Source organism: Xyrauchen texanus, chromosome 12 (assembly GCF_025860055.1).
Source record: "Xyrauchen texanus isolate HMW12.3.18 chromosome 12, RBS_HiC_50CHRs, whole genome shotgun sequence".
Classification (NCBI taxonomy): domain Eukaryota; kingdom Metazoa; phylum Chordata; class Actinopteri; order Cypriniformes; family Catostomidae; genus Xyrauchen; species Xyrauchen texanus.
In genome coordinates, this window is record NC_068287.1 from 9,584,011 (window position 1) to 9,703,580 (window position 119,570).

At 40.2% G+C, this 119,570-nt stretch overlaps 7 protein-coding genes across 8 annotated transcripts; 5 read left to right on the plus strand and 2 right to left on the minus strand.

Moving 5' to 3' along the window:
* Positions 1-440: 440 nt before the first annotated feature.
* On the minus strand, positions 441-40,094 carry LOC127653404 (epsin-3-like). Of its 2 annotated transcripts, none has more exons than XM_052140084.1 (11): positions 39,815-40,094; positions 31,289-32,041; positions 27,545-27,663; positions 18,715-18,813; positions 18,468-18,557; positions 11,231-11,317; positions 8,493-8,631; positions 7,355-7,528; positions 6,497-6,592; positions 6,119-6,349; positions 441-2,683 (listed from the first exon to the last, which is right to left on the minus strand). In XM_052140084.1, exons 2-11 carry the CDS (start codon positions 31,884-31,886, stop codon positions 2,397-2,399), a joined length of 1,920 nt encoding a protein of 639 aa, XP_051996044.1. In that variant the 5' UTR covers positions 31,887-32,041; positions 39,815-40,094; the 3' UTR covers positions 441-2,396. The 2 variants fall into 2 exon arrangements, with proteins under 2 accessions (XP_051996044.1, XP_051996043.1); XM_052140083.1 differs by having other exon boundaries at positions 8,493-8,661.
* Positions 40,095-60,904: 20,810 nt separating this feature from the next.
* LOC127653409 (dexamethasone-induced Ras-related protein 1-like) lies at positions 60,905-62,148 on the plus strand. Its single transcript, XM_052140092.1, has 3 exons — positions 60,905-61,020; positions 61,135-61,529; positions 61,625-62,148. Exons 1-3 carry the CDS (start codon positions 60,905-60,907, stop codon positions 62,146-62,148), a joined length of 1,035 nt encoding a protein of 344 aa, XP_051996052.1.
* Positions 62,149-67,605: 5,457 nt separating this feature from the next.
* rsad1 (radical S-adenosyl methionine domain containing 1) lies at positions 67,606-75,737 on the minus strand. The gene is made up of 9 exons (XM_052140085.1): positions 75,536-75,737; positions 75,298-75,431; positions 71,978-72,182; positions 71,475-71,840; positions 71,123-71,186; positions 70,881-71,028; positions 70,720-70,774; positions 69,569-69,672; positions 67,606-69,482 (listed from the first exon to the last, which is right to left on the minus strand). Exons 1-9 carry the CDS (start codon positions 75,671-75,673, stop codon positions 69,335-69,337), a joined length of 1,362 nt encoding a protein of 453 aa, XP_051996045.1. The 5' UTR covers positions 75,674-75,737; the 3' UTR covers positions 67,606-69,334.
* Positions 75,738-80,094: 4,357 nt separating this feature from the next.
* LOC127653408 (GTPase IMAP family member 7) lies at positions 80,095-83,748 on the plus strand. The gene is made up of 2 exons (XM_052140091.1): positions 80,095-80,140; positions 82,724-83,748. The coding sequence occupies exons 1-2, from the start codon at positions 80,125-80,127 to the stop codon at positions 83,746-83,748; spliced, it is 1,041 nt and encodes a 346-aa protein (XP_051996051.1). The 5' UTR covers positions 80,095-80,124.
* A 1,211-nt stretch (positions 83,749-84,959) lies between these two features.
* Positions 84,960-91,204, plus strand: si:dkey-120c6.5 (GTPase IMAP family member 7). The gene is made up of 3 exons (XM_052140089.1): positions 84,960-85,047; positions 89,669-89,773; positions 89,858-91,204. The coding sequence occupies exons 2-3, from the start codon at positions 89,716-89,718 to the stop codon at positions 90,838-90,840; spliced, it is 1,041 nt and encodes a 346-aa protein (XP_051996049.1). The 5' UTR covers positions 84,960-85,047; positions 89,669-89,715; the 3' UTR covers positions 90,841-91,204.
* A 3,477-nt stretch (positions 91,205-94,681) lies between these two features.
* LOC127653417 (probable E3 ubiquitin-protein ligase TRIML1) lies at positions 94,682-96,917 on the plus strand. The gene is made up of 3 exons (XM_052140098.1): positions 94,682-95,385; positions 95,537-95,620; positions 96,859-96,917. The coding sequence occupies exons 1-3, from the start codon at positions 94,999-95,001 to the stop codon at positions 96,898-96,900; spliced, it is 513 nt and encodes a 170-aa protein (XP_051996058.1). The 5' UTR covers positions 94,682-94,998; the 3' UTR covers positions 96,901-96,917.
* Positions 96,918-100,138: 3,221 nt separating this feature from the next.
* Positions 100,139-106,886, plus strand: LOC127653413 (claudin-4-like). Its single transcript, XM_052140096.1, has 2 exons — positions 100,139-103,138; positions 105,827-106,886. Exon 2 carries the CDS (start codon positions 105,991-105,993, stop codon positions 106,639-106,641), a length of 651 nt encoding a protein of 216 aa, XP_051996056.1. The 5' UTR covers positions 100,139-103,138; positions 105,827-105,990; the 3' UTR covers positions 106,642-106,886.
* Positions 106,887-119,570: the final 12,684 nt, after the last annotated feature.

The following is a 119,570-nucleotide window of genomic DNA, read 5'->3' on the forward strand; positions in this document are numbered from 1 at the left end:
GGCTGCCCACTGTTGCGAGGGCCAGCCCCAGATTTCTGCTGAGCTTCGAACAAATCGAGGAAGGCCTCAGGATCATCTGTTGCCCCATCTTCTGTAACATGGGGGGGCAGCGTAGCGCGGGTGTCCGGGGGTCGCGGTTGTGGGCGACGCCTCCTCCTGGCTGAGGAGGCTCCGGATGGTGAGCCGGTCCTCTGCTTGAGCCCGCATGATTTCGAAAAACCGGCGATCTTGGTCCTGCCGGAGCTCAAGCAGAGATTGCTGGTGGCATTGATGCAGCGTCGCGAGGGACTGGAGGACTTCTGCCAGCTGGGAGGACTCTATGGGGTGACCAATTTCCATGCTTCCTTTAAAGTCCTGGGTTTTGGCACCAGTGTAAAGCTTCTCACAGGAAGGAGGACAGGAAACAGGTCTTCAGCACAAGGTAAGCTTTTTAATTCCCTTTGTTTAGTAGTTCTCACGCACACACAATACAATACAATACAATGTCAAACACTAAGTTTGCTTGTCGTCTCTCTCTGACTGGAGGCTCTGTGTCTCCTTTTATGCCGCTCTCCTCGTGCTCACTGGAATTTAGGCATAATTTAGCTCAGATGTAAGCGCCCTTACCGCTTTCCTCTCCCGGACGGGCGCTTGACCACGCCCCTGCTGCCACAGCTACCAATAAAGAATAAATTGGTGTGTACAGTATAGTAGGAAAGAATATAGCTGGAGTACAATATGTGCATAATAAACATAAGGCAAAAGCAGTCATGTTATTTTCATAATCATCCTTGTATTTGCTGAGCAAAATCATGTACAACTCATCACGTGTAGCGGTCTCGCATTCTTACATTCTGTTAGTATGTGGCATTGATTAATTCTGAATGCCACAGTAAGTACATTCTCTTGCTGGAGGTCTATTCATTCAACAGTCAATGCCCAATATTATAAAATCATTATACTTTAGAATTGTCTTCATAAAGTATTTGTCCCAAACTCTTAGTCCCTTTTATCTGAGACACTGGTGTAAGAATCCGTATCCAGAATGGCATCCCTTCACTGGATGGATTTCAATCATCTCTCAATCATTGAATTAACTTTGTAGATATCAGTCATCTCAAGTAAATTAAAGGAGAGCATTGCAAGAAGTCATCAGATACTCCAGACTAAGAAAGGTACACTAAAACACAGCTAGAAATTGGTGCAAGAAATCAACAAAAGGATCATTCCAAAAATGCATGAGAGGCTTTGGACTTGTGCTTGGTTATGTATTGGGTTTTATGGTATAACTAACAAGTGTGTTATTCTTTCCAAATAATTCTCACAATCTGTGATAATAAGTATGTACAATAAGTATGATGTTATTCATTCTGTGGGAGTTACATTAAATATTTATTTCTCAACCTTAAATTGTGCCATTTATTGGTAGTTTCTTATAAAGCTTGCATACGTCTATATTGTCATGTAATGCATAGTGGACGTTCACACATACAGCAATTACAATGGAAGGGGTGTTCACACATCAAGCAGTTTTATCGTTGAAGGTCACAGAGAGGCTGTATTGTTGGTCATAGTGGGTGTTTCTGCTGCTGATGCCCTAACGTAATTGGTGGGTCACACAACTGGCCATAGCTTTTTGAAATTTCAAATGGGATGGGATGTATACACAGTTTTCCTGAGCAACCATTAGGTGGTGCCATGATGGTTTTGATTACCCCTGGAATGTTTTCTAGTACCTTTCTCCATAAGAATCAATGGCAAAACTACAGAAACAAGTGATCCAGCAGAACAACAAGCATTTTAATTGTTAGAGTAAAAATTATTTCAGGATCATCTCAATGGCTAGCATAACGACTCGAAGTACAACATAACTAACCTTGGTCCATCTCTTCATGTCATCTAGCCACTCCGGTGAGACACTGTCAAAAGATGGTCATCACTACTAAAGTAAGCTAAAGAATCAGCCATATGGAGCCACACATTTTTTTGATTTGCCAAATTGAACAGGCTAAACATCATATTATCTGATAAAAAGATGATGCAAGTGAAAACACTTGAGACTGGAAAATGAAAACCGGCTTCGGTTATGAATCCTGGAACACTTCCGCATTCAGGAAAACGGTGGATAGCCACTAAATAATAAGAAGTCTTGCCACTAAAAATGTACTAATGGAAGACAAGGGGAGAGTTAGGAAAACCAGTTTGAAAACAGTTATTATGAAAAATAAAATTGTCACTGCAAATCACTGTATGTGTGAATGGCCCTTAAGAATGCCTACAAAGAGCAAAACCGGGAACATTTTGAAAATAGCCAAGCCATTTAAAAAGTTCCTGTTGAGTCAAGTTGGTGGTTAAAATTTCTATCTCAATGCCAGTAAACAGTGCCAGGACTTGTTGGGATCTGGTCAGGTGGTCTTTCATAGGAATGGATTCTGATTGTGTTGGTCTGGATCTCCAAGTGTATATGTGGTTGACAGGGGTAGCAGCGGTTGGGGCAGGTTCCCATGGATCTCCAGCTGAGCATGCACAGACTGAGTGAAGGTACTAGGCAGGGAGGAGGGCTGGTTGTTGGCAGGCATTGACTGAGAGCCACTGAATGGGAGGGATGTAGGTACAGGGGATGTGGAACTGGGACGCATCTGATTAAGGGTGAGACGCTGTTGTTCATGTTGGAATGGATTAGTCGCTGAGGGAGCATTCACTCCTAGACATGGGACAGAGTACAAAAAAAAATATTTAATATAACAGTATTATGCAGGGTTATGTGTCATTCAGAATTTAATTGAGAACCCCAATTTAATTCCTGAATTTGTCATTCAAATTTGAAATTAAGGAAGTAGAATTAAAATGGAATTAAATTCAAAGAAATTCATATGGCTGCTGTAAGTGACTCCCTCCCTTGCTTTAGGGGACAGTTATCCCATCATCGTATGCTACCCGGCCTCCATGTTTATATCCGCGTCTCCCACTGAACGCGTTTAGATGCGCTCTACAATATGGAATTGCTTTTCGGTGGACCCCGCCTCTCTGTCAGGCACGCAGCACTCGTTGAGACTGATTGTGTGTTTTTTCAGCGCATGACAGTCAAAATGCTTTTCTCTTGGCTTGCTATAATGCTGAGGCTAAGTGGCATCATGTTTTGAATTACATTGACAACTGGTTGCTTTTAGTGCAGTCAGCGGCACAAGCATGCGACCACAGGGACCTGTTTGGGTCTCAAAATCAATTAGCTGAAAAGTGTGTTGGTGCCCAGTTGGTAAGTTTCTTTCTTGGGAAAGAAACTCAACTTGATGACCATGTTGGACCAAGGGGGCCTATTTGCCTCCCTGGTGACCACACACTGTTGCGTCTGGTGCTCCATGACTGAAGCTCCACTCGGCTAGTTCACAAATGGCCAGGGGCATAGCATCACATTTTGGTCCCCGGGCACAAGAATATTTTAGGGCCCCCTGACCAATTTGGGTTTGTGGTGGGGATAATATCCAGTATATACATTTCTGATGGATATTTCACAGTGCTAATTCACAATTTTTTATTTTCAAATGCAAATATTATTTGAATCAAGCTAAATTTTATTTAAAAAAAAAAAGCCTACTAACAAAATACATTATACATACATTTTCTTGTTGCAAAGTCACCATAACATTTCTGAAACGGGAAGAATGACAGGTTGTTCTGTCTATCCTGAGACATTTCTGCTCTCATGTAGTTTTGACTGATATTTACTGATATTTACACATGGTCCAAAATTAACTTAAAACTAGGGCTGGCCTGGGTATTGTTACAGGTTTCCAGATTCTATTATATTTTGGTTACAAAGCTCATGTTGTTAATTATGAAGGGACATTCTAGGTATAATTTTTTTAAATATTACTTTTACAAATTATATATTTTTTTAGTTTTTCATTATATTGGTTGCATTTTAGATTTTAAAATGCATTATATTCCATCAATAAATGTCTTGAAACTGCATATATTATTTAGCATATATAATTGTTACATGTTTACAAGCATAAATTGTTCTATTTACTATGATTGATACTCAAAACACGGTAAAGCGGTTCTGTCTCTTTAAATAGACAATGGCATCTGAGCACAATGCCGGATGATTTTGTTCCTTACATATTATTTTGGTGGTTTAATATGAGGAAAATTTCACATGTAACTCATGGAATTCTGGGGAAAAAAATAACAGTTAGGCATCATAGAGAAACATCTGATGGTAATTTTTTATAAAACAAATATTTAAAATAAGTAACCACGTTGACATGTATGGCTCACTTTTCTTCTGTAAAAAAATCATAAATTGTCTGCTACCTCCTGCTCTTTCTCCGTTCCTATTCCTTTTCCTTTTGAATGTCCGATTTTGGATTCATTTCTGTAGTTACATTAACGGACTAAGCAGATGACATCATGACTTGTACTCAGTTAGAGCCATGCGCCGCTGGTGGACCAGCAGGGGGGTGGGGGTCGCTAACATGGGAGGAGACAAGGAAGATTATAGAGGAACTTCCCATTTTTACAGGTGGAAAACAGTGTCTTCCGACGTTTCCTTCCAACCAATAGCATGTTATTACTATATATATATATATATATATATATATATATATATATATATATATATACGGAATGTCAAGCGTGATTTTAAAGGGCTTCAGAGATTGTCACTTCTGGGGAGATGTTCCAATAGCGTCAACTACTGACACGGTGTTTCAATCACTCCTTTCAGGGAACCAGGATCACAGTATTAACCAGACTTTTTAAAGAATGCATGTCATTTTTCAGTATCAAATACAGAAATACCTTTTATTATACTGTATATAATGTACATGTCCAGAAACATTCAATTATATCAATAATGAATGTATCAAATTCCACCTATATATATATATATATATTGGTGGAATTATGGAGCCCCTTAGAGGACAGGGAGGGAATTTATCTTCTGAAATAGTTTTGCATTATCTCACAAAAATAATGTAAGCTATATATTAGCTTACAAAAATGTACTTTGGTTTTACCACTGTAAACAGTTAAACCAATTTATTTGCATTAAAACAATAACCTCAGAATTTACCATGGTTTTACTGCAGTAACCTTATTTTATTTTAACCATGATATTTGTTGTAAACCCACAGTAATAATTCAGGAAAACCAAAACAATGGTAATATAATCATTACGGCAAAAATAAATGTTACATTTTAAGGCTTTTAAAACGCTCGTTGCTACAAAAAAAAAAAAAGAAAAAAAACACATGCCCTTACAAAAATAAATCATGATTTCAATATAGTAAAACTGGAGAAACCATGAATGAAATAACCGTGTTTTTTAGTAAGACCCATGGTTTTAAAATAATGGTACATGTACAATAAATTAACTGTCATGTTAATATAGTAAAACTATTGTAACCATGTTTTGTTTTTTTGTATTTTATAGTTTTGGTTTTCCTGTAATATTACTATGGTTTTACTAATATAATATAGGGATGGGAAATACCAATTATTTTCTTTTCGATCCGATACCAATAATTTCCAAATAATAATGTCCCTAGTTAAAAAATAAATACGTTATTTAGAATCAATATTTATGTGTGAAGATCGATATTTTTGATACAACATCAGTATTGGAAGTATCCATACTTTATGATCGATCCGCCCATCCCTAATATCATGGTTAAAATATGGTTACTGCAGTAAAACCATAGTAAATCTTCATCAGAGGTGGATGAAGATATTGCCAGGACACCCACAACTATTCAAAGGGAATGTTAAACTTACTGCAAGGGAACACAACATTTTTTGTGAGACAATAGAAAACTATTGAGTTACTCAAAACTATTTCAGAAAATAAATTCCATCCTTGTCCACTAAGTTCCACTATCTGGGATAACTCGGCATGATTATTTAAAATGAAAGATAATTGCAAAACCCTTTATTGGGAGACTGTGTTGAATTTCTTTGATTTTCAATTCAGTAAATTGATCTTCCTGTCATACCAGTTCAACATCCAATTGGGCCTGGTCAATTCATTCAAGTCATGATTTGAAAGGGAGTCAATTCTGAATTCTGCCCAACCCTTTGACATACATGACAACAATGAGTTAAGCAATGGTCAATCATACAAGTTGGGCATTCTAACCTGATAAAAATGGGTTGAAGTTCTTAGCAGGAGGGTTGGAAGGTATCAGAGAATCCAGGTTGACAAGTGAAGCTGCAGTGGGGCCCAGGAATGCCTCTGGAGTGCTGCAGGTTCGAGGAGTTGGTTTTGGTAGATTTTCGCCAAAGGAAGACATATCGAAATGCGCTGGACTACCATGACTGTTCACATTTGCCTGACCTCCATCCATAGCCTCATCAAAAAGATCGCCATCTCAATGAAAACAGACAAACACGTTGAATTGAATGCTTCAACTTTCTGTGACAAAAAAATAAATAAAAACTGCGATCAAATTAACAAATGATTAAAAGCAAAAATGAATTGAAATTCGGTTTAGAAGAACTAAGCCATTGTTATTACCTGAGGGACTTCCTGCCCGAGGGGAAGGAGTTTTGAGAGGGCCAATAGATCCTTGTCTGTCCACTAATGGGGGAGAGAAGGGATCCACTCCAGTTCCTAGAGACATTAAATCAAAACTGTTCAGTGGCTTTTAGTCCATGTCTATAAGCTTTTAAAGTGAACTATATGATGATGTACTCTTAAAAATGGACTGAATTAACTTTTAGCAGATATACACATATCAAATTCACAGTCCCTTCAGCTAAAATGGACCAAAATGACTCATCTTGCACTCAGGGGTGAATTCAAATTCATAAAATGCTCTCTAAAATGAGAATGCCTCCTCCCTCTAGAAATAGCAAGTAGCAAATCGTGATTCATGACTATGGCATGAATTAAAGTCTCAAAAGAAAATGTTGATCCATCCCATCCCAACTTCCGGTTTAAATAGGAAATACGTCAACACAGGAAAGAAAACGGCAAGTCATTTAATGGGGTCTTTAAGGCCAATGTTTAACAATATTCACAAATTTTATCGGAGAAGAGGGGTTGAAAAATAAGACGTTTTGGACATCAGCTGAAAAGGAAAGTTGATTCATTGGTTAAGCTTGATGAAAGATAACAAAGACAAACAAATGTTTTCCTTTGGAATAACATGCAGCAATGAATTGTTCCCAATAAGACCAGGAATGGGTATAAAAAATTTAATAAGGTCAATTATGATTTCATTTAGACTTCTGCCACAAATAAAAAATGCTTTGATTTGTATAGGACACATAGTTCATCTTTAGTTTGTGTCTTTTTATTTCATTTCCTGGTATCACCATTGATCAAATCTGCAGTTTACTTTAAAAGTAACTTGCATGAATGTGACTGTACCGGTACGAGCAGGGGATGTCCAGGTCTTATTCCTGGAAACAGGACTTGGGGCATTCTGAGGGGCTTCCCATGGGTCAGAAGCCAGCTGTCGCTGTGACCAAGGCTGGGATCGAACACTTGATGCAGGTGGTGCCATCCATGAGCTACCAGACCTCTGACTTGAAGAGCTGGCCTCTGCTTGAACACATTCCAGCAGGTTTGTCAAGTTGGTATTAGTAAGGCAGGATAAGTAGGTCAAAGATAAATAATGTAAAGTTTGCATGTGTTCAAATTTACGTTCATTATGCTTAAAGGTGCACTCGATAGCTTTTGTCTTTGTGTCATGTTGGACTTACACTGACACCTAGTGGTTTGGATGCAGCATCATTTAAAATCAATAGTTTCAGTTTCAGATGTCATTGTAGAAATATAGTATTCACAGTCAGCCATGATTACTTTAATCAATGAGTGAAAGTGTCAAACAACAGGACGGTTACTGAGATTAAGCAAGTAGTATTCAGCTGGTCATGTGATTCTAACATGGCAGCCCCCATGTGTGGACCCTCTCCATGTAGAATAAAACAGCTTTTATAAGATTACTGATATGACTGGAGTCTTCATTTTAATGTTAATTATATTGCTTGTCCTGCACCTGTTCACTTGATCTTTAAGTTTTATTTGTTTGTGATTTTATTATAGGGAAAGTACATGAGAAACTCTTATTTGTATATTGGGAATTTATATTGTAAATTAGAGGACTTTATACTGATGAAAAATTATAATTTGCATTTTGCAATGTGTTGTTATATCAAATCCAGATTATACCGAATCGTGAACCTCTTATCTCACTAATCGGTTCGATATACTATAACCAAATCGTCCCACCCCGACTGGACACTTGTTACATGGAAACTGTCCTTATCAGTGGAAAATATACCATGAGAGTTTAACCTTGGATAACTAATTTTTTTGTTTTTGTGTCAGTGAGAATAAAGTTAAACATATTTCTCAAACCTTTTTATGAAAAATAAATAAATTCTTTGCACCATTATTGTTAAAGAGTGCAAATTGTTCAGATACAAGGGCATCAATTATTTCAACTTGAAAACATGGGGGTTTTAACTTGTGCAGAAGAACAATATAGGCGCTGGGCTCTTACCAAGACAATCCCAGGGGTCAGATCTCAGAGGACCTGCCTGGGCTTTGGCACTATGACCTCCGGATGAATCCCAAGGATGGGTACTAGAGGGTGCATCAGGAACTGGGGCAAAGACTTCTACAAGATCCAGCATGGCAGACTGCCATAGGAGAGAAGTAGCAGAATAGCACTTTCAGACAAGAGATATTTTTAGGTCAATGCGGTATTAATCCATAAGTAAGTATTCACAACAAGCCTGCAATGGGGTGATTTAACTGCAGTACAGTACCTTGCACATTTAAGAGGGTTTGAACTCAAGTTTGCTACACATTTTAATTTACAGTGACAAATCTAAAGAACAATCAGTAATGCTTCCTAAAGGTACAATAGTACTGACTCTGCTCCAGAACCTAGCAAGCTGTTTTTCTGTCTACTCCTTAGATAGCCAGTTGCCTTTTAGGGCATCATACACATTTATTTGGGAAGCTCTACATAGGCAGCATGTTTTAATATCATACAAATAGTGCTCTTCAGGCAAAGCACAATTTATTTAATCTGAATTTATCGTTAGCATGTTGCTAAACTAACAATCCAATACTCTAATATGCATAACAATTCTTAGCACACAAATATTTGGTAAAATAGTCCATTTTTATATTCTTCAGTATTTACTGACTTATATGTATTGAGCATGATGCAATGCATTCTGAGATGACCTTTTCTCTGAAGAATACATGTAATGCTGCCTTATAATTGGCCAAAACAAGTGCCTTAAAAGGTAACTTAATTATAAACCCTACCTTTCGGAAAAGCATTCAAGCCGGAAGGATACCCATGATGCCTCAAAACACTACCTACATAGGTAGGTTGCTAGGTTTTGCAACACTATGGGTCTGTTCCAAAACCTAGTGAGCAGGAAGGCTGTTCCAAAATGTAGGTATCATAATTATGCTGCCTCATAAGATACAGTTGAAGTCAGAACTTTCCCACTTTGTTAGAATTTGGTAGCATTGCCTTTAAATTGTTTAACTTGGGTTTAACATTTTGGGTCACCTTCCACAAGCTTCTCATAACAAGTTGCTGGAATTTTGGTCCATTCCTCCAGACAGAACTGGTGTAACTGAGTCAGGTTTGTAGGCTCGCACACACTTTTTCTTTGGATTGAGGTCAGGGCTTTGTGATGGCCACTCCAAAACCTTGACTTTTGGGGTTGAGTGGATACAATGACACCCGGAACGGAGAGGTTTGGCGACCTTGGTGTGCGCACATGTTAAGTTTGTACATTTGTACAGAGATGATTTCACCTCTAAAGAACTAAATTGTGCCAAACAATTACCAAAAAAATGACTAAAACAGCAATTGCGAGTGGGCCACCTGGCCACCCCTTAGCTCGTTATGTCGATATAGGACTCGCTTTACTGTGGATATAGATACTTGTCTTCCTGTTTCCTCCAGCATCTTCACAAGGTCCTTTGCTGTTGTTCTGGGATTGATTTGCACTTTTCACACCAAACTACGTTCATCTCTAGGAGACAGAATGCATCTCCTTCCTGAGCTGCATGGTGGCTACGTGGTCCCATGGTGCTGATACTCGCATAATATTGTTTGTACAGATGAGTGTGGTACCTTCAGGCATTTGAAAATTGCTCCCAAGGATGAACCAGACTTGTGGAGGTCCACAATTTTTTTCTGAGGTCTTGGCTGATTTCTTATCATTTTCTCATAATGTCAAGCAAAGAGGCACTGAGATTGAAGGTAGGCCTTAAATTACATCCACAGGTACACCTCAAATTCAGTACACCTCCTATCATAAGCTTATTGGCTAATTGTCTAAAGGCTTGACATCATTTTCTGGAATTTTCCAAGCTGCTTAAAGGCACAGTTAGCTTAGTGTATGTAAACTTCTGACCCACTAGAATTGTGATATGGTCAATTAAAAGTGAAACAATCTGTCTGTAAACAATTGTTGGAAAAATTACTCTTGTCAAGCACAAAGTAGATGTCCTAAATGACTTGCCAAAACTATAGTTTGCTAATATTAAATCGGTGGAGTGGTTAAAACATTTGTATAATTGACTTCAATCAAAGTGTATGTGAACTTCTGACTTCAACTGTACCTCGTTTTGGACTAATTTTAAGGTAGCATCGTATGTATCCTTCCCCAGGTAGGTGATACCAGAATTTTGGATGTAGGATGTTCCCAAAATACAGCCAAGCAGACAAAGCAAGAGAAATTTGTACTATAAATATACTTCTAATACATTCAATACTGAAAAGTATAGATTAAAAGAAAAAAGAAAAAAAATATACGTATATATATATATATATATAGTAGAAAACTGACTATTTTATCCGAAATGTGTGTGTAATATGTGTATTTATGCTCATTAGAGTATAGCATTGTTCTCGCATCACATCTATTGAATCAGTTGCTGCACGTGATGAGCACTATTTGAATGATGCGTGGAGCTGCCACCTATGTAGAGTGTTCCAAATCGCTCCAGGGATTCTGCGGGTTTGAAGGAATGAAATGTAAGACTTTATAATACTTTTTAAGGCCAAATAAAATAAATGTTTAAGACCACTTTCGCAATAATAATATCTGTCTTCTTGTTTACTGTAGCAATCGATTATTTGTCATCCTAAAATTCTAGATTTATAATCAGTTTAACTATTCCTAATAAATACATGCACCAAGTCAAGCAGATTCATTAATGAGAGCTTTTGAATAGCCAAGAGTTAAAAGAGTTGTCACATACTCCTCCTCCTTTGGCCTCAATCTCTCGTTTGCTCTCCTCAAGAGCTTTCTGGAGCAGCGACTCATCTCCCTGGCGACTTCGTTCCTCCTAGTAACCAACAGACAATGGCATGTTAGATTTCAAATACATGCTTATGAACCTAACCACTAGAAAAATAAATCTCAAACATAGAATCGCAAGTATGCACTAATGTATGTCTAACTAACCATATCCCATGGAAGTCGGATCCCGCCACATAATTAAATAAATAAAAAAGGAAATTCTGACTTTATTTGCAACAAAATCAGAATTGTGAAATATAGAGTCAGAATGACCTTATTACTGGTATGTTTTTATTCAATAGCACCATTCTCTCCTGTTATACCAATTAAAGGGGGTCATATAACAATTTTTATTATTAAATCTTTCTCCCTGAGGTCCACTTATAATGTTAGTAAAGCTTTCTCTCTCTCTCTTTGCTAAACAGTCTTACATTTTCTTTCCAACCTATCTCTAAGCCCAGGAATTAACACTGATAGCACACGAACGTCACCCAGACGTCTATTTGATGTGTGTGTTTACATCTGGAAGACTTATTTTTTTACATTGCTTGCTCATCTTCTTTACATCTATAAGATGTATGTCAATGTGTATATCAGCAGATGTCTTTGAGATGTTTATGATTTAGAATGTTTGTAAATCTGATCATTGTAAGATGTTTAGCAGATGTTAATTTGATTTTGATGCTTTCCAGATGAAAAAACTAAAACAGACATCTCTGAGATGTACGTGTGCTATCTGGGTAAATGTAAAAAATGTTTTCTGCTGTGCCTTTAAGACTCTAATGACTCTAATGAGAAACAGCTTTTTGCAGCAGGCTGCGGGTTTAATGACATGTCCAAGAGTTTTAAACTGCTGTTTTCTTTAATAACCGCCTCTTTGCAACGCCTGCATTATATTGGCAGGTTCTCAAAATAATCTGCACTAAAATGTGCCACTCTGTTAAATTATTTTACAAGTGCTAATACTGGACTGGAATGATCAGGGATCATAAAAATACATTTCAGCTGCTAGTTTCTAACATTGGGATTCCTCAAAAGAGTAGAGGCAGTGACCAGGCAGACAAGGAAGATGTCAAAGAAAAACAGCTTTAAGCAGTTTTACTGTAAAAGATACAGTGATCATTTTTACACAGTTTTTTGTATTAGTCTTTTGACAAACATGTTGTTAATATTGCACAGTCATAATGTGCACAGTCAAAAATGTGTAAAAAGAATATTTCAGCTCTGTAGCTCTATACAATGCAAGTGAATAGTGACCAGACATTTGAAGGTCAAAAAAGCACATAAAGAATCCAGAAGACTCCAGTGTTTCTCTTCAGAAGTGATGATAGGTATGGGTGAGAAACAGATCAATATTTAAGTCCTTTTTCACAATCAATCCCTACTTTCACTTTCAATTCTTCTTTTGTTTTTGGCGATTTGCATTCTATGTGCATATCACCACCTAGTGGGCAGGGAGGACAATTTATAGTAAAACAGACTTAAATATTGTTGTTTTTCACCCACACCTATCATATCACTTCTGAAGACGTGGATTAAACCACTGGAATCTTATGGATTACTCATGTTGTGTTTATGTTTATGGAGTGGTGGTGGTGTAGTGGTCTAAGCACATAACTGGTAATCTGGTAATCAGAAGGACACTGGTTCGAGCCCCACAGCCACCACCATTGTGTCCTTGAGTAAGGCACTTATCTCCAGGTTGCTCCGGGGGGATTGTCCCTGTAATAAGTGCTCTGTAAGTCGCTTTGGATAAAAGTGTCTGCCAAATGCATAAATGTAAATGTAAATGTAAATGTGCTTTTTGGAACTTCAAAGTTCTGGTCACCATTCACTTGCATTGTATGGACTTACAGAGCTGAAATATTCTTCTAAAAACCTTAATTTGTGTTCAGCTGAAGAAAATCAGTCCTACACATGACATTTTCATTCTTGGATGAACTATCCCTTTAAAGGCACTGTCACACATACCTTTGCACGGCGAAGAAGGCGTGTGCCGATGTTGAGCGTGTGTGAAATCAACAAAAAAAATAACTGTCAAGAATTGTGTTTTTAATGCTGCACTTTACACTCTGGAAGAGTGAAGTTAAAAAGAAACATGCCGGTAAAATGACATCCTTGTCCAATGTGAATACTCAGTGTAGTTGTGTACGACGCACCGCCCACACAGAGATCAATATCAAAACAAGCATCTTCCTATTGGTCAACGTGGCAAAAGTTCATGCAAAGTTCACCAAACTTGAACTCAAGGTGAATTCAGCATGAGGAAATTGAGATGACTGTATTTCGCCCATGGAGTTTTTGTCGTGCAAAGTTATGTGACCGTGCCTTGACAAGAAAAATCACAGCTAAAGAACTTTTGAAAAGTTTAGTGTGTAATGCAAAAGAAATCTTATAATAAAACGTTAAATGTATTTTTAAATTTTTTTCGTTGAAAAGTGCATTGGATTTTAGGAATGGGGTAAAAACAAACTTTACATAGACATTAAAATATAACAAATTCACTGTGTAGTTTTTTTTTTTCTATAAAGCGTTGTGCATTTTTCTTCATTTTCTGTTCAACCCTGTTAGGTTATGATATTTCCCAATTCAAATAATGGTTTATCTTTCTATCATCATATTTGAGGACACCAAGAAAGGTTTTCTGACAACATTCATTTCAAACAAAAGTTTCTCTTACAGGTTTTTATAAGTATTTCAATGTTTATACTTCAATTGGTTATACCAAGCTCAATATTTAAACTTTGTAACAGGGAAAAATCTTTATTTTTTACCGAATGTTTTCCTAACACAAAGTACAAAAATATTGACTATGAATATTGTGATGTGGTGCAATTATATGTTCTAGTTGAGGCTATTATTTATGAGGTGCCCCTAGGGACATTATTCAGAATTACCATGCACATACACATATGAAACTAAATTCATTCACATACTATACTGAAATGCTCACACACACACAAGTGAAAAGCTCTCACACACCCAACTGAAGCAGCTCACACACACAACTGAAGCGCTCTCACACACACACACACAACTGAAACGCTCTCACACACACAACTGAAATGCTCTCACACACACAAGTGAAGCAGCTCTCACACACACAACTGAAATTATTACGCTCACACACACAAGTGAAAAGCTCTCACACACGCAACTGAAGCAGCTCTCACACACACAACTGAAGCGCTCTCACACACACACACAACTGAAACGCTCTCACACACACAACTGAAGCGCTCTCACACACACAAGTGAAGCAGCTCTCACACACACAACTGAAATGCGCTCACACACACAACTGAAACCGCTCTCACACACACAAGTGAAATCGCTCACACACACAACTGAAACGCTCTCACACACACAAGTGAAAAGCTCTCACACGCAACTGAAACGCTCTCACACACACAACTGAAACGCTCTCACACACACACACAACTGAAACGCTCTCACACACACAACTGAAACGCTCTCACACACACAAGTGAAGCAGCTCTCACACACACAACTGAAATCGCTCACACACACAACTGAAACCGCTCTCACACACACAAGTGAAATCGCTCACACACACAACTGAAATGTGCTCACACACACAACTGAAGCAGCTCTCACACACACAACTGAAATCGCTCTCACACACACAACTGAAATCGCTCACACACACAACTGAAATGCGCTCACACACACAACTGAAATCGGCTCACACACACAACTGAAGCAGCTCTCACACACACAATTGAAGCAGCTCTCACACACACAACTGAAATCGCGCTCACACACACAACTGAAGCAGCTCTCACACACACAACTGAAATGCGGCTCACACACACAAGTGAAACGCGCTCTCACACACACAAGTGAAATGCGCTCACACACGCAACTGAAGCGGCTCTCACACACACAAGTGAAATCGCTCACACACGCAACTGAAGCAGCTCTCACTGCGCTACAAGTGAAATGCTCTCATACATACAACTAAAATGATTACACTCTCACACACACAGCTGAAAAGCATTTCAGTATGTTGTATGAAAGCATTTCAGTATGTTGTATGCAAGCATTTCAGTTGTGTGTGTGAGAGCATTTCAGTTGTGTGTGTGAGAGCATTTCAGTTGTGTGTGTGATGAGCATTTCAGTTGTGTGTGATAGTGGAAGCACATTTCAGTTGAAGCGGAAGGTGGTTAAAGTACCCACTCCACTCCAGTTGGTGGCAGTAGTGTATGGCGTTTAATTTTGGACAAAACAGCGCAAGCGCAAAAACACAGCGGCGCAAGTGAACTTCAACAGTGTGAGCACCATGACACAGCTTCGCACGTAAAATTTAAACATGCAGAACTTGCAAATCACAAACTCGAGCACAAAAATATGATTGTGCACACAAATTAACAAGTCCCACACACGCGAGTTTTTTCTGCAGCGCGCAGAACTGTACACCGCGCGAGTTCTTTTCTGCACACGCACGAGTTCCATACAATGGGAAGCCAAACAAAGCAAAAGTGGGGCCGAGACAGCGGGGGTTTACAGAGCTGCGCACCGCGCTGACATGTCATCTCGCGCGGTTCAATGGTCCGAGCAGCGCGGCCAGTTAGATCAGCGCAGCGCGGGCGTGTTTCCTAGCGACACCCAATGGGCAGCGGCGCGAACAATCCTCAACAGCGCTGCGCTGACCAATTTAAACAGCGCAGCGCAAACCATACATGCAAATTAATGTACAATAAAGAAACCCCTCCTTCCTTACCAAAAATTGGTTCTCTGCTGAAATTTAGCAGTTTTTCCCTACAGAAGACAAAGAAGAAGAAAGACAACATGAAAATGCATACATTTCTTATGTTTATTATCTTTAATAGTGTTAGTAAAGAGTAGTGTTGTGATATATATATCTAATGTTTTAGAATGACCTTAGCAGAAGGTTGGCGTGCTCCTCAAGGCGACTCACGATATTGAAAGTCATTGAAGTTTCTGCTTTGTACAGCTCTTTCCGTAGCCTCTATACATATGTGCAGTTCTTCAAAGTAGGGTATCGACGCACAACACTACTCTTTACTAACACTATTAAACATAAGAAATGTATGCATTTTCATGTTGTCTTTCTTCTTCTTTGTCTTCTGTAGGGAAAAACTGCTAAATTTCAGCAGAGAACCAATTTTTGGTAAGGAAGGAGGGGTTTCTTTATTGTACATTAATTTGCATGTAAGGTTTGCGCTGCGCTGTTTAAATTGGTCAGCGCAGCGCTGTTGAGGATTGTTCGCGCCGCGCTGCCCATTGGGTGTCGCTAGGAAACACGTCCGCGCTGCGCTGACGAACTGGCAGCGCGGCTCGGACCATTGAACCGCGCAGATGACATGTCAGCGGTCGCGAGCTCTGTAAACCCCGCTGTCTCGTCCCACTTTTGCTTTGTTTGGCTTCCCATTGTATGGAACTCGTGCGTGTGCAGAAAAGAACTTCGTGCGTGTGTACAGTTCTCGTGCGTGCAGAAAAACTCGCGCGTGTGTGGGACTTGTTAATTTGTGTGCACAATCATATTTTTGTGCTCGAGTTTGTGATTTGCAAGTTCTGCAGGTTTAAATTTTACGTCGCGAGCTGTGTCATGGTGCTCACACTGTTGAAATTCACTTAGCGGCTGTGTTTTTGCGCTTGCGCTGTTTTGTCCAAAATTAAACGCCATACACTACTGCCACCAACTGGAGTGGAGTGGGTACTTTAACCACCTTCCGTTTCAACTGAAATGTGCTTCCGTTTCCACTGAAATGCTCTCACACACACAACTGAAATGCTCTCACACACACAACTGAAATGCTCTCACACACACAACTGAAATGCTTGCATACAACATACTGAAATGCTTTCATACAACATACTGAAATGCTTTCATACAACATACTGAAATGCTTTTCAGCTGTGTGTGTGAGAGTGTAATCATTTTAGTTGTATGTATGAGAGCATTTCACTTGTGTGTGTGAGAGCGCGTTTCAGTTGCGTGTGTGAGCGCATTTCAGTTGTGTGTGTGAGAGCGCATTTCAGTTGTGTGTGTGAGCGCGTTTCAGTTGTGTGTGTGAGCGCATTTCAGTTGTGTGTGTGAGCGCATTTCAGTTGTGTGTGTGAGAGCGTTTCAGTTGTGTGTGTGAGCGCATTTCAGTTGTGTGTGTGAGCGCATTTCAGTTGTGTGTGTGTGAGCGCGTTTCAGTTGTGTGTGTGAGCGCATTTCAGTTGTGTGTGTGAGCGCGTTTCACTTGTGTGTGTGAGAGCGCATTTCAGTTGTGTGTGTGTGAGAGCATTTCAGTTGTGTGTGTGAGAGCGTTTCAGTTGTGTGTGTGTGTGAGAGCGTTTCAGTTGTGTGTGTGAGGGCATTTCAGTTGTGTGTGTGAGAGCGTTTCAGTTGTGTGTGTGTGTGAGAGCATTTCAGTTGTGTGTGTGAGAGCGTTTCAGTTGCGTGTGTGAGAGCTTTTCACTTGTGTGTGTGAGAGCGTAATAATTTCAGTTGTGTGTGTGAGAGCGTTTCAGTTGCGTGTGTGAGAGCTTTTCACTTGTGTGTGTGAGCGTAATAATTTCAGTTGTGTGTGTGAGCGCGTTTCAGTTGGGTGTGTGAGAGCTTTTCACTTGTGTGTGTGTGAGCATTTCAGTATAGTATGTGAATGAATTTAGTTTCATATGTGTATGTGCATGGTAATTCTGAATAATGTCCCTAGGGGCACCTCATAATTATTAGCCATGTTTTTACTTTCCTCTAATCCTGTAACATTCAACCCTGATATCCAATTTTGAAAGTAACAGGGATGGGAGAAAAAATACAAAACTTGTATATGAAGTATATAAATTGATTTAAAAAATATAGATTTTTAATTATATTGTGTGATTTATTACGAAGTTAATTTGGAATTATCAAATTTATTACAAACACACTGTGACGGGGCTGAAATAGCAAAAATAACTTATAAGGTTATAAATTAAATAAGATTAGTAAAAATAAATATTACTGGTACTTTGCAGTACTGTAACCACATATTCATATATTTTTTTGGAAAACCCATACTTGTTGGCCATGGTAGTACCCTAATATGCATGGTAGTTATGGGAATATATGATTTTGTGAATAGTTCAGCACTAACACTTTTAAATGAAATATGTATTTATTAAATCCTGAAATTATCAGAATAAATTGGCACCATGCAAACCATAATCCAGGGTCCTACCTGTTGATGTTCCTCTTTACTGAGACTAAGGGCCAGCTGGAGCTGTGCATCTTCATCCATGTCCAGGGCAGCGACAGGAGGGAGTACTGGCTAAAGAGATCCAGAGTTATAATCAGACATTAGTACAAACAGAGTTGCTCAAAAAGCATACAGGCAAGTCGCTAAAACTATTAGACAACAGGCAAATGAATGAAGACACTGTAAGTAGTCGGGCAAGGTGTAGCAGTGACTCCTGGTGGTGCAGTACCTTCTGCGCCTCATCTTTACTGAGACTCATTGCAATCTGGAGCTGTGTCTGTTCATCGATATCCAGAGCAGCAGCAGCAGCAGGAGGAGGAGGAGGAGGCTAGAGGGGAAGAGGAATGGGGTTAACCAATAAATCTGAAACCCCTGGAGTTGCCAACTGTCCTGTATTTTAGCCAAAATTAAGACGGCCCAATGCAGCATCATGCAAAACAAGAAGTAGCAATGCCATTTGGTACCTGTGCTAGGTGCAATAACATAAAGTAATTAGTTGCTGTAATATAATTACTTTTCAAGTCAAAAGTAGTGTAACATTACATTTTAATCAGATTACAGTTCCTGACCATCAATTAAGTTATTACTTTTAAGGATATTACTTAGATTTCTTACTTAGGAGTGAATGACTTGAGGTGTGGAGTGAATGACTTGAGGTGCGGAGCGAATGACTTGAGGTGCGGAGCGTATGACTTGAGGTGCGGAGTGTATGACATGCAAATGATATTAAACTTCATTGATTCTTGAGTGATGACTTCATAACATTTGGTCATGTAATGCACGTTAATGACCTGATGCCATATTGGATATGTGCGCTGTTTACACAAGTTTACAATAAATTTCATTTGATTTGAGAGTAAATATGACTTACAATTCGTTCTGTTTATCACACAATATTATCAAATGCTTTCAGAAGACTTGGAATATTATACACAATTCACATGGATTACTTTTATGGCACTTTTTTTTGTGTTTTTTAAGCTTTAAAGTGAGTCACTATCAACTGCTATTGTACTGATATCAGCAATTTCAGCATTCTTTAAAATATCTCCTTTTTTGTGTTCTGCAGTAACCAAAAAAGCTCATAATAGCAATACAGCAAAATCATAGCAAACATGAAAATAACTACTCTGACAATATTCCTAAATAAACCTTGCTAAATTAAGGATGCCTAAACTTAAATGATAACAAAAGCTTTAAGATTTATTAAGCATTAAAATATGACACTCAAAGCTTATGGTACATTTCTGAAGAGCGCTGAAGTACTGTACAATGCATTCTACCAAACACACACACACACACACACACACACACACACACACACACACACACACACACACACCCCATATATCCCCTCGTCATCAGTATAATGAGAGAGCCACTCAGACTTAAGAGCACTGGATCAATGCATCACTCCAGTAACACACTAACAGTCATTGTAGCTTCACTCAGACCTGCATTATCAGTGAAATCACAGTGATGGAGTGATGGAGAGGATCCTGCTAATGCAGCCCCAAACACTGTCAGATAATGACTGTGCATTTCTGGACACACCTATATGTAGCTTGTTAGCTTTGTAACACTTGCTACAAACCCCTAATTGAAGGGAATGAACTCTTACATATGGTATACTAAAACATAGGGTCTCAAACGACCAGCCTGCAGGTCAAATTCTTTCATACAGTTGTTTATAGTTTGTTCTTAAAGGATTAGTTCACCCAAAAATGATCTCATTATTCACTAAAGCCATCCCAGATGTGTATGACTGTCTTTATTCAGCAGAACACAAATGAAGATTTTGAGAAGATAGAGCTCTGTCAGATCCTTATAATGCAAGTACATGTGTGACAGCACTTTGAATAAAATAATGTGTTTACCAGCCCATCTGGCACCAATAATCATGCCACAGTCCAAATCACTGAGATCACATTTTTCCACACAATTGGCTGATTAGATAATCGTATGGATGATTGTTGGTGCCAGGTGGGCTGGTTTGAGTATTTCTGTAACTGCTGATCTCCTGGGATTTTCACACACAACAGTCTCTAGAATTTACTCCGAATGGTGCCAAAAACAAAAAAAAACATAATTTTTTTCTAAAAAACACTTTTAAGCCAGTTCTAAGGATGGAAATGCCCTGCTGATGAGAGAGCTCAACAGAGAATAGCTAGACTGGTTTGAACTGACAAAGCCTACGTTAACTCAGATAACCCCTCTGTACATTTGTAGTGAGAAGAACAGAATACTATTCTGAGATGCGGGTTGGCGCTCTTTTGGTGGCACGAGGGGGACTTACACAATATTAGCTAGGTGGTTTTATTGGGGGCATTTCTCTGCAAATATTGTTCCCCTTCTGTCGCTCTCTTACGTTGTGTCAGAGAACGACACTAGGGGTCTCTCTTGAGCGCCGATATTCACCTCTGTACTATGAAAAAAGGCCAATGAGAGTTGGCAGCCAGTATTTGCATGTCCCGCCCCCGGACATACGGGTATTTAAGCGGCGCAAATTCGGGAGTTCATTCAGAAAATTTCTTCGGAGCCGATGGTTCGTGTTTGCAGTTTGCTGCGTGACTACACACCGAGTTCCTGCTATCCTCTGCTGCATGCTGTTGGATTCTGCGGCGCACAACAGCGGCTTTCTCCTGGTTGCACGGCTGTGCACTTCCTGCCCCTGAGCGCATCGACAGTTGCAGATAGAAAGATCTCTCACGAGTCTTTCATTCATAAAAGAGTGATTTTATTTAAAAGAGTAATTTCCTCTAAAAGAGCAAAAACACAGCGGCGTGAACGTCCTTTTCAGGACGGCGTCTTTTAAAGATGCCTTTCCGCCCCTGTGTTGTTTCTGGATGCGGTAGAGTACTCTCCGCTTCCGGCGGCCACAGGCGTTGTCTCGTGTGTCTGGGCAGCGATCACACCGAGGCTGCGTTTGTGGATGGTTCATGTTCTCATTGCGAGAACATGACCATGACAACGTTAGCGGTCACGGCTTGCTTACAACCGTAAGCAAGCCACTCCAGCCGCCCCAGCGTCGCTCCTTCTTCCCACGGGATTGAGGGCGATGCGGCTGGCGATGGAGGTGATTTGGGGATGGCAGCGGGTGCAGCTCGCCGGATGCGCCCCTCGGACCACCAGCGCCCCAGCACGCTCGTTGACTCCGTCCCCGCTCGAGGTGGCGGCGACTTCGCCTCACAGCCAGTCTGCCTACCCTCAGGCGATGGAAGCAGATGAGTTCGCCGCGACATCGAGGGCGTGGGCTCTGACGCTGAGGGCTCCTCTGGGCTGCCGCCGGGCTTGCACGCCCAGCAGGAGGCCGGCAGCGCAGATGTCCGATATGCTTTCCGGGCAGCCAATAAGCGTGGGCCTGGATTGGAACCCTCCATCCTCCCCGCAGCCATCACGGCTAGGCGATTGGTTTTTGAGCGTGGAGCCGCTCACAGCCTCGCCCCCAGTACCTTTCTTCCCGGAGGTGCATGATGAGCTGGCGTCTTCGTGGAGAGCACCCCTCTCCACTCGTCGTGCCACCTGCTCATCCGCCCTCGCCACCCTCGACGGCGGAGCGCGCCACGGGTACACGGAGATCCCCAGGTGGATAGAGCTGTTGCGATCCATCTATGCCCGGAAGCACTACCACCTGGCGGGGCCGCCCTGTACTCCCTTCCCGGTCCTGTAGAGCAACATCCTCGCTCACCGTGAAGGCCTACAGCGCTACCGGACGCGCCGCTTCGCCCTGCATGCCATGGCTCTCCTGCAGGTCCACCAAGCCAAGGCACTCCGCAACATGCACGGGGTGGCCCTGATCCCGACACGCTGCAGGAACTGCGCTCAGCGACCGACCTCGCCCTGAGAGCGACGAAGGTCACAGCGCGGGCACTCGGGCAGGCGATGGCCACTCTGGTGGTCCAGGAGCGTCAGCAATGGCTGGACTTGGTTGAGATGCGTGAAGCCGACAAGACTCGCTTCCTCAACGCCCCTGTCTCCCAGTTCGGCCTCTTCGGCGACACCGTGGAGGACTTTGCCCAGCAGTTCTCCCTGGTGAAGAAGCAGACGGAGGCCATTTCTCACATCATGCCGCGCCGCAAGCCTGCCGCCACGGCCCAGGCCCCATCTGCTTCGCCGAGGGCGTCCTCCTGCGGCCAGAAGACCTTCTGCTCCGCCCCAACCTGGGCCCAGCTCTCAGCCCCAGCGTCGAGCAAACCGCAGGAAGCGTACGCCCCCTGCCTCACGGACCCGTCGAGGACCCGGAAGGCTCCCAAGCGTCCCTGAGACAGCGGACCCAGAGGGCGAGAAGTTAGCTCCGGAGATGGTGAGACCGCTCCGTCCCCGGTGGAGGGCCAGGAGGAGAATCTTGTGTTTTTTTCATTTGCCAAAATTCTCAATAAAAAGCTATTTCCTTTACCTCTGGGTCACATGGCCCGCAAATGCCGTTCTCACGGCACTTTTGTTTCAGGCCTCAACAGTCCGGCGCCCAGGATGCGGTGCTCCGCCCTCAGCCCCACGACTGTTCCCGGCCGGCCGGTTCAGACGAGTCCAGAGGACGCCGACATCAGACCTCCTCCTCTGTCACGAACCCGCCCCCTGCGGGTCGCGCGGAACAAGGTAAGTGCTTTGAGCTTATTCTCAGCACCAGAGCCTCGGGGCGCCACAGAGCCTCCCGGCGCTGCGTTACCTGTTCCGCACCGCTCGCGAAGCCCGCCGAGTACGTCCAAAATACTTGTCCCCTTGGTGCCCCTAGCACAGAGCGCCAGAGGCATGGCTTTCTCTGCCCAGCTCGTCACGCTGGCTGCACCGGACCATTCGACTTCGGTTACGCAATTCAGTTTGCCAGGTCTCCGCCCCCTTCCTGGGCGTTCGTTCCTCCGCAGTGCACGGCGAACATGCCCTCTCCCTGCGCGAGGAAATCGCCTCCCTTCTAATCAAGGACGCGATAGAGCCTGTCCCTCCAACCGAAGCGAAGAAGGGTTTCTACAGCCCTTACTCGTTGTACCCAAGAAAGCGGTGGCATACGACCGATCTTGGACCTCGCGAGTTTTCAATCGGACCCTGTCCAAACTCCCGTTCAAAATGCTCACCCAGAAACAAATCCTATCTGGCGTTCGGCATCTAGATTGGTTCAGCGGTAGACCTGAAGGGCGCGTACTTTCACGTCTCAATTAGCCCTCGACACCGACCCTTTCTACGGTTCGCATTCGATGGCCAGGCGTATCAGTACAAGGTCCTCCCCTTCGGCCTGTCTCTGTCCCTCGGCGTCTTCCACGAAGGTCGCAGAAGCGGCTCTTGCCCTTCACGAGGGCGGGCATACGCATACTCAATTACCTCGACGATTGGCTCATTCTGGCCCCTCGCAGGAATTACTATGCGCACACAGAGACCAGGTGCTCGAGCACCTCCGCCGCTGGGGCTTCAGGTCAACTGGGAGAAGAGCAAGCTCACCCCAGTCCAGAGCATCTCTTTTCTCGGTTTGGAGTTAGACTCAGTCTCAATGACAGCACGTCTCTCCAACGAGCGTGCTCAGTCAGTGCTGGAATGCCTCGCTTCCTTCAAGCCAGGCACCGTGGTCCCGTTGAAGCGTTTCCAACAGCTCCTGGGGCATATGGCATCCTCCGCGGCGGTCGCGCCACTAGGGTTGATGCATATGAGACCACTTCAGCATTGGCTCCAGACTCGAGTCCGAGGCGAGCATGGCGCCACGGCACGCACGGCGTGGAAATTACCACTGCCTGCCTCAAACCTTCAAACCCTGGACAGACCTCTGCTTTCTTCGGGCAGGGGTACCCTTGCAGCAGGTGTCCCGTCGGCGTTATGGTTACAACCGACGCCTCCAAATTGGGTTGGGCGCCGTGTGCAACGGGCGCGCAGCCGCAGGCCGGTGGAACCAAGGCCGCTGCGCTGGCACATCAACTGCCTAGAGCTGCTGGCCGTTCGTCTTGCCCTGAAGAAATTTCTTCCGATGATTCGTGGCAAACATGTCCTGGTCAGGACAGACAGCACCACGGTGGTGGCTTACATAAACCGCCAAGGCGAGTACGCTCCCCACATGTCACAGCTCGCCCGTCGTCTCCTCCTTTGGAGTCAGCAGCTGCACCACTCACATCCCGGCAACCTCAATGTGATAGCGGACGCTGTCAAGACAAACCTTGCTTGGCGGAGAGTGGAGGCTCCACCCCCAATCGGTCCAGCTGATTTGGGACAGGTTCGGCAAGGCCCAGGTAGACCTGTTTGCCTCCCAGGAAACCTCCCACTGTCCGCTCTGGTATGCCCTCACAGAGGCTCCCCTGGGGACAGATGCTCTGGCACACAGCTGGCCCGTGGGGCTGCGCAAGTACGCTTTTCCCCAGTGAGCCTTCTTGCACAGGTGCTATGCAAGGTCAGGGAGGACAAGGAGCAAGTCACTCTGGTGGCCCCCTACTGGCCCAACCGGACGTGGTTTTCGGATCTCACGCTCCTTATGACAGCCCCTCCCTGGCGAATTCCCTGAGGAAGGACCTTCTTTCTCAGGGGCGGGGCACGCTCTGGCACCCGCGCCCAGACCTCTGGAAACTCCACGTCTGGTCCCTGGGCGGGACGTGGAGGGTCTAGCCGGCCTACCTTTAGCCGTCATAGACACTATTAACCAAGCCAGAGCCCCTTCGACCAGGCATCTTTACGCCCTGAAGTGGCGTCTGTTCATGAACTGGTGTTCTTCCCGAGCGAAGACCCGCAGAAGTGCGCAGTTAGGTCAGTGCTCGTGTTTCTTCAGGAGAGGCTGGAGAGGAGGCTGTCCCCCTCCACCCTCAAGGTGTATGATGCTGCTATCGCGGCCCACCATGACACGGTAGACGGCAAGTCTCTTGGCAAGCACGACTTAATCGTCAGGTTCCTAAAAGGTGCCCGGAGGATGATTCCCTCCCGGCCTAACCTATTTCCCTCCTGGGATCTCTCGGTCGTCCTGATGGGACTCCGGAGACCCCCCTTCGAGCCGCTTGACTCAGTTGGACTCAGGGCTCTCTCTCTCTCAAGACTGCCTTGCTGATCGCGCTCGCCTCCATCAAGAGGGTCGGGGACCTGCATGCGTTCTCTGTTAGCGACGCCTGCCTGGAGTTCGGTCCGGCAGACACTTTCGTGATCCTAAGACCGCGACCGGGCTACGTGCCCAAGGTTCCTACCACACCCTTCAGGGATCAGGTGGTGAACCTGCAAGCGCTGCCCCGGGAGGAGGCAGACCCAGCCCTCTCACTGCTGTGTCCGGTACGTGCCTTATGGATTTACCTGGACCGCACACAGAGCACCAGGCGCTCTGAGCAGCTCTTCGTCTGCTTTGGGGACAGCAGAAAGGGAACGCTGTCTCCAAGCAGAGACTTCGCCCACTGGGTTGTCGATGCCATTTCCTGGCTTATCACACCCAGGCCGTGCCCCCCTTTGCGGGTCCGAGCCCACTCCACCAGGAGTGTTAGCGTCCTCATGGGCACTGGCTAGGGGCACTGCCCTAGCAGACATTTGTAGAGCTGCGGGCTGGGCAACACCTAACACTTTTGCGAGATTCTACAATCTCCGAGTTGAGTCAGTTTAGATCCCGTGTTCTCTCAGGTACCGAGCCCGTGAGAACTTCGGTGGCACGCCGACGATCTGACCGGGTGGATCGCTTGCACCCAGCCCTTCCCCTAACCAGGGAAACAGTGCGCCTTCTTCCCAGGAGATCCCAGGCTCGGGACACTGGTTGGCTCCTCCCCTAGCCCTTGCAGGTCGCAGTTCTCGTGGAGGGACTCGCCGACCCAAACCACTGCGTGGTACCGCTAGCTACCCTGTACTGGTATAGGGGCCCCACAGGTAAGGCCTCCTGCTCGGACTCCCCTGTGTGTAAAACCACGGTTCTGTCCCCTCACGTGAGTTGACGCCGTGTTTCCCTTAGGCAGTCACAGCTACCTCAGGTGCCGTGCTGTATGCTCCCCCCTCTCTGAGGCTGGTGCTACCACCGCACTACTGTTCCGCATAAGGCCTAGTTATAGGCCATGCGATGTATGTGCCACTCAAATTTGCCTCCCCTCCGGGTAGGTGTGGCCTCCGCAGGGTCTTCCCCGCCCTACCAAGGGCTAAGACCCCCTTCCTTCAATGCGTGTAAGGGCCCCGGCCGTAGTTGCTCTATCGCGAGAAACATAGAGAAAAGAGGCCCAGCCAGGCTGGCCCGTTCCCATGTTGGCGGCGTCACCTTGTTCCCCCTCCGGGGTAACGATAAGGAATCCTGATGGCTTAAATGGGGCATTGGGGAAGGGTACGTGCGGCCTGATACAGTTGGTCGTTCTGCACGTAGGAATACCTGCTCGCTCCTGTATCAGCGGATCACGTACACGGCTCAGCGCATGGCGCTTTTAAGTGGACCCCTAGTGTCGTTCTCTGACACAACGTAAGAGAGCGACAGAAGGGAACGTCTAGGTTACGTATGTAACCTCAGTTCCCCGACGGAGGGAACGAGACGTTGTGTCCCCCTTGCCACGTCGCTGAGCCGAGCCCCTGTTGTGGCCGGACCATTTCCGGCTCCTCAGAAAAATCCTGAATGAACTCCCGTATTTGCGCCGCTTAAATACCCGTATGTCCGGGGGCGGGACATGCAAATACTGGCTGCCAACTCTCATTGGCCTTTTTTCATAGTACAGAGGTGAATATCGGCACTCAAGAGAGACCCCTAGTGTCGTTCTCTGACACAACGTCTCGTTCCCTCCATCGGGGAACTGAGGTTACATACGTAACCTAGACGATATACTGTATGTGATTCATTGTGTTTTATTCATGTAATCAATTAGATACAAATTTGTAATCGATTAACAGCCCTAGTAATAATATTAATCATTTCGATTTGATTTCACGTTAGATTTCCACTTGATGTCCGATGTAAAATCCTGAAATAAAATAAGAGTCCTGAAACAAAACTAGTTGAAAACTGATTGATTGATTGTTGATGCTGATCCAGTTAAGAGCAAGAGTGCCTGCTTTAATGTGTGTGTGTGTGTGTGTGTGTGTGTGTGTGTGTGTGTGTGTGTGTGTGTGTGTGTGTGTGTGTGTATGTGTAGGCTCTGTGTGAACCTCACCTTCTCACTCTCCTCTCGGCTCATGGCCAAGGCCAGCTGCAGCTGAAGCTCCTCCTCTCCACTTGTCTGTGGCCGGGCGCACTCCAGATCAGGAGCCAGATGAGGGGAGGAAGAGGAGGCTGGGAGGAAGAGAAGAGAAAATGCTTGATTTAACCTCTTGGTTTGGAAGAGAAAGGACTGGCACTGCCATCGAATGCTAAACAAGTATCAAAATCGCTGTTGTTCCATGCCCGGGCTGTGATTGCTTTCTTTTCAGCAAGTACCCCTTGACTCTGCTTTTGAAACAATGGGGTGTCTGTGTGGAGCAGTAGAGGAGGGGAGGGGTGGTGATGGGGTGTACATTATAATTTTTGGTGTCTGTATTACGTGCAGGGCTCCTTGGGAGTGAGGACTGGATGAAAACGTGTGCTTTACACATTCAGTCTTATATTTGTTTTGTTTAATTTTTTTTCATTCTCATCTGAATATTTTTGGTACTGCCACCTTTGCCTCCTCGGACAAAACATCCCTGGTCTAGAGAAGGGGAAAGGACCAGAAAATGGTACCGTGCAGTTTTCCAGTTACGATTACTTACACTACAGTGCTACTGAAAGCCTATGTCTGGCCTGGAATGCATTAGTGGGGACGTTTGGCCAAATCCACATTACCATTGGCACCTCTGTGGCACAAATCACAACATTAATTCAGGCTAATCATGATATTTTGGCCCTGTTAACAGTGCCCACTAACACCTTCATAAAGTTTGCACAACCTACGGAAATGCATAACAATAAAATTCTGTACTTTCCCAAAATCCCTGGCATCATGTCAAAAATGTGGGTCTAATGTTGGTTAAAGTGAAACCAAACTGCAAAATCAAAGGCAGGATTTGCCTTTTGCCATAGAAATGAAATTTCTATGTTCTAAGATATGTTTTATTGTCCATTTTACATTTTCTTTGAATATGTCTTCTGTCAGAAGAGTCAGGTTTTAGGCTAGTAAAGATTGGGTTTCAAATAGTGCTGTCAGTCAATAACATTTTCTTTATCGCTATTAATTACATAATTTTTGTTGTTAATCACGATTAATCGTGAATTATATATATATAAAAAAATAATTGACATCATATACACTTTTTTGCTGACATTTATGCTGTATCAGAGATCATTTAATTCACAGAGACCAGAGCTATTTCGGAGGCGGGGAGCAGAAGCTCATTTGCTTTTAAAGAGACACACACATGAAAATAGCATGTTTTTGATTCCACCCAAAAAGAGGCATTTATAACATGGTATAATAAATGATCTGCGTTGTATTTTGAGCTGAAACTTCACAGACAAATTCTGGGGACACCTGAGACTTATATTACATCTTGTAAAAAGGGGCATAATAGGTCTCCTTTAAAATATATAGGCCTAAATAAATTCAGCTATCTTACACTTTTATGGATAGCCTAAAGTATGTAAAATACAAATCTGTGATCCTTTTTGATTAGGATTATTTCCCAAAATGTTCATGCTTATATAGTACATCTATTTTTTAAACATAAATATATAAATATACACAACTAATCAACCTAAGCAAAGTTCCCTCTCTGTCACTCACTCGACATTGTGTCGATGTAGTGACACTAGGGGTCACTCTTGAGAGCCCGGAAACACCTCTGATCTTTGATAAAAGGCCAATGGGAATTGGCGAGTGGTATTTGCATGCCCCACCGGCCGCTAGGAAGAAGACCTCAAAGCGGCCCTGAGACGGGTGACCCAGGGACGCGATAAGTCACTGCCCCGGAGCTGGTAAGCAGACCAGTCTTTTGTTCCCTTTTCCTTTTATTTTGGTGCATGCTCCAGTAGCTGCAGTACCCAAATTTTCAACAAAAGAGCAGTTTCCTCAGTCCCTGGGTAACATAGTTGGAGGACGATATATTGCAAAAGAGCTTTAAACTGGAGTAACGAACAGAACATAGGAATAATGTAGATGCATATCAGATCCAAGGTTACACATGTATCACATGAGTAGTGACAGCATACATTCAAGCCGATCTTGATAAGCGTAAACTTATGAAACAGAGTGCAACTGTCAGGTCCCAGAAACAAAAAATGATTACCATTCATTTTCTCCATAGAGAAATTGATTTTTAACAAGAATATATAAACCTTTCCATATAGGCCTACACTAAACTTGTTAAGTGCGGAGGTTGTTAAGAGATGAAATATGCTTCTTTAGAAGCCACCAGTCAGTGTGATTTCATTTAATAAAAATCTAAATTAGCAATCAACATTGTAATCTCTTTTAAACATAACATAAGGAAATGTTACCAAACTAGAGGGCCATCTGGGGGCTGCAAAACAAATGTAGGAAACCCTCTACTTAATGAGTCTGCAATGTTAACTGGAATATAATAGAGAAAGTTCCACCAAAGCTTATCAGAGGAGCTCTCACTCCCCTATAAAATCAAACTCAGCTGTTCCATGGGTATAACTTTGAACATTTTCCCTTGGCTTTGGTCTTAATCCATTGAAATAGAATGCACCTCCTCACAAAGAAATGTGTTTTCAAAATAACCTTTGAAAAAAAAAAATAATAATTATAAAGATCACAAAATTTCTTCACTTTCATTATTTTTGCTTTAATTACATTTCATAGTAATGTCTTTTCCTGACAGGCTGTATTTCCTTAATAATAAAATGTCTAATTTATGTGCTGTTTTTGATATAATTGCTAAGACAGAGCGTATTTGTTACAAACCATGTCTGACTCTAAAGTGTAGGTTATAATGGGAAAATGCTATTCAGAGAACATGTTGGCAGTGAAAATGGACATAACCGTCTTATTCAATCCGTAATGCTTTTAACATTTTAATATTTTGATTAGTATCTACAAACAAATGTACATGATAACTATGGTTAAATATATATCATATATTTGACAACTTCACAGCTCAATGGTTTTGTCATTTCCCGATATTGGCAATCATCGTCTGTCAATAACTGTTGCGATCGGCATCAGAAATTGTCAGAAATCATTGATATCCTATTACATCGCCCTATCGCCCAGCTCTACATGCAGTGCCACATGGGATGAGTCAGTCCCTTAAATAAGAATGTAACTACACAGACACAGTATCTTTTACTTTTCACACGTTTACAAAAATGAGAAAAATGCAGCATGCTTTGTCTCTCGGTTTAGTAATACACATGTTCCTTTTAGATTACTCATTGCCTGGGTTAGCAAATTTCAACAGCTGATTGATTATAAAACCAATTCCCAATCCAAAAAGAAAGTGCTTACCCTGCTGAAAAGTCCAGCATATGTTGTGTTTTGGATGCTGGTCCCAAGACATCTTGACTAGTTTAACAGGTAAGACTTTCTTGGTCAACCAGCTTCACCAGAAAGATCATGGTGGTTGTCCAGCTTCATTTAAATAGCACTACATCTAACCAGCCTAAAAAAACCTTGCCCAGTATGCAGATTCCTGACAGTCTAAAGGGCCGTTCATAAGAACATGTATTTGCGTCAGTTTTTTAAGCCTTTGGACATGCTTTCGCACAGAACTGCAGTGTTTTAAGACTCTTTGTCATTTTACAAAGAACTCAACTTTTAGAAATGCATCTAGAGACACCTGCATTCTGTTCATTCATTGCGCTGAATATAGTTTTTTAAATATAGGAATGTGTTCAATCTGAACGACCCCCAACCTGGTCTTTTCAACATGGTAAACAGTGAGCAACGTCATTCACAAATAGTAAGAACAGTCACACTCACAGTTAAACGAAGACGGTGAGCCCCTAGATCTGCCATAATCTTCACCATACAGTGCTGCCATGCTGGGCTGACTGGTGCGGCGTCCTGAATAAGGAGGGGGTAAAGATCCAAAGCCCACTGCACTGCTGGTTCCCATCATGCGCTCACGGGTCTTGTGTGCCTGGGATCTCTCTTGCTTGAGCCGCTCATCATTCCTCAGCAGAGACACCAACTGCTTGGACTTTTCCCGCACGTTCATGCCCTGGTCCTGACCATCCTTGTCAATGTATTGAAAGTCCCGCAGAGTCTGGATGGCGTAAATGTTCTCCTTGCACTGCTGTGCCACTCGCTCTGATCCCGTCTTGATCAAATAGTCCAGTAGAGTGAGAGCCTTGTACACATGCCGCCAGTTCTTGCCGTGATCATTCAGTCTCTTCCAGATTATTCCCATGACCTCGGTTAAAGCCACCACATTGAAGGTTAGGTCTGCTATTTCCATCATGAGCGAGGTAGGAGGACCCCATGGGTCATTGGAGGTCGCCTCCCTGACCTTAACCTCTGCATCTGTGTAGTTGTTTACAATGTTCTTTACCTGGCGCCGTAATGATGAGGTCGTCATTGTGACTTAAGGTGTGGGATGATGAAGATGGGGTGCCCTTCAGTTTATGATAAAAGGCGTTTGGTGATTTTAGAGAGTAGGGCTCTATTCTATGCAATGTTTGTAACAAAGACGCAATGGTCAGCAATCTTCAATCAATCTACAGCTTTGTTAACCTGGAGCAAAGAAAGGTAAAAACAATTGTCAGTAGGTTGGACACCTATGACTGAATTTAGGTTTCATGTGATCTTCAATTTATCTAAAGACCTTTTCATCTATAGGCTTCTGCTTAAATGCTTGAAATTAGTTTTGTAGACAAATATGAACTGTACCAACTTAAAAATATCTTAGTTAATGTTAAAATTAAGAGACTTTAAAATGGATGATTTGGACCAGATAGACAGTGAAGGAAAATCAGCCAATAAGTGTCCGGCATTGGAGCTCCTTCAATGTTAAAACAAAAGCCCAGGGATTCTTTGGAAAAATACCTGCTATTCCAAAGAATTCGCCTGCTTTCCATTTATGTAAACCTACTGTCTGACAGCTGACATGTTAGTCTTTTTGATATAGAAATCAAAGGAAATGCTTTGGCTTCACTCTGCAACATAAAACATACCTGCAGTCATCATTTCTTAAAAGAAATAAGCACCCGATGAGAATCCATCTTTCTTTCTTTCTATCTATCGATGTATCTAATGTCTGTCTGTTGGGGTATCAGAAGATCTATCTATACTGCTTAGCAGCTACTAAGAAAGAGATGAGTCTGTGATAAGGAAAAAAAATAAAATACATTTGAGAAAGAAAGAAGCACACGTAGGTGGTTATATGCCACCGAAGGTAACAAAAAGGGAATTTGGAGGTAACAAAAGGGAAGGGGTTTAGTTGTCAATCTATACTACTACGGCTCACATTTAGTTGCCTTTATTTCAGTAAAATGTAAACATTTTATTGTATATTGATGGAAATAAAATAATATATTACTACCGTACTATAAACCATATTAACATAAAACTACTTTAAACCTTATAATTTCGCAAAAATAAAAAATTGATTAAATGTAATTATAGTATAGTACAATTATGATATACAGTGAGGAAAATAAGTATTTGAACACCCTGCTATTTTGCAAGTTCTCCCACTTGGAAATCATGGAGGGGTCTGAAATTGTCATCGTAGGTGCATGTCCACTGTGAGAGACATAATCTATAAAAAAAAATCCAGAAATCACAATGTATGATTTTTTAACTATTTATTTGTATGATTCAGCTGCAAATAAGTATTTGAACACCTGTCTATCAGCTAGAATTCTGAACCTCAAAGACCTGTTAGTCTGCCTTTAAAATGTCCACCTCCACTCCATTTATTATCCTAAATTAGATGCACCTGTTTGAGGTCGTTAGCTGCATAAAGACACCTGTCCACCCCATACAATCAGTAAGAATCCAACTACTAACATGGCCAAGACCAAAGAGCTGTCCAAAGACACTAGAGACAAAATTGTACACCTCCACAAGGCTGGAAAGGGCTACAGGGAAATTGCCAAGCAGCTTGGTGAAAAAAGGTCCACTGTTGGAGCAATCATTAGAAAATGGAAGAAGCTAAACATGACTGTCAATCTCCCTTGGACTGGGGCTCCATGCAAGATCTCACCTCGTGGGGTCTCAGTGATCCTAAGAAAGGTGAGAAATCAGCCCAGAACTACACGGGAGGAGCTGGTCAATGACCTGAAAAGAGCTGGGACCACCGTTTCCAAGGTTACTGTTGGTAATACACTAAGACGTCATGGTTTGAAATCATGCATGGCACGGAAGGTTCCCCTGCTTAAACCAGCACATGTCAAGGCCCGTCTTAAGTTTGCCAATGACCATTTGGATGATCCAGAGGAGTCATGGGAGAAAGTCATGTGGTCAGATGAGACCAAAATAGAACTTTTTGGTCATAATTCCACTAACCGTGTTTGGAGGAAGAAGAATGATGAGTACCATCCCAAGAACACCATCCCTACTGTGAAGCATGGGGGTGGTAGCATCATGCTTTGGGGGTGTTTTTCTGCACATGGGACAGGGCTGACTGCACTGTATTAAGGAGAGGATGACCGGGGCCATGTATTGCGAGATTTTGGGGAACAACCTCCTTCCCTCAGTTACAGCATTGAAGATGGGTCGAGGCTGGGTCTTCCAACATGACAATGACCCGAAGCACACAGCCAGGATAACCAAGGAGTGGCTCTGTAAGAAGCATATCAAGGTTCTGGCGTGGCCTAGCCAGTCTCCAGACCTAAACCCAATAGAGAATCTTTGGAGGGAGCTCAAACTATGTGTTTCTCAGCGACAGCCCAGAAACCTGACTGATCTAGAGAAGATCTGTGTGGAGGAGTGGGCCAAAATCCCTCCTGCAGTGTGTGCAAACCTGGTGAAAAACTACAGGAAACGTTTGACCTCTGTAATTGCAAACAAAGGCTACTGTACCAAATATTAACATGGATTTTCTCAGGTGTTCAAATACTTATTTGCAGCTGTATCATACAAATAAATAGTTAAAAAATCATACATTGTGATTTCTGGATTTTTTTTTTTTAGATTATGTCTCTCACAGTGGACATGCACCTACGATGACAATTTCAGACCCCTCCATGATTTCTAAGTGGGAGAACTTGCAAAATAGCAGGGTGTTCAAATACTTATTTTCCTCACTGTAGTTTCAGTGTTCAAATGCTTATACAACTGGGGGAATGAAACATTTCAGTCAATTGTTTCTTCTATTTTTGTTCTTATTTTATTTTATTGTCATTTTAAAGGGATAATTCACCCAAAAATGAAAATTTTCTCATCATTTACTCACCCTCATGCCATCCCAGATGTGTTTGACTTTCTTTCTTCTGCTGAACACAAATTAAGATCTTTAGAAGAATATTTCAGCTCTGTAGGTCCATACAATGCAAGTGAATGGGTCTCACAATTTGAAAGTTCCAAAATGCATGTAAAGGCAGCATAAAAGTAATACATAAGATTCCAGTGGTTTAATTAATGTCTTCAGAAGCGATATGATAGGTATGGGTGAGAAACAGATTAATATTTAAGCTTTTTTTTTTTTACTATAAATCTCCCCTTACACATTCTGAAAGTCAAAATGTTAAATGTTAATATGTTTTATCTTTTTCTTATCCAAAGTGATTGCATCGCTTCAGAAGACATAGATTAAACCACTGGAGTCTTTGGATTTCTTACATGCTATCTATCCATCTATCTATCTACCTATCTATCTACAGTACTGTTCAAATATTCTAGGCGTTTGTGAAAAACTTTGTGACCACCTTTGCCTTCAAAACAGCACCGATTCTCCTTTGTACACCTGGACACAGTTTTTATTGGTTGTTGTCAGATAGGATGTTCAAAGCTTTTTGGAGAATTTATCACAGTTCCTCTATCTATTTATGCTGTCTCGATTGCTTCTGTCTCTTCATGTAATCTCAGACTGACTCAATGTTCAGTGGGAGGTTCTGTTAGAGTTACATCATCTGTTGCAGGGCTCCCTGTTCTTCTATTCTATTCTTTTCTATTTGCAAAAGGAATGATTAGGCAATGTATTTTTCCTATGGACACACTAAAGCTGAAGATATAAATAACCTTAAGACAAATGTTTTTGTGAAACATCTTATGTGCCCAAGACTTTTGCACAGTACTTTATCTATCTATCTAGATTTGTCAGTATTCAAAGAACATAAGCCCTAGTTACCTTTCAAATTTCAAGGCTTCCTAAACTGTCAGACAAAGCTTTGTCAAGCCAAAATTAGAGTTTGTCTTGAAACACTTTCCTTTTCTGGTTAACAATTACTGCCCTTAAAGGAATCATCCAGGTCCAATACAAGTTAAGATCAAATGACAGTATTTGAGGCATAATATAGATTATCACAAAAATTATTTTTGACTTTTTCCTCCTTTTCTTTGAAAAATCTAAATAGTTGTTACAGTAAAGCTGCTGCCACACTAGCCAAGATTTACGATTTTTAGGGAGTGAGCATTTAAATAATCACCAGCCAAATGGACGGCAACATTAGCGGCTGTCAGCGGGAGGTCAATAATCCCTTGACCTTCAGGACTCTGTGCTAAGATAATCACTTCACAAACTTCTAAAAAAGCATCCGGCTTGTTTAAACTTATCGCTGACAGTCGATGAGGATGGGTATAAATTATAAAAATACATTATAATGGTTTTATATATTTAGATATTATTTATAATTACATTTTAATTTATATAATAGATATAGCATTTATGATAATGTACTTAATGATAATAATTTAACTTATTATGTACCTTGTACTTAAAAAAATTAATTTGACTAAGATTGGTCAATCGCTACATTCTACGGTCAAATATTTTGTATAAGATTGTTTATCTGTAATAAATAACCCCTTTCACACACACAGCCTTTTCCAGAAAATTTACATCATTTTGTAGGTTAGAGATCATGTGTGAGCACAACCCTTTTGTAAATACTGGTAATTTTGCTCTGACAATTTCCCTTAATGAGAAGATGTATCATAAATTTCCATATTGATGGTATGTGTTAATGGCACATGTGGTACATTTACCAGTAAAGTAAATGTAATTTGGTTGCATGTGTGACAGGGTCTATCATGAACAAAACTATTTTATGTCTATATTTTTCAAACGTAGCTGTGTAATAAGACTAGTTAGCTGGTCATTATTGCAAAATAGGTCACTCAAGGTTTATGCCTTAACTGTCTACTAATACCGATTAATAAACTTTCACGTGTGTATTAAGCAACTGTTATGACCATGTTCTTACCTTTAATTCACACTGGAGAATTGCCCAGCCATACTGTCTGCGACCCCACAAATTTGGTATTGTCCAAACATTTCACCACTTCTTTCTGTGTGCTACCGCAAACAATGAAGCACAAATTGCAATGAGTGCCATGAAATTATGTTCGCACGGTGCTCTTGCTCTCGGCAAGCTCCAGGATGATTGGCTGGGACAAAATGGACATGATAGTGAAGTGCTGAAAAAAGACTAGAGGCAGTCATATCCTCCTTTCTTTATCTGTGAATGTGACAGGCCCATCGACTGAGGATCGAAATCGAGCTATTCCGAGTGTGCTAGTCAACACAAAATTGAAGTGAATGAGTATATATGCTTAAATGCTCACTCTTTCAAAAGAATAGCCACATGAAGTAAACAACATGCATGTTCAAATTATTTTTGTGTAATAAAATCGCTTTCTAACCTTTTCTGAGTAAGCTTATATAAAGTATTACAACGACGATATAATGCCGCAAACCGATTCCCGGTAATTAAGTAGTCTGCTGTAAAAACAACAATTTAAACAAACTCAAATAATACACAAGTTTTAACAGAAGAATTAATGTAAGTGCTTTAAGTTTGAGTTTATAAAATTCTAAGTTTCACATTTCGGTCTTTAAATCCTCCAAAATTGGCCACATTCACTTCCATTGTAAGTGCTTCAAAGTAACCTCGATTTTTGCTTTTTTTAAATAAAAGGAGGGATTAGTCCAAATATTTTTTATTTTTTTTGTGGAAATCAACCTTATGCCACAAATGCTATAGATTGAATTTATCTTGTATTGAACCCAGAATAGCCTTTTCCTTTATATAATGTTTTTTACAGAATTCAATTTAAAGAGCAACAAAACTTCAACATACAACTTCAAAATAAATTAAAATAAAAAAAAACTTGAGAGTGAATTTCACAACATGAATCAGTGTTATGGCTTAAATGTCTTCTAGTATTATGCGGACAGCCTACCTAGACTTCAAATTATACAGAGAAAAATATGAACATATCTGTAATCCCCTATAACAAACTTCAACCAAAGTTAACCAACTGCTATGAGAACATCCTTCTGGTCATTGACACAACTAATCACATACACACATGTCAATAACTGGCTTGTACACAGAATGCATTCCAGCTCAAGCAACCTGATGCAGGAGTTGCTACATTCCTTATTCAAATGAACCATTCTCTAAAACAAATAGCTAAGCAGGAAAATGACATACTACCACTTGAAAAACAAACTTGTTTTAAAACACACCCATTTTTCTGTAGTTGTCATTACATCATATATCCACTGACCAATACAAGTGTAGAAGAATCATGAAACATGATTGTGAATTATTAATCAACAGATCCCATTGGCGTAATGAAATCATGCCAGTGTGCCATATGCGTGCTTTCATTTGCAGTCGCTAGTACATAAATAATGTTCATGTATTATAGCTGTAGGAAGACACAAATCGGATGGATGGAAGGATGGTTGGTAGAGGCAACTGGATGGATGGATGGATGGAAGGTAGAAGCAACTGGATGGATAGATGGATGGATGGATGGACTGATCATTGAGATAATCATAAGTCTAACCAGTTATATAAAATAAATCTACATACAAAAGGCAGAACAAACAATCTAGAGTTTAGAGGACATAGCAAAAAGGCTCTACAGTAGGTCTAGGAGGAATTACTGTCTGACATTTCAAATGGAAGTCTAAGGTATCTGGGGGATTTTTAAGCATCCACTATAGGAAAACCCTAAGTATGATCAGTTTGAAAAGATATATTAGCAACCCAGTTCAGAACAGGTTGAAGGTCTGTGCAACGTTGTTGTGCATGTAGCTTAAAAGCTATAGAAGTAGTTGCAGTTAGATATTTTGGTCTTGGGATTTTGACAAGACCCTAACCTAAGTTTGTGCAATTACAATACATTGGGTTCATCTAGCAAGCTAATATAATTATATATGACTGCTTTCTGAAAACACATTGTCTGTATATCTGATTTTAAAAGGAAAGATGTCGAAAATTATCCTGATTTGTAACTTCAAACAAGATTAAACCCTGCATACGAAAAGAAAAAAATACATTGTACAACCTCACATCAAAGTCCAAGGCCTAATACACCAATGAGGAAACCCATATCACACTGCACAGCTCTCTCTCTCTAAACTGGGTTTAGATGACAATCAATAACACCAGTCTGCTCAACATCACATTTCTGCTGTGAGTCTGTTGGTTCACAAAGAGGCTGGAATTTCAAAAGCAGTCATGACTGCTGGGACCTGTGCACAATACACAATTATTTTCCCCATAAATGTCTCTCACTATTTAAAAAATAATGAAAAGGTCTACATTGATGATCAGTACCAATATCTAGAAAACAGGATGGCTAATTGCTCATTTATTATACAATTTAATATTAAAATTAATATTAATAATACAATTTTCAATGGCAAGGCTGTTGGTAGATTAAAACAAGTGACAGAATGGGGATCAAAAACTAACGTTGATCTGCCAAGCAGGCACAAATATCGGCCAATGCCGATAATCCCAAAATTGCCAACTATCCGCCTATTAATCTTCTTGGATGAATTATGTTGGCTTATCTGTATTCTATCCAAACTGGAAAACGAAAGGAAGACATTAATAAAGTGGAAACCTTTCTAGATACATATATGAGGAAAAGTTGTATTGTGGCTTGTTGCATTAGCCCTCTAATATTATGCATGATTATAAAAAATAGAATCATGCATAATAACAGTACTAATTAATAAACGCCTTAAACACGCATTTCAAGTTTTTCTTGTTTACTAACTTAACTTCTCTGTTTTTTGATAAATGTGTTTACTTTGTCCACTTCACATTCAACCCGGGCCGAGACTCAGCACCCTGATAGTTTTGATTTAACATTTGAAATCAGTAATATGTCAGATCAGAACCATTCAGAACCTCATGGGACGACATCAAACTCCCTCTCTACCAGCGTTCACGTCCTCATAATGCGGCATTTGCGGCAAGAGAGGATCATGTTGAAACCCAACATTCGGTTGCGTGACTCAGCTGGAATACTGGAGTCATTTTTGGAAATCTTATGTTAACAAATTCGTCTCCACTTCAACGTCCGTTGTGTCCTTACCTCTCATTGCTAGATATAAAAGTCCCAACTTTGGGATGCTATAGGTTGTTGTGCTCCCCTCGACATCCCCGCGTGTTTATGTGGATTGTTTTGAATTCTGCTCCAAATAAACCAGGCGTTCACTTGAGCGCTTCAAAGTTTCTCCTCTGTGTTTTTGTTGCTTCGATATGTGCAGGCCTATCCGGTTAGGAGTTATTGGTTCATATCCCGAAAAAAGTCCCGGGCGCCAGCCTTTTTGATAACAGAACCCCCCTGTTAAATCCCAGTAAAGTGAACCGAGGGGAAGAGGCTGGTGGAGAGAGGGCGGATGCCTGCAGAGTCAGCTCTTAACCCGTTGTGCTCCGAAACAGTCCATTGAGACATCCCAGACTGTCAGTCGTCGAACTGATTTAGAATTGACATTATTTATGTCCTAAATGTCCTGATTTATCTATGTTGATAGCTCTGAATGATGGTCACAAAATGTGCTCTATATGTGCCAATAAAAGTGAGGACGGGGAGGTGTTAAATTCCTCATGAATCTAAAATAATTGACTAACTAATTCATTCTACTTAATTATACATTGTTTTCTAGAAGTGGAAAATCAGCAGTGTTGGGTGTAATCCGATTACAAAGTAGCTACAAAGTAATCAAGTTAGTTACTTTAAGTATGTTACTTGGATTACACATATTTCTAAAATAAGAGCAATGTAACAAGAACATTATGAGAAATATAACGAGCCCCCATCAAGTCATTGTAAGGGGAAATGAATTAATGATTTGTGTGTGACAATGAAATATATATTATTTTGAAATCGTTGAGGAATACAAAAACTTTTCCATGAAAAGTGTTTTAGAAAGAAACTTAAAAGTAATGTGATTACTTTTTAATGAAGTAATCTTGAAAGTAATCTGATTTATTTTCAGAGAAGTAATTTTTTTAGAAAAGAAGAAATATATTAAAATTTGTCTTGCATATTGGTTTATGGACAATTAAACATTAAAATAATGAGTAACTGTATTGGTCATAAAGGACAATATCAGTACAATATCTCGTACATTATGTTTCAGATGATCTGCATGTTAAAGCAAGGAAGCTGGTATGCACACAGGGAGAATGAAATAAAGCAAAAGATGGAGAAAGACTGGTTCCTATTCAAAGCTTTGTTGTGACAAGTGTCTGGTCATGCAAGATTTTCTAGAAAGACCAGCTCTGCTTTTGATACTCTTCTTCTTCTGATGGATGAACAAGGAATGGTTGTGGATGAACACTGAACAGCTACCATAATTGTGTCATGTTTTGATTCTGCCTTGGAACAAACTGTATTGAGAAAAGCAGAAAGCAATACAAAAATAAGCAGCTGCTCGTAATTCTCTCTCTCTCTCGAGCTGCCACCACCGGTTGCCTTTATACCTCTCGGGCTTGATCAGCCTGATTAGGGGCCAGGTGTGCATCATGGCCCGGCCCGGCCCGGCCCCACCCTCCACCCTGCCACAATAATATAAATGTATAAATACTTCAAACCAACATTTGGTCACAGATTAGCCAGCCCCAGAATTAGGCTTAGTTTAGGCTAAATCTGAAAAACCTATTAGGGTGAATATGGGTAAAGTTGGACAGTTAAGCTTGATCCCCATTATATCCATAGTTTCAATCCATCTTTCAACAGATAAAGAAAATCAATAATAACTCATTTTAAATAGAAATATAAGGTAAATCTTAAAGTTATGAAAAAGTTGACTTAATGTTTGTAAATGTTACATATTATGATTTACGGTGTGAAAGTGTTTCTGAAAATGTAATATATTTACATTTATAGAATTATTTTTCCTCTGTCCCGCTTTCCCAGAGATATATGGGCAAAATGGGAAAGGGTGAAACAGGTAGAGTGGGACAGAATATCAAGTCATTTAAAGAGGATTTATGAGTTCATTATTGACTTATAAAGCAATAATAATGATACATTGGCTGTGTAGTTCAGTGTAGTGTATTTGCAAACAACGAAAGGAGCATTTATTCTTTATATTAATCTTTGAGCCTATACACTATTGTGAGCAAAAATATAATATATTCAAATACTGAGTCGTGTTTATCTTTTTAAGAGGTATTTTTTTTAAGTTGATTTAAAGGTTTAGTTCACCAAAAAATGAACATTTGCTGATAATTTACCCCATCGAAGTTACTTGGGCCATCGAAGATGTATCTGAGTTTCTTTCTTCATCAGAACAGGATTTAAGATTTTTAGGAAAGTATCCCAGGTTTTTAGCTTCATCCAATGCAAATGAATGACACCAATATTTGACAGTCCAATAAGAATGTGTAGGCAGCATCAAAGTAGCCACATGACTCCAGTCGATCAAGTAATGTCTTCTTAAGTTAATAGATACGTTTGTGTGAATAACAAATCACTAATAAAAAGATTTTAACTTTAAATCGGCGCATCCGCCAGCTCTCTGTAGCTGTTTGAATTGACCTAACTCTCACGTGAAGTATGTTCCTCTGTGGTTAACAGAGCGGAACTTCTGAATTCTCGAGTAAATGCGCCAGCGTGATGACATTACACAACTGCAACATGAAGCATTCAGTGTTTGCAGGAAGCGATTTTTTACAGTTAAGAAAGTTTTAATTAGCAATTAGTTTTTTACACAAATGTATCGATTTACTTCAGAAGACATTACTTGATAGGCTGGAGTCGTGTGGATACTTTGATGCTGAATATGTGTGCTTTTTGGACCGTCAAAAATTGGTGTTCATTAACTTGCATTGGATGAAGCTAAAAACCAGAGATACATTCCTAAAAATCTTAAATCCTCTTTTGATGAAGAAAGAAAGTCATTTACATCTTGGATGTCCTCTCCTTGGATAATGGAGTAAATTATCAACAAATTTTCATTGGTCTCCTTAGCAAACAAATTGGACCGGTTGCTAGGCAGTGTGGAGTCACATGGTGTAACCTCCTTGTGGTCGCGATTAGTGGTTCTCGTTCTCAATAGGGTGTGTGGCAAGTTGCCGTAGCTGATGGAGAATAACATGAGCCTCCACATGCTGTGAGTCTCCGCGGTGTCATGCACAGTGAGCCACGTGATAAGATGCGCAGATTGACGATCTCAGAAGCGAAGGCAACTTCGCACCACCACCACGAGGACCTACTATGTAGTGGGAATTTGGTATGCTAAATTGGGGAGAAAAGGGGAGAAAAAAATAAAAATTAAAAAAATATTGTAGTTTACAAGTAAACTATTGTGACTAAATTATAAGCTGGCTTCAAAATTCACAACTTTGCAGTCCTCACATGGACACTACTCGTGACATTACAGGAACTGTGCTTGGCTGGTTCAAGTCCTATCGCTCAGGTAGATATTTCAAGGTAGCCTGAAGACTCACATCAGCTACTTACTGGGGTACCTCAGGGCTCAGTGCTTGGACCACTTCTGTTCTCTATATACACTATATCACTGGGACCCATCATTCAAGCACAAAGCTTACCTCTGCTACACCGATGACACACAGCTCTACTTGTCTTTCCAGCCCAATGACCCCAAGGTGACGGCTTGAATCTCGGCCTGTTTCTCAAACATATGTAGCTTTAAAAGCTTATGTATAAATAGCTGCTAAATTTATGTTAGATTTAATTTTTTTATAAGTAACATTTTGACATTTAAGCCAAAATATACTGAACTGTTCATTCACTGTACCTCATTGGTGGAATGACCTCCCAACACCATCATTCGTCAATCAATGACAAAAAAATAATAATTTCATTTGGTGGACTGATTGAAATATAGCTAGACTCTTGACACATTGTACAATGTACAAGTAAACTATTGTGATTATAATGCAAGCTGGCTTCAGAATTCACGCCTTTGCTGCCCTCATGTGGTTGCTTTTCGTTTGTATAGCAAGTATAAAGACAGAGTCCATGGCTTCATCCAAAAGATGGAAAATACTGCCTTCAAATGCATTATCCAATGTCCAAAGGCATGTCCAAATCTAATGTTTATGTAATCCTTCATAATTTTTTAAAGGCAGGAAAGATGTGTCATTTGCTGTCTTTGATAAGCCACAATCCTGTGCATGTGAATAGATGGTTGCAGTTTGAAAGAATGAAAATGTCATCTAATAGAGCAAGTGAAAGCAATAGGGGCCAAAGACCCTCCGAGATAAAAAGCAGTTTTCATTTTATTTTCTCCAAAAACACTAAAGAGCAACAAAAACTACCCCAGCACTTTTCTAAACACCTTTGTGTCACTATGCACAGCAAAATATTCCTGGTCCAACCCTGCACTCTTTTGGAGATTCCACCCTTATATGGAAATCTCTGGCAACTTCTTGGGCTTGAGCGCATTATACAATATTTAAGGTACTGAGCAGTTTGTTTAATTGAGTTTAATCTTTTGAGAGATATAAAGTCCCAGATGCTGTTGCATCTGTTTTAATTTACTTTAAGTATTCTTTTGTATAGAACAACAAAACAACATTCAGCTAAGTTTCTGTTCTTGCTGGATCTTCTTTGATCCAGGGGCATTGCTAGGGTTGGAAAGGATAAGGAGCTTAGCCCCCAGAGGACCCCTACCCCCCATTATTTTTTGAATATGTTAAAATGTGTAATAAAGGATATAGTGATACTACACCAACACCTTGCATACTTGCATCACTTTTCTTTTAGAATTAGTTTCTATTATTATTAGAAATAGAGCTACTATTATTGTTGGCCAGTTGCAATATTGGCCATGACCAATTATGTTCCCTTTAAAAAAAAAATCTAAAATTTACATTTATGCAGATGCCTTTATCCAAAGTGACTTACAGTGCCCTTATTAGAGGGACAATCCCCCCAGAGCAACCTGGAGTTAAGTGCTTTTCTCAAGGACACAATGGTGGTGGCTGTGGGGATCGAACAGTCAACCTTCTGCTTACCAGTTCAGTGCTTTAGCCCACTACGCCACCACCACTCCACATCAGCTACTTACTGGGGTACCTCAGGGCTCAGTGCTTGGACCAATATCACTGGGGCAAATCATTCAAGAACAAAGGTTTTGTTACCTCTGCTACACCAATGACACACAGCTCTACTTGTCAAAAGTATCATTTTGAGGCCACTCCAATAAAGTTCCAAATTGTCATGAATGCCATTTCTATTGGTATTATGATTCTTTTAAAAGGAGCGCAAACTCTGTGTGATCCAATGACTTTGAATTTAAGAAAGTTCTCCTTTCAAGGAAACACTGTTACTGATGGCAAAATTAATAACCAACTTGTTCATAACTGTCTCAATAGAAAAATTATTGCAGAATATATTTTCAATGGATTGATACTTTATTTATGAGGTCAATTGGAATTGGGTTTGGGCTCAAATAAAATGAGAGAGATTTCTTTGAAAAAATGATTTGCTATCCCTGTACTAGTAAGCTTTCTAAGTACCGGTATATAAAAAAAAATATATATATTTTTTTTTTCTTTGTAAATGTGTTTCAGCAAATAGCCTATCTCTCAGAAAAATAAATGGTATTTGACATATGTATTAATATTTTTGATATAATTTTTGATATAAAAATATACATTATACGTATATTTTCCATTTGTTTATTATTTTTGGATAAGTTTAATTTCTGAGTGTATATTTTTAGGCAAGAATCCACTCCTCCCATTCAATTTGGTTGATTTTAATTCTATGTTACATATGTGCATTAAGATTGCAGTAATAACTAAACAAAAATGTCAACAAATATTGTTGATATACAACCACTTATAACTGCTTCCCTCTGGCTGTTGTATTGTATTTTTTTAGCAATATGCAACTGCTGTAATTATTCAGATTGTTCTTGGTATTACTAAAAAAGAGAGTTAGTAGGATCAACATTTAGGTAAGTAACATTACAGTAACTGATGTTATCAGTCAGCTACTTAACTGGCTATAGCAAACATGGATCAAATATTTCTAATATCTAACTCTTTACAATTTACAAGAACATTGTTGTTGTAAACCTTAGCTTAAACTTACCAGGTTACATTATAAACTGGTCACAATTAAGCATAGAAGTCAGACATACGATCTCAATTTCGCTTTGAAACAGTGATGGTTTGTTGAAACCTGCAGAGTCGCAACAGTCCCACCTAATGGCCAGAACAGCTGATAGTTTATGTGCTGAGCTGAATGAACGCAAGCAATAATCTACCACAGCCAGTGCCCATTGCTTTTCAATAAGGACAGATGGACTACTGGCAAACAAAGACAAAGTCATTCAACATATTTTATTTGTGAAGTGAAATGTGTGTGAATCTTCAAGAAAAGATCAGGGCCTTGGGATAATACATCTGGGGCTTAAGCCCCCGAGGCCCCCAAACAACACCCCTGTCATGATCATTCATTCTTTAAAAAAAGGTCACAACAACGTTTTTTCACAGCAATGCTATTGAAGAACCATGTTTGGTTCCCCAAATAATTTTTCAATCAAAGGGTCTTAAAAGAACCATTTTGGAGAACCTTTTTCTAGTCTAAAGACTTTGGATAAAAGCGTCTGCCAAATGCATAAATGTCTGTGAGGTGATAAAATTCAGTAGAGACAAGGACAGTTGGCAACAGTTATGCGAAAAATGACAGAAAGTTTATTAATCAATGTGCAGATCTGCCAGACCAATTTTTGAGCAATTTTCAACTGTCACGGGCAATCAGAGAGGCAAAGCGCGCACACGCCCAGAGAATCCACAGTCACTTCCAGGACAGCGGTGACACGCGGCGCATGTGGCAGGGCATCCAGGCCATCACCAACTACAGGGCAACATCAGTTGCCTGTGACAAAGATGCCTCCCTTCCAGATGCGCTGAACGACTTCTATGCTCGGTTTGAAGTGCAGAACGACGTGATGGCGAGGAAGTCCACCCCTCCTCCCAACGACCAGGTGCTCTGTCTTACCACGGCAGATGTGAGGAAAACTCTACGTAGAGTCAACCCACGGAAGGCTGCTGGACCAGACAACATTCCTGGCAGAGTGCTCAGAGGATGTGCAGACCAGCTAGCAGATGTTCTTACCGACATCTTCAACATCTCTCTGAGCAGCGCCGTTGTTCCAACGTGCTTCAAGGCCACCACCATCATCCCCATGCCAAAGAAGTCTTCAGTGTCCTGCCTCAACGACTACCGTCCCGTCGCGACTTACACCCATCATCATGAAGTGCTTCGAGAGGCTCGTCATGAGGCAGATTAAGACCCAGCTGCCCCCTCACTAGACCCACTGCAGTTTGCGTATCGTTCAAACCGTTCAACGGACGATGCCATCACCACAACCCTCCATCTGGCCCTCACCCACCTAGACAATAAGGACTCATACGTTCGAATGCTGTTCATAGATTTCAGCTCAGCATTCAACACAATCATTCCCCAGCACCTGATTGGAAAGCTGAACCTGCTGGGCCTGGACACCTCCCTCTGCAACTGGATCCTGGACTTCCTGACTGGGAGACCTCAGTCAGTCCGGATCGGGAACAGCATCTCCACCACCACCACACTGAGCACTGGGGCCCCCAGGGCTGTGTGCTCAGTCCACTGCTGTTCACTCTGCTGACTCACGACTGTGCAGCAATGCACAGCTCGAATCACATCATCAAGTTCGCCGATGACACGACCGTGGTGGGTCTCATCAGCAAGAACAACGAGTCAGCATACAGAGAGGAGGTGCAGCGGCTGACGAACTGGTGTAGAGCCAACAACCTGTCCCTGAATGTCGACAAAACAAAAGAGATGGTTGTTGACTTTAGGAGAGCACAAGGTGAACACACTCCGCTGAACATCGACGGCTCCTCTGTGGAGATCGTCAAGAGCACCAAATTTCTTGGTGTTCACCTGGCGGAGAACCTCACCTGGTCCCTCAACACCAGCTCTATCACCAAGAAAGCCCAGCAGCGTCTCTACTTTCTTCGAAGGCTGAGGAAAGCACATCTCCCAACCCCCATCCTCACTACATTCTATAGAGGGACTATTGAGAGCATCCTGAGCAGCTGCATCACTGCCTGGTTTGGGACTTGCACCGTTTCGGACCACAAAGCCCTGCAGAGGATAGTGAGGACAGCTGAGAAGATCATTGGGGTCTCTCTTCCCTCCATCAAAGACATTTACAAAAAACACTGTATCCACAAAGCAACCAGCATTGTGGACTGACCCCACACACCCCTCACACAAACTCTTTACCCTCCTCCCGTCTGGCAAGAGGTACCGAAGCATTCGGGCCCTCACGGCCAGACTGTGTAACAGCTTCTTCCCCAAGCCATCAGACTTCTCAATACTCAGAGACTGGTTTGACACACACGTGTCCTGAGTTGCACTTTAATAACTGTCACTTTATAACTGTCTGCTACCTCAATAACTGCTATGTGCATAGAACATTATCTCATAGTATGTTATGTTTACATTTTTAGAAACTGTCATCTTTTTGCACTACTGAGTACTGGTCGGCGCTGCACTGTCTATTGTCCTGTTCATTGTCAGTAATTTGTTGTACTGTCCCGTACTTTTTGCACATGTTTGCACGTGCACTTTATATAGGTAGTTTATATAGGTATTTTATTTCGTTGTGTAGTCTCATGTGGTCCTATGTTGGTCCTTTGTTGTTTTTATGTAGCACCATGGTCCTGGAGGAACGTTGTCTCGTTTTGCTGTGTACTGTACTAACTGTATATGGTTGAAACGACAATAAAAACCACTTGACTTGACTTGACTTGAGTGGCCCAACGGGAATTGTCCTGGTCCTACCTATTAGCCACTCCGGCCCTGCCTGAAATGATCACATTTATTTTGAGACAACATACAACAAAATAAAACATTTTTTAGATAAAAAGTTTTGAATTGTTCAATAAGGAAAGGAATGAAATTTGGGTTACAAATTTTTCTTAAACATTCAATTGTTGGCTAATCTAAACTGAAATTTTATTTAAGAAAAAACAATCTTACATAAGTAGCCCACATCATACAGCAGGGGCATAAAAGTTTCGACACAAAGCACACGTATTGTAATGCTGCATAAAAGAGATGTACTTATAGCTTTATAACATTATAGAATACACTCGGGAAATCAGTTCTTATAAAGTGCATGGTTGCCATGGTGATGTTCTTGATGAAACTCTGGACTAGAACATTTCGTCTTAAACTTTCTGTAGCAAACATTGTAAAGGAGAAGCAAAGCACGCCGCACAACAATTCAGTCCATTCAGAGTGGCCTTGATTGAATGAAGCCTGGCTGAGCAGACAGATGTAAGTGTAGTTTAAGCAGCGTAACGTGGGTGTTTGTGTTTTTTTAAGCAATAATGTTATCATGCACAATAGATATACAGTTACAAAGTTACAGTTACAAATCTCTCATATAGCCAGAATGTTCTTTCGAGTGAATCTCACAACAACATGTGAATGTCACATTTCACTCCAAAATCAAAAATAAACTAAAATAAATTATATTTTGCAATAAAAAAATAAGATTTATTTTTATTTTTATGCATTGTGACATTTTCATGGCAATTCATAATATTTATCCACCAAATTCCCATTACAGTAAAGTTTGCAAACGTTAAGTAATGGTTGAGCTCAACTCAAATTGTATTTAACTTGAGAAAACAGTGCTGTATTCTCCTGAGACCCAGGTGTGAATGCTGTGGGTATTTTCCATTCCCTTTTTGATTTGTAACTAGAATCCCCTAAAAAAACATGCAAAAAAAATAGTTCTCTATCGAGAGGTCTCTCCTATTGCGTAAGTAGCTTACGCTATGGGAAAACTCCGTTTCTCGAGAAATATTGAAGTCTTTATGTAAAACGCATTGCAGCTGCACAGCAGACAGTAATGAGCGAGGCAGCTCGGTCATTGGCTGTGCTGCGGCAACTGCTCGAACAATGACGGGGCGACTCTGAACGCGCGACCAATGGCCGCGCCTCGCGTTCGCACACTCAGAGCCCGCCGAAATTAGCATAGCCAGGCTATATAATGGGCACCCCGTCATGCGAGTTCCTTTAGATTTAATCTCCTTCACCGAAGACCTTCTCTTCGCTGGATCCTCCGGATTGTTGGAGTCTTTCGCCCGCCGTTGAAAAGCCTACAGCAGGACTGCTAAGAGGACGCCGGCGCCTTCAGCCGCCTTCGAAGCCTTCTGCTACGCCATCCGGCGCGCATCGCATATCCTTTACTGCAAGCGCTCGCCCCCGCAATGCTTTTTTAAAGCAAAAGAGTAATTTTTCAAGCCGTTGTTTCAAATGCCTTCAGCTTGCGCCTCGTGCGGGACGTCACGCCGGCCCAGTCCCGCGTGCGTCACCGTTACCAGAGATCTCCCCGCCGCCAGTCCATTTCACGAGAGCGGACCTGCACCCCTCCAACAGAGCGGTGGGTCTCGTCTCGTTTGGCACGTCAGGGGACGACGATGAAAAGGATGACAGCCTTTCTATTAACGCTGCATCCGACGACTGGCCGGGCTCGTTCGACCCCGAGCCATCGACATCAGAGGACACGAGCGCGGGCACCAGCATGGACTGTGAGATGGTCCGTATCCTGTCCAAGGCCGTGGAAGACCTCGGGCTCGACTGGTCTTCTCCAGAAGAACCCGCCCGCAGCCGGCTGGATGAGTGGTTTCTGCAGGGGCGCCGGCAGGCCCCCGACAGAGACCCTCTCCTTTCTTCCCCGAAGTCCACGACGAACTCACGGAAAGTCGTGGAAAGCCCCGCACTCTGCTCGCCTTAAGCCTTCTTTTTCTTCCTCGCTCTCCTCAGTGGACGGAACGAGAGAAAGAGGCTACGAGGCAACTCCGCCCCTCGAGGAGGCCATAGCCAACCATCTGTGCCCACCCTCCACCGCTGGATGGAAGGCCAAAGCTTCTCATCCCTCGAAGCCCTGCAGATCCACCTCAGCTCTCGCCGGTCGCGCATACGCCGCCGCCGGCCAAGCTGCGTCAGCGCTTCACTCAATGGCGGTTTTACAAGTCTATCAGGCCAAACTTCTCCGCACCATGGACGAGTCTGGACCGGAACCTGAGGCTTTCAAGGACCTGCGCAGCGCCACTGACGTAGCCCTGTGAGCCACAAAGGCCACCGCCCAATCCATCGGCCGGGCCATGGCTAACTTGACTGTCCTTGAGCGCCATCTGTGGTTGACGCTAACGGAGATGAAGGACGCGGATAAGGCGCCATTCCTTGACGCGCCTATCACTCCGAGCGGCCTGTTCGGACCGGCGGTGAAAGAATTCGCTGAGCGCTTCACTGAGGCCTGGAAGGATTCGCAGGCTATGCATCACTTCCTGCCCAAGCGCTCCAGCTCGTCTCAGAAACCGCCTCAGCAGCAGCAGCGAGCCAGTGCGGCGCCTCCTGTCTCCCAGCCAAGGAGCAGACCTGAAAAGGATGCTCGACGCCGCTCGCGTTCCGCTGGCCGAAGAAAGCCGCATGAGCAACGAGGTCCTCGGCCCAAGATCACACTGAACCCGGAGCCTCGTAAGTCTTCCTAGCAATAGGAAGAAAAAGAGAGAGTACGTGTCTCGCAAAAGCCGGACCACTCTCTCTCAAACATGTAAAACATTACCCAGTCCCCTTACAGGTGGCTGGAAATGTCTATACAGCAGTCAATGGGCCAGTCATAGAACTCGCTCACCTGCAATCAAACGCCGTTTTTACGGCGACACACAGAAATCACGAAAACAGTCATTTTCTGCCTGTGTCACTAAGGGTTCACATGTCCACACTAAAGTGCGCATTCCCACATATCAATACTGTCCAAACAGTGCCAAATACCTCCCCAGTTCAGGCTGGACGTCCCAAAAATGTAGATCGTGTGCCTATTGTCATGTATGCACCACTACACACAAGCACTGTTCCCACAGTTATAAACACTTCCCCAGTAAAAACGGGAAATACTATAAATGTAGCGCGCGTGCCTGCTGTACTGCACGCACCCCTACACACAAACACTGTATGCATAGCCAAGAAATCCCCGCCGCGAGCGGAAGACTTTATGGAAGTGGTGCGCGTGCCTACTACAGTATATGCACCCCCACCCATAAGCGCTGCCCATACAGTTCCAAACAGCTCTCTATCTCATGCCGCAAGCATCACAGATGCAATGCGCCAGCCAAGAAACTCCCCGCTAAATGCGGGAAGCTTTATGAATGTGACGCGCGTGCCTATTACGATGTATGCACCCCCACCACAAAACTCTGTTCAAACAGTTTCAAGCATCTCTCCGACTCATGCTGCGAGCATCTCGGAGATAGCGGGCGTGCCTGTACTCTCACACGCACCCCTGCACTCGGCACTCAACACGGCTGCTCAGCGCGCACCTGCGCCTCTGAGAGCTGTAGACTCTGTGTTAGCACAAGGCAATTTGCCGGTGGGGCCCATACGTCACTGCGACACGCCCCCAGCCAGCATTCAGCCCATATCTGTGCGAGCAGAAGCCTGGGAAAAAATCCCCGACATGCCGAAATGGGTTTTGAACATAATAAAACACGGTTACTCACTTCAATTCGCTCGCAGACCGCCCCGCTTTTCAGCGGTGGTCGAGATGAAAGTGAGGAAAGATGTGTCACATGTTCTACGCACCGAGGTGCTCAAACTGATAGAGAAGGGCGCTATAGAAACTGTTCCTCCCTCTTTGAGTGAGGCGGGTTTTTACAGCCGCTATTTTCTCGTCCCGAAAAAGGACGGTGGCCTCCGCCCCATCCTAGATCTCAGACATCTGAACAAAGCTTTAATGATTCGCTCGTTCAGAATGTTAACGACCAAACATATCCTCGCGCAAGTTCGCCCCGAGGATTGGTTTCTATCAGTGGATTTGAAAGACGCTTACTCTCACATTCCGATAGCGCCTCATCACAGTCCTTTTCTGAGATTCGCCTTCGAGGGACAGTCATACCAGTACACAGTACTACCATTCGGCCTATCATTGGCCCCCCCGTACATTCACGAAATGTATGGACGTGGCACTTTCCCCCCTGAGACAGCGGGGAGTGCGAATACTGAATTACCTCGACGATTGGCTAATCATAGCACAATCAGAGGATCAGTTAACGACGCACAGATCTTGGATTATCAGCCATCTAGAATTCCTGGGTCTGAGAATCAATTTTGCAAAGAGCGTGCTATCCCCCAGCCAGAATATCTCTTTTCTGGGAATAGTGCTAGACTCAGTTCAGATGACAGCGCGCCTCTCATCAGAGCGCGCGCTCTCTATTCGACGCCTTGCAACATCATTCAGAACGGGCGCGCACGCCCCCGTCAAACGATTTCAAAGAATACTCGGTCTCATGGCCTCGGCATCAGCTGTACTCCAGCTAGGATTGTTGCACATGCGTCCTCTCCAGCGCTGGCTCAAGAGCCGTGTCCCCACTCACGCTTGGCGCTCGGGCCACTTTTTGATCAGAGCGAATCACGGCTGTATAAAAGCCCTGACGCCCTGGAAAGCCATCAACTGGTATCAAACTGGCGTGAGTTTGGGCGTGAATACGTGGAGAAAAATGATCACGACAGATGCCTCCAAAATAGGATGGGGGGCCCTTTACGAGGGCAGGCCTGTCTCCGGCTTTTGGTCAAACCCGGAAAAGCGCCTACACATAAACTGTCTGGAAATGAAAGCGGTCGCCTTGGCTCTCAGAGCCCTGCTTCCGTACCTGAAAAATGAACACGTCCTGGTCCGAACGGACAACATGACGGTAGTTTCGTATATAAATCGCCAGGGTGGACTCAGGTCGAGCTCCCTGCACTCTATGGCCAGGGAGCTCATCCTATGGTCACAGCACCACCTGCGCTCGCTAAGAGCAGCGCATGTGCCAGGCGCCCTGAACCAGGGGGCGGACATGCTGTCCAGGGACAAGGTTCTCCCAGGGGAATGGTCTCTCCACCCCCTGACGGTTCAGTGGTTATGGCAAACCCTTGGCGAGGCAGAGGTCGACCTCTTCGCCTCCAGTGAAAATGCGCACTGCCCCCTTTTCTTTTCAAAAAGCACGGATGCGCTCGCCCAGGTCTGGCCGAGCCGCCCCTTGTAAGCTTTTCCCCCGATCGCGATGCTACCTCAGGTCATCAGTCGGATCAGGGAAGTGAAATGTGCAGTGCTCCTGGTAGCCCCACTCTGGAAAAACCAGACGTGGTTTCCAGAACTGATGCAGATGATGCAATCTGCCCCATGGCCGATTCCGTTGAGGCTAGACCTCCTCAGGCAGGCCAACGGGATGATTTTTCATCCCTGCCCCGATCTGTGGGCCCTCCATGCATGGCCCCTCAACGGGTTCCCGAGAACCTCCCCAGTGGAGTTTTGAGAACCATCACTGAGGCGCGAGCGCCCTCTACGAGGTGCTTATATGCCCAAAAGTGGAAAGTGTTCAGCGACTGGTGTGATACCAAGAGCTTGAACCCCAAATCGTGCGAGATACCAAGTGTACTCGCCTTTTTGCAGGAGCTGCTGGAGGCGGGCCGCACATCCTCCACGCTCAAAGTCTATGTGGCTGCCATAGCGGCGTCACACAATCCTGATAAAGGATTGAAAAACATTCATTAGGAAAAAACGATCTAATCATTCGTTTCCTAAGAGGCGCTAGGAGGATGAACCCTCCTCGCCCCCCCTCGGTGCCGATCTGGGACCTGGCCACGGTCCTGGATGCACTCAAGGGTGCCCCGTTCGAACCTCTCCGAACCGTGCACCTTAAACAGCCCTCTTGCTGGCACTCGCTTCAGTCAAGAGAGTGGGCGACCTGCACGCGCTGTCATCGAGCGCTGCTTACCTGGAATTTGGACCTAACGACTGCAGAGTTGTCCTTAGGCCAAAGCACGGTATATGCCTAAAGTGCTCTCTACACCCTTCAGAGTACAGGTGATATCTCTGGCAGCGCTATCGTCCCCAGCAGACGAAAGCGACGCTAATATACTCTGCCCGGTCAGGGCGCTCAGAGTATACTTGGAACGTTCTGCCCCGTTCAGACAGACGGAACAATTATTCGTATGCTTTGGCGGCCGCACTAAAGGTCTTGTAGTTCCAAAGCAAAGAATATCGCGCTGGATAGTGGATGCTATAGCGCTGGCTTATGAAGCCAAGGGCCTTCAATGCCCCTTAGGCGTCAGAGCTCACTCTACGAGGAGCATGGCCTCCTCGTGGGCGTGGTCGAGTGGGATACCCCACTGAAGATATTTGTGCGGCGGCAGGCTGGGCCTCGCCTTCGACATTTATCAGGTTTTATAACCTACAGGTCCCCTCATTACATTCCAACATTCTATCAGCCTGACTATAGAATGGAATAGAGTATGTATATGCTGGGCATTGTCTCCTCCCTTATAAGGTCCGTCTCTGACCGACTTAGAGGATTTTTTATGCATACCAGTACATAGAAAACTCAGTACATAAGATATGTGCTTGTGTTTGTACAATGAGCGCCCCACCTTGGGGCAAAGGCGCTCTGTGTTATCCCATTATATAGCTCGCCGTTGGCCGGCTCGTGGAATAATCACTTTGCTTTAAGGCTCAGGCATCTGCCTCTGGCTTTATAGAGCGAAGTCAGCACGCACGGTGTTTTGCAGGGTGTTCCCATAGCGTAAGCTACTTACGCAATAGGAGAGACCTCTCGATAGGGAACGACTCGGTTATTAACGTAACCTCGGTTCCCTGAGAGGAGGGAACGAGTATTGCGTAAGCTGCCGTGCTTGTGCTTGGTCAGTTCGCTTCAGTCGATTGAACCTAAAGGAACTCGCATGACGGGGTGCCCATTATATAGCCTGGCTATGCTAATTTTGGTGGGCTCTGAGCCCAATGGTCGCGCGTTCAGAGTCGCCCCGTCATTGGTTCGAGCAGTTGCCGCAGCACAGCCAATGACCGAGCTGCCTCGCTCATTACTGTCTGCTGTGCAGCTGCAATGCGTTTTACATAAAGACTTCAATATTTCTCGAGAAACAGAGTTTTCCCATAGCGTAAGCTACTTACACAATACTCGTTCCCTCCTCTCAGGGAACCGAGGTTACGTTAGTAACCGAGTCGTTTTCTAAACATTTATGTACACATATGTGTACAGCAGGACTAAGTAGTGAAATTTTAATAACACTAACATCATATAACATCATCTGCAGTATGAAACTGAACTTTTGATTGGAAGTTTGGATTTAATGTACTTAGCTGCATAGAGAGCTATAGGATGCTTTCTTGCTCCCTATTAAGTGAATGACTTAACCAGTGTGCTGTCTCTCTGCACTGGTCTCAGAACAGTTTGAAATGCACCTTATTTTAATCCTAACTCCATATACAACCTCTGAAAGCAAAAACATTTTCTCAATGTGAAAATGCATATTAAATTTAGGATTTCTAATGAAAACGTTGTGCTACTGTACTCATTAGTGTACAGTGTGTTTAGCAGTGTGGCGTTTCGCAAAATAAATTGTTAAAATTTTAAAAATGGCAAATCGGATGAAACTAGAGACTCTAATCGTTTGACTCAAACAGGTTTGAATGTAAAAACTGAATTAGGTTTCTTACCAGATGTAGTTTTGTTGGAGTTTCTCCCAAAGACAAACTCCGCTGTGATCGGCACCATGTTGTTTTTTCACATGTCAAAAGTTTAAGAATTTACTGACAGCTCAATGTCTCCTGAACTGAGACCAGTTGGTTTAAATGAAATGAAATTATGTGTTGCATATAGTGTGTAATAGTTTACCTTTTGTATCATTTCCACAAGATATTGCCAGCTCTTAACCATAGATACATGTGCATGTCTCAGGGTACCACAAGTTCTTATACTTTGTACTTCCATGCACAGCATGTAAAAAGCATTCATAATAAGTCGTGATCATACCTATACAGCATATTCCTATCATGGTCGTGTCGATTAGTGTCATCATGGTATTAATGTCTGCTGCAGTTACTCTATATCTAATGTGAACCATCAACATCATTATGCAGACAGGAATTAATGAAACAATTGCAATTACCGCAGTACTCATGCCATCTTGACTAAAACAAAATCGCTTCACCTCTTTCACCTTATGTTTCCGTGCTCCCACACAAATAACACAGGCTTTCCATCAGTAAATCACCAAATAACTGAAATTAATTGAGCCTAATCATTTGTGATGCAATTGACAGCTTTTTTTCATAGAAAGTCAGTCATTAGTAAACCCACTGTTGTTATGGAGACAGCTCAAGGGATTAAACTCAGAATGTTGGACACCTAAAGTAAGTGTGGTGAATTACGTTAATACATTCACGCTGATATACATCACATTAAACACCCCATCCAAAAATAGCATAATAGTATAAATAGAACAAATTGCTCTTCTATTTGTTGATTCACACTTGTGTTTATTTTTGGGCACTGAAAAGTGTGACTTCATCTGTAATGATACATTTAAAAAAAAGGACTGTTGCAAGTTGTTCAGTTTACTTAATTAAAATGACCTAAAGCAACACAATTCTAGAACGTTTTGTCACAACCTAATTTCAAGTCAAGTCAAATCAAGTGTTTTTTATTGTTGTTCAACCATATACAGTTATTACATTACACAGTAAAATGAGACATGTTCCTCCAGGACTATGGTGCTACATAAACAACATAGTACAAACACAGAACCACATGAGACTACACAGACTAATAAGACCTACACATTCCTACTTGGTCCAAGATGGCGGCTCTGTAGCATGCAGCGGCCGCTCCGGATCCAAAATGGTGCTATTTTTGTAAAATAACCCGACTTTTGCGGCACATGGACATCGGAGAAACCGGTGTTCGTGTTTACCATCGCCAGAAACTGCTAAAATATAGGACTGATGCAACAACCAAGCTGCATGATGACCTGCAGGAGGCGCTACGCGAACACCCATCATCAAGAAGTGCTTCCAGAGGCTCGTCATGAGGCACATTAAGACCTAGCTGCCCCCCTCACTAGACCCACTGCAGTTTGCGTATCGTCCAAACCGTTCAACAGGCCCTCACCCACCTAGATAAAAAGGACTCATCCGTTCGAATGCTGCTCATAGACTTCAGCTCAGCATTCAACACAATCATTTCCCAGCACCTGATTGGAAAGCTGTACCTGCTGGGCCTGGACACCTCCCTCTGCAACTGGATCCTGGACTTCCTGACAGGGAGACCTCAGTCAGTCCGGATCGGGAACAGCATCTCCACCACAACGACATTGAGCACTGGGGCCCCCCAGGGCTGTGTGCTCAGTCCACTGCTGTTCACTCTGCTGACTCACGACTGTGCAGCAATGCACAGCTCGAATCACATCATCAAGTTCGCCGATGACACGACCGTGGTGGGTCTCATCAGCAAGAACGACGAGTCAGCATACAGAGAGGAGGTGCAGTGGGTAACGGACTGGTGTAGAGCCAACAACCTGTCTCTGAATGTCGGCAAAACAAAAGAGATGGTTGTTGACTTTAGGAGAGCACAGAGTGACCACTCTCCGCTGAACATCAAAAGCTCCTCTGTGGAGATCGTCAAGAGCACCAAATTCCTTGGTGTTCATCTGGCGGAGAACCTCACCTGGTCCCGCAACACCAGCTCTATTACGAAGAAAGCCCAGCAGCATCTCTACTTTCTTCAATGACTGAGGAAAGCACATCTCCCACCCCCCATCCTCACTACATTCTATAGAGGGACTATTGAGAGCATCCTGAGCAGCTGCATCCCCACAAAGCCCTGCAGAGGATAGTGAGGACAGCTGAGAAGATCATCAGGGTCCCTCTTCCCTCCATCAAAGACATTTACAAAAAACACTGCATCCGCAAAGCAGCCAGCATTGTGGACGACCCCACACACCCCTCACACAAACTCTTCATCCTCCTGCCGTCTGGTAAGAGGTACCGAAGCATTCGGGCCCTCAAGGCCAGACTGTGTAACAGCTTCTTCCCCCAAGCCATCAGACTCCTCAATACTCAGAGACTGGTTTCACACTGGTTTTGCTGAGCCACGTCTCCATGAAAACAAAGACGCAGCAGTCTCTAAGCTCACGCTGCGTAGTTTGCTGGAGTCGGATGTAGTCCAGTTTATTGTCCAGGGAGCAAATATTTGAGAGCAGGATAGATGGGAGAGGCGGCCGGCTAGGGTTTGTTTTTAGCCTAGCATTGACCCCCGCCCTCTTGCCATGCTTCCGCTTCCTTGCACACCACTTACAACGTCCCCTCCCCTGGCCACCGGCATCAGGCGATGCCGAGGACTGGAGGCCTGGTCTCCGCAGCAAGCCGAGGTTGTATAGCTTCTACTGCAGATCATCATGCAGCTTGGGCTAACAAACAAAAATAGCACCATTTTGGATCCAGAGCGCCGCTGTGCTACCATGCCGCCATCTTGGTTTTTCTTTTCCAATTACGTTCATTGTGTTTAATCTAATTACATTTTTAAAATGGAAGTTTACTTAATCCATTTGAGTTGGGACGACATTAACACTTTTTGTAGCATTGTTGAAACTCGTTTTATGCATTTTTAAGCAAGATAAGAATAGGAGATTTTTTTTTATGTTTAATGTTCTGTTATATTGTTATTAAAAACAGAGTCTGTTTGGCTTTAAGAGTTTTGGGGATTCCCATTGTGGTGAAGACTGCCGCTTGTGCTAGTCTCAAATTCTCAAATACAATTAAGAAAGGTAATGACTGAATAAAGTGTAGAAGGTAATGATTTTATTTTTTGATTGTACAACCAGGGAAAATTCTTCTTTGTGCATTTATCTAATAATTTTTTTTTTTTATTGAATTTCACATGAATTTCAGAATTTGAAAAGTATAGTTGATATGTATAGTGATAATTTTTTTGGGGTATTTCTTCAACTTTTAGCACTTTTAAAGGTGCACTCAGTAACTTTTGTCTTTGTGTCATCTTGGATTTACACTGACACCTAATGGCTTGGATGTAGGGCTGGATTGGTAATCTGGCATACCGGGCATTCATCATTGGGGCCGATCAGGGGAAGACTGGTCATCGGGAGAACCGGCACTAAGCTGAAATGAGCCGGCGTGTTATGCAGAACAGGCCACAAAACTGCGCCACGATATGCCGAAGGGGGCAGCGATATGCCCCCCGCCCCCTTCCCACCCTCTCAACAACTTTAGTTTTAGTTTCCATGTAAAATCCCGGGCCAAATTCTTTTCCCAGTCCACCCCTGCTTGGATGAAGCATAATTTAAAATCAATAGTTTTCAGTTTAAGATGTAATTGTAGAAATGTAGTATTCACAGTCAGTCATGATTACTATAATCAATGAGTGAAAGTGTCAAACAACAGGACGGTTACTGAGATTAAGCGAGTAGTATTCAGCTGGTCATGTGATTGTAACATGGCAGCTCCCATGTGTGGACCCTCTCCATGTAAAACAGCTTTTATAAGATTACTGATATGACTGGAGTCTTCATTTTAATGTGAGCGCTCATGATTTCCAACATTTATTGCAAAATTACAATTAATGTCTTTAGGAGTTAAACTTTTTTAATGAGGAAAAAAATGACGTACCTTTAAATTTTGTTAAATTATTATTTATAATTGTTGTGTGTCTGCAAGCAATGTACACCTCACAGGAGATTTGTCATTTCTTTCTGTAAGTCATAAATATTTCACAGCACAGTGTAATTTCCGTTCAGCACCAGCCCACCGGTTCTCCCTATAACCGGTCTGCCCCTGATGGTGTATATATAATGGAAGGATTATTCTTGCTTGGTTTCATTATTGATTATTGATTATAATGTAATTCATTTACATCATGCGTTTCTTAGTTTAACATCAAACACAGTAAAGGCTTTCTGTTTATTTCTAGGTTAAAATTGCACTTTGAATCCCAGACTTGTTTAACCCCACATTGAACTGATAATACTCTCAGATTTAGCATAAAACTGGCACAATAACTGATATTATGATGAAATGTAGCTATCTCAAGTGTCACTGCGGTAAGCCGTAATGACTGCGGCTGTGGCCAATTCCTTAAATAGGCAGCAGAATTGATCAGATTCACAAACGTAACGAATTACCAAGTGAATGACGCACAATATGAGACCACCCACACATCTCTATATAAAAAGCACAGTGTACTGCAGAGATCACTGTAAAGAGAGGACGGGGTGCTGAGCATCCCTTACCGACGTCCTGCCAAGCACCAATCGGCGCCGTTCTGGATGATACCAGCAAAGAGCATGCAGGTGAACACAACTGAAAAGCCAGTTCTTTCAGTTGATGGCACCGAGACGCTCTCCTGTTGCGACTATCATTCTGAAGGCGAAGCAACAGGTCGTGCGCGTTTGCAATGCCTGCGAGCCAAAGCTGCAGTGAGCCGCGCATCGTCCTCGACGAGTCTGCAGGTTCCAGACGCACATTCCCACAGTTTCAAGCTCCCCACTATAAAAACGGTAACATCACACTGGAGACATCCAAAGAAAAAGGCACAGGTGGTGAGGTCGTCCAGCACTGGAAACCGACACTCGTCGTCTGAACGTAAACCACGGCGATCTCTGGAACCCTTCTCCGCGTCACAGCCCCATCAATCAAAGCTTATGAGATATAGGAGTAAAAATGACGATCTGGTCACCATTAAGCCCAATCATTACCGGCGCATAGTGGTGCTTGGCGCACCCAGAGTGGGTAAAACGGCAGTCATCCGGCGTTTCTTGGGTGATGGATTCCAGGAACATTACGAGCCAACGACAGAAGACTTTCACAGCAAACTGTACCACATCCGAGGAGAGAGATATCAGCTAGATATCCTGGACGCGTCCAAAGAAAGAGACTTTCCTGCCAAACGAAGACTCTCTATTCTGACAGGTCAGTGCAAGCTTAAGTTAATATGGCGATTCCAATTCTTCCCCTTGTCCACCACGAGTTAAGAAGTTCTTATTTGGTGTGTTCTGTTTCAACAGGTGATATCTTCCTCCTCGTGTTCAGCGTGACCGACAAAGAGTCTTTCGACGAGGTGTGCTTGTTACGCGAGGAGATTTACGATGCCAAATCCAAGCTGGCGAAATCCAAAGAAAACAGACAGCTCCCTATTATCATATGCGGCAATAAGTCTGATTTAAATGCCTCAAGAGCTGTGCAACAGTCCGATGTCCGCCAGTGTCTCGGGGAGGACAGTGTCCTGTTTGAGGTGTCCGCTAAAGACTGCACCAAACTGGAGGAGATGTTCGGGGCTCTGGCGGTGCTGGGAGGACTCCCCGCAGAAACCAGACCCTCTCTCCACCGGGACATCTCCATCCACACGTATCAGGCGCTGAGCAACAGGAAGAGAAACAAAAGAGCCATTCGGGCGCTGGCGATAGATGAGCCGTGTGGGGCCGTGCAACCGTTTGCCCGCAGACCGAGTTTCGACAGTGATCTGCGGCGCGTGATGGGGGAAACCACACCGAAACGAAGTACGCCTATTGAGAGGTGTCAAATACAGTAAAGAGTAACACTAGTGACTCTGTTTCAAACCAATGAATAATATTTATTCAACTATGTAAGAATTATAATATTCTATAAGCTCTTGGCTGGACCGGAGGACAAATGTATTTGTGAAAAGTCTTTAGAAATATTCTAATGTAAGCATGTTTTTCTTTATATTTAATGAATTACCTAAAATGTGTTTCCACATTTTTCTTATAATACAGACAGGGGCGTAGATTCCAGGTGGGAGTGGGTGGGGGCTGGGGGGGTGCACACTGTACCCCCCCAATGTTCAAGTCAAATCTACACCCTTGAATACAGATGTGAAAGTCGCATTGACGCACCATGTTTTTCCTGATATTGAGTGGGATACATTTGTATTCCCCATTTTAACACTGACAACAATAAAAGAGAAACTGTGTTTTACAAAGAATGAGTTCTGTATTTTTATCCTAAAAATACATGTGCATGTTCAGGGGTGTGTTGACCAGTATACCACACACATTTGGGAAAATAATACTTTTTTTAAGAGTTTCAATGCATTGCACAATACTAAGAAAAAAAAAGTGTCAGACACATAAAGGCTAATTTATGCTTCACGTCAAAAGCAATGTGCTTCCATATAATAAATGACGCTGTCACATTGCGGAATCCCCATTCAATGGGGGTATTTTCCCCATTCATTTCTTCTATAGACTTTTAATTAAATCCTTCATAAAAGAGTCGTGAGCCACGAACTAAAGCATCCAGCTCCGTGGTGAATCACAACAAGAACTTTGTTTTAAAGCAAAAAATTATTCGATAATTGGACATAAAGACCAAGGTCCAAGATGGTGGGTGTACTTACCGTCTTTCATGAGGGCACAAACTACAATTCTATGAAGCATTGCAAATGATGTCATTGATTAAAAAAAAAAACGATGGTAATGTATAAAACTCTTGATTTTAATTTGTTGAATATACCTCATTACCTCATTCACAGTGAGTCATGGGAGTGCGCAGTCGCTCAGAGGCACATTTCGTGGCCACGGTTCTCTGATTGGTGGATCTTTCTCTGCTGTGCCATGGGTAATGTAGTTGTTTACCATGAGTTATGCTATCAAACACATTTTTTAAACAATGAAGTTGAAATAATGCAGACCGATGGCTCCAATGGAAGCATATACCATCGAAGAGCAACCTTGTAACTCACGGTAGGTCTGTCTTTATAGATTTATAAGTTATCCTTGAAAATCAAGTAGTCTATAGGATAAATGCGAGGGGTTTTACTTTCAGAACCAGAGTGTCGAGCTCTATTGCTAATGCACAGCTGATTGGTTCGGCTTTCTGCACGCCATTTAAATTAGAATTAGAATGCTCACTGCCATGTGTCCAGTGTAGACCGAAGGTATCTATATGTAGATATCTTATTAGCACCTGTTTCTATGGACCACGGTTGGTACGTGTGCCATATTGGATAGGTCAAGAGCTGTCCATCAACACATGAATGTAAATTGACAGAGACAGTCTGCAAAAGTCTATTGTCTTTTAAAGCAAAATTTCAAATAATCTGATTTTCCACAAATACTGGGCAATATTTTCGATGATATAAAAAAATTACTCCTCTACAAATAAATATATCATGGCAAACATACTGAAAATCAGCACCCAGTCAGTCAATTTATTGATGAACTGTTTCCACACAAAATCAGTTTAGGCAGGGGAATAGTTTCCATGGGGGATGGGTGGGAGTTAACCACCCCCAATAATCAAAACACAAAATTACAAGCCACCCCAAGTACCCCAATATTTATTCCATGATCAATGGAAACATGTAGAGGCTTCCGTTGTATTAATTAGGCTTCAACATCAAGCTTTAAGAACAAAAACAAAAACTCACTGATGCATAATAAATAAGCGGCAATACTAAATTGGTTAGCAGATACTGTCTTTACCACCTAATTAATATTCATGAGTCAAGCTGTTCTTGCACTTATGGTATGACCATTTATGGATGAACAACGAGAAGAAAGTAGTGGGTGGCAAAGGCATAGTTGTCATCATCTGCAATGTCTTGAATCATCATTGATGTGCTGGCGTACAATCCTTTCATATTAGTAAGTATGTGCACCCACTCTCTCACAGGTGTCAACCTCTGACAATAAAATCGTGCTTTGCATAAGATAAATTATACAACATGTTATATTGTTACAGAAAGAGATGAATTCCCTTTAGACTTTGAAATATGCAAATATAATGCAGCTTACAAAGACCTGCTATTTACAGCACAAACATTTTCAACAATCACTTATTAGTTACACAAAGGGCGATCAGCACCATGGACAGCAGACTGCTTGTAGTTGTACCATGTTTTCATATACATTGAAAGCAAAGCACTTTAATACAATATCAAATTGATGTTCCAATTACATGGTTTATGTCATTTTTAATTTTTGTTATAATCTTATAAATTAACCTGATAGGCATGAGAAAGAAAATATTTGTAATATTATGTAAAGTACAGGCAACTGGTAGTTGCAAACACAAGGACTGCATAAAGAGCAACATGAATGATTCATGTTTCTTCAATGACCATGCCTTCCACTGTGGATTGAAAAGAGTAACTTCAAATGGCTTGTCTAGTCAGTTTCCTAAAAAATATTTGAAAAAGGGAGCAAAATGCTGTTTTTAAAAATGTCTGACAGCACAGAGATAAATGCACCATTTTGATTTTAACATGACAAGCTGGCTTAAGCCATAATTCATTGGAAGCTTTTGAGCCCTGAACATTTGTAAAAATTATATGTGTGTGAAACAGAGAGTTTATCCATTTACACCATTTAATAACGAAAGGTCCAAAACATCCCTGGGACCCCTCCATCCTCCAATCTCCCCAAAAACATTTCTCTGCTCCACAGGGAATAATCTAATTTTACTTTATTGCTAATTACCTTTAACATGACTATGTGTGAACACTCTTTCTGATGTTTATTTGATCAGGGTTCCCAAGCTGCAATTTTATAAGACATTTTATGAGCCCAACGGGTGTAATATTTATGCAAAAACCCACACAAGAGGTCATGATGCATATTGTGGTTGTTGAATGGTTGTTGTTGTTTCTGAATTCACTGCACACATTCATTTTGAAGTGCTCAGCACATGCAGATAATATATTAACTTAATTTAATCACAACCTTTTGCAGTTTAATAATCACACTAGGACATATCGCAATTTTAATTTGATTTGTGCATTCGAACATTATATTTTGTCCCAAATACGAATAACGAGACTTTATATATAATGCTATTTTTTTGACTGATTCAGTGATTCTGTCCCTGTTTTTCACATCACGGAAATCATCGGGCCCTAGATGGTGTAACCAAGGTATAAGCAGACTCTGATTGCTCATTAATAAAAATTACATTACATTCACATCCCCAGGTGCATGGGTGTAGAATACGTGGGGCATGCAAGGGACATGTCCTCCTCACTTTCAATAAAACCAAAGTTTGTCCCCCACACCTTTTCACAGGGCAAATGTATTTACGCTGTGACATTCATTCAGCAAATTCACTGGTCAATCATGTAATTAATTCAATAAAAATGTTTAATCGATTGAGAGCCTTAAAAATATATCTTATATATTTATGTTCGTCTTGCGCTAATCGCTCTGCCCCCCTCACTTTTGAAATGATTGCTAAGCCCCTGCCGAGGTGTAAAGGAAGCATCACAATGCTACAAGCTGCAGTCTGACCGTCAACTAATGTCTAAGATTTACAACAAAATTATTTTTGTACAACACAAACGGCACTGTTAGAACAAAAAAATCATACTTTTCACTATATCAATACAAAAACTATTTTGTCGGACCAAAGCAGAGATGACCGCAGAAGAGTAGAGAATGAATGTTCTATCCGGAAGACACACAGGCTTGAGTGAGGCTTAAGATGCCATTTATTTGATGAATGTAAAACAGAAAAGCAATGTCTCTCTTTGGCGTCTGGCGGTCAGAGGGAGTTGTACTCGGAACCATCATGTCCTGCTGGAGATAGGACGCAGGGGCGAGGAGCCTACCACCGTGCGGGATGGGGCTCAACTGGTGGTGGTGGGGTGGTGGAGGTTGCCGGTTAGCACACTGAAACAGCAATATGATAAATTGTGAGCAGACTTATAAAGCAATGGTTTACATGCGATTGGCTAGGAGTTACCCAGCTAATGATGCGATGATGTACAGCTGCTAGTCTTCCCGCTAGAACTACGCTGCGCTTCCATTGATAGGAAATCATTTATGACGGTCAACCGTTGACACTGTTTCACAAGGTGCAGCCGCCGGCAGTGACAAAATAGGGATGCACCGATGTATCAGCTGCCAATGTTTATCAACCAATTATTGACCAAATTAAAACCATCGGCATTTCATTTGCAACACACTTTGTAAAAACTCAAATTTAAAACGCAATCCCGAAATAATAAAAGCCACTATATGTAGAAGGGTTGGCAATCTTAAGAACATACGCAATATGTTAATGCGGGAAAAAATGAAATAAACGAACGTGACAGTTGTGAAAATGGCACTCACCTACAGTTAGGCTACATGAATAGGGAAACTCTCCAAAAGGCTTTGAAACTAACAGACATTGACTTCTTGACAGTTTGGTCTGTCATGTGTTCAACAGATCCAATCTTTGTTCAATGGAAATTATTTATTGTTTAAACAGTGAAAAGGCGCCTTTACATTTTTAAAGCATAATTCCAAAATAAAAATATAGCTGCAAGCAGGAATACTTGGGTCAAGCTAATTATCGGCAGCATGAGCAGCAAAAGAAGCATCGTGACACATTTGAAGTTAGAATCCTGATGAATGCTGTAAAAAACAAACATCTATGGCCATGTTTCTCAAGATACACTACTGTTCTATTTATGTGTACTAGTTGCACATTAAAACCTCCATCATCAGCAGAACAAAAGTGCTTGCTCTTTTGGCTATTATTACATTGATAAAGAGCATTTACTCAAGGTTGTGCAGAGGGTGTTAAAAATGCATTGCACATACATTGTTTTGTGTATTCTCAAGCACTTAGTAGGATTTTTTGGAAAAATCAGTCAGTTTTTACATCCATAGAGTTATATATAGACATCTGTGCAATCTTTAGTTTAATCCAATTTAAAAAAAAAAAAGAAGTTTTTTTATTATTACCTTGACACTAACTTAATTGAAAACAGATTGTCTACATTTTTGAAAGATATAAATATTTCAAGCAAGCACATTTAGCCATTGTTGACTACAGGGCATCCAGAATCCACAATGACCCCCAGGGCAAGGTCTTAAAATATTTTCATTTTACTAATAAAATGCAACAGCCTTAATTGCTCTTTGGCATGATATATGTATATATATATATATATATATATATATATATATATATATATATATATATATATATATATATATATATATATATATATATATATATATATAAAATAATAATCAGCAGATTTAAATTTCATGTTGACTGGACAAATGTTATAGGAGTAATAGCAACAACAAAACATAAAATCAAATTACATAAATTTTACATAAAATCAAATCATGGCCAACTATGGTATCATTGTTCTCTGCATGACCCACGCAATCTCTCAAGACCGGTCTCTCAAAAATGCAAACATACAGCCTCAAGTCTCTTTTGGTGTGCTCAATGTCAAATATGTTGATGATTGGCCAATGGCTGCCATGTTTCTCAATATATGCAACTGTCCTCATGATCAATGAAGGCAACACCCACAAAGACACTGCATGCAAATTCTGAAATTAATTGGACCAATGTTTCTATAGTTAGAGCCACTTTCATATTGTTTCCGTTATAGCACCACCAAATGGTCAAACCCCACAACTTTGTGTTCTCAGGTTGAGCCCTGTAATAAGTGTCAAGTTTGGTGAAATTTCTTATTTCATGTTAAAGCAGAGACCACTTTTAAAATTCATCGGCCTGTTTTTGGCATTTATGAGCAAAATGTTGCCATGTTCCCTTCAACCAAATAAACGTACTAATGACGCTTCTTATTTTGGTTTCGTTCCGATCAGACGCACAGCTTTGAAGCAATTTTCGAAGAGGCAACAGGCCATAAGGCGAACCATAGCAAATATGGTTTCATTTCTCTCAGCAAGAAAATAGACCAACACCACTAAAAATTATAAGCTCAAAAAGTTAACAAAATACATTTTTCCACCACTAGGTGGTGCCGGACCCAAACGTCTCAGGCACCTTCAGGGAATGGTCCTGATGACACATACAACGTTTTGTAACGATACTCATTAAATACAGCATTTTGTGACTAAATTCAAAATGGCTGATGCCCAAAATGGCCGACATGGGAAAATTAGGTATCGCTTGAAACTTGAATGTTTCACTGAATCTGAAGAGACCAGTTTTATTATTTTTGGCCAAAGTTTTCAAGAGTTTAAGCCAAAATAGCAATTTTTGCTGTCTCCTAACCAGTAGGGGGCAGTGTGGTGAAGGTGACCTCAATGCATGATGGCGATGAAACGTACCAAGTTTTGTCAAAATCCGTCAAAGTATTGCGGAGATACAGCATGAACTCTATTTTGGCGTGCTCACAATCAACTTCGTGAAGCCACTTATCAGGAACGATTTCAAACATCGAAAAAAAAAAGTGTTAACTTTTTGTGTAGCTCTATCTCACTACCACTTAAAAAAAATTGGTGGAAATTTAGTAGTAGCAGCGAAAAAAACGTGTTTCCTTAAAATTTTAAATGCCGGAAAATCTAGTCAAGCGGAAATCGAAACCAAGTCTTCAAACGGTTCTATGGGCTGCCTGCTATAGTCTCTAGAACATTGACAATTACAATAGGGGTCTTGGCCTTTTCAGGGCTTGATCCATAATAAAAAAGTAATAATGTAAAGGTGGAAATATATATATATATATATATATATATATATATATATATATATATATTTTTTTTTTTTTAAATTGGTATCAGAAAAAAGGGGCATCCCTAGACAAAACTATATGAATTTCCGTATTTAACCCAATCATAACAATGTTTTTGTTTTACATGTAACAAAAACATTTTAGCCACACAGTCAAACAGTTTTATTATAATGAACTATTTTCCAGGACAATTAATAATTTTTCAGGACATTTCAATATTTTTCTCATTTCCCATTACGTTTCCATGCCATAGGAACCCTGATGACATAAAGTGTCATCTGTCTCTCTTAATGTCTGTCTCTCTGCTGGTGTACTGTGTCTTCACGATGCTCCTGCTTTTGAGAAACATCTCTAATTCTACCAGCAGTGTGGGTAAGATGCTGTCCAGTAAAGCCAAGCCTTCCCAGGAACACCGCAAACCCCTGCAACATGAAGATCACGGGAAAATGTACACTTGGCTTATGTAAATATTAAGTATGTAAAGAAAATATTACAGACATAAAATCACCTGTCATCAAGTATAAGAAGTCCCCCTGCTTCTAATTCCTGAATGTTATCTGACACACCAAAAATGTTATGGAGGTCTGCTTCTGGGCTGAATAGCTCCCAGTGCTACAGTTTAACAAATAATTATTAAAAAAAAAAAAAAAAAACATTGGTTAGACAAGACATCCATCACAAATTGCATGTAAAATGCATTTGAGTAAGTCTCACAAAAATACTGTATGTCCAGATTATAATTGTGACTGTGGCATGATTGTTGGTGTCAGATGGGCTGGTGATGAGTATTTCTGTAACTGCTGATCTCCTGGGATTTTCACACACATCAGTCTCAAGAGTTTACTCAGAATGATACCAAAAACAAAACATCCTGTGAGTCTCATTTTTTTTTACTGTAATACATCCATCCATCCATCCATGCGCTATAGTCACTTATCCTATGCAGGGTCGTGGGTAGTGCTGTGGCCTATCCCAGCTGTCTCGGGCCGAAGGCAGAGAAACACCCTGGACAGATGGCTAGCCCATCACAGGGCGCACACTGACAACTACGGGCAATTTAGAGTCTTCAATTCACTTGACCTGCATTTTTTTGGGATTGTGGGGGAAACCGGAGCATCCAGAGGAAACCCACACGAACACAGAACATGCAAACTCCACACAGAAATGACCTTCTTGCTGTGAGGTGACAGTGCTACCCACTGAACCCACTGAAAAATGATTTTAACCCTTCAATCAGCATAAAATACAGTTCAACAAAGACTACCATAATGTTTAAATATTATATTTTTTGAATTACTGTAATATGCATTTGGGTGGAAAAGTGCCCATATTGTTATTCATAAAGCAATGTTGCACTAATGCAAAAAATCATAAAGCTGAAGTATGTAACTTTTTCTGTGTTAGTATACTTTCTCTATCCCAGCTTAATATGCAGAGACAGCTATTAGCAGTAAGCTATTCATAGATTAATTTTCTTGGAAACTGTAAACACGGTGTTTCTGTAGAGATTTGAAAATTACTCTGTTTTGAGCGTCCCGTCTATAAAAACACAATATCTTTGACTCAACCAATAGCCTCCAGTCTAAGGAACAGGACAATCTATTTTTGGACCAACGGGGGGGGGGGGGGGGTCATTCCCCCAAGTCATTGAAGCATTACCTGGTGGCTGATTCCTTCATTCATACGCAAACCCATGACCAAAACTTCCTCCAGCCTGCAGACAGAGCATGTTGATCCAGTTCAATAGCTTGTCATCAGCTTGTATGATTGCTTTGTAGCTAGTTGTGTACGTTTTGGGACAACAAATGTTTAGCTCTTACAGGCCATGATGATCGAGCTGTATTCGTCTGCGTGTTCCATGACCTTGCCGCTGAACCTCTCGTATCCAAACATCTGGTTCTAAAGTCTGTGTCCGAGCTTCCCTCTGAGCTCCTCCCTCTGCACATGGAACAAAGCGTCCATGTGCCCCTAATAAGTGGTAGGGTATTAAATACAAATGATTATTCAGTACAAAATTTATCTTAACTATACCTATGAGTGCATTGTATGTGTTTAATTGTACCTGGGCCTACTCCTATGTACTGCTGACTCCTCCAGTACCCAATATTGTGTTCACTGAAAGCATTCTACAAAGAATAAATACAGGTAGATAATCAATAAACCTGTTATATAATATGTTTGGGTAGACTTTAGATCAAATTGTGATATTATGAGGTTCAAGACATGCACAACAGCAGTTCTGAGGCATTAAAAGCGAGTTTAATGTTGTCTCAAGCAGGAAATGTTTTTAAGGTTGAAGGTCAACTATCCTTTTAATTACTTGGCGGACAATTTGATCCTTAGCGACTTACAGTACATTCAAAATAATCATTTCATCAGTACATGTGTTAAGAACATCAGCCATCAGAACTTACATTTTTGGCAAAGTTGGACACCTCGTACTGATGAAACCCAACCCGCTCCAGGATCCTGCATGCTGATTTGTACATAACCGCTGTGATATAATCATCAGGTACACTTAATTCACCACTGCCAACCTGTTTAAACAGCTGTGTACCCCTTTCTAAAGTCAGTTGATACAGTGAAACATGATCGTCACATACTGGCAGCAGTTTCTCCAGCTCCATCTCCCATGACTTCACACTTTGGTATGGGAGAGCAAACATGACATCCACTGACACCCGTCTCGGGCAAAGTGTCCTAGCCTCTGCCACTGTCTGAAGAGCATGCTGAGAACTGTGATCCCTCCCTAGAGTCCTCAGGTGATCATCATTTAGTGACTGTGGGGAACAGCATTTGTTTTTACTCTCGATAGATCTTTGCAGGCTCTGCCTAAGATGCATCTTAAAAATGTAAACTTATTGGCTACAAATACACATTTTTTGAAAGACTGTGAAATGTGTGCAATGCAATGCACCTGAATTCCAATAGAAAATCTGTTAACTCCAGCTAACATGAAGTCCTTCAGACTAGCTTTTCCAGCAGGTGTAGGATTCACTTCCAGAGTGACCTCTGCATCATGTGAAAGTTGCGCATGTTTGGAGACAGTCTCCAGGATGGCAGCAATTGTGGAGGGCTGAGCCAGGCTGGGTGTTCCTCCACCAAAAAACACTGAGCTGATTCTGGGGAACAGTAAAGACCAAATTAAAGGAACAATCCACCCCAAAAAAAGGACATTCTGTCATTATTAATTTACGCTCATGTTGTCCCAAACCCCCACACAGCAATATAGCAAGAGTTAAAAATGACCACGGCAGTCAAGCTTAAAAATAGTCTAATATGTTATTTACTGATTATCTTCACCTCTGCAGAAGCTCTCAAAACTCATTCAAGATTATGTTATGATAAAAAAAATCTGTTTTATAATGTTGTGTCATGTTTGACGCCACTTGCAACTGTTCATAGTCACCATGACTATCAAACGTGCCATGTTTGACACTATTAACACTCTCAAAACTAATTTAAGATTGCATTCAAATAAAAGAAATGCCACCTTGTCGCATTGTGGTATGTTTGATGCCATTAACGCTCCCAAAATGAATTCAAGATCGCGTTCAGATTCAGAAATGTTGCCTTGTTGCATTGTGCTACGTTTCAGTCCAATGATTCTCTCAAAAGTCATTTGAGATCGTGTTCAGATTAAAAAAATGGTGCCTTGTTGCAATTTGCCATGTTTGACACCACTGATATTCTCAAAACTCATTCAAAACTCCTTGTCGTGTTGTGCCATGTCTAATCCCATTAATGCTCTCAAAACTCATTACAGAATGCATTCAGACTAAAGAAATGTTGATTTGACGCATTGTGCCATCTTTGACTCTTGACGCTCTCAAAGCTCATTCGAGTTTGCATTCATATATAAAAAAAAATATTGTTCCAAGTTTGACGCCACTGATGCTCTCAAAACTTTTTGAAATTGCCTTTTTAAACAAATTCCGTCTTGCCACATTGTGCCATTTTGATGCCATTGTCGCTCTCAAAACTAATTTGAGATTACGTTCAGATTCCGGCTTGTCATATTGTGCCATTTTTACGCCATTGTCGCTCTCAAAACTCATTCAAGATCTAATTCAGACTAAATAAATGCTGCTTTGTCGCATTGTGCCATTTTTTACACCATTGATGCTCTTAAAACTGATTTGAGAATACGTTCAGATTCAAAAATGATTCCTTGTCACATTGTGCCACGTTTGATGCCATTGATGCTCTTACAATTTATTCGATCATGTTCAGATTAAAAAAAAAAAAAAAAGAAAATGGAGCCTTGTCGCATTGTGCCATGGTTGTAGCCATTGACACACTCAAAGCTAATTCAAGTTTGCTTCCAGATAAAAAAAAAAGTGTCTTGTCAGGATGTGCCATGTTTATTGCCATTAACACTCTCAAAACTCATTCGAAATAGCGTTTAGATAAAAAAAAAAATTGCCTCGTTGCATTGTGCCATGTTTGACGCCATCAAAACTCATTCCAGATCACGTTCAGATTCAATAAATTGTGCCATGAAAGAAAATGGCACCTTGCAGAGTTGTGCAATGTTTTATGCCATTAATGCTCTCAAAACTCATTTGAGATCACGTTCAGATTTAAAAAATGGACCCTAGTCGTATTGTGCCATGTTTGACGCCATTGACACACTCAAAACGAATTCAAGATCAAGTTCAGATTTAAAAAATGGTGCCTTGTCACATTGTGCAATATTTGATGCCATGATTACACGGGATAGAGAATGAGATGAGAGCTATAGTGGAGGGGAAGATTTTCTGTGAATAGCGTATTGTCTAGTTTCAGAAGACTTAATAGCGCACATATTGTATCGCAATTTATTGTGCTATTTTATATATATATATAATTTATTTATTTTTGACAGTCATGTTCACTCTGAGCTGTCGTTGTAAGAAAAAGAGCTGTGTGAAGATTATTTAAAAATTATCTGTCTGCTCCAGGGAAAAACAACATAATTTTGAATTAACAGAAGGGTAAATATTGACAGAATATTTCTTTAGTCTAGGGTGACCTGATGTCCCCCGTTTTTTTTTTTTTTTCATTTTGACCAACAGAGGGAGCTGCTCGCTATTGCAGCATTAAGTCGTTTGTCTTCCTTTACTGATTATTTGTTCATGCCAGTTTTGCTATTAAGACCATTAAGTAGGCACTTAATGAAAACATCATCATCGTTATCAGCTTTGAGGTGAGGCACATAATAAATGTTTTATAAAAAGTTATATTGTTATGCATTACATAAAAAAAATATATATATTTAAAATAAGAATAAAACATCAATAACATGGAAAAATAAATGGAATGTATAATAAAGTATCCACAAAGGCAGCACATTGCAGCATAGATTATATTGCATTTGCTGGGAAACAAGTGACTGAAAAGAAGCATCAGAGTTTCATAAGAGTTGATCATAATAAAACGTATAATTAAGAAAAACAGGTCCATATGAGATACCATATGAGATAACTGATATAAACAGTTAGGTGAAAGTCTAATAAAAATTATAATAATAATAATAATTATTAGACAATATTGAATATCTTTGTGTCATGACTACATCTTGGAAAAATCCCCAACAATATGAGGCACCCTTCAGAAATGAATTCCAGGACCTGATATAGCACAAAGTGGAAGTGTTTCACATGATTTCAGTTGTAATGATGAGGGAAATGGTAGTCAAGTGTGCTCATTTCTTTTGAAATTCCTCTGTCAGTTTGCCAGCAAGCAAAGTAGCCTATCGTCTTACTTTTAGGAAAGTGCCAGGTAAAGTGGAAAGAAAAGAGGAGAAGAGAATGCATTTTCAAAGAGAGCAAGAAGAGTGATGCAAAGTGTGTGACCAATGGCAGGTGTCCCTGTGCTGCGTGGTCAGCTGCAATAGTTCCTATATTCAATCATTGTTAATATATGATTTTTCATCTACTGTATGTAACTCGTGTAACAGAAAACAATTAAAAACCATCAACTTTACCTCCGTATCGGAATTTCACAGACACGTATTATGAGAGAATGATATACCATAGTTCATCATATTAGGCTACTACATTCACCATGGTCAGAATACTTAACAGCAGAATTGTCCCCTCTTTTAAATAATAGTAAAGTAACATGAGACATTTTAATGACATATACCACTGAACTAGAAATGTCTCCGTTTTTCATTTCAGAAATCTGGTCACCTTAATTTAGACTGACATAAATGGCTAAATATGAGAGTACTGAGTAAATAGCCACACTGACCGAGATACCTCGCTGAGTTGCACTAAGGTCTGTGTCTCTTTCTGCAGACATTCGGTCATGACAGCATGATTTTGGCTCCGAGGAATATACTTGTTGAAGTTGCAGTAAGAGCATCGTTTCAGGCAATAGGGCCACTACAGAAATGTAGAAACACAGACAGACAGAATGTGTTACGTTAGTCCTCCGGCTCCTATACATACAGTATGCCAGTTGCTGTGACCATCGTTTTTACACTCACATGGACATAAAGTGACGCCTCATCTGCGAATGGAGGCAGCTTGAGAGTGCTAACAGATCTGGACAGAACTCCACCGACCGCCGTTCCCATACATGTAAAATTGTGTTGTTTTAGTAACGATCGACACACTGTTTTCATAGTAGCTGGGCAATACCATAACCACGAGTAAAGGAAAAGAAATCAAAGACAGGTTTCGGCCACATTTTCTACACGGTACTGTTTCACTGCAACACAATGCGTCAAATTAAGGGCGCTCTTCCGTCAATAATAGGCGGTGGGCCGGACCTCGAAATTATGAATTTAATACTTACCTCACAGCTGTGTAAGTCTTTTTTTGCTGAGGTCATGTAATAAAATCGTATAAGTACTACAGACATTGTTTCCAACTTTGTTGTTTGCACATTTGACGCAAAACGTCCTTAAAAACTCTTACTTTTTTAAACCGGCAAATAAGCAGGAGTACTAATCATAACGTTAGAAAACCTCCCGTTTCCTTGACAACCAATGTAAATAATGAACACAGATGACCAGGAAGCTGCGTTCTTGAAATTACAATTTTGCTGTAAATCATTAAAAATGTAAATTTAGTTCTGTAGTTCAGTAATACTGAGGTAAAAATGAGGTGTTTCATCCATTTAGCCTCAAATGTAAAAAGGCCTGTAACCCCCCCTTTCCCAGACAAGTTGGCAAAGATTGTTCAATGTACAAATTTATGGGTGAACCTGCAAACCACAGAGAGTACAGTAGCTGAAAAAGCCGTATTGGCATTTAACTTAAATTCCGAAGACGTCCAAGATGTGCCGGCTAATGTTGGATTTCACAGAGAATGCTACATGCTCTTCACCAACAAAGAACACATAAGAAGAGCACGTAAGAAGATATAAAATGCAGCTAACAACAGTGAAGGTTTGTATCAAATGTATAATTTTTATATAAAACGTTTCATTTATATACATTTAACCCCTTACTAGTCAGCCCCAATTTTGGCAAGTGAGGCATTCATGACATCCCCAAAATAAAAAGGTTGCTGCTCAGAAGTCATTCTGAATACACACATAACCAACATATATTTAGAAAGCCAACCCTTGAGAGTTTACATTTCAAGACTCAAAATTAACCAGACTGTTATTAATATTGAGATATGTAAGCTCAAACATAGAAACAAAAACAACAAATATTAAGAATATATTAATAAAATGTCTAAAAATATTATGTGAATTTAGGATTGCAACTTATAACCACAACTAAAACATGGGGATTTTTTAAAGACAATCATCCCGCACGTCCTATTCAATATTCTATAATAAAATCAACTAATCGAATATTCGAAAATCGTGACTCATCCCTAATTAATATAGTATTTCAGTGCAAGTGGATGACATGACAAGTAGCAAAAGGCAGTGCAATATGTGTGTAAGTGGGGTCAAATGTTCATAGCAAATTTAAAAATAAAAAAATAAACCAATGTAGCAGCATCATAGTGTAAACTACCAGTGTATTTGTGCAAGAGTCAATCAGCTGCCCTTAGGTTATTGGAGGGTGGGGGTGGAAGGAAGAGGCTCTCTATGATTCCCCTATAGAAAGTTAAGAGGATGGATTTGTGGGAGATGAGCCTTCCTCAACTGTGGGAGGAAGTGCAGAGGTTTTTGGACTTTCTTGGCCAGGTTCTGTTGGTGGTGTCGATAGATCAAGATGGGTCATCTGTGATGTGGATACTAAGCAACTCCGTGATCTTGACCTGCTCCAACAGCACCATGAATGATGTGATGATGATTGTCAACGATCACCTCTGTAGTCATTTGGGTGTGGAGAGATATGATGTTGTCCTGTCCGTGTCTGTGTGTTAGATAAACAACTGAATTATATTTAGATAAATAAACACAGAAAGCACACATTACTAGATAATTTTAAATCACATTTTTCATCTTGACATTTGTATTAAGATGCTAACCATCTTAAACGAGCTTGACAAGACTACTGCAATTTTGACCACAAATAATTTTGTTAAATAGCTCAAAAACAGCCATCTTTAAATAAAATATTTTTCCACCATATTCCATCTTATACCTGTTCTGTTATGTAGGTGAAGCCCAACCACTGACAGATGTAGCTGAACCACTGCCTCATTGTATAAACTGTGACAATCAACCATAAATGGCTTATATAACTCCATGACTACCACTATAAAGTTGTATCTTTGTTTTGCTTTGCACTCTTTTTAGCTGATAATTAGTCTAGCTTACTTGTAGCCTAGGTAGCTTGCTATAAACCAATCCAACCTGGACATACCTGTCAAATTATTTCCTACTGTCTTCCCGTTTAAATATTTACCCGTAATTATCCCGTATTTGAATACTCTTTGCTTAGTTCATTGTGTATGTACCGAATGATTTGGATTAGCCTAAGCAACATACCGTTAGACCTAGCTTTACTGCTCCACTACCAACATTCTTTCGTGGCTGCTGTTCTCATCAACGACAACGCATATATTCACGACGAAGTATAGCTTGCAGTCTTAAATACAACTTATATGAAAAGCATTAAGATATAGGGGTGTATAATCATTGTAAAACAAATCTTACCTTGACGTTGTCTTGCCGAGACACACCGGTCTCTCCAGGTTGGGTTGTGTAGACTCATTTGGCTTCAGATTGACTGACGCGAGTCACGCGACGCCGGTTCAACGAATAACGTGATTGGCCAAATCAATTCAACAAGGCAACAACACAAGCGTTGATTGGATCTCACTCCGGCCAACGTTTGTGATCAGCTAGCGAAATTAAATCTATTTTTATACTTTAATGTGCAACAATTGGCGTTGGAAACAATCGGTAATCTTTTTGTGAATTATTCATACAGACAAATAAAAAAAATGAGCCAGACAGCTGCTGGGTAGCTATCAAATCAAAAACTAAACGAGATAGACGGACTCGGCCCACCGCCTATAACAGTGGACGGTTGACAAATGGCGTTTTTGCGTCCTTGAAGTGCATTTCGGGAAGGGGACGTCACTCGAAGAGTCGTTCCAAACAAAAGAAAGTTTATTTTTTTCACAAAAGGCAATTTTACAAGACTTTTGGTGAAGGGTACATTCAAACTGTGATGCAATTCTCTCTTTAGAGTGCCCACATCAAGAGCTTTGTTCTTTGTAGTGAGTAGGGCATAGGGATGATCACTTGCGATTGGTATTCACCAATTGAAAACTTAGGCTTAAAAACAAAAACGTAGGCATATGTTTACAATGCAATATTATAAAGTTATGTATAGCCTCAATCAAGTTGAATTGATTTTATTCATATTATTATGTTGTTGTTGTTTTCGGGTTATAATATTCCTGAAGGGGAAAAAACAAACAAATGCATAGGCCTTTATAGCTGTGCATAAAAATAAATAAATTACAAATAAATAAGTTATCCGAACGATGATGCTGTTTTCCGTTGTTTGCTAGTTATTGCTAAACTTCAAGAATTAGCTTGAACATGCCAAAAACATTTTCTTCAACATGTCACCAAAATAATAAACATTTGCCTATTGTCTATGTGCAGGCTTTAATAAAACTTATGTCAGTCAAACAACAAATGGGAACTCAAAATAAGAATTGACAAAGAAGGAACTAAACTAGAGTGTACTTATACATACAAAAGCTAATGAGGGAATGGAAACAGGTGAGAAAACCAGGAAAAGTTGGCAGTGATGAGGGTAGTGCATACTGGGAAATGTAGTCCTAGGCAACATGAGAGAGACAGACTCTGACAATTATAACATGTTTGTTGTACTGTAGGCCTACAATATTCCCAAAGCATCAATGCACACAACGAAAACAGTGGAAAGAAAATAATAAAAAAATAAATGAACAAAAAACATTTATAATAATAATAATCCTAAAATAAATAAATAAGGTGTCATGCACAATAATTTCACTCTTTGTCTTGTCGAATTTTACTTGTAATGTTTGTCAAAATAATTTATAAACTGAATCACATTGGCAGACATACAGTAGTTTATGAGTCCTATTAATTTGGCCTGTGCTGTAGCCTGATGTTGTTTGAAGAATTTTATTGTTGTTTAAAAAATGATTGACCACTTACAGAATAAGTGTGCATGCCTTTGGCATTTGGCATCAAGAATTGTGACATAGGACGGTTCATGTTAGAGTTTATGAAGGACATGCATCATCAGTCCATTACAATCTTACCCATGAAACACAACAAATACATTGTAGAATTGAGTATTATGCGATAATAAATAATAATAATAATAATTTCAATGAATTAAGTAATTTTACTATCCTATTTTAATTGATATAGATGCATGCAGACAAAATCGAAGTCATGTGTTATGTAAAAATATTAATGGTACAGTGTGCTCAGGCAGCAGCATAAATCCAATTTCCCATTTCCTGCAGGGCAAATTCCATCCAGTATTGGAGCTTGGACATTATCAACAGAGGTTGAGATGAGACAAATAATGTAACGTGTCGTCTGTCTGGATCTAATATTATATTTGACATTGAGAGAAGCTTTTCACATCAAGATCTTACAACAAAATAAACATATAACAACAATAACAACAAAGCTGCCTCTGAAACCATGCCTAAAAGAGGGGGTAAGTTGAAAATGTCTTCATGATGTGCAGCTTATTTCTGACTGATATTTTCACCTTAATTAAGGAGCTACATTTTACTTTTTTAAAATAAGTGTTTTTTTTTATTATAAAATAGATTTAATCTGTGATTGTAAAATTTTTGGATGGCTATGCCAAGTACTGTAACACCATTGTATAATAAGGATGCATAAAGACCGCTATGTACTACTAATCTTAAAGGAATAGTTCACCCAGAAATGATCATTCTCTTCTTATTTTCTCACTTCATTGCCGTTTGGCATGTTCTTTCTTATGTGGAATACCAAAGAATTTTTGAAGAATATTCACACAGCTATTTTCAATACAATGACTGTTCATAGTGACCATGTCTGTCAGCTATTTTTCACTGAAAATCTTCCTCTCCGCTGCAGCTCTCAAATCTCATTCTCCATTCCACATATTCTAACCGGCGTGTTGTGTTTGTTTACGACACTTGTAAATGCCGTAATAAGCTGGAATTCCATCCAAAAAATTTTATTCAAATATTTGGATATCACAGAAAAAATGCTGGATGGAAACACCAAGATGTGACAAAAGTTTCGAAAATGCTCATAAAATTATATTCTGTAAGAAGACTGAATATATTCTTATTGAATTTATTTTTGAATTTACACTGAACAAATGATTTTGTGGTGAAATAAATATAGCAGAACAGATTAAGTACTTTCTCCATTGAATAAGTAAGTTTAAGTGTGAACTTGAAAATATTAAGTAAATTCTACATTTGTACTTAATTCAATCATCTCTTGCTTTTAGGTAAATACAAGTATTATTTATGATTTTTTTATCACCTTTTCAATGCATCATCATGTACCAATCCTAAAGTAGAAAATCTTGTCATAATTATTGGCTAATTTAAGTAAATTCCACTGGAACATTTTCAAATCTGGTGTTCCCAGCATGCACGGGGCTTGAATAATTAATGAGCTTGAACTGTTTGCAAGTTTATTCACACTGTTATCGTTGGTTTTGTCATTACGTTTGGTAACGTCCAATACAATCTCACAGCAAAATCGTCAGGATTCATACGACTTTTCTAAATTTGGCTAATTCGTATGATATCATGTGAATGGTCTCGTTTGAATTCCACAAATTTTGCTACAGCCAATGACGTCACTGGACATCGCTTCCATAAAATACGTGACAATTACTTGCTTCTGTCACACACAACAGCTTCCTATCATGTTTACACACTCTACTGATTGGTTTAGTTTAGATAAGTTAGATAGTTTAACTCGCGCTTACTACAGTATTAGACACCCTGGAATTTACACTTGATGAAGTCGTACGAAAAATGATCTGTTGATTGTTCCATCATCACGTTTTATGCACCAAGTGTTGAGGTTTGTGTTCGCAGCACTAGATCTTGTTTCAACTGCCCATAATACAAAGTGTTGTCTAGAACTGACAAGTACATTAACCGTGTGTTTATAAGGAAAGTTCAAAAGGTGAAATGTTCTAATAAATGTTTGTTTACATTTTAAAAAGTTTATATATGTACCATGTACATCCGATTTGGAAAAAAAATTACTATACTAACTTAAGTTAAATTTATTCAAGCACTTTAACCAATATTATATCATGTATACGTATTGTAAGTAGATTTGACTTAATTTGATACCATTACAATTTACTTACAAAAACTGTATGCAAAAACGTGCGTAATAAAAATGAAGTAAATCTTGTAATTTTTTTCAGTGTAGATGCAAATCAAAAAAGCCATGTGACTTTACCTCAACAAGCATTGTGAATGCATAATTCGCTCAGAGAATATAATCAATATCACCATATAGCATAGCATCTCAAACGTTGCTCTGGTTATTCTGAAATACCAAAGACTGTCATCAACATGACTGGCTACTGTTGCCTCCCAGAACAGCCTGAAGTGCTGTTGCTTCTGGAAATTGTGCTGGAAGCTGAGAGCTGTTGCATTAGATTGAACGGATGCAGCAGGCAATTGCGAGATGCTAATACATCAGGAGGAGAGTGTCCAGAGCCAGGAAAGAAAGCTACTGAATAAAAACGTTTAACAAAACAAAAACAAACTCCACACTCTAAATCGCAAGTAATTTGTCCCTTCCACATTGGCTTCAACTTCCATTTTCGTTTCTTTTTTACACCAATTCTCCAAGAATTGATCATTTTGTCTCCTTACACACATGGATTGGAAATGCTGCATTATTCTCAAATTGTTCAGATTTTTCGCATTAATTAAAGTTCAAATTTAGATGGAAACATAGCTAATGACATCAACCTGGTGCGGAGCATTTAAAGTTGACATTTTTTGTCCTGACATGGGCTCAAATAAGAGTTCAGAGCTTCATCGGATAGGAAGATTATTGGAGCTTTTTAGCGCTTGATAGACATGGCCACTATGAAATTTTGTTGAATGGAAGATTCTTCAAAAATACTAACTTTGTCTTCCACCGGAAATATGACAGCATAAGTGTTGGAATGACATGAGGGTGAGTAAATAATGACAGAATTTGTCATTTTCTTTAGTTCATTATTTATTTAACCACTGTTGTGTTGTGTTCCCTGTAGGGTTTGGTGATGAGGAACTAAGGATAGTGGTTATTGGGAGCAGTGGTCAATCTCAGTTCTTTCTCACCAACTTCATATTGGGACGGGAGGAATATTCTGAAGATGTCTTCAGCATTTCGGGCAGCCAGAAAAATTCGGGAGAGCTGGAAGGAAGACGGGTTGCGGTCGTCAATGCACCCAACCTGTATGACGAAGAGCTGTCCAAGTCCAAGATGAGAAAAGAGATGAGAAGATCCATGTGCTTGTCGACTCCTGGACCTCATGTCATTCTCTTAGCTTTCGATCTGGAGAAAATCTCCTCTAATGACATGAACACTCTCAAACTGGTTATGAAGCAATTCGGAGAGAATGTCCTGAATTACACCATGATCCTCCTGGTTTATGATGGGCAGCTGAGAGGCAGAGCGCTCCATGACAAGGTCATGAGAAGCGACTGTCATCTGACAGAGCTCGTCGAGGAGTGCAGCTGCTGTTATCACGTCTTCAGTAAGAACTGGAGAAATCGTGCTGGAAGCAGAGAGCTGTTACATAAGATAGAGCGGATGCTACAGGCTATGGGGGGACACTACTACATCAATAGGTCTTACAAGAGGGCGGAGGAGAGTGTCAGGAATGAGGAGAGAAAGCTACAGAGTAAGAGACAGTCTGAGACAAAGAGGACACACCGGGAACTGGAAAAGCAATTTCAAGGGGACGAGTTGCGCTGGCAAAAGGACCTCTACAATGCAAGTGTAGGGGAAGAAATCAGAGCCACGGCAGAGATGGAGAACAGCTGGCTCAGGACTTCACTGGCCAGAGGGTTGGGACTGGGGTTTGTAGCTGGAGCAACTATGGGAATGATAGTGGGCTCTGTGGAAGGGCCACCAGGAATGGTAGTGGGAGGAGCTGTGGGAGGAGTTGTGGGCGGAGTATCAGGTGCTGCTGTCCAGTTAGCCATTGAACACCTAGATGACAGAGTGGGACCACATGCGACCAGTTTTAATTCAGCTTTTGTTAACCGCTTCTATCGGGCACCGAATATCTGAATATGCATAATGTTGATTACCACCAAAATGTATTTTGACTCGTCCCTCCTTTTCTTAAAAAAAAAAGTTCCAGTGAGTTCCAGTGAGGCACTTACAATGGAAGTAAATGGGGCCAAATTTTGGAGGGTTTAAAGACAGAAATATTAAGCTTATCATTTTATAAATCACGTACATTAATTCCTCTGTTAAAACGTGTGTATTGTTTGAGCTGTAAAGCTGTTTAAAGTCATTTTAGGGTTGTAACGTTAAATAAAACTTTACACCGAAAAGGTTAGTAAGCGATTTTATCACACTAAAATCATGTAAACATGCATATTGATTACGTCTTGTGGCTATACTTTTAAAATAGTGAGCTTTTAACGTTTACAGATTGGCCCCATTCGCTTTCATTTTAAGTGCCTCACTGTTAACTTGAGGGACAGGTTGACAAAAATGCTGTCGATTGAGTTTAACTTGTATTAAACCCAGAATATTCCTTAAAAGAATAATACAGCACTCATGGACTGAATCAACTTTATGAAGAGAGGAAATTCTTACCACCTCTGATTGAAACACATTTTTAAGTCTGAAATAATGGGTAAAAATGATATTATGGTTCTACTATTAAACTGTAATCTTCATTGTAGACAACAGATATGCCTCATCACATAATTCAGCCAAATGACTTCATAAATATATGTTTTCGATTAAAGCATATTGCAATACACCCTTTGATACACTATAACTTTTACAACAGAGTAAGCTTACAGGTCATGCGCAATATCTTGTGTTATGTGTTGAGTATTTTCAGTTTTAGGTTGGTTGTATGTACAGTGGTGTCCAACAGTCTCAGACAGCTAATGCTTTGCATTTTCTGATTAAATGTTTTATTACAAATTAATAAATGGTCTCTATAAATTATGTTCCAAGGAAATCTGACCTACATAAACAAGACCACTACTTTGCTTTTGATTAGTGATCCTTAGATATGTTGTTATTTTAGCATGAATTTTCTCAAGAAGCAGTGGTGTATTAGTGTCTGAAGAGGTGGGCATACTATGAATTTATGAAAAACGCATATTTTCATACAACATCAGTGTACAACATAAGTACTTTTAGGATCGATCCGCCCATCTCTAGTTAATGACCCGCTGCAGTTCTCCTACAAGTCCTTCTCATACATAGCAAATCGTATACTTTCACTTTCTGCGTGGTGTCGTATGAAGTCTTTTCTCCATTCAAAGACAACTTTTTCTCGCCCTTTTATGAACTCATTTGGGTACAACACGCATGAAAAATATCCAGGGTATGCAAATCAAGGTATGTAAACATCTACAGTAAGTATTTACTCAAGTGCGTCACAAAAAAAACAACATGTCCAAAAAGAAAATGTCCACCATGCAAAATCGAAAGTTTACTCTCAGAAACTGTTGTAATACGAGAGAACAGATTTCGATTTGGGATATTCAAGGTCTTGCATGTTTGCTCTCGATGCTGCGATTTCAGTCGTGTATTTTATGCAGCTCTAAAATTATAATTGACCAAAATGAGCTTTTAAAGTTGGACTTTATTATCTGTAGGCCTATCTTAAATAAACGCTCCACGGAAAAGGGGACTCCATGTTTCTAATCAATCATAACCTTCATTGTTGTGGTGAAGGAGTTCGAGACTGGTAAATGTCGTTTATTTATGGCGAAACATGAAAGTATTTGTGCGAAGCTATGACGTCATGGGGTCCTATTTTAAAATGTTGCTTTTGCTTTGAAAGTGGTTAACATTCCTTAAGTAGTGGCTAAATCATTTCAGGTGATGATTTGGAGACCTAGTTTTCTGAAAACCAACATAATGAAACAACAACTACGCCACAAACCCATCAATTTAATTAAAATAAACCATGACTCATTATTTAATTGAACTGCCAATGGTTAATACATTTTTTTCTCAAAATTGTATTTTCAATTTGAACAGCATAATACCGTACTAGGACTATTTCTTCAGAGTGTAGTATGCATACTGTGCACAGTATGTGAATGTTCCTAACAAAACTGTATTATTTTTAAAGTCCACTTATATGCTTATTAGTTTTGGTGGGATGCATGGTGTGCCATCATGGTCATGACCTTCACAGGTAACATTTGGTTGAGTGAATAAGTATTTTATTACACGAATTGGCAAGCCTCTATTTTATTGTTGGACTGATTGATATTGAGCTATATTCCTAACCAGCATGCTTTGGAATGGTAGAATATGTTGTGTTTTTTTCATGTGTTGTTTTAATATGGTAAGTATAAGAATTAAAGTGCTCTCCATAATTTTTTCCTGATTAAAAAAGTTTTACTCCTCAAGAAATTAAGTCATTCTGAAGCATATGTATAAAATCACGAGCACTCACATCAAATTGAAGACTCCAGTCATATCAGTAACATTACAAAAGTTGTTTTATTCACATGGAGAGGGTCCACACATGGGGGCTGCCATGTTAGAATCACATGACCAGTTAAATCCTTCTCGCTTAATCTCAATAACCATCCTGTTATTGGACACTTTTCTACAACGATATCTGAAACGGAAAAAGCCTCTAGGTGTCAGTGTAAGGCCAAGATGCCAAATAAAAAAATGATTGCTCATGTATTGTTTATATACAACCGTTCAATGAACAAGTACATTTTAAAAAATTAAGAAAAACTGAGTACGGTCATAAAAACGCATTTGTGCATGGAACTACTTATGCGGTGGATCAGAATCTGCTGTTGCTGGTTCAAACCAAATGCTGCGTCCAAACCTTCGTTAGTAATTCAAAAATGTTGCTTCAGAAATAATATCATGGCTTGTGATGTTTCTAACAAAGTTATTGGATAAACAAGGATGGATGTGTGTGTGTGTATGTGAATGAATGAGAGAGAGAGAGAGACAGAGCATGTACAATCACCTGTTGCCAAACCCAAGCAGAGATGCTATCAGCTTTCTGAAAATCAGCTTTCTCAGTGGAAAAATAGCGTCCAAGCGGGGGAATTTCTCACTATTTCGCAGTACCCGGTGCGCACGTGTCGATCACTATAGAAACCACAATGTCCTCCACCATTTTAAACAGCACCCATTGTGTAATTAATCAGTCTGTTTTGTCTCTCAGCTGTGATGAGCCACAATGTTGAAGTTATTAGTTTAAAGCCATTTAAAGCTATTTCCTAGCTTTAGTAATGTAGTAGTAATACGAGCGATCACGAAGAGCTGTTGTATGTAAAGTGGCTGAATTCACGTCACCTAACTGGCTCATATTACACACAAAAATGATCTTTTGCCACCACCTACTGGCAAAAACTACATATGTAATGTCAAAAAAACAAAACAAAAGGCAAACCATAGCTCTTAACAGATCTGCACTGCTCTTACACTTTAGTTTAGAACTGCACGAACACAAGCGGAGTGATACATACACAGTGAAGCCTCAGAATGCTGATGGTGTCAGACCGTCAGTGCTCATGGAACATCTCTCATCCAATCAGATTCGAGGACCAAAACTAACTGTTGTATATTAATATAATAATACAGAGTATATACTGCACCCATCTACTGAGGTACTTTAACTTGGGAATTAACATTACTTGCCATTGAACATCATATTTACAGGCAAATTGGCATTATTTTAATTAGACATTTCCGTTAAAGCAAAGAATTGTGGGTTCTCATGCACCTCATGAATCCTCCAAATTCCTGTGAAAGAAGGTCGCATTCGAAGTCTGCATTTTAAGTGTCCTACTCACGTTTATGAAACGAGACGACCGAGAAATGCGACACTAGACACAGCTTTTGTAACTTTTGTCCCTCTTACGGTTGAAGCATAAAAATACAAGTTACTTGCGAAGGAACATTGTTTTGGTTAGGCTTCAGCTCTGCTGTTCTGCGCATAGCATAAAACATAAATATAGATTATCCTACTGGTCATAAAACATTCCCTACAAGGTGACACAAAATACCTAGCTCAAGAGATAACCTGTTTAGCTGGAAATGGTTGCTAGTTGACTAATAAGAAAAATGAAGAAATAGCTTGTTTGCAGATGCATAAATTTAGCATTTTCCACTGTCATTCCTTGAAAATGAAATCAAGCACTGCATTACCACAACCGATAATAAAATGCCCCATTAGAGTGGTTAACACTATCTAACGAACTGGCTAACCTGGCTAACTTTCGGCCCAACGAAATCTTATCTGTTGAGTAAGAAAAAAGCCATCTCTGGGTCGCTTGTAAATCCTTTCATATCTCAAGAGTTGTTGCCACCTCTGAAAAGCCATGCCGATGTTGATTCGTGTTTTATTACGGGCTCTGTCAGTTTCTTTTTTGCTTGCAGACTCTGCTCTGTTCGAGGTTTCTTTATTTTTACAACGGGTGATTCCCCAGAATTTTGCCTTTTTGAATGACTAAATTGTCCTTTTTGAATGATCTATTGTAAATTGTCCTTATTTTTGTTGTGGCTACAAGCGTTTAACTTCAAGCTAATAAAAAAGATTTTACCACACAATACATGCACAACAGTAGTCTTTCTTTATTCACGGATATGATGTAAACATGCATGGACGAATGACGGAAGTATTTCCTCTAAAACATAAATCATTATTGTTCGATAACAAAAGTAACAAATGTCATTTCTAACAAACAAAACTTAAATAGTGTAGCTTTCAGTATATGTTCTTGTTAGGATTTAATTATGTTTCCATCCCAAAAAATGTTTGCCAAAAAAAGGTTTAGCGTATCAAAATAAAGCTGATGGAAATGGAACTTAGCGCTAAAATTTCACAGGTGTCAACATAATATTTTTCAGTTTAACTTTACACAATTTGCGATATACACAAAATTATGTATGGAAATTATAAAAAGAATAAGATTTTTGCCCTAATATCAAAGGTCTTATGGTCCGTTCACATACAGCGCGAAGAAAATTTTCACCTCGCATTGCTTGCGCAAGTTTGACTGCTGGATTATAAATATGTGTAATTTGATCCCGCGAGTATTCACCTTTCTTTTCGGGAAAAGGACAGGAGGAGGGACTTCTACGACTTGGTTCATAGTAAAGTACAACCAATAGCTGGAATCAAGTAGACGTGCATATTTTCAGAACTTACCAGGTAGTCCAACATCCTCGCTGACTTTCCTCCAAGCGATTACTTTTTTCGAAAGTTGTCTCATACAATTTCAGGTGCCCACACACCGCTACAACAATTTTTTCATCCATTTTTCCAGATTTCTTCTGCTACTACATCAGTACGTCAGTGACATTGGACAATCTCAATGCTGATAGGCTTTTGTGACAATGCGTCATGCAGATTTTTTATGGATCGATTTCGCATGTTCGAGTCACGGCATTCGCTTCATTCACGCCGCCCGACTTGAATTCACGTCTATTCGCATCTTTGCATTGACTTTGTATGTAATCTTGCTGCGCAAAATGCTCGATTCACGTTGTATGTGTATTTTAAATATGTAATCCCGTTACATCTATTCCATTACTCCCCAACCTTGCCTATAGTTAATACAATCCCAGATGCAGTTTGTTGTGCAATAAAAATACCAATAATAATCAGATTTTATTTTTCATTTGGTGCACGTGAGACCTTTAGCTATGAAAAATACTTTTATTTTGAAATGTATGTGCCCCCAGCTCACACAAACACATAAGTTAAACAAAATATGCACTCTTAAAATCATCTAATATGTATAACAATAAAAACACTATAAAGTAAAAATTGTCATAGTTTAATAAAATGATCAGTAATTCTGAAAACAAAAACATTGTCAACTATCGCCATTGACCTTTGGAGATAACCAATAGTTTGAAAAAGCTAGTGTCTGTGAGTTCTAGTTGGAATGGTGTAGTTCAATCACTGCATGAGTGTTAAACGATCTATCACTCTTTGTGTTTCACAAAATGTCTTCTCTTTTAATAGGATAGCATAATCCACATCCTTCCAGCCCTGTTAGTATTACTCATAAAATGGCAACAGACAAAGATGGGATAAGGAGAAGATACAGCTTAGTACAACCACCAAACAGTGAGTTGACCAAGAAATCACAACATTTGGTTCATTATAGTTATAAAGATTGACAATAAAGAATATTATAACCTCATTTCACAGTGAGCATTGAAACTCCGTTGAGGATGCTGGTCTTTGGCAGCTCAAGTCTTCAACAGATCTCATTGACACACTCTGTTTTGGGGCCGGACATCTTTGCCAGAGATGATGTCAATATTACAGTTACCAAGAAAAGTTCACGGGTCATCCAGAACAGAAACATAACACTGGTCAACACACCGAATCTTGGGGACAATGATTTGCCAGAGAAGATAATTAACACAGAGTTCAAGAAGGCTGTTTGCTTCTCCTGCCCAGGGCCTCATGCTGCACTCTTGGTTCTTGATCCATTTCATTTGACCTCCATTGACTTATTGAAGCCAGTGATACACTACTTTGGAGAAAGCATCTTAAAGCACACATTGATTGTTTTATACCATGAAAGAGGTCTGCAAACTTTATCAATAGAAGACGAGGTAAAGAAGAATAAAAACTTTCGAGAGCTTGCTGAGAAATGTGGGCAGAACTACCTCTTCTTCAATGAGGAAATAAACAGGACTGACTGTAGTCAGACAAACGCATTGTTGGCCAAAGTAGATGAGATGGTTTTGGAGCATGGCATTTATTCAAACCTGGAATTTAAAGATGCCGAAAAAAGAATTCAGATAGAGGAGCGATTCATCAGAAAGTCAAAGGAGAAGGAGATCATGGAGAAGTTGAAAGCACTGAAGAATGAGCATTCAGGGGAGGCACTTGACAGGGAGATTATGAAGTATGAAGAAAGACTACAGTTGGAGGGCCGAGAGATCGCAGAGCAGCTTGTTGCAGGGAGACTTGGATTTACGCTCAGACTTGTTGATTATGCTGTAGCAATTGGAAAAGGCGCATTTGTAGGTGCACTTTTAGGATTCACAAATGGATATGAAGGTATGGCAGTAGGTGCTGCTGTTGGTGCAGGGCTTGGTGGTATACTTGGAGGTGCAGCAAATGCAGCATGGAGCTATGTTACCAGTTCCTTTGCAGATGTTCGCAGAGGGAATACTTAGTGCATAGTCTCAGGCTCAGACAGCACGCCCACTTGTAAAATAATTTAACAATGAAACAAGCAATTTAGTAGTCCAAACAGTGTCCAAAACAAATTGAAATCACAATCCAGAAACAACAATAGAATCAAGGTGGCAAGATGAATTAAACCAACACTCCAACACTCTGAGCAGAATTGGAATTTACTCTGTAAAGTGGTTGTTCCCATTTTTTTCTTCTTACTCTTTGCAAATGAAATATTTTTGATCACAAAAAAAAATCACAATTTTACATATATTTTTATATTTACATATATATATATTATTTTTTTTTTGTGCAAAGTTGTACATTTTATATTTTGTCAAAGTATCAAAAAATAAAAAATATTTAAACACTAAGCGATTTTACTCATTTACTCATTTTACAATTTATTCTCTTGCATGACTCAGCAGGAGGCAGGCATTGTCTGGCCACTCCCCTTGTTGAAAACACATCTGTGAACTTTTTATGATCTAGTCTAGTACACTTTTACCAAACTCACTGTAAGACACGTGAACGACTCCCCTTAATACTCTCCGGCAAAGGTAAGTTTCAATAAGATTACCATAACGTCCTTTGAACATGTACCTTTAAATGTTAGCTTGCAATTAATAGTGCAATTAACAATTATAATCCGGCTGTTTAAACAAGATCCATCAACACGGGTGGGAAATATTTGAATTATGTACAGGTATAATACAGTTCCATTTTGGAATAAATATGGTTATTTTATATTGTTGGAGTTTGACCAATATCTAAAAGTGTTCATGAGAGCTACTGTTTGAAAATCTGTTATGTAGTCCTGAAACCTGCTAGATAAATATTTAGTTTTGTCCTGATGACGAAATGGGATTACTGGTTTAACTTGTTCTTCCCCATTCCACTCTGTGGTCACGTTGAATGGAATGGCACATAAATGCATTATATAATAACTATGAAATGTACATAGCCACAATAAAGAAAGCTTTGCTCTTTTGTTGAATGATATTGCAGAAAATCAAGCTGGGTGAAGGACAGCATAATATATATATATATATATATATATATATAGAAACATATATATTAACCCTGGAATGTCTGGTATGATGCTGACAGACATGAATGTTCCATTCTCTTATCTTCTCTAATGTGTTTGCTTCCTGCATGAGACCTTGACCTGTACTTGACCCAAACAGATACTTGCTAAAGTTTTTTGCCAATGTTTTAGGACATACTTTTTATTAACTATTCTGTGATTTGAGAAAGATGATGTCATATTATTATTATTATTACGTTGATTTTATTCTGCAAGTATAAAAGTTATTGCGAAAAAACAAGTTTTTATACGTAAGAAATGTATCGACACAAATCGAGATGCGACAGTCACACCCTGTCAATATACAGTCATACTGGATAGGATTTCCGACCAATGAGAATTTATTGTCTGTGGAGCAACCCTGTGTTATGCAACAGAACCTACAAAATATCCTGTTGCTTGTCACTGGCATGGCTGTTTACTACAAAAACTCAAGACAGAGACTAAGGGCCTTTGCACACCAAACGCGATTTAAAATAGCTGAAATAAATCACCAGCGAATGGCCCTTTCACATTAAAAACGAGGCGAATGATCACTGGTAACACATAAAATACAATAGGTAGCGCTAATCAACAAGCAATTTTACCCTGGTATAGTAAGAGGCACAAAGGACCTTTCAGCTCTTCTACCTTTAGCCCATCACAAATGAAAAGAAGTACTTGAACATTAAACTACAAGGGAATCACAGTACAAAAGACAAGCAAGCGAGTTCTCTAGTGCAAGGTTTTTCAAACTTTTTGATGCTAAGCTCCCCAAGATATGATGATCTGCTTGCAAGGGACCTCCTGTGTGAGAGAAATAGTAAATATTAAATTATAAAAACATGTTGTTTTATAATAATCAACATAAATAACTGGCTTTATAGTGTCATTGTACTAAATTAAAATGAATTATAAAAATTGTAGATGTGTATATATAATGTAACAAGGTTAAAACAGGAAAGGATGAACAGTCAAAATAATATTTAATTTAACCAAAAAGATGCAAATACAAATACACACACTGCAGCTGCTTGTGGCTCTCTCTCCCAAACGTCCTCATTCCGCTGCACTTATCCCACTCCTCGGATGATTAGCCCGATTGGGGGCCGGGCATAGTCACAGCCCGGCCCCACCCTCCTCCTCGTCACACATATATATATATATATATATATATATATATGTGCATATGCATACTTTTTAATTTAATTTGACAGTGCATATTTTTTTCTATTGTAGTAATGTAAGATGATTAAATGTGGAGAGAAACATTTTCACAATAAATATTGTTATAAAGCAGCTTTAAAGAGAATTGTGACGTACAACCCTTATTTCTTACAAATAAGATACATTTTGTTCCCATAATATTTTAACTTATGTGCAGACTTGTTTTAGTTTCTTATGGTTTCAAAATGTAGCTGTCAATAGAAAAAATAATCGTGACTAATATCATGATTTCAGAATGAAATATTAATAATTTGATATGTTGTCAACAATGTTGTTGTTTTTAATTTAACTTTTTTTCTCCATTTTTTTCATGGACACCCTAGAACTCCCTTGTGCCCCCCTGTGGGTCCCTGGACCCTAGTTTGACCCCTGCTCTAGAGAACTGATCGGAAAATAATTTAACTGATTTCGCTTCAAGCTGCAGCAGCGATGTGTGTTGTTGATTTGCTCAATGAGAAAGAAAACATTCCCTTTTTTTCAAGTGGAAGCAAGGCAGTGATGAAGCAACACTGGGGGTCTCCTATATCCCCTGCACTTCTAGAAATCTCCAAGCTTACATAAAACAATGTCTTTAATACCCAGCAGAAGCCTACTGATTTGAATTCGATTTCAAACATCCTATGAAGGTGGTTTAGATCAGACTTGTGAAAATTGGATTTCGTGTGTGTTGGGGGGGTTCATGTGAAGGCAGCAAGGCAACATGGCAGTGAGGTTTGGAGGTCGCTGAGCCACCGTACTTTTGGTATTCCTACTTGACTACAGCATCCAACTGTATTAGGCAGCAGATCACTGTGTGTACTCCTATAGCAGGTTGTAGTCATCACGTCATATCACTGCTCAATTGCATAGTCGAACCCTGCTCAACTTTTAAACATCGCTGTCTGTCGCTCATGTCATCTGAAAACAACAACTCTTAAAAAACAAATATGTATTACTTAAGGTTGCTTTGTCATTGCAGACTGCTGTCAGTGTGAACAACCCTTTATGTAAAGAGATAACTTTTATTGCTTATCACATTATGGCGTCACGCCTGGTTAGGACACACTGTTGAAGTGCAACAGATGCCAAATTACTGGAAGCCTGCAGGCTACTGTGGATGTGCATCTTTGATATACTGAAAAAGTACTTTTTTTTTTTTTAGGAATAGCTCACCATGAAATGAAAATTCTCTCATCATTTACTTGCCATCCCAGATTATCAGTTTATCCAAAGTGACTTACAGAGCACTTATTACAGGGACAATCCCCCTGGAGCAACCTGTAGTTAAGTGTCTTGCTCAAGGACACAATGATGGTGGCCGTGGGGATCGAACCAGCAACCTTTTGATTAACAGTTATGTGCTTTAGCCCACTACGCTACCACCACTCCACATGTACACAAAGATTTTTAGAAGAATATCTCAGCTCTGTAGGTCCATAAAATGCAAGTGAATGGTGACCAGAATTTGAAGCTCAACATATCACACAAAGAAAGCATAAAAGTAATCCATATGACTCAGTGATGAAATCTATATCTTCAGAAGCGATATAAGTGTGAGTGAGAAACAGATCAAAGTCCTTTTTAATTATAAATTCTCCTCTCTGCCCAGTAGGTGGCATTATGCACAAATAATGCAAAAGATGAAGAATGTGAAAGTGGATATTTATAGTAAAGAAAAAAATGACTAAATATAGATCTGTTTCTCACCCACACCTATCAGATCACTTTTGAAGACATGGATTAAACCACTGGAGTCTTATGGATTACTTTTATGTTGCCTTTATGTGCTTTTTGGAGATTCAAAGTTCTGGCCACCATTCACTTGCATTGTATGGACCTACAGAGTTGAAATATTCTTCTGGGATGGCATGAGGGTGAGTAAATGATGAGAGAATTTTCAATTTTGGGTAAACTGTTCCTTATATTTTCTGTTTGTTTGTTTGTTTTTAGTTATTTTACATTGTGTTCTCATGCAATGGAATCAACCATCAGCCTCCTCTCCGAAAAGCACTTCCTGTGCTCTCTGTGTGAGGAAATCTTCAGCAACCCAGTCACGACACCCTGTGGACACAGCTTTTGTAAAATGTGTCTGCGTGTTTACTGGGGCCGCAGTGGTTCAGATGAGTGTCCACTCTGTAAGAGGACATTCGGTTCCAGACCCCATCTCAGTGTTAACCACATCCTGGAAGACGTTACTGAAAACTACAGGAAAACACGCTTGACTGCTAAATCAAAGTTTTTTAGTATGGATGAACTGCAAGACGAACCTGTGAGTTCTTTTACAAGGTTTAAGAAATGCAGACTGTAAAAATAACACAATGCAAATTTTGTGGTGTTGAGTGACTGAGACAACATTCTTAAAATGAGTCAACAATCGTAATAATTTGTTGGCTTGTTCTTTACACTTACACTGGAAACAGAAGAACACAGGAGAGGTGGAACAAATGATCCAGGAGAGACTTCAGAAGGTTGAGAAGTTTCAGAGTTCCTTAAAGCTCCTAAAGGTACAGCATAATTAAATAACACCAACATTTCAGAATTATTTGTGAAAGGACAAATGCTTTAAAGGGTTTGTTTATAAAATACGCACCCTCATGTCATTCTAACCCCTTATTATTTTCTTTTTTTTCCTTTGTATTTTCTCCCTTGAAAAACAAAATGAGATTTAAGACAAAATGCTGAGCATAAAACTATAGAGGATGGTGGTATTTACAGCTCCAAAAAGCATAAAAATACACCATTATAATCATAAAAGTAGACTTTGGAACATTGCAGACTATGTTCAAAGTGTTCTTATGCCATGCATCAGCAATGTGTGACTAATATGGAGATAAAACAGTATCAAAACATCTCACAAATGCACACAGCAATCCACAAATGCATGCAGCAGATCCACACAAGCGTATGGTAATCTACAAATGCTCGTGACAGATCCACACACGCACAAGGCAATCCACAAATGTATGCAACAAATCAACATGCGTGCTTAATTCAAAAATGCACACGACAGATCCAGATGTGCGCTCAATCCACAAATGTATGCAACAAATCAACATGCGTGCTTAATTAAAAAATGCACACAACAGATCCAGATGTGCGCTCAATCCACAAATGTATGCAACAAATCAACATGCGTGCTTAATAAAAAAATCAAGGCCTTGAAACAAGAGTGTCAATACTATCCAAAAATGCAAAAGCACATTCACGGTCCTCCTCGAGCCAAAATACCAATGGAAAAACTCTTTTTTTTTTGTGGGCTGTGAGCAAAGAAATCATTGTATAGCTTATATTTGTGCATTCTGATGCACGTATTTGTGAATTGAGCATATGTCTTGATCTGTTGTGTGCATTTGCCTCCTGAGTGTTTGGATCTGCTGCATGCATTTGTGGAGTGTCATGTGCATTTTTGGATTGCTGTGTGCATTTGTGTGATGTTTTGATACTGTTTTATCTCCATAAAATAACTGACTGGAATTTATGCTCAGGTTTAACATCACTTGTGCCAAGCACCATTATTTCTCATGTGTCGCATGACCAGTTGTGACACGGTAAGAATATAACAGTACAAATTTCAGCCTGTTCCTTACACAAATCTATTGTATTGCTTCAAAACACTTGAAAACAGCACACGAGTTGCTTTTTTGTCCACTTGGAAGCATGGCAGTATAAATCGCCATCTACCTGTCAGGAAAAGCAAAGCTCAGGCATTCACGTCTAATATCTCTTTTTGTGTTTTTGGAAGGAAGAAAATAATACTGAAATGGAACAGCATGAGGGTGAGTAATTGATGACAAAATGTTAAATTGTTGGCCAAAATGTTCCTTTAAAGTGTGTTCTTCCCCCACACAGAACACTTGTCTCAAAGAGGTTCAGGAAAGTCAGAGGGTGTTTTCTTGTCTGTTGAGCACATTAGAGCAGAGCCATAAACTGGTAGTAGCTGCAGTCGAGCAGAAACAAAGAGAGGCGGAGAAAAGAGTCAACAGACTTGTGAAGAGTCTGGAGAAAGAAATCCTTGAACTGAAAAGTGGAAACACCCAGCCAGAGCACTTGGATGACAAGGAGCGTCTTAAAAAGGTGACCGAATTTGAATTGTGTGGACTTTTTTGAAAATATCTCTTTTCCCTTTAAGTTTGCTTTCAATAGTCTTTGTTTTTTTGTTTTTTTATGTCTAATCTGTTTTTTTCTAAATACATTTGTGGCAGAGAACCAGTCTCTGAATTCATCATGAGCTCAGTAATAAACAGAGTTTATGACATCCTGGACTTACACTGACACCTAGTGGCGTGGATGCAGCATTATTCAGACACAACTGTTATCAGTTAATATTGCCATTGGAGAAATTCACAAATCACTGCATGAGAGAAAGTGTCCAATAACAGTGCTGCTACTGAGATTAAAGGGATAATTTACCCCACAAATTCTCTCATAATTTACTCACCCTCATGCCATCCCAGATGTGAATGACTTTCTTAGTTCAGCTGAAAACAAACAAAGATTCTTTCTAGAATATTTCTGCTCTGTAGGTCTATACAATGCAAGTGAATAGTGGCCAGAATTTTGAAGCTCCAAAAAGCACATAAATGCAGCATAAAATAATTGACACAACTCCAGTGGTTTAATCCATGTCTTCAGACGTCATATGATAGGTGTGGGTAAGAAACAGATAAATATATTTAAGTCCTTTTTTACTATAAATCTCCACTTTAAATTAGAATTTTAGAATGTGACAGGATGTGAAAGTGAAGATTTATAGTAAAAAAAATAAGCTTAAATGTTCTGGCCACCATTCACTTGCATTGTATGGACCTACAGAGCTGAAATATTCTAGAAAGAATCTTTGTGTTCTGCAAAAGAAAGAAAGTCATTCACATCTGGGATGGCATGAGGGTGAGTAAATGATGAGAGAATTTACATTTTTGGGTGATGTATCCCTTTAAACAAGTAGTATTCGGCTGGTCATGTGATTCTAACATGGCCGCCCCAATAGGGAACCCTCTCCATGTAGAATAAAACAGCTTTTATAAGATTACTGATATGACTAGAGTCTTCATTTTTATGCATGTGGTCATTACTGAGTGCACCTTTAAAGAACTAGTTCAACCAAAATTTAAAACTATGTCATTTTGTACCTTATCTCATTCCAAACCCATTTACTAGCTTTTTCCATGGAACATGAATTTTTGAAGAATGTTTGAAGAATCTTCATGCGTATTTTATTTTCACAAAAAGCTATTGAATGTTTTCAGAAGACTTGGAAAAAAGCACAAAATATTTTTAGGCTAATTTTATTGTGTTCTTGTGGTGGGGTTTCTTAAAAAAAAAAAAACATACAGGTTTGGATTAATATTAATAATTTTTAGATTCAGCATTCCTTCAAACAAGTACTGTATAGTAAAGCATAATGTTGATATTTCCATCTCTAGAGTTTCAGTCAATTACCTACAGTGATGAGAGACTGGTCTAAAGTCACCCTGGAGACTGATCCTTGTGTTGGCTTCACCAGACAGGCTGTGGTCGACTTCATGGACACAGTCATGGTGGAAGCTAAAAGACTTTCTAAAGCAGGTGTTTATGATCAATTAATTAATTTGTATATCATATTTTCCCTTAACTGTTTTCCTAATTGGTGCTTAATTATGGTTTTGCCTGTTTCTTCCATTTTGTACCATTGTTGTAATTTATTGGAGCATCTACAGCATATTTAATCCCATGTGCTGGGGTCAAATGCTGTACATTTCCAATGTAGCACCATCTTTTGCTGCTTAAATAGGGGAGATAACCACAGTCATTATGAAAACATAAAATTTGAGAGTGGAAGCATGTGTAGATACAGTGTCTCTATTTAACAAAGTTATAGTGACTATGAACAGTTTAGGAGAGTAATTGTTCGCCACATGTTTTTTTATTGTGTTTTTATGTGTTTTATTCTTCCCTGTCATGGTGACACCACATTGTGATCACATGACCAGCTAAATTCTATTCGATTTATATTTGTAACCTATTATCGGACACTTGGTTATGGAAAAAAGAATGATCATGCACCCACAAATACACTTGCGTATAGGCAGTGGAAGTCATGGCGAGATCAGACATGACACCCCTAAAAAAAAAAAAAAAATGTAGCAGCTAACAAAAAAAGTAGCAATAAAAGAAAGACGTTTGCATGGTGCTCTATCTGAAAGGTGGCTTGTTAACCAGCAAACCAAACAAACAATTACTGAGTGCACATTAAATGTAAGGGATTGTAATTAAGAATGTATTACTTTTTTGTGTTGTTAACCATACAGTATGTTTATTTTATGTCTTTTTTTTTTTTTCAGAACTAAAGAGATTACAGAAATACTCAGGTATGTTTTATAATCGAAACTTCTGCTTTATTTACATAGAAATTGTTACAAAAGTGGTTGGGCTCAAAAAGATGTTTTCTATCTTTGTGGGTATTTCTGGAAATCTAATTGTTGACCATCTGTCTGCATTACAGTTGATGTTACTCTGAATCACCGGACAGCCCACCCCTATCTCTTCATCTCTGAGGACAGGAAAGAGGTTAGACATACAAACAAACGGCAAGAAGTTCCAGAGAACCCTAAGAGGTTTGACCGGGTGGCCAATGTGTTGGCCAAGGAAGCCCTAAGCTATGGAAGGCACTTCTGGGAAGTGGATGTTGGAGATAAGACTGAGTGGGACTTGGGCGTGGCCAGACAATCTGTCAACCGAAAGGGAAAATTCACAGTATGTCCTGCCAATGGCTTCTGGACACTTAGCTTAAAGAATGGGACCCAGTATGTTGCTAACACGTTCCCTCCGACTTCACTGAGCCTCGGTCACAGGCCCAGAAAAGTGGCCATCTACCTGAACTATGGGGAGGGTCGTGTGTCCTTCTTCTGTTTAGATACTGGAGCTCATATCTACACTTTCAAAGATACTTTCACAGATAAGCTCCACCCCATACTCAGCCCGGGACGACCCCATGGGGACAAGAACACTGCTCCTCTGATAATCAGCTCCAGCTGTTGCAGCATTTGAACCAATATGCTGCCCTGAAAGCTTTCAGTTTCTTCATCAATGCATTACAGGATGCAGTTTTTTATTATTATTACAAATATTGCAAAATGCAATTATTTATTTTATTTTTTACAATTTATATTGGTTATGATGGCATAAATAGCTTGAAGTACATGTGAAATTCTGTTCGCAAACTGTTTTACTTCCGTAATATGACCTAACTCTTAGCAAAACAGGAAATTCGGCGAGGAAAAAAATTTAGGATGGGACTTAATTTTATCCAGAATTGATTGGATCATATAAAAGTGGCCGTAGAGCCAAAAAGGAGGGGGGTGTGTTATTACATTTTGATGCATGAAGATCTTATTTACTTGAAATAATGCACACAGATGAATCACTCACAATAATACTGCATTCACTTCCTGTCGGAATTACTGTAATTACGAGATGACAATTCAGAGATTCTACTCGGAGCAGTTCACATCCTCAGAATGAGAAATTATATGTTTCTATGGCAATGCTCAAACTGGCAAAATGGATCCATTTGCAGCTTGATTACAGAAAAATATTTCGGTAAAAAAGCTCTTTAACTCTCCAAAAGGGGGCGCTATGTCAAGAGAAAATTTACGCTGAAAATATTAAAGTCTCCGAATACATCAGTCAGGCATACTGTATGTGGTATGGTTTGAAAGCTTGGAATCAGTTCTGCATTTGTTACCTAAAATAACAAATAAGGCCTGAAAAATCAGCGCCACCTAGAGGTAATTTTTTAGAAATATTAATATGAATATAAAAGTATTTTAAATAGCACTTAAATGGACATATCATATATCTAATGAAAGCTCTCATTCTGAGGAATGCACAAAATAATATTTTATTTTGTTGCCCTAATACCACAGTTTAAAATATTTTCAAAAGAATCAAAAAGTGAAATATGATTTCTGTAAGACATCAAATACATTTGTCTCTTTTACGTGCCAATCAAAGCAATTGTAAGCCCCAAATAACTAAAAATGTATATCTGTTTTACCTTAGGCAGTTAATTAGCAATTTTTTCCTTGTCTATGAGCTTGCTTGTGTGAATAATAAAATGTTATATCTTAGATGTCCAGAACAAAATATGCAGTCCAGCAGGAAAAAGACGCTAAAAACATAATCGGAAATATACTATATGCTATCGACTATTGATTATAAAATATACATCATCGCATAGGGGAGGATCTCCGCTTTCTAATGACACTTAGATTGAGCTTCTAGTCCACTCAGAGGCCAAGCTATTCAATGAAACAATGGGGGTGGTGCATGAACTGAAAAATAGAACTATGAGGTGGTGCATGAACTAAAATGCGTTAGCGCGCCCCCTACATTTCAGATCTGTGTATTGTGATGGAATGTGATAGAGAAAAAAAATATTTCTAGTACTTGCTGCCATCTACTGGAATAAAAATATTTGTTTTTATTTTTATATTCATCATAAGATTGTAAACATATACAATATTATTTATGAATAATTGGAGTCTTTTTTAATTTCTGGCAGGGATTTCTTTAAAAAAAAATTGACCAATTTGTGACAATTAGTCCACAGTATGTATAAATGGTGAGATTTTAAATTTGAGCGTAAAAAATGCGCAAGGGGCACCCTAAATATACTCCAGATCAGAAGAGGTTAAATCACCTTTAAATATTGTTTTTAATATATTTGGTCAGCTGACTTGAATGTATATTTCGAATTAGTTGGATGTGTTCGAGACATTTATAATATAGCCAAAATATGATTATCTTTTACTTTATCTTTCTATCGCCTATTCGTAAGCAAAGACTGTGATGTGCTTGTGCATTTATGTTGTCAGTTTGATCTTAAATGTGTTGAGATCTGACTCGGTGCACGGTGGTAGGGGTGTATGTGTCCACTGCAAACTCGCATTCACATCTGCCTCCGTTCCGCTATGCAACGCCCATATTTTCACAATCCAATCAAAAACCAATGGATAACCTCAAATACCCATCCAACATTTGTTTTTTGTTCAATAAGCTGTTTCACTTGGAAATATGTCACAATACGGAAGTAAAGTTGGTCGCAACTTCTGTTTCATACCAACTTTATAAACCACAAATTGGTCCAGGTGACACTGGCTACAATAAATGGCTTATGAAACAGAAGTATGTGTTCACTACCTTTTAAATGTTGAGGCTGCTGCCATTTTTATTCTTTGTACATGACATTATGATTGTCAAGTCAGAGCTTACATAGAATTCATAGTTTAAAACTTGTAATTACAAGCGCTACAAAGCTACATGACATGAACACACCATAAGACAAGGAACATGCATTAGGAAATTGATTGATTGATTCAACTGATCTGTTCAGCAACATTTTTGAACATTTAAAAAGTTTCTAGAATCAAAAATGTCAATAAAGCTACAACTTTTTATTTATTTATTCCAAACTGTTATTTATAACTTATAGACATACTGTATATTCCATTGTCATGGAGACATGAAAGTAAGAAGTCAACATATTAGTACTCATTCTGTGTACTGCAAAATGAATGAAAGGGAGTAAGAAACAATAAAGTTCACATCAAGGCAACTTGAAGGTGAAGGATGAAAAAGAGGACTAGATTGATAGGTTGGGTTGAGAAGAGCGAGGGCGAGAGAACAGTGAGTTATTGTGTTGGTACACCAGGCACTGGGAGACACATTAACGCATTCACAGACTGACACGAACGCGCACATAAGTGCGTGCTTCTGCCCACCGCTGCACAGACCAGAGCTGGCATCCCAGAGGGCATCACTTTATTCCACTACTGTTCTTGCCTCTGAAACTTAAAGCCCATGTTACGTTCACCCTCTCCATCATTCCAGAGATCTTTGTCTGTAGGTTTCACCTCCATCGTGGCAACTTTTAGAGCATTTTGGGTCAAGCACTGTGTCCAGATCAAAGATACCCAAAACAGAGTGGAGGACTAGCTGATGAGAGACTGTGGCACAAGCTAAACTTCAGTATCATCCACCAGGTAACAAACATTTTGGTAATTTTATTATGGAAATGAGAAGTTATGTACGCAGTTGCTGATTTAGTAGAGAATAAGCAAGTAATTAACTATGCTACTAAAATAATTTATACCTTTCTGTGAATTACATTTTGAATTGCTGAAATCCCTGCTGAAAAAAAAAAGTTTTGTCAGCTGGTCAAACAGGGAGACCAGGCTGGTAGACTAGATAGACCGCCTTACACCAGCTTAGTCCAGCTACCATTTTAGGCTGGTCTAAGCTGTTTTTTCATCATAATATCATTAAAGTGTTTTTCAAAGTTTTTAATGGGCTTATCATTGAACACGTATTAAACATTCTTACAGCAGCATACAGAAGGCACATAAACAGGCTCAAGTCTGCTTGGCCCACTCTGAAAGTTTCAAAGAAAGCTTCTTGTGTTCAGAGTCTCCTCATGTTTTTCTGAGATAATCCACTCACCCCACCATCCGTAGCTTTACACCTACAGCAGTGTGAAAAGGACTCATTCTCTAAAATATATAGTGAATCCAGTAGTGCTCACTATACATAACAGTGCTTAAATATTTATAATGTGTAAAACACATGAATATTTAAAGGAATGGTCCAAGTTAAAAGCATTTGTGGCATAATGCTGATTAATATAAAAAATTATTTTGACTTAAAAAAAACAAACAAAAGTGGTCATAGTTGGCACTTACAATAGAAGATTGACAGTAAACATCAAAACATCACAGTTTTAAAAGTAGCTATATCCCCAATACATATACATTATAGGCTACCGGTTAACATTAGGCTATTGTGATAATATCACCTCATCTGTGTTAAGTTATATCCAATTTTTCAACTTCAAAGTAAACCTGAAACTTTGTTATTTGCAAGGACACTAAAGAAAGACTGTTTACAAGGAGCAAACTCCACTCACAGGAATGCAAAGAAAATGTCTGGAATGCAAAACCAGAAGTTTAAACACATACTGTAGGAATCTAGTTCCACCTAAAAAAGTAAAATTTGCATGATTTACAGAGTAATTCAATGCAAGCTTCACATTTCTGCTTTTAAAGGGACAGTTCACACCAAAATGAAAATTCTCTCATCATTTACTCACCCTCATGCCATCCTAGATGTGTATGAATTTTTTTCTTTTGCTGAACACAACCGAAGATTTTTAGACGAATATTTCAGCTCTGTAGGTCCATACAATGCAAGTGAATGTTGGCCAGAACTTTGAAGCTCCAAAAGCACATAAAGGCAGCATAAAAGTAATCATCTGATCAATATTTAAGTTCTTTTTACCATAAATTCACCTCCCTGCCCAGTAGGTGGCGATATGCACGAAGAATGCAAATGACCAAAATCAAAAGAAGAAAAAAGTGAAAGTTAAATTGGATATTTATAGTAAAAACTAAATTCCGTTTTGGGTGAATTATGCCTTTAAAGCCCTTAGATCACAGGCCTTGTTTATTTCCATTTGGAAAGTGCGATAGTATAACCATGATTTTTGATTTCAAAAAAGCAAATGGTGGTAATATACAATGAAAATTTAAAATGAGGTGTTTTAGTCCATACAATGCAATTCAATGGGGTCCAAAACTTTCAAGCTCCAAAAAGGACATAAAAGCAGCATAAATGTAATCTCTACTACACCAGTGGTTTAACCCATGTCTTCTGAAACGATATGATCGGTTAGAAACAGACCAAAATGTTACCTCTTACTATATAAATCTTGACATCTGCAGAGGAATCGAGAGGAAGTGTAATCAAGCCTTAAATCAAGGTGGTGGCAAGGAGACTGCCGATGTTTGAAAAACTTTGCACCATAGGCTTGGGATCAATGCCTTTTTCACGTATCAATAATATAAATATTTTCCAGATGATTACGATATATATCAGGATTTATTTCAGATATAAATAAGGCTGCTTATTGCACAATAGTATTTGTATTTCAAGCACATTTCTCAACAACTTTGGTAAAGTGTGAGCGTCAGGTTAAATTAAAGTGGGTCACGCACCGGGTGCATTGAGTGAACGACATTTTAAAATTTGAAAAATTATTTTCTATAAATGCAATTAGGCCTGCACGCACACCACGGGCTCACTGTCTCCAGAGGCTATTAAAAGTTCTGCAGTGCCACATAGATTAATTACTCTAGTCACTACTGGATGATATATTGATACTGTAATGCTACATACAGGGAAATTGCATAATACACTTTTTAATCGTTCAGTTTGTGCATTTACACCAATTTTATACACTAACCTGCAAACTCGTCAACTTCACTTTGTTCATTCTTCAAGATGTGCAAATACCTTTATAGCTATGGACTGCCATCAACTAGAAATGTGTCTGTGATATCTGCCTTGTCCATGTTGCAACCGGCTTCAGTAAATGTTATGTCGCCCCCTTGAGGTCTCCCAAAGCTATTACGTCAGACTACATTAAATTTAATGCAACTGGCAGTGAATTGAAATCGTGCAATTTAAGCTTCTAATTTAAATGTCGGCAGATGTTAATATATCAATGCCTCAAACTTTATCAATAAAATAACATACCGATCAATATATCGATATTTTATGACATCCCTGATCTTCAGTAATTCACTTCAAGACTGAAAGCCAAATGACTATAATTTATCTGTCTGTATTTTGAGAACTTGTATAACTTACATGGTTTAATTTGTTCTGTCCTGTAGGTCCATTTGTCAATTCACATTCAGCTTACCTGCTGTTTCTTTTTGTGGACCACAGCTACAACAAAAGGAAAAGGACTTCACGATTCTTGGTGACGTTTAAGTTTATCAAAGTTTTCTATCTGCAACATCTCTTGGAGTCTTCCTAGTGATCATTCTTGGAAAAGATGGCAACAACAGGCATGCAACTGCTAGGCTTAGTCATGTCCATCATCGGCTGGGTGGGTGGGTTCCTGGTGTGTATCCTGCCCATGTGGAGGGTCACCGCCTTTATTGGGAACAACATCGTAACAGCGCAGATCACATGGGAGGGACTGTGGATGAATTGTATCTGGCAGAGCACAGGGGAGATACAGTGCAAAGTGTACGACAGCTTATTGGCTCTTCCAAGTGACATGAAGGCCGCCCGAGGTCTTACCGTGCTGGCATCGCTCATTTGCACCCTGTCACTTACACTCGGTGTTCTGGGTATCAAGTGCACAGAGTGTGTGGGCCACCAAAGCCTGAAGGCACGATTGGCCCGAGTGTCGGGCGTGCTCTTTGTCATTGCAGGGTTCCTCATCCTTGTGCCTATCTGCTGGACGGCCCATTCCATCATCAAGGATTTCTATGACCCGTATGTGGCGGCCCCTCACAAACGTGAGCTCGGCCCTGCTCTCTACCTGGGCTGGGGTGGTTCGGCTCTGCTGTTGATCGGTGGATCGCTCCTCTATGCAGGGTCAAATCCCCCCGGGATTCCTTCCTCTCCGACATTTAGCAGCGGGGAGAGCAGCCCACGCCGAGCGGGTGGACCTGCCCAAGTCAAAGGTTATGTTTAATGAACAACAGCTACAGAGCAGTCCTCGAAAGATCTCTCTGCCAGTGTTTCCAATTGTGATAGATTCAAGTTAATTTTAATCTGTTTTTTATGATTCAGAACATTTCTGTGGTTGTGTGATGGAGGTAGAGAATAGACATGTGAAATCAAGTTTCCTTCCCACCTCTAATGTCCACTTATAGGTCTGTCTTTCTCTGTATTTGTCCATTATGTCATTAAATAATAAAAAACCTAAGTCCTTTTAAAGTCTCTTTTGCAACATTTCTTTTTATTGCTGTTTATAAGACTAAAGATTCCTCTTATATATGACATTTTGTGTAGTGCAAAAACATGTACACATTTAGGTTAGGTAGAAGAGATACTTAAAAGTGCTGTGAGCAATGTTTTATTGAATGTCCAAATTACCTGATAGTTATCACTGAAATAGGTGGTCAGAGAAATCATTCCTGTCTCTGTGACATTGTACACAGCAAAACAGTATCAGAGGAGTGGCCCATGCTTTTGTGGCCAATCTGAAAAACTCTCTGCCAGTGACACCGTCTTTAGGTTTGCTGACTTCAGATTGGCTGGCAAGTCTCTAGAGAGGGCGAATGATTGAAGTTGGCAGAAGTTGATTTGAATTAAATCGCTTACAGCACTTTTAGCAATTTATAATTTATATCCTTCATTATTGCAAAGATAGGATAGCATCAGCAAATAATGTATGCAAAATTATATTATAATTTCTTAAAACAGAAGTATTTACATGCTGAAATACATATGCCTCTGTGCACCCATATCATTAAAGGTCAACGGTGCTGGATAGATTACCTCTGAATTGTAATCTGGTACTGATTACAAATGACATGACTAAAATTTTAATCAGTAATGTAGTCTCTTGGATTATACTGTATTTTTAAGTAATCTGATTGCTTTGGATTACTTCTGACCAAATTCTTGCCAAACTGACTGCATTAGTGCAGTTGGTTTGGCATTTATGTGTGGATTACCGCTCCATCTTCAGTGTAATTAAGGCTGGTATCTGTGTAGTATAAGGTCTCTGTGTGCAATTCCACCCCCAACTCCTCCGCCCCCCTCCATTCAAATTGTTTGTCAATTTTTTGGTAGTAAATCTGATGTAGGCTGTTGGTCAGAGCATCTCTGAAAAGGCAAGGCTTGTGGGGTGCTCCCGGTCAGCAGTGGTGAGTACCCACATACCAAGATCGGACTGGCCATCAGGAGAATCGGGAGATTTCCCAAAAGTATCGGCTGTGGCACAGGGACTGCGGACTGGCCATATTTTCCTGACTTTTCCCAGTGTCCGGCCATGAAGTGGGCTGAAATGTGCTGCCAATGTTATGCAAAATGGGCCACAAAATGGTGCCACGATAATTTTTATGATTGTTACGGGAGGAATGTTTCACAACACACAGTACACAACACACAGTAAATCGCACCCTGCTGCGTATGGGGCAATGCAGAGGACCAACAGCATATTAGGAAGGTGGTCATCAATGTATATATCTAAATCTAGTGTACTGATCTTGTCTGTGTAAATTTATCCAATCTTTAAAACGTCACTGTCATGACCATTTGTTGGTAAAATACTGGTAAACCTGGCAATTTTTGCTTGATACATGCGAGTATCCCAGAAAGAGGCAGTTTAAATGGAGCAAACTCAAGTCAAATTGTGAATTTTGGGTGGTAATTGTGATAATTTTGCTGGTAATTTTTGATGTGACACTTGGCGGAAAGTTGGCCATGTTTCGACAGTTATCAAAGAAATTCAAAGCCAAATGTTAACAGATTAATCGGCCTGCAAGAAATTGGTTTTATTTAGCCATTATAGTGCCAAAGTCAGCATACAAAGTCAGAATACAGATTTTCTTTGAATCTGATCACATATCCATATCAAACATATGTTTATTGTAGGCATTTGTGGATAACATACAATTGCAATACATAGATCTAACATAGGGCTTTAAGGTCTCAAGTTAATTGCCATCTAGAGTGTGAAATTTTCAGTATATCAATGAACAGGTAATTCCACACAAATCTACCCTGTCCGCTGTGAGATGCCTCATGTAAACAGTCAATGAAGACATTCTTGGCTCATGTTGTCTTGACTCTCTGAGCATCCCTAACTGTTGTTATGGGGGCTGCTCCTATAGACAGCAGTACAATATCACTGTATGCTGTACCACCAGCACAGCATCTACAAAAGCCTGCATTGTTTACTGAGCCAGGAAGTGACTCATGTATGACCTAATGCATTGTGTGAAAATCCAGGGTAATAAAATAGAGAAAAGAAGCTATTGTCTTGACTACTGGGGTATATATGATGTGAGGTTGGTATCGGGACCGAAAGCTTATGTTTGCCTCTACTGGACAAAGTTTCAATCAGGGTAACATAATTGATACATTCAGGTAGTGTTTTGGCTTATGCTCTTGCATAGCTGTTATGCATGAGATTGCATTTTGCTTTCATGAAATAAACATACAAATAGTACAATGACTGGTGCAACCACATTTTTTCCGCCAAAATGGCTACCATAGTTTCATCTGCATAGATAATATTACAACAAAAAATGGTCACTGTCATAAAAAATAAATAAACAAAATGACAAAGATTCTGAAAACTTTTTCACACACATCCTTTTAATGGACATTTTGTGTAATTTCTGTGGCACCACCAACCACAAATGGAATAGAGCGCTACAGTGCCTGCCCAATTTTTCAGCACTCTTGGTTCCAGAAGTACTTTTCCTACAATTTCTTCCCATATGGATTTCACATACATTTTTTATTCCAAACCAGCCAGCTTCAAGGGGAATCACAACATTTTAAACTTTGATTTGAAGCAAAAAAATTAATGTAATTGTAATTCAATTTAATCTACATTTTGAAAAAGTCATTAGAATACAAAAGCTAATTACATTGTAATCACTTTACACCCAACACTGTTCATGAGCTATAAATCCAAAACTTCTTCATAGTATGATTATCAAAACAGACAGTACATTTTTGTGCTTGGAAGAGAGCGATTTTGTCAGATGTGTAAGTTTTACATTACAACATTTACATAACATTCTTCATAAGGAAGAAATAGGTTGGTTAAGACATGATGTAACTTGTCACTAGAATTGAAGTACCAAACTACAGCCTTGAGGGATGATACATACCATGGTATTTCTTGTAGACTGATCTCTGCAGGAGGTAGCTGATAATTTGTTGTCTGAAGTAAAATTAATAATAAAAAAGATGCTTTAAACTGACAACAGTGACTAAGAGAAGAAAACCGATAGGGCAGCCTACTTACAATGCTTGTATATTTCTTGTTGTTTTCAGGACAACATTAAACCAACTCATCCTGGCCTCTGCTTAAACTACATTTGTTTGAGGGCAGACCAAAGTAGCCCTTAGGCGGGCATTATGCAAATGTGTTACATAGTGACTTAGAGACTTTACGGAAGAAATAGCTGGACTACAAACAGCCCGTATCGTGTAGTTTGTGAGCAGTGTTGTCTGTTGGAGAGAATAACCCCCTTTTACATTGACTTTGTGCTTTGTAACTTTGCAGACTTTTATAATTTAAGTGCTCTAAATGTAAAAAAAAACATTAACAATAAACGTTGGAGAATGATGTTGTGTGTGTCACTTCATTCTCCCCTCGCGAGTATCCGGATTGAGACAGGGACTGCAGACCTGACAGGCCAATACTAAAAATGACTTACAGTTTTGGTTTCAGAAGTGGGATCTCTCCAGACAGGTGGGACTGATTTATTATCAAGTATTTACCTGTCTGATGAGAGATTGATTACAACGTAGTTTAATTTGGCTCGATATCATTAATAACTCTGCACGCGGGGGCCTCTTCATAGAGACGATATTGCCCTATTAGAAATAGGAAGGAGGTTTTACCTCATCACTGCTTCAGCAATTTAAAGGTTATCCCTATTTTGAAATATAAATAGGAAGGAGAATCTTAATCTCAAGTGTGACTATAGTCGGGGTATCCCTATTTTGAAAGATAAATAGGAAGGAGATTTCAATCTCAAAGTCAAATTTCTCTAGGTGCAAAAATATAGATATTGGTCTGCCGTCCTGTTCTCCATCCGGATAGCATTTTACTAACTTGCTTAATTTCTCTTGACTAACCATTATATACCTGAATACTCATACTGAGGTGACATTATGGGATGGGAAATAAGCAGTCTCCTACCGGAGTAAACAGTGGATGTTTCGTAATAATCAAAGTTATAATACTGAGCTGTATATCATCAATTTGGCTGGGTGGTCAAAGGAAGAAAAAAAACCCCACACACAATAAGATCCATACTCTAGAGAAGGCTTATTTGACAATCGAATTATAAGTGAGGCCAAATCGATGGTAAAAGGTTGGTAGGAAGATCCACAATGGGATTCCTGACTAAACTTAAACCAACTCCAGTAGTGGGTAAGAACAACATAAATGGCTATTACTGTGGTAATCCAGGATACTTTATGCGTGAACGTCGAAAGAAACAATATGATTTATAACAGTGTAAAAGCGAGCACAATCACCCACATGATAACTGGGGAAATCGTAATGGTAACCGAAATTACCAAAATGCTCTGCGTGATCGACCCTCAGAGCACTCTACTCCCCACTATCCCACAGAGTGGACCCTGCACTAGGGCTGCCCACAGAGTTTTGAGCCCTCGTCCTATTCACTAGCTTCAATATTGCGTTTTGATGATTCTACCTTGTCCTTTCTTGAGCTGTATGTTGATCACAAACCATAGACATTTTTGATAGACACTGGGGCATCAAAAAGCTCTGTGGGAATTGATGGCATTACCGTAAGTGTCAAATGACACCAAAATTACCTGTAACATCTCCAGATAACCCAAACTTGTTTAAAATACATGATTTTGTGATTTTGCCTAACTCTCCTTTCTGCCTACTGTGTCGTGATCTGATGCATAAAATTGGGGCAAAAATAACTTTTGATTCTAACTCACTACAATTACTGTTTCCCTCAGTATATTGTCAGTCTGTGTATACAGGACATTGCAGATAAGTGTGGAGCAGAAGGGGGCGGGGCCGGGTCGGAATATCGGCGCCCGGTCCCCAATTGGCCTGATAAAGCGCGCGAGGGATAAAGGCGGCCAGTGACGATGGTTCGAGAGAGAGAGAATTACGGGCATGTCCGTCGTGTGTGTATGGGTGTTTGTGTGTTTTGAGTTTAATTAAATTATCATTTATGTTGACAAGCCGGTTCTCACCTCCTCCTTGCACATCTTTTAACTGTGTTACAATAAGTTTGCAGCTTAACATCTGTCAGCACTTCTGCTGCAAAACAGGAACTGCTCAAAGTCAACGCAGCACTTAGGGCCACCAACAAATAAGGCCTAATTGACGTAAGACCATATGTTGCCAAACTCCACTCTAAACTACCAGTATATTTCAAACAGTATCTGCTATCAAAAGAAAAAGAGGCATGCGGGACAGATGTTTCATCATCCGTCCTAGAGGAGGGGGACCATTGGTACATTGACGGGTCCTGTTCCAAGCCAAATGATTCCGTATTCTGGTGTGGATATGCTGTAATGGAACTTCCGAATCAAATGATTGAAGCTTATTCGCTCCCATATAAATCTGCACAAGCTGCTGAGTTGTTTGCGTTGATCAGAGCATGCCATTTGGCTAAAGGTAAATCAATCAATATATACACAGACTCAAATTATGCTTATGGGGTTGTACATGATTTTGCTCAAATGTGGGAGGAAAGAGATTTCAAGACAGCTGGAGGCAAACCCATATCCCATCATAACCTGGTTTCAGAATTATTGAGAGCAGCACAGTTGCCTGCAAAATTGGCCAAAAGTTGCAGGACACATGACAGTGGAATTGGAACAGGTAAGGGGAAATAGATTAGCTTATGAAGTAGCAAAGTGGGCTGCAAAGGAAGTTATGGTAAGCCCAGATCTGAATCAAGCTGAAGAGACTGTTTCCATGATGCAATCAACACTGGTATAAGACACAGACATTATATTGTTACAGGCAAATCCATCTGAATCTGACCTTCAACATTGGGACTCAAATGAAGAAACCAGACCAGACTAATTTGTTAAAGGATAAACAAGGGCATCTGGCTCTGCCTAAGACAGCAATAGTAATACTCTGTCAACATTATCATGGTATTTCACACGTTTCAAAGGAAAAAGTTATCCAGTTAATTTATCAAACTTATTGCAAAAATTCTGGCAAAATAAATAAAATAAAAATAAATAAAAGTTTAGATAAAGTTTTCCTTTATCTAAACTCTCCAATCTTTATCGAGAGCGACAATTTCACTCCGTTCGTGTCCAAAGTTACACAACTACTTGGGAAGGAATTGAAAATAAAGTTGGCAGGCGTGGTTGAAAGGACAAATAAAACATCGAAAGAACGCTTAAACAAAGCCTGCACCGAAACCAGATGAACATGGGTTGATGTTCTACCGGCTGTGTTGACTGAACTCAAAATATCACCATCCTCTGCTGTTAAACTCTCTCCATTTGAAATACTAATGGGTAAGCCTTTCCCAACCCCTTGGGTCAAAGACCATGCTGGCTCTCTCTCCACAGGTGACACAGAGGTGGTGATTGCAGAATACAGTATGTGGTTTCCCTCATTAAGACATTAAATGTCTCTCTCTCTCTCTCTCCCTCTGCCTGCAGAAAGCCCTTCTCATCCATTTGTTCCAAATCACCAGGTTCTGGTGAAGTGTCTGAAACCAACAAAGTTAGGTGAACCAAAGTATTTGGGCCTGACTACAGTGCTGCCGGTGACCAGAACAGGAGTGCTGACTGACCTTCAACCACAGTGGATCCATGCAAGCTGCATGAAACCGGCACCTGAGGAGGGCCTGACTAGTTCAAGGGTGAATGGTGAAAGTACTGTAGGAGCTGAACACGCACCACCAGTGCCTAACTGGGAACTTGAGAATTAGGAGGGCCAGAGGAGGGATGAAAATTACATAATATTGCTTAATTATGTCCACATATCTAATGCCGAGGTTTGAAGTGTATGTGTTTGTTGGGTTGTTGAGAGGGCTACGTGATCCTTTCAGGATCAAAGTGGGCAATGTAAAATAATAAAGGCCTCTCAACAACTTCTCTTGTCATTATAGTGTACTTTGCTGTTACAAGATGCAGTTTATGTGTTGCAAGCTATTTCCTGTTCTGTAGAAGAGTGTGTAAGCAAACTGCCATCTATAGAAATGTGTTTCCTTTATCTAAACTCTCTGTCCTAAGACCTAACGTATTTCAACAAATATGTATGTCACATCCAGATAAGGTAAAGAATGACTTGACTGGTTAGTCTAGTAGACGTGTTGCTTTGCTGAACATATATAATGATGAGCTGCACATTAAATGTTTTATCACTTCTTTCTCCCCTCGAGAGTATCCAGATTGAGACAGCGACTACAGACCTGACTTGATACTTAGGGGCAGGGGCATCGGACTGGGGGGGGTAAAGGGTACCAAGTACCCAGGGCCCGAGGCAGGGGGGGCCCCTTAGAAGTCAGTTTTCTATACATACATATTTGGTACGGGGGCCCAGCAAGATGGTTTGTACCCAGGGCCCAAAATTTGGTGCTACGCCCCTGCTTAGGGGCAAAAATTCCTTACACACACACACATATATATATATATATACATATATATCTTCTGTGGAAGGGACAGGACCGACCAATCATTGCATTCGGTCCGAATGTAATGATAGGATGTCCTTCCTGTCTGTCAATCTATATTTGCATACCGCTGCGCAACTTGTACATACTATATGTTCTTGCAGACAATCACACGTCATAAGCGTGGGTTCCTTGACGCTGTGAAGAGAGAGTGCAAGAATTACGTTCGTTATTAGTGTAATGTCTAACCTGTGAATGAGACATGAGGTAATCTGAAACCGTTGCGATCGATTCCATCAACACTTCTCTCCTCCTGGCGCTTAGACTCTGCTCTGTGTGTGTGTTCATATGTGATAGATGAGGTGTGCTTTGGAGACACCTCTGAAGAGAGGGCAGGCTCTATGCTTATAAAGCTAGCTTGCTAACTGCAAGCCTCTCTGGATTGCACACCCTAACTTTAACAATTATTAAGAATTTTCTATTGAGGGGAAGCTAAAAGCTCTGGGTGGACACAAGCTCCAAAGTAGTGAAATTCTGGCAAAAATAACAATTCAACACATGAGGAAAACATTCACTGGGACACAATAACAAGCGTAAAGGTAGTATAATCTATCCTATGAAAACAGATTGATAAAAATGAATATTATTTTCATCCTAGATCAGATAATGTTACACCAATTGACGAGTCATTCATAAGCAGATAGTCATAGGCCTATATTTGAAAATGATAAGTAACTTTTTGATGTACAAAGCAAACTCCAAAAGTATAAAAGTTAAAAATGATCATAATATTGTCATGCAGCTAATTTACCATACATGTGGCAGATGCTATCGCCTCTGTATCCTCTTCCGTTGAGCTGCTCATTGTGTGTATTTTGTGAGCACTGTGATGAGAAAAAAGGAAAGAAACCCCACTGCCAGATCCTCTTTTTCTTTTTCTTATTCTCATCTTTTCTCCCTGTCTCCTTTTTCCCCAGCTGCCCCTCAACTCCTTCACCAACACCAATGGGCTTTTCATCGAGCAGATGAAGATTTTCTCCGGGATTGGTGATGGATTTTGGAGGTGTACCTTGATGAAAACCGTATACCTGCTCGCAGTCTATCTCCGGTTTCACTCATCGTGCATTTCACTTTTCCATTTTTATTGTACGTGGAAATCAAAATACATGAGCTTCGGAATGAATAGGGAAAGTATCACGACCGCATATACTCTCACACAACTCTTGAAATTCTTAATTGTGATATCGCAAGGCCCACACATAACTGAGTGTACAGGCATTCTCATTAACAAGAAAATTATTTTGAATGATGTCAGTAATGAGAAATAAATACATACATAAATTCAAATTGTGAGTTTCTTCTAGTCACGCATATATTGTTGTAGCTACATTTTCTATAATGTAGGCCTATTTTGAAATGCAGCACAGTGGCACAAACAGTTTATTTATTTCATATATTATATTGAACATCACAAATTTGGAAAAAAAAATTTCTGTATTCTAGGATGTCATTATTTAACGAGTATAGGATTTTTAGTACAATTTAAACTGAAACAAATATTCATGAAGCAGCAATAACATAAAAAATAATGTTAAATAAAATCACATTTATCACAAATGTAAGTCTAAGTATAAAATATAACTATGTAGGCTATAATATTCTACATTATTTCATATATATTATTTTGTACATAATAATATTTTGAACAGATTTCTTTTTTTAATTGATTTTGTTGAAATCAATAGGGCTAAATAAATAAATAAAAATATATATTGTATTTATATATTTCTTCTAGTCATTCACACACACATTTAAATGTATACAAATATTTTAATATTAGAATATTATATTCTTGCTGGTGTTGTACATTTACTATAATATAGGCCTATTTTGAAATGCAACATATTTACACATGCAGTCTAATTTTTATATAATATATTGTACAAAACAATATTTTGGGCAGCTTTTTTTCTGACATCTTGGATGAACAGCCATTATTTAACTAGTATAAGCATTTTAGTTACATTTAAACAGTATTTTTTTTGTTGTTGTTTTTTTTCAATTTTACTGTAACAAAAATATTAATGTAACAGCAACAATGTAAAATGTAATGAAAATAAAATCACATATCACATTTGATGGTCTAAGTATAAAATATAAATGTGTATGCTAAATTACACAAAAAGACAGATCATAAATTTAAAATGGATTTTCTTGAACTAAGCCAATGTAATGGTAGCCTGCTGGTATGTGGAAACCACACTCCCCTGCCCTAAAGAGGCACACTAGTGATAGATGCTATGGGCTGTAGCCTTTAGCCTCCTCATAAGCATGCCCACCTCACTTGGCAGATATGCTGCTTCAAATTTCACTCGGAGTGGGTTGAGTAGGACCAGTTACTGCTGTGCTGTGACCTGGATGGGAGTGAGCATTAGGGGGGTGAGTGTAATGGTAGCCAGCTGGTAAGCAACTGTGTGGTATGTGTAAACCTCACTCCCCTGGCCTCAAGAGGTGCACTAGCGACTGATGCTAGTTGCTAGCTGCAGCCTTTAGCCTCCTCATTAGCACGACTGCCTCACAAGCTGGAGATGCCAGTTCAAATCCCACTTGGAGCAGGTAGACTAGGACCGGTTACACCCATACAGTTTAATAAAAAAGTTTCTTTGTCACACAGATATTTAAATGTATAAAAACATTTTGATTTTAGAAAATTATATTCTTGCTGGTGTATTTTTTGAAATGCAATACATGCAGTCTATTTATTTATTTAATATATCATATTGTACATAATAATAATATTTAGGACAGGTTTTTGTTTTTTAAAATAATTTTTTAGTTAGACTTTTTAGTTAAATGTAACCATTATATTGTGTTGTGGTCCAAACTGACCAATTAACTTTTTTTCTGCTTCTAAAAACAGTAGTTTATTTCATTTAGTTGGAATAAAATTCCATGACTTTGTTCACAGAGGGCATCTGAACACAAAATGTAGATAATTTTCATATAATTGGTTTTATTTCACTTTGTTACACCTGTGTTGTTCTGGTCTAAAGTGACCGGATATTCATGGAAATTAATGGCTTAGACAACAAAAAGCAGAATAAGGGTTCAGGAGTGTTCCAATCCTACGGATGAGCACATATGTGGAAGAGTGTTTGCACACACAAAGTCCTCAGACATGCGCACACACACAACATGTGTTGAGTGCCCTTTTGTGCATCATCTATCCTTTGAGGAATATTTCAAGATCTACTGATCATATTATGTTGTGTTTGGGCTCGTTTGGATCAGGATAGTCTGTTGTAAGTTACAATATGTCATATTCTATGTTATATGTATGTTTCAAGAAGTAATAAGGAAAAACGTGACAAAAGACACTATTGTTTATTATATTTATGTGTGTCAGTGGGAATTTAATCCACTAACACTCTAAAATAATGTATATTTAAAACCTTTCATAATTTCTAAAATAGAACTTTATAAATATACATAATGCAGATAATACCACTGATCAGCCACACCCACAACATTAATACCAGTGACAGGTGAAGTGAATAACATGAACCTGCAACAGGGGCGCCAAGGCTCATTAATGCACGTGGGGAGTGAAGGCTAGCCCGTCTGGTCCGATCCCACAGAAGAGCTAATGTAGAAAAAATTGCTGAAATACTAAATACTCACCATGATAGAAAGGTGTCAGAATGTCTCGCAGTTTGCTGCGTATGGGGCTGTGTAACCGCAGACTGTTCAGTGTGCCAGTGCTGACCCCTATCCACCGCCGAAAGCACCTACAATGGGCACGTGAGCGTCAGAACTGGACCATGGAGCAATGGAAGAAGGTGGCCTAGTCTGATAAATAATGTTTTCTTTTAGATCATGTGGAATGCCGGGTGCGTGAGCATTATTTACCTGGGGAAGAGATGCAGCAGGATGCACCATGGGAAGAAGGCAAGCAGTGTGATGTTCTGGGCAATGTTCTGCTGGGAAACCTTGGGCATTCATGTGGATGTTACTTTGACACATACCACCTACCTAAAGATTGTTGCAGACTATGTAGACCTTCATGGCAATGGTATTCCATGATGGCAGTGGCCTCTTTCAGAAGGATAATGCACCCTGCCACACTGCAACAATTGTTCAGGAATGGTTTGAGGAACATGACAAAGAGCTGAAGTTGTCGCCCAGGCCTCCAAATTCCCCAGATCTCAATCGGATTGAGCATCTATGGGATGTGCTGGACCAAAAAGTCTGATCTGTGGAGGCCTCGCCTCACAATTTACAGGATTTAAAGGATCTGCTGCTAACATCTTGGTGCCAGATACCTCGTGGCGGCATTTTGTGGCCTGTTCCAGTGATGGGAAGTTTGGATAATTTTACTGACTTGGATCTTTGAGTCTTGTTCAGCAAAATGAACAAATCTTTATTCGTCATTTCGTTCATTTGAGCAGGATTAAATTAAAATGTTAAACTTTCAATAGCCAAAGCCCCCCGTCCCCCAACATGTCTACTTACTACAAACTTTTCAATAAGAAAAAAATGAGAATGTCTGAGTCATTCGTTCTTTTGTCACGTGATAGCCGTATATGATATGAAAGCAAGCATGAGCACCCTGGATGTGCAGTTTAAACAGGGGGTATGATGATTTCGTATACAGCTGTCACATGACAGAAGTTTGAATAACTCGGACCAGAAGACTCGAGAGGTGCCAACACAAAATAAGCGAATCACTCTCTGAGAATACTCGTTCTTCTGAGTCACATTCACAATGAACTACCATCACTAGCCTATTCTGCCCCGTTTCGCAGCCGGCCCACAGGGAAAAGTCCCGATTCTCCCTATAGCCAGTGCGCCCCTGTTCAGAGGTCTGGTGGAGACCATGTCTGGACAGGTCAAACCTGTTTTGGTGTCATGAGGGGGACCTACACGATAGGCAGGTGGTTTTATGTTGTGGCAAAATTAGAGATTTAATAACAATAGTGAGCTTGTCACTTTTTTTTTTTACTTTTTACTGAAAAATATATTAATAAAACAGCAACAATGTAAAGCATAAAGTAAAACGTATAATTCAAGTATAAAATATAAATGAGTAGGCTACATTACACATAAAGACATATCATGACTTTAAAATGCTTTTTTGTTGAACTGATCCAAAACAACTTAATAATTAAATAAATAAATATTGTGAGTTTGTCCTAGTTCACACACATTTAACGGTATAAAAAAACCTTTTACTCTACAAAAACTATTTTTATATAAAATGCAACACACTGTTTGTTTCTTACTTTGCGTA

Bases quoted from the DNA above. Each gene is read 5' to 3' on its own strand.
- LOC127653404 (XM_052140083.1), bottom strand. From the start codon at position 31,886: ATGACGACCTCATCATTACGGCGCCAGGTAAAGAACATTGTAAACAAC. The intron at 27,664-31,288 runs GTGAGTGTGACT...TCTTCCTCCCAG, and splicing joins CTCACCGTCTTCGTTTAACT to CCTCCTCTTCCTCCCCTCAT. The intron at 8,662-11,230 runs GTATGTGACAAC...CTTGTCTGAAAG, and splicing joins TTGAGGCCAAAGGAGGAGGA to TGCTATTCTGCTACTTCTCT.
- LOC127653409 (XM_052140092.1), top strand. From the start codon at position 60,905: ATGCAGGTGAACACAACTGAAAAGCCAGTTCTTTCAGTTGATGGCACC. The intron at 61,021-61,134 runs GCGAGCCAAAGC...ATCACACTGGAG, and splicing joins CGTGCGCGTTTGCAATGCCT to ACATCCAAAGAAAAAGGCAC. The intron at 61,530-61,624 runs GTCAGTGCAAGC...CTGTTTCAACAG, and splicing joins AAGACTCTCTATTCTGACAG to GTGATATCTTCCTCCTCGTG.
- rsad1 (XM_052140085.1), bottom strand. From the start codon at position 75,673: ATGAAAACAGTGTGTCGATCGTTACTAAAACAACACAATTTTACATGT. The intron at 71,029-71,122 runs GTACAATTAAAC...ACCACTTATTAG, and splicing joins GTACATAGGAGTAGGCCCAG to GGGCACATGGACGCTTTGTT. The intron at 69,673-70,719 runs GTAATGCTTCAA...GTTAAACTGTAG, and splicing joins ATGAAGGAATCAGCCACCAG to CACTGGGAGCTATTCAGCCC.
- si:dkey-120c6.5 (XM_052140089.1), top strand. From the start codon at position 89,716: ATGGCAACAGACAAAGATGGGATAAGGAGAAGATACAGCTTAGTACAA. The intron at 89,774-89,857 runs GTGAGTTGACCA...CTCATTTCACAG, and splicing joins CTTAGTACAACCACCAAACA to TGAGCATTGAAACTCCGTTG.
- LOC127653417 (XM_052140098.1), top strand. From the start codon at position 94,999: ATGATGAGAGAATTTTCAATTTTGGGTAAACTGTTCCTTATATTTTCT. The intron at 95,386-95,536 runs GTGAGTTCTTTT...CACTGGAAACAG, and splicing joins ATGAACTGCAAGACGAACCT to AAGAACACAGGAGAGGTGGA. The intron at 95,621-96,858 runs GTACAGCATAAT...TGTTTTTGGAAG, and splicing joins GTTCCTTAAAGCTCCTAAAG to GAAGAAAATAATACTGAAAT.
- LOC127653413 (XM_052140096.1), top strand. From the start codon at position 105,991: ATGGCAACAACAGGCATGCAACTGCTAGGCTTAGTCATGTCCATCATC.